At 33.8% G+C, this 144,179-nt stretch overlaps 8 protein-coding genes across 9 annotated transcripts; 4 read left to right on the top strand and 4 right to left on the bottom strand.

Annotated features, from left to right (window-relative positions):
- The first annotated feature begins 21,945 nt into the window (after nucleotides 1–21,945).
- LOC133030754 (uncharacterized) lies at nucleotides 21,946–23,291 on the top strand. Its single transcript, XM_061103596.1, has 2 exons — nucleotides 21,946–22,622; nucleotides 22,771–23,291. The coding sequence occupies exons 1-2, from the start codon at nucleotides 22,472–22,474 to the stop codon at nucleotides 23,127–23,129; spliced, it is 510 nt and encodes a 169-aa protein (XP_060959579.1). The 5' UTR covers nucleotides 21,946–22,471; the 3' UTR covers nucleotides 23,130–23,291.
- A 1,623-nt stretch (nucleotides 23,292–24,914) lies between these two features.
- On the bottom strand, nucleotides 24,915–26,681 carry LOC133030755 (probable protein phosphatase 2C 70). 2 transcript variants are annotated; one of them, XM_061103598.1, is made up of 5 exons: nucleotides 26,633–26,681; nucleotides 26,358–26,421; nucleotides 26,175–26,248; nucleotides 26,029–26,093; nucleotides 24,915–25,347 (listed from the first exon to the last, which is right to left on the bottom strand). In XM_061103598.1, exons 1-5 carry the CDS (start codon nucleotides 26,663–26,665, stop codon nucleotides 25,326–25,328), a joined length of 258 nt encoding a protein of 85 aa, XP_060959581.1. In that variant the 5' UTR covers nucleotides 26,666–26,681; the 3' UTR covers nucleotides 24,915–25,325. The 2 variants fall into 2 exon arrangements, with proteins under 2 accessions (XP_060959581.1, XP_060959580.1); XM_061103597.1 differs by lacking the exon at nucleotides 26,029–26,093.
- A 14,206-nt stretch (nucleotides 26,682–40,887) lies between these two features.
- LOC133031425 (uncharacterized) lies at nucleotides 40,888–42,696 on the top strand. Its single transcript, XM_061104920.1, has one exon. The coding sequence runs from the start codon at nucleotides 40,888–40,890 to the stop codon at nucleotides 42,694–42,696; it is 1,809 nt and encodes a 602-aa protein (XP_060960903.1).
- Nucleotides 42,697–66,218: 23,522 nt separating this feature from the next.
- LOC115713895 (replication protein A 70 kDa DNA-binding subunit B-like) lies at nucleotides 66,219–85,243 on the bottom strand. The gene is made up of 12 exons (XM_061104005.1): nucleotides 84,968–85,243; nucleotides 84,446–84,861; nucleotides 84,298–84,358; nucleotides 79,502–79,648; nucleotides 79,187–79,463; nucleotides 79,012–79,108; nucleotides 78,753–78,883; nucleotides 78,593–78,671; nucleotides 78,335–78,479; nucleotides 66,845–67,011; nucleotides 66,643–66,763; nucleotides 66,219–66,554 (listed from the first exon to the last, which is right to left on the bottom strand). The coding sequence occupies exons 2-12, from the start codon at nucleotides 84,511–84,513 to the stop codon at nucleotides 66,411–66,413; spliced, it is 1,437 nt and encodes a 478-aa protein (XP_060959988.1). The 5' UTR covers nucleotides 84,514–84,861; nucleotides 84,968–85,243; the 3' UTR covers nucleotides 66,219–66,410.
- A 2,745-nt stretch (nucleotides 85,244–87,988) lies between these two features.
- LOC133031426 (aspartic proteinase A1-like) lies at nucleotides 87,989–88,853 on the bottom strand. The gene is made up of 4 exons (XM_061104921.1): nucleotides 88,753–88,853; nucleotides 88,498–88,645; nucleotides 88,286–88,405; nucleotides 87,989–88,136 (listed from the first exon to the last, which is right to left on the bottom strand). The coding sequence occupies exons 1-4, from the start codon at nucleotides 88,851–88,853 to the stop codon at nucleotides 88,044–88,046; spliced, it is 462 nt and encodes a 153-aa protein (XP_060960904.1). The 3' UTR covers nucleotides 87,989–88,043.
- A 27-nt stretch (nucleotides 88,854–88,880) lies between these two features.
- On the top strand, nucleotides 88,881–89,886 carry LOC133031427 (pyridoxal 5'-phosphate synthase-like subunit PDX1.2). Its single transcript, XM_061104922.1, has 2 exons — nucleotides 88,881–88,919; nucleotides 89,195–89,886. The coding sequence occupies exons 1-2, from the start codon at nucleotides 88,881–88,883 to the stop codon at nucleotides 89,852–89,854; spliced, it is 699 nt and encodes a 232-aa protein (XP_060960905.1). The 3' UTR covers nucleotides 89,855–89,886.
- Nucleotides 89,887–90,074: 188 nt separating this feature from the next.
- Nucleotides 90,075–90,812, top strand: LOC133030932 (pyridoxal 5'-phosphate synthase-like subunit PDX1.2). The gene has a single exon (XM_061104006.1). It carries the CDS (start codon nucleotides 90,197–90,199, stop codon nucleotides 90,533–90,535), a length of 339 nt encoding a protein of 112 aa, XP_060959989.1. The 5' UTR covers nucleotides 90,075–90,196; the 3' UTR covers nucleotides 90,536–90,812.
- A 634-nt stretch (nucleotides 90,813–91,446) lies between these two features.
- LOC115709959 (uncharacterized) lies at nucleotides 91,447–97,804 on the bottom strand. The gene is made up of 7 exons (XM_030638235.2): nucleotides 97,342–97,804; nucleotides 96,927–97,052; nucleotides 96,285–96,482; nucleotides 94,348–94,444; nucleotides 92,561–92,664; nucleotides 92,219–92,270; nucleotides 91,447–91,991 (listed from the first exon to the last, which is right to left on the bottom strand). The coding sequence occupies exons 1-7, from the start codon at nucleotides 97,563–97,565 to the stop codon at nucleotides 91,761–91,763; spliced, it is 1,032 nt and encodes a 343-aa protein (XP_030494095.1). The 5' UTR covers nucleotides 97,566–97,804; the 3' UTR covers nucleotides 91,447–91,760.
- Nucleotides 97,805–144,179: the final 46,375 nt, after the last annotated feature.

Here is a 144,179-nt window from a genome sequence, read left to right on the forward strand (position 1 = left end):
TTACATGCTAATGGTTTAATATGTTTATTACATTTACACACAGAATCAGTTAAATCCAGATCATATGTTTATTCACAATTACAGTATCGTCAACACAGTGGAATGTGATTGTGATCATATGAATCAAAAGACTAAGTGCCTGTTTCATCAGTGTTTTGGAATTACACTAATGTGATAATCAGTGATGATGTGTACTTACACTTGGAGTAAGTGTTATTTCTTTCCAGGACATTAGTAAAGTATACTAGTTTCGAATGTATGGAGTATACATTGGACTGGACCGATATTGCAACTTAGTTAAGATATTACAAACTTACTGTTATATCTTTCCAAGTCAATATCAGTAGTTGATCTTAAGATTAAAAGAATCTAAATCCTGATATGCTTAGGCTCAACTCAGGAGTACTATTCGTGTTCTTTAATTTATTAGTTAAGCCTACTTTTGGGTCAGGGTGATACGTATATTTTGGGAACATGATAGTATGACTGAGTGGGAGTGCTGAACATAAATATGGAATCTATAGCTTCTACTGGTGTATAGAAGTCAAGTGATGATTCCCTTCGAGCTTAGCAAATAGAAGTAAATGGATGAGCTCTTGTTTAAGTGACTAATTCTTAGATCACTAAACACCATTTACAGGTAGCTAAGTGTTTTAAGGGGTAAAATACATTGAGGGGTGAGAGCGGTAAAATTATCCCATCTCGATGTAAATCATCTATATAGAGGATATTTGATCACAATAAGATTACAACAATGGTTAAATGAGATAGCATATCTATATCGTGGAACATATAATATGCTCTATAAAAGTCTGAGAGTGCAATTCTAAGTTCTAAGAGTGGATTCAACGAAGAATTAATAAGTAAGAATTTACTTAGTAAATTCGGTTCACTTATTGGAAGCTCAGCATATAGATCCATGGTCCCCATTCTAGTTGAGAACATACTGCTTGTAAGACTCGATAATTGATTCGTGATTAGTCAATTATAATTCTAAAATTAGACTATGTCTAATTTATGAATTTTCACTAAGCAGGGGTGAAATTGTAAAGAAAAGAGATTCTAGGTTTATTTATTTATTAATGGACTTTATATGTCTAAGTAATAATTAAATTAAATGACAATATTATTTAATAATCTATTTTACTTATTAAATAATTATTTTTGGCATTTAAAAGGTTAGAATTGGAAAATTAGCGTTTTTGAGAAAATAGAAATAAAATTTGTTAAAACTGCAAAATCAAGTGGGGCCCATTATCTACACCTTGGCCGACCACTTTATGTGGAATTTCAAATTGATATTTTCATTATTTTAATGCCAAATAATTCCTAACCTAAACCTAGTAGTTGCCTATAAATAGAAAGTGATGGCTCAGTCAAATAATAAGTTTTTCAACATAAGTTTTCATTATTCTTCTGACAGAAAATTCTCTCTTCAGAAAAACTGAGCCTTCCCTTTTCTATACCTTGGCCGAACCTCTCTCTCTCTTTTCTTCTTCTATATTTCGAACCTTAGTGATAGAGTAAGTGCCCACACACAACAAGTGGTAACTCAATCATAGATTGGAAGACTGTGAAGGATCACACACAAAGAAGAAGGACATTCGCGCTCAGATCTTGATAATACTCTGCGACAGAAAGGATACAAGGGTTAGAGATCTGAGTGGAAGGAGACATTAATTCTGCTGCATCAATGTAAGATTTTCTTAACTTTATATGTGTTTATTTTATCGTTTTAGAAAGTTCATATTTACGGTGTTAAACAACATACTTGTGAGTAGATCTAAGATCCTGGTAAAATAAATTCCAACAAATGTTGCCTCTGCTTCTAAGCCCAAATCGAAGAAGAAGTGGAAAAACACCAAGAAGCGTGCAAAAGCCATGAAAAACAAAAAGGTTGCTGCTTCTGGTGATGCTACACTCAAAGGAAAGTGTTTCTACTGCAATGAGAAAGGTCATTGGAAACCCCAGTGTCCTAAACTTCTTGCAAAGAAACAAGGTATTTCTTTTTATAAACTTTAAGAGTTTTAGTGAATTATTATCCAATTGGATTTATGATTCTCGACTAACTTTGTTTATTTGTTTCTTCTTCTTATAGGTCAAGCTACTTGAACTCAAAAGAGTCGGATCGGAAAGCTGGACAAAGGGTGAAGTCGTCCAAGATGAAGATGAAGCTTTTTTATCTATTTTTTGAATTAATTGTTTTAGTTTAAAGACAATTTGGATTTCAAATTTTAGTTAGGGATTTTTATCCGTGTTCTTCTCATATTGTTGCAATACATTTTTTATTATTAATATAGTTTTTTTTTATTCAAACCAATTGCAATTTATGAGATTAAGCTTCATTTACTTTATCTTAATCAACAATTACTACATTATATTTATATGTTTGTGTTAGTGTTTTTATTATTGATGCAAATTCTATAATATTTACAACTCTTCATAGAGTTATATTAAATAAACACTAGAAATTACTTCTATGTTTATTAATAATTGTTAATCCTAATACAATTATTAAGAATTTGTTTAATAAAAGGATATTTTGATCTGATAATGGTGGAGAAAAATTAAGAAAACTATGCAGTTCAACAATCTTTTATATCTAATGAACTCTAGATTGTATTCAACTCCACACAAACTCTATCACACTTTAGAGAATAATGATCTTTAGAACCTTTAGAGGTGGATCATAATCTCTATATACTTAGGGGTGGAGTTTAATTCACAATACCCTGTGTAACACATATTTTCTTTAAACATGGAAGTAATATAATGACTTAGCTATTAACAATATAAATTCTTGATCTTGATTGTATGTTCCAATTCATTTTACTGTTGCAGTAAAAATTGATACCTATAAAGGTTCTTTGATAATGTTTCACACTTGATACCCTTTTCACATACTTGATCCTGTTTATTGTGCCGTCAAAACATTGGAAAGTAAACATGACTATGTGAATAAAGTTTCCTAGATTTATCAGACATAGGGTTTTACTGATATGATAATCTACAACAGAGTTTACTTGCATTTGAAGAAGTGCTATGTTCTTTCCAGAGCATTGGTTAAAGTAAAGCTCAGGTTGGATGCATGGAGTATGCATCGGAAGGGACCGATATTGAACTTTGACTTAGATTTATTAAACTTACCGTCATATCAATTCAAGTCAAGATCGCCTAGTTGATCGTAGATCAAATGATCTTAATCCTGTTATGATTAGGCTCAATCTTTAGAGCCCATTCGTGTTCTTTGATTTGTTAGTTAAGCCTACTTTTGGGTCAGGGTGATACGTACATTTTGGGAACACGGTAGTGCAATTGAGTGGGAGCGCTAACATGAACATGGAATCTATAGCTTCTATCTGGCGAATAGTAAGTAAAGGATGATCTCCTTCGAGCTTGACCAAACGAAAATAAATAGTGGAGATCTCATTTCATATAAGCTGAAATATCATTTATACGGGGTTAAGTGTTTTAAGGATTAAATACATTGTAGGGTGTAATGGTAATCTAATCCCTTTACAGTGTAGATCATTCATATAGAGGATCATTGATCAAATTAGGATTATAACAATGGATAACTAATGATGTGTCTATATGGTGGAACATATAGAGCATTCTATATAATGAGAGTGCAATTCTAAGTTCTATGCGTGGATTCAACGAAGAATTAATAAGTCAGTGAATTTAGGTTATAAATTCTTGATCTGCTTATTGGAAGCTCGGTTATATAGACCCATGGTCGCCCCACTAGTTGAGATAATATTACTTGTAAGACTCATATAATTGGTTTTGATTAATCAATTATAATTCTCAAATTAGACTATGTCTATTTGTGAATTTTTCACTAAGTAAGGGCGAAATTGTAAAGAAAGAGTTAATGGGGGCATATTTGTTAATTATGAGACTTTGTATGGTTTAATTAATAAATATGATAAATTACAATATTATTTAATAATTATTTATAGTTATTAAATAGTTAGAATTGACATTTAAATGGTTGAATTAGAAAATTAGCGTTTTTGAGAAAATCAGATGCAAAAAAGATAAAACTGTAAAATTGCAAAAAGTGAGGCCCAAATCCACTAAGCAGGGCCGGCCACTTTTATAGGAATTTACCTCTGATATTTTCACTATTTTAATGTCAAATAATTCAAACCTAACCCTAGTGGAATGCTATAAATAGATAGTGAAGGCTTCAGGAAAATTACACTTAAATTTTCTATTTTTCCTTCAGAGAAAAACCTGAGCCTTCTCTCTCCCTATCTTTGGCCGAACCCACTCTCTCTCTCTTCCTCATTGAGATTTCGAAATACTTAGTGTATGAGTAGTGCCCACACACAGCAAGTGATACCTCAACCATAGTGAGGAAGATCGTGAAGAAAGACTTTCAACAAGAAGGAGTTTCAGCATCAAAGATTAAAAGAAAGAGATCCAGGTTCAGATATTGATAATGCTCTGTAACGGAAGGAGTCATTATATTCCGCTGCACCCAATGTAAGGTTTCCTAAACTTTATATGTGTTTATTTCATCGTTTTAGAAAGTTCATATTTAGGGTGTTAATAAACATACTTGTGAGTAGATCTAAGATCCTGGTAAAATAATTTCCAACAACTAGCCTCAGAGCCATGGTAATTGATTTACTTGCAAGAAATTTGGACTTTAAAACGATTGTTTGATGTTTTTGGATGGTATCATGTTGTATTGAGTGTTATTTGATGATTGATTGGTGTTTGTCAATTTTCGTTAAATATAATTGAATATCTGTTTCTGAAATTATTTTTATTGGATAGTATGAGAAAAATTAAGCAAGTTACTTTTTTGCAGAACTCAATTTCGATTTAATTTGAATTAGTTATGAATTTTTTTGAATCCTGGTAAAATAATTTCCAACAACTGGCCTCAGAGCCATGGTAATTGATTTACTTGCAAGAAATTTGGACTTTAAAACGATTGTTTGATGTTTTTGGATGGTATCATGTTGTATTGAGTGTTATTTGATGATTGATTGGTGTTTGTCAATTTTTGTTAAATATAATTGAATATCTGTTTCTGAAATTATTTTTATTGGATAGTATGAGAAAAATTAAGCAAGTTACTTTTTTGCAGAACTCAATTTCGATTTAATTTGAATTAGTTATGATTTTTTGAAGATTCAAAAAAATCAGAGTTGTGCTGAAATTTTCTTGCGATCGCGAAAACTGTCCGTACAGCTCGCAATTTTTTCGTTTTTCTTCGATTTTTCATGCTTTTTCATGTAATTAACTTCCGATTTTTTGTGTAGTTCTATATTTATACTATTACTATTCCTAATTCAATTCTAATTATCATTTTGAATTAATTTCATATTTTTTAAATTTAATTCAAAATATTAGTGTAATTTGAATTTGAAAATAGTTAGTATCTATCTTTTTTGCTTAATAATCTATCTTATTTTTAAATTTGATTATATCTTATCTTATTTTTAAATTTAAGGTCAGATTTTAAATATTTTTTAATTAAATTTTTTTAAAATAATTTGACCTTATTTAAATTTAAAATAAGATAACTATAATCATGTAATTTTAAAAGGATGTAAGATATTTTGCTAACTTTTAAATTTTGTTATTTTATTTATTTAAATTACATTTAAAATCTGAAAAAGATATTCATTTATCTTTTTTAATTTTTTATTTAATTTTTATTTATAAAATAATATTTAAATTTTAAAAGTAGTTAGCAAATTTTGAAATGATATTTAGGTTGGTTGAAACATAATTTTTCAAAATTGTAGGTTTACTTTTAAATGTAATTTTTTTTCAAAATTTTGAATTTTCAAATTTTTTTAAATTTTCGAAAATTATTTTTTATTTAATTAATTATTTTCGAAATTAATTATTTAATTTAAAATTAAATAAATCCTACATCCAACTATCCAACTAACATTGATGCAGGAGTATGTGTTTTAGCTTGAGTGTAAGTTTTCAAAACCTATTATTACTTGATTGCAAGTAGCCATGGTTACTTTTTGCCAGATCTAATGATCTGATGGCTCCCTTGGTCAAGTAAATAATTTGTAACAGGTATATTTACAATCTTCTTTCATCTGTGTATGACCTAGCAACATGATAGGACCCATCCAAAGTGTGCCTGTGTGAGCCTATGTGTTTAATTTCATTATAGATGCATATAGGTTGTTGTTGCTAAATAAATTATCATAGTTCTTGATAGATTTTATTTAGGCTCATTTAGTTTTTTGGGCCTATTCAATTAATAACAGGTGTTCATTTTAAGGTTAAATTTCTCTCTTTTAGGACTTGTGTGAGAGTTGGGAGCCATAGAAGTGGGTACGACATACTGAACCCAGCACCCCCTCACATGAACCACCCCAATTGTGAAGGCACGTTTGCCTGATTTGAATAACTGTACTAGGTTAATTAAACTAGTTTAACCTAATAAAATTGATTAGCAACATAATTAATTTCATTTATTTTGAAATTAATTTAAGAAAATCATAGTTTAAAGAATTTTATTCTAAGCTAAACTATGTGTATTTTCTTGTATTAATTAAATATAGAATTATAACCATCTAGATTCTTTCAAAAGCTTAATTTAAATTTTTCATTAAATATTCCTATTTAAGTTGATATTTAGTTATCTCTAACTAATCAACTTAAATCTAAATATCTTTTGGATTTAAAATTTCAAAATTAAGTTGAGGAATTTTAGGCATTGGTTATTAAGATTCTTTAGATATTTTTTAAGTTAATATCTTTTCGAATATTAACTTAAAATGGAATATTTTAGATATTTTTTAAGTTAATATCTTTTCGAATATTAACTTAAAATGGAATATTTTAGATATTTTTTAAGTTAATATCTTTTCGAATATTAACTTAAAATTGAATATTTTCAAATTAAGTGGTTACAACTTAAGTTTTGATATTCAATTAAATTTAAATTTGAAAAACATTTAGGTTCTAGATTTTTTCTAATACAACCTAAATTAGATATTTTTTCAAATTTTGTGCAAAAGATACTTAGTCAAATAAGATATTTTCTAGATAGTTATTTCTAGACTAGTTATTATTTCTAATATTAAATAGGAAAATATTATACATTGTGAAATTAATTATTTAAATAATTAATTTTGGTACAATTTATTTTAAGTATATTTTTCCTAGTATTAAACTAGAGATTAATAATTAAGCCTTCTCTACACTTAATTATTTATTTCTTGAATTTAATACATTTAATTAATTTGAAAATTAAATATCTAAGTTGATTTTCATCATCATACTTAAATATTTCTTTTTCATGACACTTAATTAAATAGAAAATTATTTTTAGTTGAAATTATTTTTTCAACTAAATTTAAATAATTTTTAAAATATATATTTTTTATTTTATTAATCAAATTTCGAAATTGCATTTCTTAAATGCTGAAATTTCGAATTTTATCTTGAAAAATAGATTAAGTTGTAAATTAATTATTTATTTTAATTAATTCTTGGACCAACTTAAATCAATGATTTTTTTCATTTATTGATTAATTTAAAATAATAAAAGAAAAAATATATATATTTTATTAGAAATTTAATTAATTAGTCAAAGGAAAATCTAGATAGGTGATATTTTTGCTTAAAGTATTTTTCTAGTGTATTTAATTAAATAGAAAATTAATATTTAAGTTGATTTTCATCATCATACTTAAATATTTGAAATTTTTCTTATACATATTTAATTAAATAGAAAAATTATATTTTTTGTTGTAAATTAATTTTATTAATTAATTTTGGGACAACATTAAATTAGAATAATTTTTCCAGGATTTATTTTTTATATGCAATTTCGAAAATTGTATTCTTAAATATTTTAATTTTTCGAAATGCAATATATATATTTATAGAAATTAAATTTGAGTTGTAAATTAATTTAAATTAATTTTGTAACAACTTAAATTGAATATTTTTCTAAATATTTATTGGAAATTATTACTAAGATGGAAATAATTCATATTATTTTCATATCCATCTAAGTAAAATTTATAAATATTAAATTAAAATTTATATTTAGAATTTTTTCATTCTAAATTAGAAATTTTAATTAAATAAATATATATTTAAAATAAATAGATTAAATAAAGAAAATCAAAGAAAATACAACTCACTTTAAATAATGAGCTTTATTATTATTAAGATATTCGATCTCCATTGTTCGTCTTACAATAGTTAAATGTTTTCAATATAACCTCGAGACGCTAGACTTCGTCCCCCTATGGATGGTTATTCGTTGAACGCATTTAACACCGTAAAATCTCATTTGATAAGTGTTTTGTAAGTTTTCGTCTCTATTAGACTCTCCCCTACGGTGACTACTTAGAGATAATCTTATGAGACATGAAACAATGGTGGAAGCTCATAAAATGAGAATAACCTTGACTCTCGCCTACCGGGACAACGTTGGATTCTTATTTTGATCGAATAAAAGGTTGCTAGAATGGTTTCTATTTTAGATGAGCTGACAACTCTATTCAATGAATGATACTTTGACTCTCGCCTCTTAGGGACCTTTGTATCAGTTTGTTGAAAACCTTGGAAATTATTTAGGATTGTATGTTTTAGTATTTTCACTGGTCATTCCTACTTGCTATATGTTTAATAATTTCTGAATTGTGTATGAATTTATATTGAACCATGTTATTTTCCGTTATTAAATTGTAGTTTAATTTCGAATCTTCATTGTTGGTCTAACATGTTTGTTTTTCTAATGAGATAAATCCCTAATGGATTTTCACCATTAGACATACATAATAGTGTAAGATCTTAAGAGATAAATATTGTATATGCAACATCTAACTGTTCATCAATTGATGACACCTTAGACTAGTATTTTTACAATATGAAACAAGAAGATTATATATAAATAAGATTACTTTGACTTTCGCTAATCGAAGCATCGTTGGATTGTTATTTATAAACGAAATTATCGTAATTCCTCTTAGCTTATTCATTTCGAATTAGCTCAATAACATATCATTGGATGAATGGTCTATAAATCATTTCATGTCATTCTATATTTTCTCTTAAGAAATTAAATGACGCATATGATTATAATCCCGAAATTCTATTCCCAATTGATATAAATCCTCAATCTTAGAAATCTCCTACTTGTATGGACAAATCAGACTTAGAATTAAATTAGTAGTGGTGGTCCAAGATAGAATTACTCATTATATTTGGTATAAATTTAAGTCTTTGACTTTAATTTTAGATTCCAAACAGAAATTTTCTTATATTTCTAATTCCAAGATGCAATACAGTTACACCTTCACAAGGGTTTAAAATCCATCTTCTATTGATGGATTCAAACTGTATGGAATATGAGTTAGGTATTCTGTGACCAAGATCCACTTGCACTATTCTAAGAATTCTTTGATGTAACTAAACCTAAGTCATCAAAAGACACTACCACATTTTTTTTAATCTATGGCATTTGTATCTTGTTCATAGTGGATTTGACAAGATCAATCTCTGCAAAGAGTTAATATGCCTATATCCACTGAAAGTAGTTCATCTCATTCGCAGATGGATGTACATTCAGGGGTGGATATGAGTTTTTCGTTGTATTCTTAAAACGATAACTCTAGATTATACCTTTTAGCAAGAAATTTGAAATGTTTGAAAAATTTCATTAATTTCTAGCAATGGTTAAAACCATTAAGGTAAGTGGTTAAAGATCTTGCGAACTGATAGGGGTGGAGAAATAGTTAGTAGATATGCAGTTCAAATATCATTAAATTGATTTTTGAATTATATCCAAACTTACCTCCGCAGAAATTTCGAGTTGCATATTGATGATTAGTTACTAGTCGTTGCCTAAATCCTTCTATGGTAATACAATTTCAGAATGATGTAATGGTTGTATACTTAATGTAAATCATTACTAGATTCATGGATGACCTAATCAAAATCTTAAGAAAAGCTAGAACTATTAACCATGGTTTGTTAGCTATTCTAAGTGATTAGGGGTGGACCATCCCATAGTCAATAGATAAGAAAGTGTTTATTTAAACAAATACTGCTTTTCTAAGATAATGACTAAGTCTGAAAAATAAAGGAGATATTTAATTCTTGATTCCAAAAGTGTTCTATCATCTTATTTGACATATGATGATCCCACTGCCTCTGTTGTCTTGTCACAACCGAAGAGATTAAACACCATTTAGTTTTCTTAGACATAATTCACGGTACCTTGTCGTAGTGGGAGAGTTTCTAGGAGCTCACCTTCTCATGACTTGGGAGACACTAGTGATTAAAATCCATTGTGAGTTTAAACAAGTAATGGATTGTCAAGATAAGAAACTAGAAGAAAAGCCAATAGAACTATGGTTTAATCCATTCACATGGAGTAACCTAAAGTTTTCTATTACAAGGACATAAAAGGAAAATTTCATTTATAAGTCTATTCAATGGACTTAACAAAACTTCCGGTTCCTAGTATTATAGGTTTGAGTTTATCTAAACCTATGGCTTGTGGTATACCTGGTAATTACTTACTCTAATGCAAGCAACTTACTTTAGTAAGATGCTGAAGCATTTTCTTTCTAATGGCAATCTATAGAAGCTTCACAACTTCTTAGACATAGATTTTATTTATCTAAGGAAAAGTATCAACTATTCCAGAAAAGATAAAGCCATGAAAGAATTTCTTATATCAATAGTGAGAGGTCTTAGATATGTTTTTGTATTCCTTAGACCAGACACCTGCTGTTGAGTGGGAGTAATGAGTAGGTATTAGATTAATCCAGGCGAAGAACATTGGAAGACAATCAAGTAAATCATAAGATTAAGAAGAGAAACTATATGTTAGTCTATAAGGGTGTGTTTAAAATCTTAGACTTACACCACATCAGATTTCGAAATTTGCCTTTGTGCTAGAAAATCTTTCTGATAAGATGGTGGTTACTCTGGGGGTGGAATAGTGATTTTGGAGAAGTGTAAAAACCTATCTGAAGTCTCTAGGTCTACCAGAGAGGGACTGAATGTTAAAGTTACAGGAAAGGTACTTATTCAGTCTAAGGAAAGTTCTATACATTTTTGGAATCATTCCAAATTGCCTTAACTACTAGTGTTAATTTCCTGATTAACCAAAAGTAGTTGCCAAAGATATAGAATCCAGTATCCCAAGAGAGTAGACATATCGAGAGGAATTTCACATTATCAATGATTTTGTGATTAAGGAAGAGTAATGGCGGAGAAAAGGTTGTGGTTAATTCAACCTTTCAGATCCTATTACGAGGAGTTTACTACTACTACACTTGATTTGTATATTAAGGTGTTGAGATTATTTGAAATGCACATTTTGTTTTATATTAGTGCAAGTGGGAGTTTGTTGGGTTTTATGCCCTAAATAAAACTCATTTCAATATAATCAATTTACTTATTAATATAGATCAGAAATAACATTTAATGTTGCATGGTTCACATCATTTATCTCATGATTATATGTACATAATGTATAAATTCATCTGAAACCCTTTTCACATACTTGATCCTGTTTATTGTGCCGTCAACACATTGGAAAGTAAACATGACTATGTGAATAAAGTTTCCTGGATTTATCAGACATAGGGTTTTACTGATATGATAATCTACAACAGAGTTTACTTGCATTTGGAGAAGTGCTATGTTCTTTCCAGAGCATTGGTTAAAGTAAAGCTCAGGTTGGATGCATGGAGTATGCATCGGAAGGGACCGATATTGAACTTTGACTTAGATTTATTAAACTTACCGTAATATCTATTCAAGTCAATATCGCTTAGTTGATCCTAGATCAAATGTTCTTAATCCTGTTATGATTAGGCTCAATCTTGAAAGGCTATTTGTGTTCTTTGATTTGTTAATTAAGCCTACTTTTAGGTCAGGGTGATACGTACATTTTGGGAACACGGTAGTGCAATTGAGTGGGAGCACTAGCATAAACATGGAATCTATAGCTTCTATCTGGCGAATAGTAAGCAAAGGATGATCTCCTTCGAGCTTGACCAAACGAACATAAATGGTGGAGTACTCATTTCACATAAGCTGAAATATCATTTATACGGGGGTATTTTAAGGATAAAATACATTATACGGTGTAACGGTAATCTAATCCCTTTACAGTGTAGATCATTCATATAGAGGATCATTGATCACATTAGGATTATAACAATGGATAACTAATGATGCGTCTATATGGTGGAACATATAGAGCATTCTATATACTGAGAGTGTGATTCTAAGTTCTATGCGTGGATTCAACAAAGAATTGATAAGTTAGTGAATTTTAGTGTTAAATTCTTGATCTACTTATTGGAAGCTCAGTTATATAGACCCATGGTCCCCGCACTAGTTGAGATAATATTGCTTGTAAGACTCATATAATTGGTTTTGATTAATCAATTATAATTCTCAAATTAGACTATGTCTATTTGTGAATTTTTCACTAAGTAAGGGCGAAATTGTAAAGAAAGAGTTAATAGGGGCATATTTGTTAATTATGATACTTTGTATGGTTCAATTAATAAATATGATAAATGACAATATTATTTAATAATTATTTATAGTTATTAAATAGTTAGAATTGGCATTTAAATGGTTGAATTAGAAAATTGGCGTTTTTGAGAAAATCAGATGGAGAAAAGATAAAACTGCAAAATTGCAAAAAGTGAGGCCCAAATCCACTAAGCAGGGCCGACCACTTTTATAGGAATTTACCTCTGATATTTTCATTATTTTAATGCCAAATAATTCAAACCTAACCCTAGTGGAATGCTATAAATAGATATTGAAGGCTTCAGGAAAATTACACTTAAATTTTCTATTTTTCCTTCAGAGAAAAACCTGAGCCTTCTCTCTCCCTATCTTTGGCCGAACCCACTCTCTCTCTCTTCCTCATTGAGATTTCGAAATACTTAGTGTATGAGTAGTGCCCACACACAGCAAGTGATACCTCAACCATAGTGAGGAAGATCGTGAAGAAAGACTTTCAACAAGAAGGAGTTTCAGCATCAAAGATTAAAAGAAAGAGATCCAGGTTCAGATATTGATAATGCTCTGCTACAGAAAGGAATCAAGGGCTAGATATCTGAACGGAAGGAGTCATTATATTCCGCTGCACCCAATGTAAGGTTTCCTAAACTTTATATGTGTTTATTTCATCGTTTTAGAAAGTTCATATTTAGGGTGTTAATAAACATACTTGTGAGTAGATCTAAGATCCTGGTAAAATAATTTCCAACATCCTCTACTATCAAATCGAGGAGATGAACAAGACCACCTTCGTTGAAACACAGCTGAGGGAATGATAAAGAACTTTGAGGCTACAACCTAAGAGAAGCCAAGACTACATCAATATTCACATAAACACTTAGTGTGACAAGAGAGTCAATGCTAAGACAACGACCAAAGATCAGAGTAAATGTTAACATTCCAACATCAATATGATTTTACAGTATATCAAATCAAAGGAAATTACTCAAGGAGCCATCTAAATTTTAAGTTTAAATGGAAAAGATAAATGATACGAAAAGATGATCATCTTTCCTCTTCTCCTTTTATACTTAAATTTTGAATTCCACTATTCAACAAGGGATGAGAATTTGAAATCCTACTCTCAGTGGGAATGCTTGAAGACCAAAAAAAATTGTCCAAGATTGTTAAAATTTATGACCACCTGGTAGTTTCAAGAGAAATGGGCTTAGTTCACGTCATTAAGTCAACCTCACACGAGTGTAAAGTTGACTTGGGGGGCAAATGCTTACACCAAAAGTAGCTGTGATGATGTGGACATTAATGCTTAACACGTGGCAAGAAAGATGACATCTCAGAGTTGAGTAGTCCCGAGTCATAGAAAGTCGACCTGGGAGGGGTCCCTAGCCCCGCGCCTAGGATGACTTCATGAACTCTAGAATGGAAGTTTGGATTTTGATAGCTCGTTTCTTGCTCTCTATCTTTCAGTATTCTATACCAGGAAGACATGGAGCAACCAAATCTAGCCCTTAGAAGGTGAAATTACACAAACCCACACCCCAAAAGCCAACCTAGCCACCTCGGGTTTCACCCAGCGCCCAAGTTGACATTTGCAACTAAGGTTTCAGTTTTTAGGACCGTCTTAGTGCAAATGGGTCAAAATTTACATTGGAACATCAACTAGAAATACCACGGACATATTTGAGGCATCAAAATTAGACTCAGAGAAAGTTCATTTTTGAGCACTCAGAGCACATGCCCGGGCTCCCAATGCCTAGGTTGACAATTTGTCAATCTGGGTGCCTTCGAAGTATCAAATCGACAATCTGACTTTTCCATCTTCTTCGTCTTCATCAAAAATGGCCAAATTGGTACTTTTGGGGAAGAAACAACACTTCTTGGGTGCCTAGCGCCCATGTTGTCATTTTGTCAATTTGGGTCAATTCTAATGATGTTTTCAAATAAGTTGAATGCCCCAAGTTCTTGTCTAACCTATCTTTTTCATATTTAGATTGATTTTATCTTGATTTAAGCTTGAATATAAAAAGAACAAAATCAAAGATTCAACACCAGAATTTTACAAGCTTCACCTGCCCTAGAAACTCATTCTAGGCGGCTAGTGCTTGGGTTCCCCGAACCAGGGTAATACCTTTCACTATATTCAAAGATGTATCTTACAAAAACCAACAATATTGTAAACAATACACTCTTTAACAAAATACAGTGAATCTATACCCATACCAACCAAGACCCTTGATTGGAGACACAAGATCTCCTTGTGTGAATGATGAGCTCTCTTCAACACTTCTTCAATCTGAACTCCCTTCAAATCTGGTGATGAAGATGATACTGAAATCCCTTCAGTCTGAACTCAACATCTTTAAGCTTTGATCTGCAACTATGGAGTAATACCTCCAAGCTCAAAGATCACCTGCCATGGAACATAAAGAAGAAACAAGAAGAAAGAAACGTAATCCCTAATCTCCGATCAAAAAGTTTGTCAACAAAATACCCAGAAATCGTATTTATACCCAGCTAAACCAAGAAACCCAAAATAGACAGCTGTTACCATCTGAACAATTAAAACCTAAAATATCTTTACTGACGTGGACTAACACTAACAGTACGAACTCCAGACAAAACACTACGAGTCCCAGACGCAACTGGAATGCAACTGGACATAATTTGTCACTACAGAAAATAATGGTTCTTAAAATCTCCCCCTTGACAAATTATGGTCAATGCCAACAATACCAGTGCAAAACAAAGCAACCATCAAAATATAACCGAGTCTAAACAAACAGAAAAGCGAACAGCAAATGCAAGTATTTCTCCCCCTTCATTGAGCATAATCCATGTCAATAATATTGTCCTAAACCAAATTCTCCCCCTAAGAAAATAAGAAGTTTAACAAAGAGCTCCCCCTGAATTGCGACAGAAAATGCAACATAAACTCCTCATTGCAAAGAAATTCTAAAGTATCTATTACAACATTAAAGAAGAAAGTCAAACCATCTCACAACATGACCTAAAACATATGGATATTAGATATAAAAAAAATGAGAGATTGACTAAGCAAAACAATCAGATCACCACAATATTACGAATGATGCTACAAATGAGATTTATTTTTATTCAATCAAAAACATGCCAAATGATATATCTCAAGAGTTAACATGTTCAACTTGTAAAGAGGAAACACAATGAGTGGCCTAATCAATTAACAAGTGAGAAATGATCATTTGAGCAAAGAACAAATTCATTCAACTTCACAATGAGCCATACTTAATAAAAAGATGAGAAAACTTCTACCAATCCACATATTCACACACACTTGAGAAAGACAATAAACAAGGAATTTTTTTACAGGATTTTGAACCAAGATTTTTCTTCGGTGTGTGCTAGTGACCTCAAGTGAAAACATTGGCTCACTCTCACAATTTTTTATTAAGCTGCCCATTTTTTTCTGCCTTTTCTATCTTTAGACACTCCGGCTATTTCTTTTGCAACCAGCTACGGCTTTCACTCTCCCTCAGAGATGTAGCCGTCCTCTTTTCATCAGACATACTAATATAGAAGGAGCACACTACTTATTAGTAAATGGACTAAAAAGAGCTTTTCCCATTGCATCTAAAAGAGGTAGCCTTTTTAGCTGGGAAAAATAAAGGTTCAAAAGATCCTGAAAAATTCACCTATTTAGAGCTTCCTCGATAGAACTGGAGAACTTGTAGATGGGACATGAAGTGCCTCATAGAAAAAAATGATAGCAATCAAGGCTTAGCTGAACAAACTGACAAAGATAATGATCATGTACCACAACGAATTAATCAGATAGAACACATAAAAAAAAAACTTCCCAAGTTGCACACATTAATACGAGACTTCAAGGTTTTATTAAACAGAAATCCAAGAGAGCATCAAGAATAATATGTGATTATCCAATGTATTTTTACTCAACCAATTCTAAAAAAATGATATCCGTTATCTATATATTTTGAGTAAACATGCATTTTGAGGAATGTTTGTGGAACTTTCATTATCACACACATGATGACACATAAACAAGCAATGAGGAACACTAGACAACATATCATGTGTGTATCATATTTCTTTTGAAGCAAGGGAGTACGATGTACAACATGATCAAAACCAGCATACATTAGGACAAAAACATCATCCTTTCTTTGTTTAAACCCAAGATTCAACAATATAAGGTTTAGAGGACCATACCATAGCACTAATAATAGTGAATGAGCTCTTGAAAGATGAGGTGATGATTTAACACTCTTATTTCTTTTGGTTAAAACTTTTGGAATAGCAGTAAAGTCTCCAATATCTGATTTATCCAATGATGCACTATTACATATGACAACATTGTCCAACAAATAACTACCATCACTAGATCTCTTCCCTATTAAGACTGAGCACCCATCAGATGAAACTAAACAATGAGTTTTAGAAAAACTTATAGTGTAATTTGCATCACAAAGTTGACTGATGCTTATCAGATTTGCCTTGAGCCCTTTCACATACAGTACTTCAGTAAGAGGTGCAGCTCTACTCATCACCAAGTCTCCTTTCCCAATAATCTAGCCCTTATTTCCATCACCAAAAGTGACAGCTCCCTCCTTTGCTTCTTTGTAATTGACTAACAATTTCTTGTTGCCAGTCATGTGTCGAGAGCAACCACTATCCAAGTACCACTGTCCTTCCAGAAATGCAGACATCGAAACTTGAGTCACCAACCCAACATTCGATTCACGATCACCCCTCAATCTCCACTCACTTTGAGATCCTTCCTTTCGAATTTTATTGGGTTTTTGAAAACTCTTAGGTCGATTGATCATAGCTTTCAAGTAGTTCTGCAGCTTATAGCATCTGGGCCGAATATGACCCCTCCTATTACAGAAGTGACACACTGGGATGAATCTCTCCATCTGAGATATATTCTCCGTGGCAATTCTTCTTCCTTCTAACTTCACCTTGGTAGGTCTAGATGGAACATGGAATTTTCTAGTGGGGTCTGAGGATTCAGGTGTCGAGGGAAGTGATGATTGCTTGTCAGCCTTTTTGTCCAGGTTGATCACTGGTGTAGTGGACTCTTCTTCCCCCAAGTTATCTCTTTGCGTATACAACATCTTGTATCCAATAGAGGTTCGATCACCATAAGGTTTTTGAAGTTGAAGAGTTTGATGATGGCAGCCGTTCCTGGAGGGATAAACTCTAAAGCCTGTTTAGCTCTTATGAGTTCAGCTGAAAGCTTGTAGATCTCATTGTCCTTCTCATCAAGAAGTTTGTTGAGATTCTTAACAGTGTCCTCCAGCTTGACTTTTTCAGACTCTATCTGCTCCTTGGCACTATTCAGACCTCTAATTTCTTGGTCATATATTCCCACTGAGCAAACATCTCTTCATATGCTTTTTGTCTTCATTACTGTCGACTTCAGACACAGTGGAGACTCCATCATCCTCAGATTCAACAGACTGATGACTTTGAGCCATGAAAGCCACTACCTGTTTATCCTCATTAGAACTTTTGCTTGCAATAGAGTCTTTTTCTTCGTCACTATCGCTCCAGGTGGCAACAAGGGCTTTCTTCTTTTTGAGAGTGTTGGCACACTCGGCCTGAATGTGTCCGAACCCATCACATTCTCTACACTGAATGCCCATGCTCTTATTGTCATTGGGTTGCTAACCATGCCAGAAGTTCCCAAGAGGATTTCCTTTGGAAGCATTTTCCTTACCCTCAGAACACAGTTTCTTGTACTTCTTTTTCAAGAATTTTGCATAGTTCTTGGTCAGCAAATCTACAGCTTCATCTGAGAAACCAGCAGACAAATCTGGGATAGACTTCTTTTCTTCTTTGTGAATGAACGCAATATAGTTGTCCCCTTTTTCTTTGCTCACATCCTTCTTCTTTTTTTCTTTCTTCCACCTTGTTAATGACATTTCATAATTCTGCAAGGATCCAATCAGTTCATCAAGATCCAGTTCCTCCACGTTTCTCATTTCTTCAATGGAGGTTACTTTAGACATAAATCTCCTAGGTAGAACTCCAAGGACTTTACGAACAAGCTTTGCATTTGAATAAGTCTTTCCCAAAGCATAAGATTCATTTGATATGTCACACAATTTAGCATGGAACTCAGCCACCGTTTCTTCTTCCTCCATTAATAAATCTTCAAACGCTTTTGCCAAAGCACGAAGACAGGATTTCTTTACAGCATCCGTTCCTTCATTTTTAATTCGTAGTTTTTCCCAAGACTCTTTGGCCATCTCACAGTTTGCGCAGACCTTCAATTGATTTGTGGACACTGCATTGCATAGAGCATGCATGGCCTTCGAATTAAAATTGGCCCTCTCCATCTCATATGGAGTCCACAAGCTCATAGGTTTTGGTTTGGTGACACCATTATCCATCACCGTTGGGCATGTCCAACCATCTTCTATGGCCATCCAAACTCTTTCATTCACCGCCCTCAAGAATGCTCGCATTTTTGTTTTCCAGTATGGGTAATTGGTACCTTCCAGCATTGGGGGTCGTGATATGGACCCTCCTTCTCTGAACATCTCCATTCATGTACGAATCAAGGAAAAACAAAACAAAGATAGAGAGCAGTATACTCCCAGAGTCGTGTCTGGAGAGGCGGTTAGTTCCAACTGGGTGTTGCAGAAAGGAAAAAATGCAAAAAAATCAAGAATTGCAGCAACAATGAATTTCAGTACAACGAATCTAGCAAGAACTCTAAGGATCAATATTTCTAACAGAAATAGCTGGCCCTGATACCAATTGAATGCCCCAAGTTCTTGTCTAACCTATCTTTTTCATATTTAGATTGATTTTATCTTGATTTAAGCTTGAATATAAAAAGAACAAAATCAAAGATTCAACACCAGAATTTTACAAGCTTCACCTGCCCTAGAAACTCATTCTAGGCGGCTAGTGCTTGGGTTCCCCGAACCAAGGTAATACCTTTCACTATATTCAAAGATGTATCTTACAAAAACCAATAATATTGTAAACAATACACTCTTTTACAAAATACAGTGAATCTATACCCATACCAACCAAGACCCTTGATTGGAGACACAAGATCCCCTTGTGTGAATGATGAGCTCTCTTCAACACTTCTTCAATCTGAACTCCCTTCAGATCTGGTGATGAAGATGATACTGAAATCCCTTCAGTCTGAACTCAACATCTTTAAGCTTTGATCTGCAACTATGGAGTAATACCTCTAAGCTCAAAGATCACCTGCCATGGAACATAAAGAAGAAACAAGAAGAAAGAAACGTAATCCCTAATCTCCGATCAAAAAGTTTGTCAACAAAATACCCAAAAATTGTATTTATACCCAGCTAAACAAGAAAACCCGAAATAGACAGTTGTTACCATCTGAACGATTAAAACCTAAAATATCTTTGCTGACGTGGACTAACACTAACAGTACGAACTCCAGACAAAACACTACGAGTCCCAGACGTAACTGGAATGCAACTGGACATAATTTGTCAGTACAGAAAATAATGGTTCTTACATAAGTATTTCAGGCATCTTCTCTGTTTTAAGAAAATATTAAGATTAACCTCACTACAAGAAACATAACTTTTGCCAGCACACTTTTGCATTGGCAAAAGTTTGGTATTGTGCTGGCAAAATAAAATTTACTTTTGATGTCTTGGCAAATCAACATTGGTATTAGAACTTTTGTCAGTGCAAAATGAAAAGCGCTGGAAAAAAATGACATTTCCCAGCACGTAAATGCACTGGTAAAAGTTAAACTTTTGCCACTGTAAATGTGCGCTGGTAAAAGTTACTTTTACTAGTACAATAGCAAACTGTGCTGGCAAAAGTAATATTTCTGGCAATGACTATTTCTGACGACCAAACAGAACTTCCAAATGGCCATAAAGAGGAGCCAGTGCCTAGGTTGACACCTGGCACTAGGCCCAACGCACAGGTTGACATTACAATCAAATTAACAAAATAGTGTTCTAGGCATTTTTTTCATTATAAAAAATAATAAAGATTCAAGCAAACTCAGTGAAAAAACCACAAACCCGAGACCCTGAAAACAGGGTCCACTGCCTAGGTTGACCTAGTGCTGGGCCCAGCGCCTAGGTTGACAATCAACCTGGTGCGCTGGTTTTGATAACACAAATGCTAAATTTGATTCGGCCATGGAATCCGAAATGGTCAAAAACAGTGTAGGAGACCTCGTCCTAATATTCTAGAAACTTAGAAGTATCAAAATGACATCCTAGAAGCTCTAAATGAGTACCCAGTGCCCAGGTTTATCAATGGCCTAGTGCGTTGGGTTCTGCTTATCTGATTTTGATTCTATTTTGTTTGTCTATCTAGTTTTTCACAATAGCTAAGATCCATGAAGTCAGAGAAGTCAAATTCATAACTTTGTATTTCTCATTTCGAACATGGGAAACTCACTTGGAAATGAAGAGTTTCGAGTCTTTCAATTCTGCAGAACAACAACAGCTCCGAGAACTGGTGACCAAGTTCGCCAGAATACAAAAACAGACTAAGTGATGTCAAAATATCACATAGGCACCATAAAGTACACTCCCTAGATAGTTTTTCACTTATCCAACATCCAGGTTGATGTCATATGTTAACTTGGGCGTTGGGATGTCAACCTGGGCACGAGATGTCAACTTGGGCTTGGGATGTCAACCTGGGGGCTAGGTCATGAATAACCTTCAGTAAAACAGTTATAACTCACTCAATATTGGTTTGATTGACACGATTCAACTTGCGTTTCGAAGACATTTCAATGCTCCATCAATTCATATCTCACACTTCAATCACAATTTTGAAGTTATCGACCTTAAATTTTACCCCAAGGGAGTTAGGAAAATAAGCTCCGGGTTACCTGCAATGGGTCCATTCGAACTCTGAAAATGACTATCAACTTCATAAATTAATTTTGATCGTTGGATCATCATCTACAGTCTAAAATACCTAATTTGTACTTTTTATTATTTTATTCCTTTTTTTGTGGTCCTCCTTCACCTATAAAAGGAGAACTCCCTTAGCTCATTTTTCACATTCAAAAAACTACCTACAAAGTCAGAGCATCTCTCTCTAATTCTTCTCTCTAAAAACTAGAGCTTAAACACTTAGCCTTTTCTGTAATACCATCTTGAGAAATATAAACTCTAAGTAGATATAACTTTATTACTATCGCGACATGGGAAATGAATTACTATAAACTTTGTGAGTCTCTCTAAGTTATATACTTACATTCATTATTCGTCTTCCAATCTATCGAGTTGATATTGACTATTTTTGAGCGTCAACAATTAGTCAATGGTGAAGAATATATATAAATTTAACCTTATTTAATCTTGTCTTCGTGATTTTCCATTTTTTCCCTTATAAATCGAAATGAGATGTTGAGTTTGTAATAAATCCATACACAAATCTCCACATTGTATTGCCTGTTAACGCGTGGATTAGACTTTGGAATCAACCTTTTTAATAAAAATATATGTAAGATAAGAACCTCTTTGTATGCTCTCCTCTCTATTAGCTGGCCTGCACAACTATACAAAAATACATATATTCTTTTCTAATTAAACAATAATATTAGGATACTAAATCTTTATATAGACGATGGCTTTTTTGTCTGCTTAAACCTTTTCCCTCTTTTGATGAAGACTCATTCAATCATGTAAAGGGACAAGCCTTCATATGATTTCAACACATATTGCACACTCCCTCATATATATATAATAAATAAATAAATAATAATAAGACATAATAACGTATGTATATCTCATCTCGTGAAAGGAAATGATCGATACATCTTATCTCACATTTGTAATTTTGTATATATATATAGAGTACTAAACCAAACACCAGCAGCCACCTTTGAAAAGACCATCTAACAAACTACCTCATACTATAAAACCAGGTGATTTAGCCAGATATATAAATATATATATCTAATAAATCTTAATTAATCATGTCATATTCATATTCGACTGCTTCTCTATCTTCTTTCTTAAGTACTGCTCCAATGTTGAAATATTCATCTAATAAGAAACGCATCCAATCTGTTAATATTAAAGCTCAAAGCTACAGAGATCATCATCATCATCATCATCATCGTGAAGGTAAAAGTATTGTTGTTATTGTTTATCTATTATTCAGCATTATGTTAAGTAGTTATATTTTTTTTTTGAAAAATAAAATAAGTATTGTACAATATATATTTCATCTTGATTTAATTATAAATATATTACCTTATTGTGATGACTACAGAACCATCATCATCATCATCAAGATCAAGAAATAATGATATTGTGGATGCAAATTTAAGCATTCTAGGAGCGAGAATAGAAGAAATTAAAGTGAAAGAAAAACTAGAGAGATGTTGTTCATCAAGTGATAAGTATTACGGATGGAATAATAATAATAATAATTATGAGGTAGGCAGCAATGGAAATGGTAATTACAGAAAGAGATCAGGTCATGAGGCGCCGTTAAAGCAGTTGCTTGAATTGGCTACAATCGTTGGAGGTACTCTTGGATTCACCTTCTTCACTGCCTCACTATTTCTCTGCCTTGTCTCCCTTTTTGTTCATATCAATCAATTAGGTCTTTCAATAAATTATTGGTGATGACGATAGAGTAATAGTATATACAAATAATTTTTTATTTTTTATTTTTTGTTTTTGGATTGAAAATATATCTGTAACTCATAATTATTAGTAACAATATTCGTTTATTACTTCATGTATAGTACTTTCCATCCTGAATTGCAAGTAACAATATTCATTTTATTACTTGATGTATAGTACTTAAATTCCAATTTCCATTCTAAACAGCAAGTTTAGAGTCCAAAGTAATTTGTTCTATCTCTTAATTTCATTGTATTTTTTTTTCTTTTTGAGATTGAAATAAAAGAAGGGTGAGAGTTTTATATTTATATTATTCAATAGTGATTCTTTTAAATCACTACTTACTACTTATATATGTATTGATTTTTTTTTTACTTCGACACAATAAATTGTTTAGAATCTTTTAAAAATTTGTCAATGATCATAAATAATTATAACTTAAACACCATCATTTAAAAAATTGAATGCTGAAAAAATGAAAAAAATAAAATAAAATAAAAGATGTGTCAGAAACACGTTGTTTTATTATTTGTATTTTATTTTTAGTTGACGCAATGTGTTAATGTCTACTTAATTTACATATTGCAATGAGGTTGATGTCTTTTTTTTAGTTACATTTCTACCTTTTGTTTTATTTTATTTTATTGATTTTTTTTTTTAATGAGAAAATAATATATATTTTTTTAATTTTAAAACTTTAAAAACTATATTTTTAAAAATTTGAGTTAGTAAAATTGGAACAGAAAAAAAGGTTAGCTAGGGAAGCATTTTGTTATGAAAAAATCCCTTTAATAAAACTAAAATTCTATCAAAATTTTCTAAGAAAATTATTAATATGTATTAGTAAATATTTTTAAAAAATCTATTGTACATGCCTTTGAAAGGGTCACTACTACAAAAAGGAGTATTTTCGTCGGTTTTTAGGTGAAATTTAAAGAATTTGCGTCGGTTTAAAAAACCAACGTATATACCGTAGTCGCAAATAGTTTTTTATTAGCGTCATTTTTTAAATGACGCAAAAAACTATTCTCTTCATTTAAAAACCGTCACAATATATACACTGTTCTTTTTTATCTTCTGCGTCGGTTTAGAAATGACGCAAAATTGTTTGTGCCATTTTAAAACGGACACTAAAAACTTATACCGTCGGTTATAAAATGACACATAAGTTGCTGAAATAATTTTTTTATACCTATTGCGTCGGTTATAAAATGAAACATAAATGTAAGTAAGAGAAAATTGCAAATTTTCATGCAATTTTTCCTACCTGTATTTTTAAATTTTAAAATAATTTTATATCACAGTAAATACATAGGCACAATGTATGACTAACATTAACTTCATTTTTATACTCAGTCATCAGTTATAAAATCCTACGTTTGCTAGGAGTTAGCTAAATAATACAACACCATAAGAAATAAATACCATTGGCAAAAGAAATCCACATTGACAATACAGAGACACAACTGATGGAAGCATGCCTCAAAAATCTATTCCAACCCAACCAAAGGCCCATCGCACAATACTAATAATAGTTAAAAAAAAACTAACAATGTCAAAATAATATCATTTTATAGCAAAATAATTACATAATGCTATATATGCAAATATACAAAAAGCACACATATATAATGGTTGCATATATACCCATACATACCATTAAGAATAGTTTTTTTACCAAAAATAGAGGACTCCCTCTTTACAGCTATGCTACATATGTAATTAAATTAACAGAAATCTTATTAAACAAACTTAAGCAATAAATAAAGAGGTATCAACCATTCAAACCACACAACTTCTTTAAAACAACATTCATACTGAAGAACATGGCAGAACTACAAAAGATCGTAATATTAGAGAACCAGCCAAGGCCTAAAACATGTATTTTTAATCAGGTCTATGCCCTAAAATTGGTACCAAGTGCTATGAAAAGATGTGATAAGCCTCTTTAGCCTTTATCTCATTTGACGTAACAATTTCAGAATAGTGGAACACTAAATTGAGTATAATTATTTAAAGATTTAGAATAATTAGGTGGAATGAATGGAAAACAAAAGTAATTATTATAACTCACATTATGCTGGGCCCAGCAATCATCCTTGTTAATCTCTAATGCCTTTCTTGCAGCTTTTTCAGCCTCTTCCATTTGGCCTTGCTCCAACAAAGGAAAAGCAAACATACCGTATATGTAATTTTCTAGTTGATTTCGAGGAAGCACCTGTTTATGAGAATTGTAAATAGACCAATCAAAATCACATACTTTTCTTTGACACTGGGGAGAGGGATTCGAACATGGGAAGTATAATTAGCCTATGCCTAGGACTGCATCTACATAAAAATCACGCAAGAATGCAATAACAGTAATTAATAAATCCAAGCATACTAGATTCTTTTAAAGGAACAAACAAAAGACAAAAAGCTAATATTGTATAGCCAAAAAATAAAGAGGTATCAACCAATTTCAATGTAAAAACACAATAGGATATAATAAAAATTAAAATAAAGAATCAATAAAAACTAATTAAAAATATAGTGAGAATTCAGCTCCCAATTACTCAAAATATAAAGAAAATTCTAAGAGATCATTATCACTATAAATGTGCGCTAGAGATTTTGCGAGGAGAAGGATTAGATATAGAATAAGAGGGAAAATTGGAGTGGCCATTGATTCTCTATGCATACTCATAGGACTCATCTATATATAATTATATATATTGTTTTATGTATTGATGACACTACTCATATACATATAAAACTTGTATATGGAGTAGTTGTATATGAAAAATAGATTTACAAACAAGCAGGCAACAAATCCATTTTTGGGACATAAACTACTTGAACCAGTAATTTACTAAGTGTAGAGCCAAAATTTATTAAATTATTAAAGGAAAAAAAATACCTGTAGTTTGACAAGAGCAGCCTGAAGTGAGGAGGTATAGCCAAGCTTCTTAGCAAAGGCATCAGCTTGCAAAAATGATAGATAAATCATCAAAATGAAGAAGTAAAAGGCCACTCTGACAATGTAACCTTCTCACAAGAACAAACCTGAAATTCAAAAGATTGATTGACCAGGTTGTGTTGAATTTGCAATTTCATTAACTTAAAGATCCATGGTTGTGCTGAAGAATGGAACAAGTTTCAAAAAAATAAGTAAATGATGAGCTCAACGTGTGGTACTAAATTGGTAATCCTACAAAGATAATGACAACCTATCCTCCCAATTCTTACCTCCACGACCATCATAAACAGCAAAGAAGGAAGTGTACGCATCCAGATCAGAATAAGCGGCATGCTAAATAAAAAATAAAATCAAATCACACTAACTTAAGAATAATCTTTGACAAGAAAAAGACACAGAATGAGACTTATCGATACACAACTTGAAAGCGGGCTTGTCAATAGAAGTGAAGATTATTTAAAACTTTAAATATCAGAAAATGGATCAATTTTTTTTTTTTTGCAGTTCTAATTTAGAAAGACAAAAAGATTTATTAATTACTCACAGCATCTTCAATGGATGCGCGCCACCCTTGCATTGATGATAACCTACATCTTTGTAACGCCCTAAATAATTAGGCACGCTACCCAAAATACTTATAAAGCCCTAATCCCCTAACCAGGATTACTAATTAAAATAGCGCAGAATTTAAAATTTTATATTAAACAGACTGAAAATAAACTTGTAATATATTTAAACTTTTCAAAATAGTTGGGATCCCAAAAATATTTACAAACTTATTACAAGTTCTTTCTTACTAGCCGACCTAAGCGGCAAAACAGAATACAAAAGTCAACACTGTTAGACCCATAACCCGCTTGGTCTGAAGTGGCATGAACATGTACATTCTTCGCCCTGCCCCTGAAACTCATGGTTGATCAGCTAATGCCTTACCCTTTCCTGGACAGTAGAGCACCCGTGAGCCAAGCCCAGCAAGACAGTATAAATCATAATAAATATATTATGCTCATTCACATATGTTTGTATAGCACAGACCTGATCATTATTTCATCATGCCCATTTATGTCTACGTGGCGTAGACCTATGTGTTGCGCTCACACATCTAATTAAATCTACGTGACGTAGACCCACGTGTTGCTCTCACACGTCTAATTACATTAAGGCCTTAGAAGTGGTTCATCTCGGTTATGTGTACCGAGTCCAACCTGATTATGCCTTGAGCACATAATCCTTAAATCTCATTTCAATTAACATGGCATGGCATTTATACACATATTTTACTAGGGTAATAACCCTAGGCTATTAGACCGTTCCTATTAGGGTAATAACCCTAATCCCGGTTACTAAACATTCATGCATATCATTCTCAACATAAGCGCCACTACGCATACTCTACGTGCTAATCACTGTCTTACCTGTTGTCCCGCAATAGTAGAGATTCCAAATCCCCGGGTGCTCCTGACCAGGTGCCGGTAATCCTAGTCACAATACCGGGATTTACACAAATAGGGTTAATCCCTAAATCTCACTTCCACAAAAATATAAAATTGGCATCCAAATCACATATAATCACATAGAGCTCGAAAAGAGCTTTCCAACGGTATAAAGAACGTCCCAAACGGAGTCCCGAGTCAAAAGTTATGGCAAAAACAAAAACTTAAAAAAAATAGCAATCTGCCATTATCGTGGTCGCGACCACTGGGTTTAAAAACCCAGAAAACCCAAATTTCAGCTTCGAAAATATGCCAAACTCACCCCCAATTCAACCCAAACATGCATATAACTTAAAATCATGAAATAGAGCTGCTAGCATATCTCAGAGGATCAAAAACACATATCTCATGCATCAAATCCAAAGATTCAGATTACATAAATGACTCAAAACTCATGCTCAACTCATCAAAATCTCAAGTTCAAGAACATGAACTCAATCCAACACAAACCTAATAAAAATCCAGCAGCATAACACCATTTTAACATGAAAATCCAACTAAAAATACCATACAACCTCAGCCCAAGCTCAACAACAAAGCATACAATAAATAGAAGCTCAATTGCACAAGATTAACAAGCTTAAACTAATCAAAGAAACCACTTTTATGCAACCTTTCTTCATCATCATCAAGAACATGCAATTCACAAACCCAAACATGCTTTTACCCACAATATTTCAGCAATTAAAACAAGGTTAAGATCATAAAAACTACCTTGATTCTCAACAAAATAAGAGCTATGATCTTCCTCCAAAATCAAGCTTCAATCAAACCGAAAACCAAGCTTTTTCTTCAATAATTCAAGTTTTGAAAAACAAGAGGGTAAGAGAGGGAGAGGGTTCGGGTGAGAGAGAGTGTTAACCAGAAATTATCAATCTATTTTCCTCAAAATTTATTTTTTAACAAACTTAGAAAATAAAGGTCTAATGGCCAAAATGCCCCCATGGCTTAAATCCACACACACTCACCCACACAAGAGTAATTTTGCCATTTCACACTCAATTATATCCAAATAAATTTCAGATTTCATAATTTCAAATATAATGCCAATTAATTCAATCCAATTTACATTTCGGGCCCGAACCCGGTTCGGCTCGAAATTCCCGATTGTGACTATACCGCCCCAACCTGTCAGAACACACCTGAAAAAGACAACGCATGCATACTATATAATAATATAGTTATATTAAGCACATAATTAAATTAATTTCATCGTTTACCCTTCTCGGGTCATAATTACCCAAATGCCCTTGGCTCACCAACGGGGTCTTAACATAATAAAATTCATATAATTTCACATATATTGAACTATATAATAATATAATTCCTCAATTATACATAATTATCTAGTTAGGGTTTTGCTAATCCATTTCTTAATTCCGGGTATTACAATTACCCCCTCCTTATAGAAATTTCGTCCCGAAATTTACCTGAACAACTCCGGATATTTCTGCTGCATATCCGTCTCGAGTTCCCAGGTTGCCTCTTCTACTTTACTGTTCATCCACAGTACTTTCACCAGTGCCACTGTCTTGCTTCTCAAGACTTTTTCTCTTCTATCAAGTATCTGCACTGGTTGCTCCTCATATGACAAATCTAACTGGAGTTCCAATGCTTCATAACTCAGAACATGGGACGAGTCTGAGACATATTTTCGAAGCATTGAAACATGAAACACATTATGTACAGCTGCCAGCGCTGTGGGCATAGCCAACCTGTACGCTACTTGCCCTATCCTCTCAAGGATTTCAAAAGGTCCAATGAACCTCGGGCTAAGCTTTCCCTTCTTCCCAAAGCGTTTTATGCCTTTCATCGGAGATATTCGGAGAAATACCATGACCCCAACCTGGAAATCAATATCTCGACGCTTTGGATCGGCATAACTCTTTTACCTACTCTGAGCCGCGAGCATTCGCGCTCTAATCTTATCAATTGCCTCACTTGTTTTCTGAACAGCTTCGGGACCCAAGAACTTTCTTTCACCCACTTCATCCCAGTGAATAGGTGATCTACATTTTCTTCCATATAAAAGTTCGTAAGGAGCCATCCCGATTGTTGCCTGATAGCTGTTATTATAAGAAAACTCGATCAGTAAGGTACTTTACCCATGATCCCTCAAAGTCAAGCACACATGCCCGTAGCATGTCCTCTAAAATCTGAATGGTCCTCTCGGATTGCCCATCCGTCTGAGGATGAAAAGCTGTGCTGAACTTTAACTGAGTACCCATAGCTCGATGCAGACTCTCCCAGAATCTCGATGTAAACTTCGGATCTCTATCCGACACAATGGACTTTGGGACACCGTGCAGACGAACAATTTCTCTAACATATAATTCAGCATACTGATCAATGGAGAAATTCGTCCGAACAGGTAAAAAGTGAGCAGACTTTGTAAACCTGTCCACTATGACCCACACAGAGTGGAATTGTCCTGTGGTTCTAGGCATACCTACCACGAAGTCCATAGCTATATCTTCCCATTTCCATTCTGGTACTTTCAGTGGTTGCAGTAACCCTGCAGGTCGCTGGTGTTCAGCTTTCACTTGCTGACATGTAAGGCACTTTGCAACATACTCAGCGATGTCATTCTTCATGCCTGGCCACCAAAACATGGCTTTCAGGTCTTGGTACATCTTTGTCGACCCTGGATGAACTGAATAAGGAGTCGTGTGAGACTCATCCATGATCTCTTTCTTGATGTTTTCATTCATAGGCACACAAACTCGACTTCCAAATTTCAACATTCCTGTTTCATCTACTGAGAAATCACTAGCCTTCCCAGCCAAAACCCTAGCTCGGGTTTTTATCAACTCTGAATCTTGCTTTTGTGCTTCTTTAATTCTCTCTAAAAGAGTGGATTGTAGGGTAATATTAGCCAATTGCCCCACAACCAACTCAATCTGACCTCGAGTCATTTCATTTGCTAACTGTCGGGAGATTTGCTTCATAGTACTCAGCGACTACGACCTTTTCTACTCAAAGCGTCAGCAACCACATTGGCTTTACCAGGATGATAAAGGATCTCACAATCATAATCCTTCACCAATTCTAGCCAACGTCTTTGTCTCATATTCAAGTCCTTCTGGGTGAAGAAGTATTTCAGACTTTTATGATCAGTGTATATCTCACATTTCTCGCCATGAAGGTAATGCCGCCAAATCTTTAGCGCAAATACCACTGCTGCAAGTTCTAAATCGTGAGTAGGGTACCTCTGCTCGTACTCCTTTAACTGCCGAGAAGCATAAGCTATTACCCTCCCAGCCTGCATAAGCACACAGCCGAGACTCTGTCTCGAGGCATCACAATATACCACAAACTTTTCCTTATCTGAAGGAAGAGTTAGTACAGGAGCGGTAATCAAGCGTTGCTTTAACTCCAGGAAACTTTTCTCACACCGATCAGTCCAAACAAACTTCTGGTTCTTTCGGGTCAGCTCCGTTAAGGGTACAGCGATCTTTGAGAAACCCTCAACGAATCGACGATAATAACCAGCCAAACCCAGAAAACTTCTGACCTCCGTAGCTGACTTCGGTGCTGGCCAATCCCGAACAGCTTCAATTTTGACCGGATCCACCATGATCCCATCTTTATCCACTATGTGCCCCAAAAATGAGACACGAGATAACCAGAATTCACACTTTTTGAACTTAGCATAAAGCTTGTGATCCCGTAATCTTTGCAAAACCGCTCTGAGATGTAACTCATGCTCTTCTTCGGTCTCAGAGTACACCAAGATGTCGTCAATAAACACAATTACGAACCTATCCAGGTAATCTTTAAACACCCGGTTCATCAAATCCATGAATGTCGCCGGGGCATTAGTGAGTCCAAAAGACATCACAAGAAATTCATAGTGTCCATACCGAGTACGGAACGCAGTTTTCGGGATATCTTCCTCTCGAATTCTCAACTGATGATAGCCTGAGCGAAGATCGATCTTGGAAAAGACCGTCTTCCCCTTCAGTTGATCAAACAGATCATCAATCCGAGGTAAAGGATACTTGTTCTTAATGGTAAGCTTGTTCAACTCCCGGTAGTCAATACACATCCGCAGGGTTCCGTCTTTCTTCTTCACAAATAGAACCGGAGCTCCCCAAGGTGAGTAGCTCGGTCTAATGAATCCCAGATTCAGCAACTCTTGCAATTGTATCTTCAATTCCTTCAACTCAGCTGGAGCCATTCGGTACGGTGCCTTAGACACTGGATCCACTCCCGGAGCCAATTCAATAACAAATTCAATCTCCCGCACAGGTGGCAATCCCGGTAGATCTTCTGGAAAGACATCAAGAAACTCGCATACCAATCTCGTATTTTCAGGCCCTGATGTCACAGGTTGGCTAGTGTCCACTGCAGTAACTATGAACCCTAGACAACCTCTACCCATCAGGTCTTTAGCTTTCAACAATGATATTCTCGGTATGCGTGCCCCCTGAACCTTACCCACAAACACCGCTGGGTTAGCACTATCGGGCTCAAACACTACCATCTTCCGTTTACAGTCAATCGTTGCTCCATACTTAGACAGAAAATCCATTCCCAGGATTATGTCAAAATCAAACAATTGTAACTCAATTAGATTGGCGGTCAACTCACAACCGTCAATCCAAAAAGATAAAGACCGAATCCACCTTGTGGACACTATCAGGTCTCCCGAGGGTAACAGGGTTCCAAACCCCGAAACATAAATATCACATGGCTTATGTAAACTTTCTATCACTCTACTCGATACATATGAATGAGTAGCTCCCGAATCAAATAACACAGTATAAGCACAACCATTAATAGATAACTGACATGTCACAACTGACGGACAAGCATCAGCGTCTGCATGAGTTATAGTGAAAAGTCGCCCCGGGTTCTGAGCAACATTCTTCTTAGGCTCTTCTCTCTTGGCTTGGGGACAGTCTCTGATAAAGTGGCCCACCATGCCACACTGGAAACATGCCTTGGCTCGGCACTCACCCGGATGATGCTTCTTGCATTTAGAACATTCTGGATATGATCGGAATGAGGACCCGCGACCCTGACGGCCACCTCTGTTTCCCCGAAACTTTCTATTTCCCCCTGAAGCTCCAGAAGCCTCAGCCTTCCGTTTGTGCTCAGGGTTGCCACTGTCGGTCCCCTTACTGACATTACCACCAGCAGGAGGGTTTGATGCCATGGCGGCATCCTTTGCAGCCTGCTCCTTCATTACTTGCTGCTCGGCCTCCTCAGCAATTAAGGCCAAGTCTACCACTCTCTTATACATAGTGTCATGTGATGTGGTAATCTTCAAGTCCCGACTAATTGTAGCATTTAGTCCTCGAACATATTTCTGCTTTCTGGTAAAATCTGTAGGCACCAGATCACCAGCAAATTTAGATAACCGATCGAATTCTAGAGTATATTCGGCCACAGACATTTTCCCCTGAGTCAACTTCACAAAATCTTCTTGGTGTGAAGTCCTCCCTGCAACGTTATAAAACTTTTCTTCAAAAAGTTTCTTGAACTCTTCCCATGTCATGACACTGACATCTCGAGTCTGATTCACTATATCCCACCATACGCGGGCATGATCTTGAAACATAAAGGCAGCACAATTCACCCTCTCAGTTCCCGTCACCCCCATATTATCGAGGATACGGGTAACAGTACTCATCCATTGATCGGCCTTAATAATATCAATGCCTCCCAAAAAAGCCAGAGGTTGCAGCTTCACAAACTGCTCGAACACAGAGTCCCGGTGCGGCATAATATACCCTTGGTTACCCACCACTGGCACAGGAGCTGGTGGTAACCCTTGATTCACTGGGGCAGCTTGTTGCCTTAAACGTTGCAACTCTTCCTCTTGACGAAGTATGACACTTCGCATTTCATGAAACATCTGCTGCCAGTCAGCAGGAGGATTAGCATTAACGGCCCCCGCATTATCCCCCGGATTTTGCGGAGGTGGAGGCACTGCTGGTGGATCGGTTTGGGTAACCCCGGGCTCTACTTGCTCACCCTGTGGTCTAGATGATTGCAGAGGGTCCATTACTAGTACCCCTGTAATCAACAACCCCAGCGAGTTAAGCACCAATACCACACTTTACATATTTACCTCATACAGTAGAGCACCAATACGCACTTATTGCCTTAGACCCTAACTCATCTATTTACCTCATACATATTTACATAAACATATAACATTTATAGCATGGCATCACATAATACATACATACTCTAGATGCTTGCATACTGCCTAAAATGGAAAGCGGTAAACAGATGATCACACATACAGTCAAGTATTTACTCTCAATACTTACTGCACCATGAGTTGAGCTTATCTCTGACGATGAATGTATATGTTCGGCCGGTCTACAAGAGTTTAAAAACCTTGGCGCTCTGATACCAAATTGTAACGCTCTAAATAATTAGGCACACTACCCAAAATACTTATAAAGCCCTAATCCCCTAACCGGGATTACTAATTAAAATAGCGCAAAATTTAAACTTTTATATTAAACAGACTGAAAATAAACTTGTAATATATTTAAACTTTTCAAAATAGTTGGGATCCCAAAAATATTTACAAACTTATTACAAGTTCTTTCTTACTAGCCGACCTAAGCGGCAAAACAGAATACGAAAGTCAACACTGTTAGACCCATAACCCGCTTGGTCTGAAATGGCATGAAACATGTACATTCTTCGCCCTGCCCCTGAAACTCATGGCTGATCAGCTAATGCCTTACCCTTTCCTGCACAGTAGAGCACCCGTGAGCCAAGCCCAGCAAGACAGTATAAATCATAATAAATATATTATGCTCATTCACATATGTCTGTATAGCACAGACCTGATCATTATTTCATCATGCCCATTTATGTCTACATGGCGTAGACCTATGTGTTGCGCTCACACATCTAATTAAATCTACGTGACGTAGACCCACGTGTTGCTCTCACACGTCTAATTACATTAAGGCCTTAGAAGTGGTTCATCTCGGTTATGTGTACCGAGTCCAACCTGATTATGCCTTGAGCACATAATCCTTAAATCTCATTTCAATTAACATGGCATGGCATTTATACACATATTTCACTAGGGTAATAACCCTAGGCTATTAGACCGTTCCTATTAGGGTAATAACCTTAATCCTTGTTACTAAACATTCATGCATATCATTCTCAACATAAGCGCCACTACGCATACTCTACGTGCTAATCACTGTCTTACCTGTTGTCCTGCAATAGTAGAGATTCCAAATCCCCAGGTGCTCCTGACCAGGTGCCGGTAATCCGAGTCACAATACCGGGATTTACACAAATAGGGTTAATCCCTAAATCTCACTTCCACAAAAATATAAAATTGGCATCCAAATCACATATAATCACATAGAGCTCGAAAAGATCTTTCCAACGGTATAAATAACGTCCCAAACGGAGTCCCGAGTCAAAAGTTATGGCAAAAACAAAAACTTAAAAAAAATAGCAATCTGCCATTATCGTGGTCGCGACCATGGTCGCGACCGGGATTACTAATTAAAATAGCGCAGAATTTAAACTTTTATATTAAACAGACTGAAAATAAACTTGTAATATATTTAAACTTTTCAAAATAGTTGGGATCCCAAAAATATTTACAAACTTATTACAAGTTCTTTCTTACTAGCCGACCTAAGCGGCAAAACAGAATACGAAAGTCAACACTGTTAGACCCATAACCCGCTTGGTCTGAAGTGGCATGAACATGTACATTCTTCGCCCTGCCCCTGAAACTCATGGCTGATCAGCTAATGCCTTACCCTTTCCTGCACAGTAGAGCACCCGTGAGCCAAGCCCAGCAAGACAGTATAAATCATAATAAATATATTATGCTCATTCACATATGTCTGTATAGCACAGACCTGATCATTATTTCATCATGCCCATTTATGTCTACATGGCGTAGACCTATGTGTTGCGCTCACACATCTAATTAAATCTACGTGACGTAGACCCACGTGTTGCTCTCACACGTCTAATTACATTAAGGCCTTAGAAGTGGTTCATCTCGGTTATGTGTACCGAGTCCAACCTGATTATGCCTTGAGCACATAATCCTTAAATCTCATTTCAATTAACATGGCATGGCATTTATACACATATTTCACTAGGGTAATAACCCTAGGCTATTAGACCGTTCCTATTAGGGTAATAACCTTAATCCTGGTTACTAAACATTCATGCATATCATTCTCAACATAAGCGCCACTACGCATACTCTACGTGCTAATCACTGTCTTACCTGTTGTCCCGCAATAGTAGAGATTCCAAATCCCTGTGTGCTCCCGACTGTGTGCGGTAATCCTAGTCACAATACCGGGATTTACACAAATAGGGTTAATCCCTAAATCTCACTTCCACAAAAATATAAAATTGGCATCCAAATCACATATAATCACATAGAGCTCGAAAAGATCTTTCCAACGGTATAAATAACGTCCCAAACGGAGTCCCGAGTCAAAAGTTATGGCAAAAACAAAAACTTAAAAAAAATAGCAATCTGCCATTACTGGGTTTAAAAACCCAGAAAACCCAAATTTCAGCTTCGAAAATATGCCAAACTCACCCCCAATTCAACCCAAACATGCATATAACTCAAAATCATGAAATAGAGCTGCTAGCATATCTCAGAGGATCAAAAACACATATCTCATGCATCAAATCCAAAAATTCAGATTACATAAATGACTCAAAACTCATGCTCAACTCATCAAAATCTCAAGTTCAAGAACATGAACTCAATCCAACACAAACCTAATAAAAATCCAGCAGCATAACACCATTTTAACATGAAAATCCAACTAAAAATACCATACAACCTCAGCCCAAGCTCAACAACAAAGCATACAATAAATAGAAGCTCAATTGCACAAGATTAACAAGCTTAAACTAATCAAAGAAACCACTTTTATGCAACCTTTCTTCATCATCATCAAGAACATGCAATTCACAAACCCAAACATGCTTTTACCCACAATATTTCAGCAATTAAAATAAGGTTAAGATCATAAAAACTACCTTGATTCTCAACAAAATAAGAGCTATGATCTTCCTCCAAAATCAAGCTTCAATCAAACCAAAAACCAAGCTTTTTCTTCAATAATTCAAGTTTTGAAAAACAAGAGGGTAAGAGAGGGAGAGGGTTCGGGTGAGAGAGAGAGTTAACCAGAAATTATCAATCTATTTTCCTCAAAATTTATTTTTTAACAAACTTAGAAAATAAAGGTCTAATGGCCAAAATGCCCCCATGGCTTAAATCCACACACACTCACCCACACAAGAGTAATTTTGCCATTTCACACTCAATTATATCCAAATAAATTTCAGATTTCATAATTTCAAATATAATGCCAATTAATTCAATCCAATTTACATTTCGGGCCCGAACCCGGTTCGGCCCGAAATTCCCGATTGTGACTATACCGCCCCAACCTGTCAGAACACACTTGAAAAAGACAACGCAGGCATACTATATAATAATATAGTTATATTAAGCACATAAGTAAATTAATTTCATCGTTTACCCTTCTCGGGTCATAATTACCCAAATGCCCCTGGCTCACCAACGGGGTCTTAACATAATAAAATTCATATAATTTCACATATATTGAACTATATAATAATATAATTCCTCAATTATACATAATTATCTAGTTAGGGTTTTGCTAATCCATTTCTTAATTCCGGGTATTACAATCTTAGTCGATCATTCACACCATCTTCAAAGAGCTTATCAGTTTTGGGAGTAATGAGGTAAGTACCCATTTTCTATTCAAACAAACAAGACATGAACTATCAGAAAGAAAGAAAGAAATACGTATGTATGTATGTATCCAGATTTTTCAATAATTAAATCTCAAACTTTAAATTAAAGAAAAATATTTAATACATCATAATCGATTAGTATGAAAATCATTAAACAAAATAAGCAAAACAGAACCTTGACCAACAAAGAAAAAACCCATAAAATATCGAACGGGATCAGCTCAACCAAAGGTAAAATAAGTTCACAAGATTTAAGTGGAAACCTTAGTCAGATTAAGAGATTTTAATTCATACAAATCCATCAATCAATATCAAGTTAAACGCATACATTGTAGAAGAATCGAGCTACCATTTCCACAAAACCCCAAAAGCCCAAATCAAAAAAGATCTTCAAGAAAGAAAAAAAAATCAAAAAACCCCACGAAGCAAAAAAATTCAAAAATCAATATTGCGAGCTGAAAATTGAAGAACAGTAAAAACAAACCAAACCTTTGTTGAGTTTGATGACAATGGATATGGCAAGGCTGTTGTAGAGGTTACACAAGCAAGGGAGCTCGGTAGCTCTAAAGCACACCAGGGCTGTTGTAGAGGTTACACAAGCAAGGGAGCTCGGTAGCTACGACTTGCTTGATCGAGGTACAACACTCCTCACCTGGCTTGGTGGAGTTCAGGTAGTCGGCACAGGCCACCAGCTTGCTCGCGCAAGAAGGCATCTAAGCCTCCGCCATACCGAGCGTCATCACTACAAGAAGGAGAATAGCCATTATCGTCCTCTTCAAGTTCTCCATTTTCACTTGTTTTCTGGAAAGACCACTAGTCGTCAATTAATGGAAGAGGGGTACGAATGGGTCGAAAATCGCCAGAGCAATAGCCCTAATTTTTTATTTGGAGAAGAAGAATGAATAGTATCGATCTAGTTGATATTTTGATTTGGGTTTAAAATAGATCCTTCAGCGTCGGTTTATAAAAGTCGAACAAACACCAATTTAATTTTTTAAAATTTTGGATTTCACGTCGGTTTCGTTATTGCCGTCTTATAAACCACAGTCACAAATAACACTTTTTTAGTGACAGTTTAAAACAATCGCATAAATACAAGGTATACTATTCACGTCGGTCAACGCAATGAACAGTTGCGTTGACCGACGTGAATAGTGTTTTTTGTAGTAGTGAACAAAAATTACACTTTGTATGGAATTCTATAAAAAAAAAAAAAAGTTTCATAGTATAGCATTTTTAACTTTATTTGGCATTTGTTTAAATTTAAAGTTTTTTATGGTATTCTATTTGCCACCATATTTTAAATTTAATTTTCAAATGCCATATTTTAAGTTCTTTTTAAGTTTGTGTATTCAGCCCAATTTTTAAAAGGTCCACTACAACAATTTTGATAATTAGGGGCGGACCTATTACCGGCCGGGAAGGTCCGCCCCTAATAATAACGTTATTACCGGCGGATTTAGGGGGTCCGCCGGTATTAGTGTTTATTTTTTTAAAAAAATAAAAAATATAATTAAAAAATAGTAATACCGGCGGGGTACCAGTATTAGCGGCGGACAACCCCCGCCGGTATTTACGAGGTACATTAATGCGGGAAAATACCCGCCTATTAATTAAAATAAGAATTATCGGCGGATCAATACCGGCGGGGATCCGCCGCTAATTCTAATTAAATATTAATTTTCGTATTAATACCGGTGGGGCCCAGTATTAGCGGCGGACCCCCGCCGGCAATGTTTATCTATATAAACACACCCACACCCGGTTCCCCCATTTTTTCCCTTTCATTTTTTTTTTACCAATTTTCATTTTCTCTCATTTTTCTCTCTGAAAACCGAAGCAAACCCCCTCCAAACCGCCTCCCCCAATTTTTTCTCTCTGTTTCTACCTCCGGCATCGTCTCCGTCAGCATCGTCTCCGTCTCCGCCTCCGCCTCCGTCTCCGTTTGAAGTGGTTTAGGTATTTATATTTACCCATACTTGTTTTACAGTTTATTTTTTTTAGTTTTGTTTTTAATGTAAATTTTTATGTTATAATTTCAGAAATTGTAGAAGAGGTTTCAAATTTTTGGCTTGGGGAAGAGATCAGAAAGTTTCATTTGTGTAAAGTATGTTTTTTATTTCTGTAAAATTTGTAGTTAGTATTATAAATTTGAAATGTATTGTATATATAAATATTTTCATTAATATGTGTAAAATATTGTTAGTGTATAAATTAAAAATGTATTAATTGTTAAATCTGTAATTTTTTCTGGAAAAAAAAATCTGTAATGTGTTGTATATATATATAAATATATACACTATATAGTATATAGTGTATTCTATATATTATATATTATACAGTAGATAGATAGTATAAAGTATATATTTTTTATGTACATTTTTATATATAATATATATATTATTTGTCTTAGTAAATATGTGTAATATATAGATTATTGTTTGAGTTTAATTGTTTATGTGTAATATATAGATTATTGTTTGAGTTTAATTGTTTATGTATTTTGATTTTAGTTATAATTATTTGTGTGGTTATAATAATTTCAGTTTTGTATTTAGTAAAATTTTACTAATTAAAAAATTGATAAATTTAGTTTAAATGTTTTAATTATAAATAAAAAACTTATATGAATATTTGTGTAATTATTTTTAATTAACAAGTAAAATTTTTTAGGTTTTTAATAAATTTATATAATTTTAAAATTAATACAATTTATTAAAATAATAATTATTGAAAATATAAAATTTTGCCTTTAAATATTTTAATAAATTAGTGTTATTTTGTAATAATTTTTAAATATGTGATTATTTATAAAAAAGAAGTTAATTTTTTGAAGAAAGTTTATGTAAATAATAAATTAATATTATTGATAAAAATAATTAGTATTTATATAATAAAATAATTAACAAGCATTAGAATGGTTAGAAAAAACTTTTTTATTAAAGAAAAAATTATTTTTTTAACAAACTTAAATTTAATTATTTATATTAAGTTAATTATATTTTTTAATTTTTTAAATAATATGATTATTAAATTTATTTGTAAATATATTTATGTAATTATTAAATTGATATATTTATTTATAAATAAATTAAATATTTATATAAGTAATTATTTAAAAAAAATTAGAAAAATAAAATGAGTTTATTTAATAGTATTGAATATTAATTTTAATAAATAAAATATAATGAAAAATTCGTAAATGAATATCATGAATTAATAACAAATAAAAAATAAATTGATAACTAATATTTCATAAAACTTTAACCAAATAAAGTCTTTAACCAAATAAAACTTTAAACAATGTTGGTGTACACTTTGTTTGCAATATACTAAAAATAAACTTTAACCAAATAAATTACAATGTTGATTAATTTTCCTTTGCTTATAAAAACAAATTACAAATAAAATTTCTTAAAATAGCATAAGATTTTAATTAATTTATCACGTCGAATTCATAAAATTTCATAAAATAGCATAAGATTTTAATTAGTTTATTAACATTGCTTAAACTCATAAAACTTTAAAATTCTTTTAGATGACGATTGATAAGTCTTGGATTTCTTGGAGAAAACGCGGTAAAGAATATTGGGAGTGTCTACAAGTATTTTTGGCGATGGCTTCAAATTATAAAAATTCTGATGGGAAAATTAGATGTCCTTGTGTTAAATGCTTAAATACTCGATTTGAGCCTTTAAACATTGTGGAAGCGCATATATTTGATTGGGGTTTTGATCATGGTTATCAAAAGTGGATTTACCACGGGGAGTCAGAAACAGAAGTTGTTGCACGGACGGAAGTTGTTGAGCATATTGTAGATGATGAAGATGACGAGATGATTCCCATTGTTGAAGATTTCATTCGACCAACAACTGAAGATGTTCAACGCAATTCTGATTCTTTTCAATATTACGACGAGTTATTTGAAGAGATTGAAGCTGAATTGTATCCTGGATGCCATTGGATTTCTTCACTTAACTTTCTAGCAAAGTTATTGCATTTGAAAGTTCGTGGAAAAATTCCTATCGGCGTATTTGATGAATTATTAAAATTATTGAATCTTGCTTTTCCGAAAGGAAATAAAATTCCATCGACGTACTATGAGGCTAAAAGGAGACTAAAAAAATTAGGTTTAGGCTATGAGTCTATTCATGTGTGCGAGCATGATTGTTGCTTGTTTTATAAAGAGCATGCCACTAAAGATGCTTGTCCAATTTGTGGAACTAGTCGATGGATTACTTCAACAAAAGCTAATGGAAAAAGGGTGCCACGTAAGGTGTTGCGCTATTTTCCATTGACACCTCGGTTGAAAAGATTATATGCTTCAAGACATACTCCAAAACACATGGTATGGCATCATACTGGAAAATCAAAGGATGAACGAGTGATGCGTCACCCGGTTGATGGGATTGCTTGGAAGGACTTTGATGCTAAACATCCTGATTTTGCCAGTGAACCTAGAAATGTGCGCTTAGGTTTAGCTGTTGATGGCTTTAATCCATTTGGCAACATGAGCCTAGCATATAGTATGTGGCCTGTCGTGTTAGCAAACTATAATCTTCCACCTTGGATGTGCATGAAAGACAATAATTTCATGTTGGCCCTACTAATTCCTGGACCAAAATCACCAGGAAAAGACATGGATGTTTTTCTAAGACCATTGGTGGATGAGCTGAAAGAGTTGTGGGTTGATGGAGTTGATACGAGAGATTGTAGGACAAACACTGTGTTCAAGTTGCGTGCAGCCCTTTTATGGACTATTAATGATTTTCCTGCTCGAAGTAGTTTGTCTGGATGGAGTGGTCAAGGATACAAAGCTTGTCCAACATGTAACGAAGACACTTCTTCGATACGAGTGATTGGTAAGACGTCATATGTAGGTCACAGAAGATTCTTGCCCAGTAACCATCGATTTAGAAGGGACACCAACTTTGATGGAGAAATTGAAAGAAGACATCCACCAAGACGTTTTACTTGTGAGGAAATTCTCGAACAAGTAAACAAACTTGTGCCACAAGTTCCTGGAAAACATGACCAATTTGGTGGTGTAAAACGCAGACGAGTTGCAGAAGATCAAAATTGGAGGAAAAAAAGTATCTTTTATGAGCTTGAGTATTGGTGGACAAATACTTTGAAACACAATATTGATGTGATGCATGTGGAGAAGAATGTGTGTGACAGTCTGTTGAGCACAATCTTGGACAACGATAAATCAAAGGACACAACTAACGCAAGACATGATTTGAAGAAATTAGGAATAAGGGAATGGATGTGGATTTATGAAGATGATAATGGCAAGTTAATGAAGCCACACGCCTATACGTCCTCAAAGCTGATGAAAAATTAAAATTTTGTCAATTTATCAAGGACGTGAAGTTTCCTGATGGATTTTGCTCAAATTTGAAGAAGAAAGTGAACAATGATTTATCAAATGTTCTTGGATTGAAGTCTCACGATTGTCATGTAATTATACAAAGATTATTGGCAATTGGTGTTCGTAAGTTTGCTTAGAGGTAGACATTGGAAAATAGTCGGGAATGTAAACCACCGGCAAATTTGGGACATTGAGCAGGATGAAGATGATTAAGATGTTGTACATGATTTAAGCTTCTCAAATTTTCAATTGACTATGGATCTAGGAGAGTTAATTTTGCAACCTTCTGAAGTGGCGACAATAATTGATACTGCACAAAATTTGAATGTAAATCAGGCTGATGAAAATGATGTGGATGGTGACATTGATAACGTAATAGATGACGAAGGTGACGAGTTGCTAATTGATTGATGTGAAGACGATATTGTTTCTGAAAATGATGAGTGTGATAGTGACTATTAGTTTGCATATGTATTAATTTGTTTGTAATAATATTATAAGTGATGAATTTGATGATGTTAATTGTATTTCAAACTATAACTATTTTTGGTAATCTATATTAATACTAATTTAGTCATACAACTTTGCTTTTAAAGAGTCATAATGTCAGCCGATGTAGCTTCTTCTCACGGGGGAGACGGTGGAGGTTTAGATCCACCTGATCCTAGTAGGGTACCCTCAGCCTGCGAGGCAGCACCACCGCCCAAAAGAAAAGGTCGTGGTCGTGCTACTAATATACCACTAGAGGCTCGCAGACGTGCGAATGAGGGGCCATTGCCGCTTATACTTGATCCTGCAACAGGAAAAGTAGTTGGCGGGGAGAACCAAGCTTTCATCCGGCAGGTGGGTTTTGAAGTTAGCACATTATTGCCGGGGAACTACTTGGACTTTTGTGAGGTACCTCAACATCACAAGGACCAAGTTGTGCAGAGAATGAAGGTAATAAATTGATGGACATAATAAATTTTATTCATGTATAATTAAGCTAAGTAATAATTTAATTCTTCAAATGTAGTACTTTTATGATATCGATGGTCACGCTGAACCCGAAAAAGTGATGAGGACTCTTTACCATGAGATGGGCAAAAGATACTCAGAAAGAAAAAACATTAGGCATACTTTCTTCCAAAAATATTATGAGGGGAACCCAGATAATCTTGAGGCGGCACTCAATGCTCCTCCTGAGCACTATGTAACAAGAGAGCATTGGAAAGAGATTATTGATTTGTTTTTGAGCCCAAAATTTATAGCGCGTTCCAATCAAAACAAGCAAAACAGAAAACAAATGAAGTACCCCTCAACTCAAGGCACAAAATCAATGGCAGCTCAGCGTCATGAATTTGTAAGTAGACTTCAAATAATTCATTTATTGAAATAATAATTTTTACAGAATCTAACACTGATAACATTACAGAAGGAGCCCGAAAAATATGTTATACCAACTTGGAGAGACAGTCATCTGAGGAAGGATAAAACTTGGGTCAACGATGCTGCTAAAGAGAAATTTGTGAGTTACACTAATATTTCATTATTTTTCTTAAAATTATTATATAATTGATTATTTAACAATTTTTATTTATGTTCAGGAGCAACTCACTCGTGAAATGGAGGAAGAGATGGCGAGAAGTAGGCTTCAAAGCCAATATGGCAGTGATTCTGGAACTTCGGAGGTCCCGTCTGACATCCAATTCAAGGTCATGGGCAAGGTCATGGGTGACAGGAGTGACTACATTCGAGGAGTCGGTTACAACATAGCAAAGAAGGGGAAAAGATCAACAACATTATCTAGCTCTTCGAGCCAAAGTCAAACTCAATCTCAAGCTGGGTCTACTATTTCTCAAGATGTTGGTATTATGGCTGAGATGTTTCAGAGATTGCGTGAACGCTTTCCACCGGGACAGGACACATTTGATCTGTATGACCCGCGATTTGACAGATTCCTCCAACAATATCTACCTACACAACCTCAGGGTAGTGCAACATGTCCAAGGCCGCAACAACAACCTTTACAGCAGACTCAGCAATCTCCTAATGTGCAAGGAAGTGCCTCCCAATCTCCTCTTATTCCAAACATGTTTGGACGCTCCTCCCAGTCTCCTCCATTTTTCTACTCTGATTTTTTTGGAGGATCACAGTCCCAACAGCCGATGTTTGGCCAATTTGGGAGTTCATCTCAGCAGCCGATGTTTTTCGGGGGTCCAATGCAGCAAACTTCTCCGGGTCAATTTTTCGGTTCACAAAATCCATACTTTTTCCCGGGTTAGTTTCAGCAACAATCCCCGAACTTCTCGCCACAACAATCTCCAAATATTTCACAACAGCAACAATCTCCGAATTTACCACAACAACGACAAACTCGGCCATTTGCGGAGCTTTTATCTTCCCAACAACCATATTACCCATCACTGCCAGTATCGCAAGTTCAGGACAATGCACCAAATCCTGATATTAACTTAAACGCTACTGGCTCAAATTTCGAAGATGATTTGTTTGATCAAGACAATAATAATTAGTTCATCTTAATTTTAATTATGTGTGGATTTATTTAAGTTTTTAATTATGTTTGGATTTCTTTAAGTTTTAAATAATGTATGGATGATAATAATTAATTTTTAAGTTTTAAATAATATATAAATGATAATTATGTGTGGATTTGTTAGTTTTTATTTAGTATTTATTAATAATATAAATTTAAAAAGAAAATTAATTAATTAAATACAAGAAAAAACGTTATTTATTATTAATATTGATTTATTTTTTATTTTTTTTAAAAAAACATTATTACAGGCGGACCCCCGCCGGTAATAATGAGACAGCAGCATGTCAGTGGACGGGCCTACACCGGCGGACCCCGCCGCTAATTGTCCGCTGGTATTAGTCATTAATAGCGACGGGGTATTACCGGCGGAGCAATACCGGCGGACCCCGCCGCTAAAACTTATTACCAACGGATTTATCAATTATTACCAGCGGACCCCTCCGCCCCTAAAAACGTTAATTGTTGTAGTGGTCGTCCCAATTTTTTAAAGGGTAACTTAATAAATTTAAATATTTTTTTCAATTCGATTCTTATGTTTTTTTTTTATAAAAAATAATATTTTTTAAAATTAAAATAGAAGTTGTCTTTTCATATTCTTCATGTAACCAGTGTACCTATTTTTCTTTTACTATTTTATTGTTCTCTTAATTGATATAATTTCAGGTATAATATGTGCATTCTCATTTTAGGTTTTTTTTTATCTCTCTTATTTTTTCTTTGCATTCCTTTTCTATATACACCTCCTCCATCTTCTTTTTCCTCTTATTTTTCTTCTTCTTCTTAGTGAATCGTAGCTGGCTTTTTTTCTTCTTCTTGCCCAGCGTCGACATTGTTCTGAGAGGTTATCGGCTGCAACTCATTCTATTTTGGATTGTGTTCTGATTTTGAGGTGCTCGTGTTATTATTACTTTTTTTTTATTATTTTTTTTTAATAGCTAAGGTGAATAGTTGGTTTTGCGGTATTTTTAGTCGGTCGAGGGTTAGTTGATTGATGATTTTATTTGAACCTTTTTTCTTTGACATTGGTATTCGTGAAAAGAGTTCTTTTGTTGTATATAAATATATATATGTATATGTATATGTATATTATTGCATTTAGGTTTTTTTTACAAAAAAAAAAAATAGTGTTATAAGAGAGAGAGAGAGAGAGAGAGAGAGAGAGAGAGAGAGAGAGAGAGAGAGAGAGAGATCATGTATTGGAACGAGGGCTTACAATATTTTTTCGATTGCTTTGAATTTGATCTTTATTTGTAATATCTTACTGAGTACCCATACGAATATATGATTTGATTGTTTCGTGGGCTTAGAAAGTCTTTTAGTATTTCAGTTCATATGCTTGACGAGTTTGAGAATGGGTATAGCGAAGTAGTGAGATTGAAACGTAATATTAATATGTGATAGCGTAGTGATATTGGGGATCAGTATCAATGTAGAATATACTACTACAATGAATCTCAAGCTCGTTTGACCTAATAATAAAAAAAAATCTAAACAGTTAGAGTTAAAGGATAAGAAGATAGTGACAGAAATTGTGTGTGTGTGTTTTCTTTTTCTTTTTGTATTTTGTGTGTGTGTGTATTTTTTTAGCATATAAAAACTGGTTCTTACTAAATATGTAAATATTGGAGATAACATTGATCAACTAAAATTATTATAGTTCGCATTAAGGAATAAGCATGACGAACTAGAGCATGTATTGTGTTGTATTTTTGTAGAAACTAAATTTAATGTTATCTTTTTGATTAATTACGCTTATGGTGTTTGATAAAACTAGTTTCAATACTTTATTTTGATTTATTATTTTAATGTGTTTTGTCTTTTCTTTCAAAGCTAAGATGGTACTATAATACGCTTATTTATCATAATCTTTTATTATTTTTTTATATAATTTTATGACAATTCAATCAATTTAAGTGTCGTTTAATGATTTGAAACTACATGATAAAAACTTTTATATTGTTTCAAGTAATTAGTTATTATGTGTTAGTTTTTAATTTATTTATTTTATGAAAATAGTTTCTTCTTGTTTGATTTTTAATTAGTTTTTTAACTGGTTTCTAAAATTTAATTTTATAAATTATTTGTTAAGAATTTATGTATAGTATATGAATTGTTTTTAAGTAACTGGTTTTTGTTGACATTACAAATCAATTCAAAATTACTTTGCATAATCGATTTTTTCATGTTAGATATTTAATTGGTTTTTTACTTTGTGAAAAAACAATTGACATTTATATCTCAGACCTTTAAATTAATTTTTTAAATAATGTTTTTTAATTTAATTTAATAAATTATTTATATATATTATTAGATAATTAATTTTTGTATCTCAATTTTATTTATTCTTTATTTTATTGAATAACTCATTTTTATGTCTTAATTATTTTTATTGTTTAAGTGTCTTTAGGTAACATGTGTTTAATAGTTTTTTTTTGTTGATGTGTTTAATAGTTGGTTAGTTGTTTTATGTAACTGAGTTTTAATTGTTTTTTATTATTTTAGGAAACTGGCTTCACAGGGTTCATAAGTTCGAAATTAGTTTCTCATGTAGGTTCTGTGATGGGGTTACCCTATTTTATGATGTTATTCTATACTTTTTATTTTAAGTTTCTTTTTATTATTTTGTTTTTAGGTTAAAAATTAGTTTTCACACTTATATTTTGTTTTTAGATTATTGTTGTGCATTGTGTATTTTTTTTATTATATTTGTGAGCATTTCTTTTCTATTTAGTTAAGGGCATTTTACAATTTTGTATACATTATTTTAATTAATTACAAAATATGTGCAAAAAAACTTATTACCATTTTCTCATACATTTTTATATATAATTAAAAAAAAATTTCAATTTTTTTATTAATATATATATAGTAATAATTATTGATTATTATATATATGGTAATATTAACTATATTTATTTTTATGTTTACAATTATAATAAACATACCAATAATATAAAATATTTTATATATGTGTTTATTTTATTTTTTCTATTAATTAAACATACTAATTTAATAAACAAAATAATAATATTATTATATCACTCTATGCGTGTTATGTTTATTTTTTAGTAATTTTTTAGAAAATAAATAATATATATAAAAAAAAATTGTTTATCTTTATCTTATTCTTTGTTTATTGTGTCATGTTTATTTTTTTCTAATTAAATAATTTTTGGAGTTTATAAAGTTATGTTTATTTATTTTTTTTTTTTGATGTAAAAATTATACTTCAATATAAAAATTAGAAAATAATTAATATATAGAAACAATAGAAAGAAAATATACTTATTTTTGTATAGTATAAATTGGCTATGTCTATTTTTATGTTTACAATTATAATAAACATACTAATAGTATAAAATACTTTATACATATATATGTTTATTTTATTTTTTTATTTATTAAACATACTAATTTAATAAACAAAATAATAATATTCACATATGTTTATTATATCACTCTATGTGTCATGTTTATTTTTAGTAATTTTAAGTATTTATTTATATTTATTTACATTAATGTTTATAATTTTGATATTGTATTTTATTAAAAAAAAATCTTATTAAATTATAATAATTCATACTAAAATAGATAAACATTTATTTTTTAATAAAAAAAAATATTTAACTTGTTTATTTTTATAAAATTGTTTAATTAATTTTACGAAATTGTTTATTTTGAGTTTTAATAAACATAGTTTTTATTTAATGATTAAAATGTATGGTTTCATGTAATAAGTTTTTAAAATGTATAAGTTTTTAAAATAATTTTTTTTTGCACATTTTTTGTAATTATGTTATTTTTGTTGTACATTTATGAAAAAAGCCCTTTAGTTAACTGATAAAACTGGTTTTTATTATTTTCATTGTATATTATTTATGTTTTGTTTTCATAATCTTGACTGTTGTTGTGTGATGAAACTAAGTTTTGTTTGGTTTCATAATACTCATTGTGGTTGTATGATGAAATAGTTTCGATTTATTTTTTTATGTTTTTGTTCAAATGGAATCTAATTCCTCTAGTAAAAATACAATGGAAGATGTTGCTAAAGATTTCAACTGATGACTCTAAGAAGAAACTTCCTTCATATCAAGAAGAAAAAAAAAAGTAAATTGATCCAAGTTTTAAGGATTCATATTTGGTACATTGTTGTTTTCTTTTTGAAGTATGTTCATTTTTTTTAATTTATCTTCTCATAGTTTTATTGGTGTATATTTGCATGAAACTATTTTTTTAGGTGTCTTGTATCAGTTTAACTTCTCAGTTGTTTATTTATAGTTTTTGAAACTTGTTTTTCTAATAGGAAGCTGGTTTTTTATGTGTCTTATTTATGTTCAATGTCTTAGTTAGTCGTACTAAATAACTGGTTTCCATGTTTAAAAGTTAGTTTTTTTTTAAATATAATGGAGGTTTAAGTTTTTTTTAGTTATTTTAAGAAATTGGTTTCATTGTTCAGATTTCTAATTAGCTAATAACTGTAATTGATTTCTGTGAGACAGATTCCAACGTCTAACTCCGGTGGCGACTCTAGCATCAAACTCCGGTGACGATGATAATTCTGACGACTTTTTGGTAACTTTTTCTGGGGACGATGCCAATTTCAGAGAATTTTCCAAATGCATTAGTAACTTCATTGACTTTCTATGTAACACCCTGATACTTAGGCGCGCTATAGTGATTTTCTAATTAATGTGTCACCTTTGCTAATCAAAGGGTTTTCTCAGAAAGTATATCAAATTAAATTTAATTTAAAACTATTAAACTTTATAAATATATATACATAATTACATAAATCGGAATCTCGTGTTTGAACTTTTACAATCTATATCCAAATACTTTGACAACCTTGTCGCACAGTGACTATAAAATACAGCCCAAGATGTCTTGAGACCGAACACTCCAGGTCACACCATCTCGACATATACAATCATCATCTGAGCTCAGAACTCACACTTATTCAGCCTTCGCCTTTCCTTTACCTACACACGAAAGTAGCATCTGTGAGTCAACAGACTCAGTAAGAAAAACATGTAACATAAAATATATTACCGACTTGTATCTAGCCACCTATACACCTATCCACAAGACTTATCAGATAAGTAAGAACATTCTTAACATTTGGTACTATTGTCCATGATATCAGTCGCTACCAGCACTATGATTGCACTGCAAGCCAAGTATTATGTTTATACCGTGATGATAGCATCAATAATACCCAAAAGTACAATTAGCCATAATATCACTCTTAACAAGTACTATACCTATACTGCCGACCTAGTACTATACTCATACTGCTATGATAGCGCCAATTAATACTTTCTAAAATTGAATGTCAGTCAAACCTAATACTATGCTCGTACTACTGACCCGACACGATGGTTGTGCCGCTATAATATCAATTCATAACTTTATGCAATTACATACATACACATATTCATATATATAATATGTTCTATACTAATCTTATCTCGTTTCCTGATTCAAGTGTGTCGGTCAACCTGAATAGAAATTCACGCGTTGAACGGAGGCCATTGTTGGGAATATTTTACTAGGATCTAGATTTACTAACAAGTATGTTGAACTAACATCCTAAATATAAATTCTCTAAAATAATAAAATAAACACATAAGGGTTAAGAAAATCTTACATTGATTGCAGTGGAATAATATGACTCCTTCAGTTCAAGATCTCTAGCCCTTGATTCCTTTCTGTAGTAGAGCATTATCAAGATCTGAACCTGGATTTCTTTCTCTCCTTCGGGTTTGGTTACCACCGTCTTAATCACTATGATTGAGTACTTGACTTGCTATGTGTGGGCACAACACTCATTCACTCAAGGTTTTGAATTGTGGAAGAACAATAAAGGAGGTGAAATAACTAAGCAAGGAACTCTCTCAATAACTAGTTGTCTGATATAGAAAACTAGGTTTGATTTGGTTGAAGGCATCAAGTGGATGAGTGAGAGTATCATGTTCCTTTTATAGTGTTTCAACTAGAGCTTAGGGTTGAATTATATGGATTCAAAAAGAATAAAATATTGGGCAAAAATTAACTTCATGGCCGTACACTTAATGGACCAATTTCTAGTTAGATTTTTGCCACTTTATTTCAACCACTTATTCATCTTTTCAATAAGACCGTATTTTCTAATTCAATCATATAAATGCTAAAACTATTTATTTAATAATTATAATTAATTATCAAATAAAATTGTCATTTATGTAATTTATTAATTAGACCATACAAAGTCTCTTAATTAATAAATTTACCCCAAAATCTCTTTTCTTCAGAATTAAGCCCTTGCTTAGTGAAAATTCATAAATAAGACATAGTCTAATTTTAAAATTATAATTGATTAATTAAAATTAATTAACTGAGTCTGCAAGCGGTATTCTCTCAACTAGTGAGGGGACCATGGGCCTATATAACCGAGCTTTCAATAAGTAGATCTAGAATTCACCATGTAAATTCTCAACTTATTAATTCTACCTTGCGCCACTATATATTTGGAATTGAATAGCACTCTCAATTATACAGAATTCTCTATATGTACCACGATATAGATACGTTATGATTATCCACTGTTACAATCCTAATAGTCAAGGATCCTCCATAGATGATCTACACTGAATAAGGACATATTTATCGTTCTACCCTTCAATGTATTTTATCCTTAAAACACTTAGCAACCTATAAATGATATTTCAGTAAACTAATATAATTACTGAAATGAGATCTCAATCATTTATCTCTATTCGGCCAAGCTCGAAGGAAATCATCGTTTTACTTCTAAATACCTATAGAAGCTATAGATTCCATATCTATGATTAGCGCTCCCACTCAATTGAACTACCATGTTCCCAAGATATAAGTATCCACCAGAACCAAAAGTTAGCTTCCACGAACAACTCAAAGAACATAAATAATATAACTAAGCTGAACCTAACCATATCAAGATTAAGATCCATAGACCTAAGATCAACCATTGGTATTGACTTAGAAAGATATAATGGTAAGTTTATGATAGATTATCTAAGATCAATATCAGTCTCTTCCAGTGATTTCTGATCTTTATTATTTAGTAAATCTGATTATATTAAAATGAGTATTATTTGGGGTACAAAACCCAACAGTCCTATGTCACAATGTAAAACTGGTAAGTGTTTACTCTAGAACACTTCTCTAAAATCCGAATAGAAACAAAGATTTTCCACCAATCTACCTACGTATTTTGGCCCTAAAAACAAACTCATGCTATAGAGCTTCTCAAGAGCTTTAAAACGGTATGTAGAACATCTAAAACGGACACCCGAGTGAAAAGTTATGGCTAAAATACTAAAGGTTATCTTCTCAGTAAACCCTGCTTGGAAGCCTCACAAATGCGGAAGCTCACCTTTGGGGAAGCTTACCTTCAGGGAAGCTAACCTTTGGGGAAGCCAACCTTCAAGGAACTAATCTTTGAGGAAGCTAACCTTCAGGGAAGCTAACCATCAGGGAAGCTACCTTTCAGGGAAGCTAACCTTCGGGGAAGCCAACCTTTAGGGAAGCTAACCTTTAGGGAAGCTAACCTTCGGGGAAGCCAAAATTGGGCAGCAAGGGCTCAAAAATTTCTATTTTCAGGCCCCCAAAGCTCACTCCTACCAGAACCAAAAGCTACTAAACTTTCCAAAATAGCAATTTGGGGTAATCTAAACATAACCCACAACTCAAAAGCATCTAAAACAACATGCAATAAAATTCAATATGGATGAGAAAAGCTTGAGTTCTCAGAACCCAAACTTCTTCAAATCTGTTACAGCTACTAATACTTCCAAAAACAAGCCATAAACAACTAAACCCCCAAATTCCTAAAAATTACAAAAGAGAACCAAGCTTAAAACTTCAAAAACAACAAGGAATAAAGTATCTAGGGCTTACCTTTTATCTTGGCTTAAGGTTTTCTCCTCAAATCCTAGCTAAAAATGACTTGAATGTGGAAGCTCGTGAATTAAGTTATTTTGACATGATCAATCATATGCAATAAATTGTCAAATAATTTTACTAAAATTTGTTGAAGAACCAGAAGATTGTTCTCACTATTAATTAATAAGGCTTTAAAGAAGAATGTGCATATATTTTGCACATAAAAAAAATGAAACTATATTTTCATATTTTTAATTTTTAAAAAAAATATATGTAGTATTTCATTTAGTTTCTCTTTTATATTTGTTTATAAGATAAAATTATATTTTTATTGATACTTAGTTTTCTAATATACTTTATTTATTTATCTAGAAAATAAATATATATTAAATTATTTTGAAGAAAATATTTAAATTATATTTCTTTAACAATCTTGAGTCATTGTTAGATTTTTATTGCATTGTTTCTTATCGATGTGATAAGATCATATAATTATGCATTTGCAAAATTTATAAATTTATATATTTTTAATTATACAAGTATGACTCATTCTTAGAAATGAATTAAGTTTATAATTGTTGAACCTGAACATGAAGTTCAATGTTATGTAGTATATATGGGTATAAACAAATATTAATTCATTGTGATACATTGAAATCCCTACAGGTGTATGAATATCATTAGATATCACAATTTTTAAAAATTCTCTCGATCAAAGGGAGAGAAGTAGTTGGGATCGATGATGATTTTTAAAAAATAATCCTTGCACAAAGTATATAATAACGATATAGCTCAAAATGATATATACCAACTACAAATCAATATTATTCAAAGTTGAGATAGAATGAGTTGAAAACGCCTGAAGCGTAAATGAACAATGTAAAAATTATTAATAAATGTTCATTTGATTTGTCTTGAAGTTGTTAAATCTAAAAGAACTCATGGAGATACCTTAATGTTATAAAGTATTGATAGTTTAAAAATAATAATCGTAATGAAAACGATACTCTAGAAGAGACTCCCAAGAGAAGTTAGACATAACATATTTGATCATAATTGAATCCCTGAAGTAGTTTTGTATAGGTACCTATATATGATATACATATTTGAAAATATGTAATTTAAAGAGATCTCTATAAGTTACGTCAATATGGGAAGAAATTATCATATAATGAAATTTGTGTTGTTAATAGATGTTGAATATTTTCATATGCAATAAACTAATATGAGATAGCAAGGATTATGATATTAGATTTGTCGAGAATTATCGACTTACATTTAATTTTTGGCCAAAATATTATGGCGCAGTCCAGGCAAGTTTACTCGTATAAAGTGAAGTAAGACCTGTAGGGTGTGCAAATAAATATTTTTAATGAGAAATTTACATATATGTATTTGTACAAAATGAATTGTTGTACAAAATTTGCATAGACATGAGATTGATTGAGACGAGGCTTAAATATTGAGAAAATATAATCTTTATTTGATTATAGCTTGGAATATATTTTATGAGGATTTATAAGAGTCACATAAATGTTGCAACAAAAAGTTTATTTATATGGAGCTCCTAATATAGTGAGAATTTGAAAGCCTTATCTAAACATTCTAGAAGAATTTAATACATGTCTTAAGTGATATAAATTCAAAGTCGCACGTACTATATGACAAAGATCTTTGTATGAAATAAAGACATGTAAGTAAATTACTATTTGAAAAACATGTATGGTTATCTATGCAATATAAATTCGTAAATTATACGTTGTGATAGACTCTTAAAGAGTTTTTGATTATATTATAAATGATTGAAGAACAAACTTTTATTTCTTTCTGTATATTGAGAAATATGAAATGTATGTAGTTTGTTCATTAGTAGAGAAGTCCTGAAGTACTTCATATGCATCAAAAATTATAGATAAATGATCATTTGATATGGAAATTAAGATCATACAACAAGATGAAATAAATATATGGTCTTGAAGTACTATCATTCTCGCAAATCAAAATTTATATTATCCTTAATGTGTTATGTTCATATCTACTTAAAATTTTAAACTTCAGTATGAACAAAGTTGTAAGCACACATGAATGATTCAATAAGTTGGATAAATACTGATATTCTGAGATATATATATATATATGATCATAAATAATATACAGTGATATTTTAAAAGTGATAACAATAATCTTATGAGATATATTATCACCAAAATAATTGTGGATCATATGTGCATGAGGGGGAGACATATTCATGTTGCACTCGGAACCTGGATCTCTTTCTCTCCTTCCTTTGATGCTGATTATCCTTCTTGTTATTTGGAATCTCCTACAGTCTTACACACTATGATTGAGATACCACTTGATGTCTGTGGGCACTCACTCATTCACTCAAGGTTCGAAAAAACAATTGAAGAGGAAAAGAGATGAAGAAGTGGCGGCTAGGGTAAATAGAAAGAGGCTCAGTTTTCATCTGACAAAAGTTAAGTGTGAATGAGAGCCATCACTATCTATTTATAGGTAACCACCTAGGTTTAGGTTAGAATTATTTGGCATTAAAATAATTGAAAAATAAATAGTAAAATCACACTAAGTGACCGGCCCTAGAATGGATAATGGGCCCACTTTGTAATTTTGCCATTTTGTCATTTTTTCCATCCCATTTTCTCAAAAACGCCAATTTTCCAATTTAACCATTTAAATGCCAATTCTAATTATTTAATAACTAAAAATTAATTATTAAATAATATTGTCATTTAATATATTTATTAATTAGACATATAAAGTCTCTTAATTAATAAATAAACCTAGAATCTCTTTTCTTTACAATTTCGCCCTTGCTTAGTGAAAATGCATAAACTAGACATAGTCTAACTTTAGAATTATAATTGATTAATCAAAATCAATTAACTGAGTCTTACAAGAATTATGGTCTCAACTAGTATGGGGATCATGGGTCTATATATCCGAGCTCCCAATAAGCAGATCAAGAATTTATATCTTAAATTCACTGACTTATTAATTCTTCGTTGAATCCACGCATAGAACTTAGAATTGCACTCTCAGTATATAGAACGCTCTATATGTTCCACCATATAGACACATCATTAGTTATCCATTGTTATAATCCTAATTTGATCAATGATCCTCTATATAGATAATCTACACAGTAAAGGGATTAGATTACCATAACACCCTACAATGTGTTTTATCCTTAAAACACTTAACCCCGTATAAATGATATTTCAGCTAAGTGAAATGAGTACTCCATCATTTATTTTTCGTTTGGTCAAGCTCGAAGGAAATCATCCTTTACTTTCTATTTGTCAGATAGAAGTTATAGATTCCATATTTATGTTAGCGCTCCCACTCAATTGCACTATCATGTTCCCAGATGTACGTATCACCCTGACCCAAAAGTAGGCTTAACTAACAAATCAAAGAACATGTATAATACTCTTGAGATCGAACCTAAACATATCAGGATTAAGATCATTTGATCTATGATCAACAGGTGCCATTGAATTGAATAGATATTACGGTAAATTTTAATACATCTAATCAAAGTTCAATATCGGCCCCTTCCGATGTATACTCCATACATCTGATACTGGTAAACTTTGCTAATGCCCTGCAAAGGACATACTACTTATCCAAGGTGTAAGAATACCAATCGCTGATTATACCATGCCAGTCTAAATCCAGTGTTCTGACAAATCAGGAAATAAACTTCGAACATATAATCAAGATTATATTCCACTGTGCTGATAACACTATAATCATTAACAAATTCATATGTTCTGGACTTAAATAGAATTCATACATTATATACATATAATCATGAAATAAATCATGTGAACCATGCAACATAAAATATTATTTCTGATCTTTATTAACTAATAAATCTGATTATATTGAGATGAGTTTTATTTAGGGCATAAAACCCAACAAACTCCCACTTGCACTAATATAAAACAAAATGTGCATTTCAAATAATCTCAACACCTTGATATACAAATCAAGTGTAGTAGTAGTATACTCCTCGTAACGGGATCTGACAGGTTGAATTCAACACAACCTTTTCTCCACCATTACTCTTCCTTAATCACAAAATCCTTGATAATGTGAAATTCCTCTCTATATGTCTACTCTCTGGGGATACTGGATTCTATACTTTTGGCAACTACTTTTTGGTTATCAAGAAATAACACTAGTAGTTAAGACAAGTTGGAACGGTGCCACAAATGTACGTATAGAACTTTCCTTAGACTGAATAAGTACCTTTCTTGCCACTTTAACATTCAGTCTCTTCTGGTAGACTAAGAAACTTCAGATAGGTTTTTACACTTCTCCAAAATCACTACTCCACCCCCATAGTAATCACCATCTTATCAGCAGACTTACTAGCACAAAAGCAAGTCTAGAAATCTGATGTGGTGTAGTCTAAGAGTTTTAAACAAACCCTTATTGACTAACATATAGTTCCTCTTCTTAATCTTAAGATTTACTTGATTGTCTTCCAATGTTCCTTTCCTGGATTAATCTGATACCTACTCATTACTCCCACTCAACAGCAGGTTTCTGGTCTAAGGCATACTAAAGCATATCTGAGACCTCTCACTGTTGATTTAAAGAATTCTTTCATGGCCTTATCTTTTCTGGAATAGTTGAGACTCTTCCTTAGATAAATAAAATCTATGCCTAGAAGTCGAGAAGCTTCTATAGATTGCCATTAGAAAGAAAATGCTTCAGCATCTTACTAAAGTAAGTAGCTTACATTAGAGTAAGTAATTACTAGGTATACCACAAGCCATAGGTTTAGATAAACTCAAACCTATACTACTAGGAACAGGAAGTCTTGTTAAGTCCATTGAATAGAATTATACACGAAAATTTCCTTTCTTGTCCTTATAATAGAAAACTTTAGGTTATTCCATGTGAATGGATCAAAGCATAGTTCTATTGGCTTTTCTTCTTAGTTTCTTATCTTGACAATCCATTACTTGTTTAAACTCACAATGGATTTTAATCACTAGTGTCTTCCAAGTCATAAGAAGGTGAGTTCCTAGAAACTCTCCCACTATGACAAGGTACCGTGAATTATGTCTAAGAAAACTAAATGGTATTGACCTCTTCGGTTGTGTCAAGACAACAGAGGCAGTGGGATCATCATATGTAAAATAAGATGATAGAACACTTATGGAATCAAAAGAAATATCTCCTTTATTTGCTACTTTATTTTCAGACTTAGTCATTTTCTTAGAAAAGTAGTATTTGTTTAAACAAACACTTTCTTATCTAATGACTATGGGATGGTCCACCCCTAATCACTTAGAATAGCTAACAAACATGCAAACCATGGTTAACAGTTCTAGCTTTTCTTAAGATTTTGATTAGGTCATCCATGAATCTAGTAATGGTTTACACTAAGTACACAACCATTGCATCATTCTGAAATTTTCCTTTTACTAGGGTATTACCTTAGAAGGACTTAGGCAATGACTAATAACTAATCATCAATATGCAAATCAAATTTCTAAGGAGTTAAGTTTGGATATAATTCAAAATCAATTTAATGATCTTTGAACTGCATATCTACTAACTATTTCTCCACCCTTATCAGTTCGTAAGATCTTTAACCACTTACCGTAATGGTTTTTCACCATTGCTAGAAATTCATGAAATTTTTCAAACATTTCAAATTTCTTTTCCATAAGGTAAAATCTAGACTGATCGTTTTAACAATACAACGAAAAACTCATATCCACCCCTGAATGTACATCCATCTGCAAATGGGATGAACTACTTTCAGTGGATGTAGGCATATTAACTCTTTGCAGAGATTGATCTTGTCAAAACCACTATGAACAAGATATAAATACCATAGATTAAAAAAATTTGTGGTTGTGTCTTTTTGATGACTTAGGTTTAGCTACTTTAAAGAGTTCTTAGAATAGTGCAAGTGGATCCTGTTCACAGAATACTAAACTCATATTCCTTACTAACATACAGTTTGAATCCATTGAGAGAAAATGGTTATTAAACACTTGTGAAAGTGTAACTGTATTGTAAAAAAATATTTATTTGGAATCTAAAATTTAAAGTCAAAGACTTAAATTTATACCAAATATAATGAGTAATTCTTTCTTGGACCACCACTACTAATTTAACTCTAAGTCTTATTTGCCCATACAAGTAGGAGATTTCTAGGATTGAGGATTTATATCAATTCGGGATAGAATTTCGAGAATATAATCAAATGCGTCATTAAATTTCTTAAGAGAAAATAGAATGACATGAAATGATTTATAGACCATTCATCCAATGATATGTTATTCAGCTAATTCGAAATGAATAAGCTAAGAGGAATTAGAATAATTTCGTATTTGAATAAGAATCCAACGATGCTGCAATTAGCGAGAGTCGAAGTAATCTTATTTATACAATCTTCTTGTTTCATATTGTAAATACTAATCTAAGGTGTCATCAATTGATGAACAGCTAGATGTTGCACTTACAATATTTATCTTTCAATATCTAACACTATTATGTTTGTCTAATGGTGAAAATCCATTAGGGATTTATCTCATTAGAAAAACAAACCAACTTAGACCAACCATGAAGATTCAAAATTAAACTACAATTTAATAGCAGAAAATAACATGGTTCAATATAAATTCATACACAATTCAGAAATCATTAAACACATAGCAAGTAGGAATGACAAGTGAAAATACTAAAACATACAATCCTATATAATTTCCAAGGTCTTCAACAAACTGATATCAGTGTCCCGTTTAGGCGAGAGTCAAAGCTACCATCCATTGAATAGAGTTCTCAGCTCATCTAAAATGATAAACATTCAAGCAACCTTTTATTCGATCAAGATTGGAATCCAGCGTTGTCCAGTTTAGGCGAGAGTCAAGGCTATTCTATCTTATGAGCTTCCACTATTGTTTCATATTTTGTAAGTCAAATACAGTCGCCACCATTAGGGTGATCAATACCATATAAAACACTTACAAATATACTTATCTTTCGAGATTAAACGGTGCTAACTTGCTAATGAACGTTCCTCCATTAGGGAGGATTACTCACTAAAACAAAAGCTATGTAAAACCAACAATGGAGATCAAATGTCCTAATAATAAAGCTCATTATTTAAAGTGTATTTTCTTCTAATATTTATTTTAATCAATTTATTTTAGATATATATTTATTTAATTAAAATTTTCAATTTAGAATGAAAAATTCTAAATATAAATTTTAATTTAATATTTATAAATTTTACTTAGATGGATATGAAAATAACATGAATTATTTCCATCTTAGTAATAATTTCCAATAAATATTTAGAAAAATATTCAATTTAAGTTATTTCAAAATTAATTTAAATTAATTTACAACTCAAATTTAATTTTCTATAAATATATATGGCATTTCGAAAAAAAATTGAAGTATTTAAGAATACAATTTTCGAAATTGCTTGTTAAAATAAAATAAAAATAAATCCTGGAAAAAATTATTCTAATTTTATATTGGCCCAAAATTAATTAATAAAATTAATTTACAACAAAAACATAATTTTCCTATTTAATTAAATATTATAAAAAAATTTCAAATATTTAAGTATCATGATGAAAATCAACTTAAATATTAATTTTCTATTTAATTAAATACACTAGAAAAATACTTCAAGCAAAATAGATAATATATATCTAGATTTTCTTTGACTAATTAATTCAATTTCTAATTATAATATATTTTAATTCATTTATTTTTAATAGATTTTCTTTGACTAATTAATTCAATTTCTAATTATAATATATTTTAATTCATTTATTTTTAATTAATCATTAAATGAAAAAATCATTGATTTAAGTTGGTCCAAAATAAAAATAAATAATTTTCAACTTTAATCTATTTTTCAAATAAAATTCGAAATTTCTGCATTTAAGAAATGCAATTTCGAAATTGTGGGAAAAAAATTAATAAAATAAAATAAAATATATTTTGAAAATTATACAAAATTAATTTATTCTGAAATAAGATTTCAAACTTAAAATAATTTTCAATTTTAATTAAATAACATGAAAATAATAATATTTAAGTATCATGATGAAAATCAACTTAAATATTTAAATTTTTAATTTAATTAAATGTATTAAATTCAAGAAATAAATAATTAAGTATAGAGAAAACTTAATTATTAATTCTAATTTAATACTAGGAAAAATATACTTAACTTAGATTGTATCAAAATTAATTATTAAAAAATTAATTTCACAATCTATGATATTTTCCTAATTAAATATTAGAAATATAATTAGTATTAGAAATAACTATCTAGAATATATATCATCAACTAAGTGTTTTTCTAAAATTAACTTTAAATATAAAATGAAAAATTAAATTTCATATATTTTAAAAGTTAATTATGTTGCTAATTCAATTTTAATTAGGTTAGACTAATATAATTAACCTAATACAATTATTTAAATAAGGCAAATGGGCCTTCACAGTTGGGGTAGTTCATGTGAGAGGGAGTTGGGTTCAGTATGTCGTACCCACTTCTATTGGCCCCCAACTCTCACACAAGGCCCAAAAGAGAGGAATTTAACCTTTAAATAAACAATTGTTATTCATTGAATAAGCCCAAATCTAATTGGGCCTAAATAAATTTACTTATGTCAAAATTTATTTTAGCAACCTAGTCCATTTACTTAGTAAAACTTAAATAGGCTTCCTATATGCATCTAAGCCCAATAGCAAACATATAGGCTCACACAGGTCAAAATGATTTGGATGGGCCCTATCATGTTACTAGGTTTACACAGATGAAAGAAATAACAAAAATTACATGTTACAAATTATTTATAAGATCTATTGACAATTGGACTATGATTAAAATCAGATCATTGGATCTGTCAACAAGTTAATCATAGCAATTTAGATCAAATAAATATTAAGTTTGTAAAAAAAAATTGTATTTTAATATATAAACAAACAATACAAACAAATAACTGATCTAGAATATCTGGAAAGTAAGCTCAAATATCTCAATTTTAAAATTTAAAATAAAATTAAATTTTAAAATAAATATCTTAACTAGAATTCAAATTTAGGTTGTTAGAGAATATTTGAAAAAATTCAAAATTCAACAAACTCCTAAATTTCTTAAATTCTAACAAAAACTCAAAAAATATCTAACCAATTTTTCAAATATCAAGTTTATTCAAAATTTAAATTTATTTAAAATTTCTAATAAGATAATATAATAAAATATCTTGAATTTTAAATTTAGATATTTTATTATTATATTCTAAGTCTTATAATTTAATAAATTTAAATATTACATAAATAAACTAATTAAAAAATAAGATATTTTATATGGTTAGAATATTTTTAAAAAAAATAATAAGTTTGAAAAAATTATGGTTTGAAACCCTAAAATATCTATTCAAACTAAACTAACCAAATTTTGAAATCATCATGTTATTTTTGGCAAAATATAATTTTAATAAAAAATATATATATATAATAAGATAAAATGTTAAACCTAACATATTCCTAATCTTATAATTTTAATTAATAAATATATTTCTAAAAATAACAAATTTGAAAAAAAATATATGATATGGTTAGCAAACTTTGAAATTTGAACAAGATTATTTTAAAAGATAATATTTTAATATCAAAGTAAGATCATAAAAAATAATATCTGATCTTATAATTAAAATAAATAAAATAATCTAAAATTTTAAAATGAACCATAAGGCTCCTTCGTGAGAAATCAAATTTTCAAAATTCAAAGCCTACTAATATCAGAAATTAATTTTAATTAATTAAAAGAATAATAAAAATTAATTTTATTCTGACAATTAGATTTTTGATTGAAAATTCAGATTCTACACAAAATTCTACCAAAAATTGGCTTTTGTTTTAATGAAAAACGATTTTTTAATCAAAAGTTATGAAGAAAACAAGTTTGGTGCACAAGGGTATGCATTGCATACTCATGCGCGAGCGGAATGGCCCATTTGACCGAGCATCAAGGCTGCATGCAGCCTATCTGACCGAGGGACATGGGCGGAATGGGGCAAGCTTCGGACACGCTAGTTGTCTGAAGCGAATTTTGTCCGAGCGAGCCGCACCTGTCCTCATGCGCGCGCGTGTGCATCCCGAAACTAGATATTTTCATTCAAATTCAAAAAATCATAACTAATTCATAAAAAATCCAAATTAGGTTCTGTAAAAGCCTAAATTTATTAATTTTTCGTCTACTTTCCAGAAATAATGATTCTAGATCAAAAAAAATATTTCAGTAACATATATTGTGATTTCTAAACTATCATCAAATAAGCACAGAAACCACATGAAACCATCCAAATCAATGCATATCATCGTTTTAATTCATATTTGATGAAAGTAAATCATTACCATGGCTCTTAGGCTAGTTGTTGGAAATATTTTACCAGAATCTAGATTTACTACCATGTATGTTTCATTAACATCTTAATATGAATTCTAAAACAATGAAATAAACACATAAGGGTTTAAGGAAACCTTACATTGGGTGCAGCGGAATATAATGACTCCTTCCGTTCAGATCTCTAGCCCTTGATTCCTTTCTGTAGCAGAGCATCACCAAGATCTGAACCTGGATCTCTTTCTCTCCTTCCTTTGATGCTGATTCTCCTTCTTGTTGTTTGGAATCTCCTACAGTCTTACACACTATGATTGAGATACCACTTGATGTGTGTGGGCACTCACTCATTCACTCAAGGTTCGAAAAAAAAAATTGAAGAGGAAAAGAGAAGAAGAAGTGGCGGCTAGGGTAAATAGAAAGAGACTCATTTTTCATCTCACAAAAGTTAAGTGTGAATGAGAGCCATCACTATCTATTTATAGGTAACCACCTACGTTTAGGTTAGAATTATTTGGCATTAAAATAATAGAAAAATAAATAGTAAAATCACACTAAGTAACCGGCCATAGAATGGATAATGGGCTCACTTTGCAATTTTGCCATTTTGTCATTTTTCCATCCCATTTTCTCAAAAACGTCAATTTTCTAATTTAACCATTTAAATGCCAATTCTAATTATTTAATAACTAAAAATTAATTATTAAATAATATTGTCATTTAATATATTTATTAATTAGACATATAAAGTCTCTTAATTAATAAATAAACCTAGAATCTCTTTTCTTTACAATTTCGCCCTTGCTTAGTGAAAATTCATAAACTAGACATAGTCTAACTTTAGAATTATAATTGATTAATCAAAATCAATTAACTGAGTCTTACAAGCAGTATGGTCTCAACTAGTATGGGGACCATGGGTCTATATATCCGAGCTTCCAATAAGCAGATCAAGAATTTATATCTTAAATTCACAAACTTATTAATTCTTCGTTGAATCCACGCATAGAACTTAGAATTGCACTCTCAGTATATAGAACGCTCTATATGTTCTGCCATATAGACACATCATTAGTTATCCATTGTTATAATCCTAATTTGATCAATGATCCTCTATATAGATAATCTACACTGTAAAGGGATTAGATTACCGTAACACCCTACAATGTATTTTATCCTTAAAACACTTAACCCCGTATAAATGATATTTCAGCTAAGTGAAATGAGTACTCTATCATTTATTTTTCGTTTGGTCAAGCTCGAAGGAAATCATCCTTTACTTTCTATTTGTCAGATAGAAGTTATAGATTCCATATTTATGTTAGCGCTCCCACTCAATTGCACTATCATGTTCCTAAAATGTACATATCACCCTGACTCAAAAGTAGGCTTAACTAACAAATCAAAGAACATGTATAATACTCTTGAGATCGAACCTAAACATATCAGGATTAAGATCATTTGATCTATGATCAACAGGTGACATTGAATTGAATAGATATTACGGTAAATTTTAATATATCTAATCAAAGTTCAATATCTGCCCCTTCCAATGTATACTCCATACATCCGATACTGGTAAACTTTGCCAATGCCCTGGAAAGGACATACCACTTATCCAAGGTGTAAGAATACCAATCGCTGATTTTACCATGCCAGTCTAAATCCAGAGTTCTGACAAATCAAGGAATAAACTTTCGAACATATAATCAAGATTATATTCCACTGTGCTGACAACACTATAATCATTAACAAATTCATATGTTTTGGACTTAAATAGAATTCATACATTATATACATATAATCATGAAATAAATCATGTGAACCATGCAACATAAAATGTTATTTCTGATCTTTATTAACTAATAAACTTGATTATATTGAGATGAGTTTTATTTAGGGCATAAAACCCAACAAATACTACTTACATCGCTCAACTAAGAGGAGTGTACATTGAAGGAGATAGAATTAAAACACATTTCACCAAATTCTTCTTTATACATTTCAAGAGAATGTATTTTGGTGTCTAACATATTCAATTAATTGTCAATCTTGCAGACTTATTCACAAAATTATTACCTGTATCAACATTTGAGAAGACAACAGACAAGATCGAATTTCGTCGATAAGAAGATCTCTACGAATGCCTAAATGAGGGAAAGTTAGTTTACACTATACTATTTTTTCTTTGACCAAGTTTTCCAGCAAGATTTTTAATGAAACAGTTTTTGTGGACATCCAAGGGAAAATGTTATAAAATATTATTTATGGATGTCCAAATCACCAAATTAATTATGACCATTAATACTTGGTTGTATTTTCTTTTATTACAATGATTTAGTTTTCCACTTTTTTAGTCATATTTTTGTATAAATAAAGGTTCACCCGAAATAAATAATTAAGAAATTCTCATTCAGTTTCTCTTTCTCTCTTCATCTTCTTCTTTTTTTTTTATCCTTATCTATTTAACTAGGTAGGAGTTATGTGCCGAGGCACGTAAATATTAGTTTTAGGTAAAGTTTAATTTTTTTTCCTTCTTATTTAGATTGTATGTGAAGGTATGATTATACGAATGATTTGTTTTAGCAAATTAATATTTGTGCTATTATAATTGGTTGGTAAAATATAATTAGGTATATATAAATCATAATAAAATGATACTTATTATTTACTTCTAGAAAATTGGGTATATGAAATACTTGCATACAATACTCCATGTAAATCCATAGAGAACAAGTAAATAGAAAGTGAAAGAAGCTCGACACCAAGAAAAGTCTTAACACTAAATAAAATAAAATTACTGTAAAAAAAAAGGGTAACTTCTGCCTAATCTTCCATTGGTTCAACTGCTTGAATGGTGAACTGATTGTACTTTGAACTCATTGTTCGGTTTGCATCTACGTACAACTGAATTCTCCATTTTTTTGCTGATAATTGCTTCGTAGTTTTTTGGACAAACAACTTATGTTTCTGTAAAAAAAATGATTAGTTATAAGTTTTAATGTATTTCTATGTACGAAAATGTATAAATTTTACATATTTATTTTTTTATAGTTACCTCGTCCGAATATGATCTTAATTGAACTGCAGTACATGAGAATATGTTTTCTGCAACATCACCGAACATCACAGCATCTAGCAACTCTGTACCATCGTCGAGTTGTACATATGTCCTTGCACTAATAATTTATACAGAATATGTAACGGTTAGTATGAATATGCAAGAAGTTCAAATATTAATTTAGTTATAATGTGCTTACCGTGGTGTAGGAAGACATCTTTTTCCGCATTTTGGATTTTCACAATTTGTTTCTTCGTTGTCGTTGTAGAACATAAGTTTCTTATTACAAAAATCACACGACATGTAATAAAAATCTTGGTTGATATTATTTAATATGATTTCAGCTTCAATCCAATAATATGCTTTCTGCAAACAAACAAAAAAACTACATATGTAATAGAATTCAATATTATATTAAGTACAAAAAAATCAATGATTTTTAATTAATTCAATATTATTAAGCTCTTAAAACACCTAAAACAAATAAATAACTACACTAATTATACAGTCTGAATTGGTTAGTAATAATGAAATGGGAGCAATGACAATCGAATATATAAATTTATTTTTCTTGTTCTAGGCTGTTAAATATAATAACCACTAACAAGTAATGTGAAAATGAGTTCCAATACAGGTATGGGTAGGTGATTAGAGTACATATCAGTCACAAAAGTAAGTGGAATACACCAATAAAAAGACAACCCGACCAAGAAAAGGCACCATATTTGTACTGATTAAGCTTAAATAATTGTACACCATCCAATGTGTTGGGTTTTATGCCCTAAATAAAACTCATTTCAATATAATCAGATTTACTTATTAATATAGATCAGAAATAACATTTAATGTTGCATGGTTCACATGATTTATTTCATGATTATATGTACATAATGTATAAATTCATCTGAAAACCCTTTTCACATACTTGATCCTGTTTATCGTGCCGTCAACACATTGGAAAGTAAACATGACTATGTGAATAAAGTTTCCTAGATTTATCGACATGTGGTTTTACCGATATGATAATCTACAACAAGAGTTTACTTGTATTTGGAGAAATACTATGTTCTTTCCAACATTGCACAAAGTAAAGCTCAGGTTGGATGCATGGAGTATGCATCGGAAGGGACCGATATTGAACTTTGACTTAGATTTAATTAAACTTACCGTAAAATCTATTCAAGTCAATATCGCCTAGTTGATCCTAGATCAAATGTTCTTAATCCTGTTATGATTAGGCTCAATCTTGAAAGGCTATTCGTGTTCTTTGATTTGTTAGTTAAGCCTACTTTTAGGTCAGAGTGATACGTACATTTTGGGAACACGGTAGTGCAATTGAGTGGGAGCGCTATCATAAACATGGAATCTATAGCTTCTATCTGGCGAATAGTAAGCAAAGGATAATCTCCTTCGAGCTTGACCGAACGAACATAAATGGTGGAGTACTCATTTCACATAAACTGAAATATCATTTATACGGGGTCAAGTGTTTTAAGGAATAAATACATTGTAGGGTGTAACGGTAATTTAATCCCTTTACAGTGTAGATCATTCATATAGAGGATCATTGATCACATTAGGATTATAACAATGGATAACTAATGATGTGTCTATATGGTGGAACATATAGAGCGTTCTATATACTGAGAGTGCAATTCTAAGTTCTATGCGTGGATTCAACGAAGAATTAATAAGTTAGTGAATTTTAGTGCTAAATTCTTGATCTACTTATTGGAAGCTCGGTTATATAGACCCATGGTCCCCCCACTAGTTGAGATAATATTGCTTGTAAGACTCATGTAATTGGTTTTGATTAATCAATTATAATTCACAAATTAGACTATGTCTATTTGTGAATTTTTCACTAAGTAAGAGCGAAATTGTAAAGAAAGAGTTTATAGGGGTATATATGTTAATTATGATACTTTGTATGGTTCAATTAATAAATATGATAAATGACAATATTATTTAATAATTATTTATAGTTATTAAATAGTTAGAATTGGCATTTAAATGTTTGAATTAGAAAATTGGCGTTTTTGAGAAAATCGTATTTTTAAAAGATAAAATCGCAAAATTGCAAAAAGTGAGGCCCAAATCCACTAGTATAGGGCCTGCCACTTTTGTAGGAAATTTAAACTGATATTTTCATTATTTTAATGCCAAATAATTCAAACCTAACCCTAGTGGAATGCTATAAATAGATAGTGAAGGTTTCAGGAAAATTACACTTAAATTTTCTATTTTTTTCTTCAGAGAAAAACCTGAGCCTTCTCTCTCCCTATCTTTGGCTGAACCCACTCTCTCTCTCTCTTCCTCATTGAGATTTCGAAATTCTTAGTGTAAGAGTAGTGCCCACACACAGCAAGTGATACCTCAATCATAGTGAGGAAGATCGTGAAGAAAGACTTTCAGCAAGAAGGAGTTTTCAGCATCAAAGATTCAGAGAAAGAGATCCAGTGTTCGTATATTGATAATGCTCGCTACGTAAAGGAATCAAGGGCTAGATATCCGAACGAAGGAATCATATTATTCCGCTGCACCCAATGTAAGGTTTCTTAAACTTTATATGTGTTTATTTCATCGTTTTAGAAAGTTCATATTTAGGATGTTAATAAACATACTTGTGAGTAGATCTAAGATCCTGGTAAAATAATTTCCAACAACTGGCCTCAGAGCCATGGTAATTGATTTACTTGCAAGAAATTTGGACTTTAAAACGATTGTTTATATGTTCTTTGGATGGTATCATGTTGTATTGAGTGTTATTTGATGATTGATTGATGTTTGTGAAATTTTCGAGAAAAATAATTGTAATTTCGTTTCTGGAATTATTTTTATTGGATAGTATGGAAAAAATTAAGCAAGTTAGCATTTTACAGAACTCAATTTGGATTTTATTTGAATTAGTTATGATTTTTTGAAGATTTGACAAAATCGTGGCCATATTGATGCTATGATCGCAGAACTGTCCGTACAGTTTCGAATTTTTCCTTTTTTCTTCAATTTTTCATACTTTTTCATGGAATTACCTTCCAATTTTTTTGTATGGTTTTGTGTATATACTATTACTATTCCTAATTCAATTATAATTATCATTTTGAATTAATTTAAATTTTTTTTTTAATTTAATTCAAGATATTAGTGTAATTTGAATTTGAATAGAATTAGTATTTATCTTTTTGCTTAAAAATCTATCTTATTTTTAAATTTGATTATATTTTTTTTAAAATTTAAGCGTCGTATTTTTTAAGATATTTATAATATCTTTTAAGATATTTAAAAATATCTTATCTTTTAAGATATTTATAATATCTTTTAAAGATATTTATAATATCTTTTAAGATATTTTAAAAATATCTTATCTTTTAAGATTTTTTAATTAAATCTTTTTAGATATTTTGACCATATTTAAATTTAAAATAAGATATTTATAATCATGTAATTTTAAATAGATATAAGATATTTTGCTAATTTTTTAAATTTTGTTATTTTATTTATTTAAATTACATTTAAAATTTGAAAAAGATATTTATTTATCTTTTCTAATTTTTTTATTTAATTTTTATTTATAAAATAATATTTAAAATTTAAAAGTAGTTAGCAAATTTTTGAAATGATATTTAGGTTGGTTCAAACCTAATTTTTCAAAATTGTAGGTTTAATTTTAAATTTAAATATTTAATTAATTTTCGAAATTTTTTTTTAAATTTTTTTGAAAATCCATTTTAATAATATTTCGAAATTAATTATTTAATTTAAAATTAAATAAATCCTACATCCAACTATCCAGCTAACCTTGTTGCAGGAGTATGTGGTTTTAGCTTGTTTGTAAGTTTTCAAAACCTATTATTACTTGATTGCAGATAGCCATGGTTACTTTTTGCCAGATCTAATGATCTGATGGCTCCCTTGGTCAAGATAATATGTGTAACAGGTATATTTACAATCTTCTTTCATCTGTGTATGACCTAGCAACATGATAGGACCCATCCAAAGTGTGCCTGTGTGAGCCTATGTGTTTAATTTTATTATAGATGCATATAGGTTAATGTTGCTAAAATAAATTATCATAGTTATTGATAGAATTTATTTAGGCCCATTTAGTCTTTGGGCCTATTCAATTAATAATGCCTTGTTCTTATTAAGGTTAAATTCCTCTCTTTGGGCCTTGTGTGAGAGTTGGGAGCCATAGAAGTGGGTACGATATATCCGAACCCAAGACTCCCCCTCACACAAACCACCCCAATTGTGAAGGCCCATTTGCCTGATTTGAATGACTGTACTAGGTTAATTACACTAGTTTAACCTAATAAAAATTGATTAGCAACATAATTAATTTCATTTATTTTGAAATTAATTTAAGAAAATTATAGTTTAAAGAATTTTTTATTCTAAGCTAAACTATATGTATTTTCTTGTATTTAATTAAATATAGAATTATAACCATCTAAATTCTTTCTGGAACTTAATTTAAATTTTTCATTAAATATTCTTATTTAAGTTGATATTTTGTTATCTACAACTAACCAACTTAAATCTGAATATCTTTTGAATTTCAAATTTCAAAATTAAGTTGAGGAATTTTAGGCATTGGTTATTAAGAGTCTTTAGATATTTTTTAAGTTAATATCTTTTCAAATATTAACTTAAAATGGAATATTTTCAAATTAAGTGGTTATAACTTAATTTTGATATTTAATTAAATTTAAATTTGAAAAATATTTAAGTTCTAGATTTTTTCTAATACAACTTAAATTACATATTTTTTCAAATTTTGTGGAAAAGATACTTAGTCAAATAAGATATTTTCTAGATAGTTATTTCTAGACTTCTTATTATTTCTAATATTAAATAGGAAAATATTATACATTGTGAAATTAATTATTTAAATAATTAATTTTGGTACAATTTATTTTAAGTATATTTTTCCTAGTATTAAACTAGAAATTAATAATTAAGCCTTCTCTACACTTAATTATTTATTTCTTGAATTTAATACATTTAATTAATTTGAAAATTAAATATCTAAGTTGATTTTTATCATCATACTTAAATATTTCATTTTCATGACATTTAATTAAATAGAAAATTATTTTTAGTTGAAATTTAATTTTTCAACTAAATTTAAATAATTTTCAAAATATATTTTTTCTTTATTTTATTAATCAATTTTCGAAATTGCATTTCTTAAATGCTAGAATTTCGAATTTTATCTTGAAAAATAGATTAAGTTGTAAATTAATTATTTTAATTAATTCTTGGATCAACTTAAATCAATGATTTTTTCATTTATTGATTAATTTAAAATAAATTGAATTAAAGTACATTATTAGAAATTGAATTAATTAGTCAAAGGAAAATCTAGATAGGCGATATTTTTGCTTGAAGTATTTTTCTAGTGTATTTAATTAAATAGAAAATTAATATTTAAGTTGATTTTCATCATCATACTTAAATATTTGAAATTTTTCTTATATATTTAATTAAATAGGAAAATTATATTTTTTGTTGTAAATTAATTTTATTGATTAATTTTGGGCCAACATTAAATTAGAATAATTTTTCCAGGATTTATTTTTTATTTAATATGCATTTTTCGAAAATTGTATTCTTATATACTTTAATTTTTCGAAATGCAATATATATTTATAGAAAATTAAATTTGAGTTGTAAATTAATTTAAATTAATTTTGTAACAACTTAAATATTTTTTTTTCTAAATATTTATTGGAAATTATTACTAAGATGGAAATAATTCATGTTATTTTCATATCCATCTAAGTAAAATTTATAAATATTAAATTAAAATTTATATTTAGAATTTTTCATTCTAAATTGGAAATTTTAATTAAATAAATATATATTTAAAATAAATAGAATAAATAAAGAGAATAAAAGAAAATACAACTCACTTTAAATAATGAGCTTGATTATTATTAAGATATTCGATCTCCATTGTGGGTTTTACACCGCGTTTGTTTTAGTGAGTAATCCTCCCTAATGGAGGAACGTTCATTAGCAATTTCGCACCGTTTAACCTCGCATGATAAGTAGTTTGTAAGTGTTTTGTATGGTATGGATCACCCTAATGGTGGCGACCATACTTGACTTGCAAATTATGAAACAATGGTGGAAGCTCATAAGATAGAATTGCCTTGACTCTCGCCTAAACGGGACAACGCTGAATTCCAATCTTGATCGAATAAAAGGTTGCTAGAATGTTTAACATTTTAGATGAGCTGACAACTCTATTCAATGAATGGTAGCTTTGACTCTCGCCTAAACGGGACACTGATATCAGTTTGTTGAAAACCTTGGAAATTATTTAGGATTGTATGTTTTAATATTTTCACTTGTCATTCCTACTTGCTATATGCTTATAATTTCTGAATTGTGTATGAATTTATATTGAACCATGTTATTTTCTGTTATTAAGTTGTAGTTTAATTTCGAATCTTCATTGTTGGTCTAACATGTTTGTTTTTCTAATGAGATAAATCCCTAATGGATTTTCACCATTAGACATACATAATAGTGTAAGATCTCGAAAGATAAATATTGTATATGCAACATCTAGCTGTTCATCAATTGATGACACCTTAGACTAGTATTTTTACAATATGAAACAAGAAGATTACATAAATAAGATTACTTTGTCTTTCGCTAATCGAAGCATCGTTGGATTCTTATTTATAAACGAAATTATCCTAATTCTTCTTAGCTTATTCATTTCGAATTAGCTCCATAATATATCATTGGATGAATGGTCTATAAATCATTTCATGTCATTATATTTTCTCTTAAGAAATTAATTGACGCTTATGATTATAATCCCGAAATTCTATTCCCAATTGATATAAATCCTCAATCTTAGAAATCTCCTACTTGTATGAACAAATCTGACTTAGAGTTTGTATTAGTAGTGGTGGTCCAAGATAGAATTACTCATAATATTTGGTATAAATTTAAGTCTTTGACTTTAATTTTAGAATCCAAACAGAAATTTTATTATATTTCTAAATTCCAGAATACAATACAGTTACACTTTCTCAAGTGTTTAAATATCCATCTTCTATCAATGGATTAAAACTGTATGGAATATGAGTTAGGTATTCTGGGACCAGGATCCACTTGCAGTATTCTAAGAACTCTTTGATGTAACTAAACCTATGTCATCATAGACACTACCACATTTTTTTTAATCTATGGCATTTGTATCTTGTTCATAGTGGATTTGACAAGATCAATCTCTGCAAAGAGTTAATATGCCTATGTCCACTGAAAGTAGTTCATCTCATTCGCAGATGGATGTACATTCAGGGGTGGATATGAGTTTTTCGTTGTATTCTTAAAACGATCACTCTAGATTATACCTTATGCAAAGAAATTTGAAATGTTTGAAAAATTTCTTAAATTTCTAGCAATGGTTAAAACCATTAAGGTAAGTGGTTAAAGATCTTGCGAACTGATAGGGGTGGAGAAATAGTTAGTTGATATGCAGTTCAAAGATCATTAAATTGATTTTTGAATTATATCCAAACTTACCTCCCCAAAAATTTCGAGTTGCATATTGATGATTAGTTACTAGTCGTTGCCTAATTCCTTCTATGGTAATACAATTTCAGAATGATGTAATGGTTGTATACTTAATGTAAATCATTACTAGATTCATGGATGGCCTAATCAAAATCTTAAGAAAAGCTAGAACCATTAACCATGGTTTGTTAGCTATTCTAAGTGATTAGGGGTGGACCATCCCATTGTCAATAGATAAGAAAGTGTTTGTTCAAACAAATACTACTTTTCTAAGAAAATGACTAAGTCTGAAAAACAAGTAGCAAATAAAGGATATATTTAATTCTTGATTCCAAAAGTGTTCTATCATCTTATATAACATATGATGATCCCACTGCCTCTGTTGTCTTGTCACAACCGAAGAGGTCAATACCATTTAGTTTTCTTCGACATAATTCACGGTACCTTGTCGTAGTGGGAGAATTTCTAGGAACTCACCTTCTTATGACTTGGGAGACACTAGTGATTAAAATCCATTGTGATTTTAAACAAGTAATGGAATGTCAAGATAAGAAACTAAGAAGAAAGCCAATAGAACTATGGTTTAATCCATTCACATGGAGTAACCTTAAGTTTTCTATTACAAGGACATAAAAGGAAATTTACGTTTATAAGTCTATTCAATGGACTTAACAAAACTTCCTGTTCCTAGTATTATAGGTTTGAGTTTATCTAAACCTATGGCTTGTGGTATACCTGGTAATTACTTACTCTAATGCAAGCAACTTACTTTAGTAAGATGCTGAAGCATTTTCTTTCTAATGGCAATCTATAGAAGCTTCACAACTTCTTAGGTATAGATTTTATTTATCTAAGGAAAAGTCTTAACTATTCCAGAAAAGATAAAGCCATGAAAGAATTTCTTATATCAACAGTGAGAGGTCTTAGATATGCTTTTGCATGCCTTAGACCAGACACCTACTGTTGAGTGGGAGTAATAAGTAGGTATCAGATTAATCCAGGAGAAGAACATTGGAAGACAATCAAGTAAATCTTAAGATAAAGAAGAGGAACTATATGTTAGTCTATAAGGGTGTGTTTAAAACTCTTAGACTACACCATATCAGATTTCGAAATTTGCCTTTGTGCTAGTAAATCTTTCTGATAAGATGGTGATTACTCTGGGGGTGGAATAGTGATTTTGGAGAAGTGTAAAAACTTATCTGAAGTCTCTAGGTCTACCAGAGAGGGACTGAATGTTAAAGCTGCAGGAAAGGTACTTATTCAGTCTAAGGAAAGTTCTATACATCTTTGGCACCATTCCAAATTGCCTTAAACTACTAGTGTTAATTTCCTGATTAACCAAAAGTAGTTGCCAAAGGTATAGAATCTAGTATCCCAAGAGAGTAAACATATAGAGAGGAATTTCACATTATCAATGATTTTGTGATTAAGGAAGAGTAATAGTGGAGAAAAGGTTATGGTTAATTCAACCTTTCAGATCCTATTACGAGGAGTTTACTACTACTACACTTGATTTGTATATCAAGGTGTTGAGATTATTTGAAACGCACTTTTGGTTTTATATTAGTGCAAGTGGGAGTTTGTTGGGTTTTATGCCCTAAATAAAACTCATTTCAATATAATCAGATTTACTTATTAATATAGATCAGAAATAACATTTAATGTTGCATGGTTCACATGATTTATTTCATGATTATATGTACATAATGTATAAATTCATCTGAAACCCTTTTCACATACTTGATCCTGTTTATTGTGCCGTCAACACATTGGAAAGTAAACATGACTATGTGAATAAAGTTTCCTAGATTTATCGTACACATGTGGTTTTACCGATATGATAATCTACAACAAGAGTTTACTTGTATTTGGAGAAATACTATGTTCTTTCCAACATTGGTTAAAGTAAAGTTGTTGGATGCATGCAAGATGCATCTAAGGGACCGATATTGAACTTTGACTTAGATTTAATTAAACTTACCGTAAAATCTATTCAAGTCAATATCGCCTAGTTGATCCTAGATCAAATGTTCTTAATCCTGTTATGATTAGGCTCAATCTTGAAAGGCTATTCGTGTTCTTTGATTTGTTAGTTAACCCTACTTTTAGGTCAGAGTGATACGTACATTTTGGGAACACGGTAGTGCAATTGAGTGGGAGCGCTATCATAAACATGGAATCTATAGCTTCTATCTGGCGAATAGTAAGCAAAGGATAATCTCCTTCGAGCTTGACCGAACGAACATAAATTGTGGAGTACTCATTTCACATAAGCTGAAATATCATTTATACGGGGTCAAGTGTTTTAAGGAATAAATACATTGTAGGGTGTAACGGTAATTTAATCCCTTTACGCAGATCATTCATATAGCAGGATCATTGATCACATTAGGATTATAACAATGGATAACTAATGATGTGTCTATATGGTGGAACATATAGAGCATTCTATATAACTGAGAGTGCAATTCTAAGTTCTATGCGTGGATTCAACGAAGAATTAATAAGTTAGTGAATTTTAGTGCTAAATTCTTGATCTACTTATTGGAAGTTTCCTATATATGTAGACCCATGGTCCCCCCACTAGTTGAGATAATATTGCTTGTAAGACTCATGTAATTGGTTTTGATTAATCAATTATAATTCACAAATTAGACTATGTCTATTTGTGAATTTTTCACTAAGTAAGAGCGAAATTGTAAAGAAAGAGTTTATAGGGGCATATTTGTTAATTATGATACTTTGTATGGTTCAATTAATAAATATGATAAATGACAATATTATTTAATAATTATTTATAGTTATTAAATAGTTAGAATTGGCATTTAAATGTTTGAATTAGAAAATTGGCGTTTTTGAGAAAATCAGATGCAGAAAAGATAAAACTGCAAAATTGCAAAAAGTGAGGCCCAAATCCACTAGTATAGGGCCTGCCACTTTTGTAGGAAATTTAAACTGATATTTTCATTATTTTAATGCCAAATAATTCAAACCTAACCCTAGTGGAATGCTATAAATAGATAGTGAAGGTTTCAGGAAAATTACACTTAAATTTTCTATTTTTTTCTTCAGAGAAAAACCTTAGCCTTCTCTCTCCCTATCTTTGGCTGAACCCACTCTCTCTCTCTCTTCCTCATTGAGATTTCGAAATTCTTAGTGTAAGAGTAGTGCCCACACACAGCAAGTGATACCTCAATCATAGTGAGGAAGATCGTGAAGAAAGACTTTCAGCAAGAAGGAGTTTTCAGCATCAAAGATTCAGAGAAAGAGATCCAGGTTCAGATATTGATAATGCTCTGCTACAGAAAGGAATCAAGGGCTAGATATCTGAACGGAAGGAATCATATTATTCCGCTGCACCCAATGTAAGGTTTCTTAAACTTTATATGTGTTTATTTCATCGTTTTAGAAAGTTCATATTTAGGATGTTAATAAACATACTTGTGAGTAGATCTAAGATCCTGGTAAAATAATTTCCAACACAATGTTGATATACTCTGGCCTAGTGAAAATGAGTGTTTACCTCACCCTTAAACGTAACGAAAGGGATAGACTCTTGGAAAGACATGAAAAACTGATTTTTCTAAATTTGACTTGAGTTGACTTGACATTGTACAGTTTACACTGCACATTCTCAAATAGAAATGTTAAGGGCCACCACTTGACTCCTATAATATACTTTACACATTCTTCCCATCTCAAAAAATGGGTCTCAGATCAAAACAAAAAGAAAAAAGAATAAATGCGAATGGGTCTGTCCTGTACTGAAATGTGGAAATATATTGCCAAATTAATATAAATTATGTCCTGTGGTGTTAAATATTGATTATAAGGTAGGCTCAACATGATTAGTTAAATTCGTGATTAGATGATTAGATTTTATTGGATAATATTATCTACATAAATATTGAGTCATAAACAAGTAATGTGAAAATGAGTTCCAATACAGCCCCAAGAATAAACAACACAGGTATGGGTAGGTGATTAGTAAACATCAAATAGTATGAAAACAAACAGCAAAGAGTATAAATACATAATAAACAACAAAGAGTATAAAAACAAAAATCAAGATAGTAATTAGTAATTACTAAGCGATATATATTATACATTTAAAAGTATTAAGTAGTACTATATATTTTCTTTTTACCTGAGTTGGTTTTAATTGCTTTACCAAATCGGTAACTTCGTTGTTATTAACATATTCTCGGTTTGCAGCAGATGAATTTAGAGAATACTGATATGTAGGTGCTTGAATAGTAATATTATTTATGTCTGCTTTGTTATTTTCAGCCCTTGACATTGTAATTTAAATGTTAGCTTACTTATTAAAGTAATAAACAATCAATATTATTTAATCAAAATATGATATTTAATGAAGGTAAATCAATTTGTTTAAGAGCTGTACCATTGATGAAGAGTAGTTGCTTCGTAATTGTCAGGATTGATTTCGATTGTACTTGATTCACGGCTTGACAACGACAGTCCTGTAAGAAAATAATATTTTCAGCATATTTAAGTGTACGAAATTGATAGAAATATAATGGTGATAGTTAGTATATAAGTACCTCTCTTAGTTTGAACAATCATCTTTGTTCCCATTATTATTGGGTTGTTTCCAGTAACTTCAGACAATTTTTCACTAATATCTTGTACCAAAGCACCCCACAGAGTTAAACATATCGGGTGGAAGCTACAGCTGTAATTGAAAATAGTAATGGTAATTATTAGTTTTGCTATGTATCATAATTTTAAATCCATATGAAATTATTATGAGTGCTCCAATGAAGATTATCATTATGTATTTGTATGTTATATTATATATACCTGTCATCGATTAGATAAATTTCTTGTATGGTTCGATGTCCATACACTGTGTTCACCCCTTTTGTTGGGTTTATTTTGACAGCTACTCCTATGATATCTAAAAATTGAATGTGATGTTAGTTAAAACTTCGTAAATCATTTGTCATGTTGGTATATCGTTGGGATCCGAAGTTACCTTGTGGTGTGTTGGAGTATTTGTCAGATGACAAGTTCTTAAACGAAACGAACTCATGGACTGGCTTAGAAATTTGTTTTTCTTCTTCTTGGACTTCAACAACTTGTGTTTTTGAGTTCAGCGTCCAGCTAAAATGGTAATTTGTGCCATTTTTAAGGTATCTGGCAGGGGTTCTGTTGACACGGGCATCACTGATGTGGTAGGTGTGTAACTCATGCAAAGTGTCCTCCAAAGCTTCAATATCTTCTGCGAAAATTACTGCATCTACTCTCGTCCCCTGTGTAAAGTTTATCAATATAAGAGGAATAAATTTACCTTTGGATCAGATAAAAACAGCTTCTGATATCGGACTGGTGAACTCATGCTTGTTCGTGGTGGAAATTTTTGTAGAACTGTCATTTTTATTTTCCATCCAACTGTGGTTGGAGTGATGTCATCAACTGATTGGTGTAGAGTCGGCATCTGAAATGCACATTTAATAATTATATTTCGTTAATTGTTAATTAAATAATATTAAAAATTATTGTGTATAAGTAGCATTTCAAATGTAATAAATTATTAATGCAATATAATGTTAATATGGTAGAAATTATAATTCATATAAAAAAAGCACTTAGATTGATATGCATGAGTTTAGGATAGCTAATTACTCGGTCACTTTGCAAGTTGTTTGAAGAGATTAAAACAAGATAATGCTAATAGATGTTTTTAGTCGAGTTCTTATCTTGTTGCGAAGTTGACACAGGTCGGATCAGGACTCTAACTGTTGATGACATCTTTGCTTGTGATATTGCTACATATAACTGACTGTGTGAAAAAACAGGTTGTGGTAAATAGATCCCAACGTAATCCAATGTTTGTCCCTGGGACTTATTTATAGTCATTGCAAAACTCAATCTGATCGGGAATTGCGTTCGTTTGAATGCAAAACCACTATTTTCATCCACATTTGGTAGGAATGGTATCCTTGGAATGAACACTCTTTTTCCGATATGGTGTCCCACAACAATTTCAGCATCTATGACATTTTGGTCGAATGCCCGACATATTAAACGTGTTCCATTGCATAAACCTTCAGAAGGATTAATATTTCTAAGCAGCATTATGGGACAATTTTTTTTGAGTTTTAATTCATGTGGGGGTAATCCATTCGGAGTTAGGGTGTTCAAGAAGTCCTCCATTACCGATTGCTCAGTATTATCTACCGTCTCATCCCTACTATAGTATAGGTGGACTTCTCCTGGGAACCGTCCAATTAACAACGAATTTATTTCATCGACAAAGCTGTTCTTTGGTGTCAGTATTGCACGGTTCATCATGGTAGACACATTTTCTGGATATTGCTGAATGTTGTGGAAAACGTCTTCTATCAAGATATTTAAGGAACTGATGTCGTCATCATACGGTACAAGCATTTCATTTGGAATTTTTATTATGTCATTGACTGTGTTTGATGGCGTGCCGTTGCCCACCGACAACACGTAGTCCAAAAACAACGGATCCAGCCTAGCTCGCATGTTTTGAATTAGTCGAAATTCAGTCAAAGTAGGCCACAGGTATGAATATACCAAGCTGGAATTTATCTGCTCCTGTCTCGTTCCTTTTTGTACCACAGGTAACACCTGGCGAAAATCTCCTCCAAAAACAATTACCTTTCCACCAAATGGTAAGGTTGTATCGTTAATGTCTTGTAGCATTTTATCTAACGCTTCTATGTGCTGCTTTCGAGTCATTGGGGCCTCATCCCATATAATTAATTTTGCTGCACAAAGTAGTTTGGCCAGTGCACTCTGTTTGCTTACACAGCATGTGCTTTTTCCATCGGCATCGAGGGGAAGCTTGAAACGTGAGTGAGCTGTACGACCTCCTGGAAGAATAGATGCTGCCACACCTGATGAAGCAGTTGCGAGTGCCACGGCACCATTAGATCGTACGGCTGCAAGTAACGCCTTGTATAGGTATGTTTTACCTGTCCCACCAGGCCCGTCCACGAAGAATGCATTGCTTTTTTTTGATGAAATACTATCCATTACTGCATTGTACACTTGTTGTTGCTTAGTATTAAGTCTTTCTGACGCTGTAACATCTTCCTCTGGAGTTTCTACATTCAATTCATCGTTAATTTCTCTGGATTGAAATTCGTCATTATTAAAGATGACGTCTTCGTCAAGCAGTTGGTATGAATTAATGTCTTTTCCCATAGACTCAATTGTCGAAGATATCGACCGCAATACTTGATATCTTACGTTTTGTGTACCATTTTCTGTTTTTTTGATATCGAGTGACATTTGTTCCTCAAAATGTTCCCAAAGTTCTCTGGGATTGTTCGGATTACAGTAGACTAATATTGTTGCAAACAATCGCCTCAAACTGGAAAGCATTTGATAAAGGGATGCTTCGTGTAAATAGTCTTCTAAGCAACTATCTCTCTGTAGCAATCCATGCATTGTTGCTGCGTCACGATATGTTGGCGCCAATATGACATGTATTGTCCTGATATCTTCGAAAGATAACATGCCTTTTATGTGATTTAGCAGTATTCGCAAAAAATATCTTTCGCCTTCTAATGGGTTTGCTGTTACAATACGCCCTATTACTGTCTTTTTTTTGCGTGGAGTCCACCTTCTGTTTTGATTGTTCCAAACATAGTATTCAGGAATTTGTCTGTACAGTAACATCCTTGCATTTTCATCTACTTTATTTAATTCAAAGAATTCTGTTAACATAGATTTTTTGTAATGTTCCGAATTAGCAATGTTTGACAGGTCAGAATTTCCTCGGAATGTAACCGTATGCTGATTCTTGGGATGTAAATGCAAGCTATATACTGTTGGGGACATCTCATTTACAATAAATCCGTATATTCTCCACATTGCTTCGGGGGCAGCAATCCATCGAGCTGTCTGGAACTGATGTATTTCATCAACTTGTTGGTTGTTTGTTTCGGAGACCAAGTTGAAGGCAACACGATCATGGCCTTTGTAAATGTATTTATAGAGATACTTTACCGCCTTCACTGTAGAGCAAATTTCTACATTAATGTGGCAGTCAAATGTGACAAGGAGATATGGGTTGTAGGGAACAACCCAACGATTGTCTAATGTTGCCCCTCTGACCTTTACGGTCACACCATTATTTGAACGCCTATAAATAGGGAAACAGTCATTTCCGACAGACGTAAATGGAGCATACTTTTTTGGAAAATTATTTTTGCAACGTGGATTCTCCCCCTTCATGCAAACATTTGTTTTGTTCAAATCCCCACAAGGTCCATGCATCATGTGTTTTACAACCGCCTTGTGCAAGTGGATGTTAGAGTTTTTATCTGGAATCTCTGGTGACACGATCTCATCGAAGGATTCAGGAGCATGGACTTTCCAATCCCTTTTCAATATAATTAAAAAGTGTGCATGTGGAAGACCTCTTTTTTGGTGCTCAATAACGTAAACATATGTTGCGACCTTGCCGAATATCTCTTTCTTGAATAACCTGTCCTTTAATTCCTCTAGTTTTGCATGGAAAACTCGTGCAACCAGATCAGGTCTATTGTGGCTCTCCTCGTGTTGACATAATTCATTTGTGATTTCCTTCCAGTTTGGATTGCATGTCATCGTTAGAAAAATATCAGGTTTACCATAGCGTTGTACCAACGCCATTGCCTCCATGTATCTCTTCCTCATGTCTCTTGGTCCTCCTATGAAAGATGAAGGGAGTATGATTCGCTTCCCAACATTAGAAGCGTCTCGTTCTCCCAGCGTAATTGTGTCAACTATACCTTGATATAATTCTGTTCGTATGTGCATTTGCTGGCCTCTATAATAATCCAATCTTGAAGTCTCCATCTTGACATACATGTCTACTGCATATTGTTGTAGTAGCCGACCAGAGAGTAGCAAAATCGATCTTTCATCTTCCCGTATTCGGAACTTGAAGCAGTAATATTCACGGCACGAAAACTTTGGTTCTTTCGTTTTTTGGATTGATACTGCATCAATTTGAATTGAAGGGAGTATAATATAGTTAGATGTGAACATTGAGTGATTTGTACCTATTTATTTAAATATATATATTTATACATATTCAAGGATTGTTTACCTGCTTCTTCTGCTGCTAATAATTCTTCTACATTTGATGATCGTCGAGGGTTTGTTGTTTGAGTTTGTTCGACGGATCTTGATTGGGTTTCTCCAACCCTTTCAATCCCTTTATGCCAACCATTATCACCGTACGGAAATAACAATGGATATTGCAGTGAGTCATAACACCCGTAGTAATATTGAACTTTAAATTGTCTACCGGTATGGTTATATACAAAGATATCACGCCTTCCAATTTGGTTCTCGTTGTCATTTTCAACCCATATTGCCGCTACTTGTGAGGAAGTAGGGGCATTGAATACACGTTGATCTAGGCCAACGTCACTCCTAACATGTATTATTTGTCTTTCCAAATTTGGCATATCACCAAGTGAACGAAAGAAAATAGAGTACGGATTGATGCGAAGAATATGGATGAGTTGACTTGTGACTGTTGGGAGCATTCTGTATTGTGAATCTAATAGTCGATTATCTAACTCATGTTCCGTCTCATAGAAATATAATTGGAGATTAGAAGGACGACCATCAGAAGGAAGTAAATCTGTGATGTTGTGGTAGATTTGTCCCTGTGCTCTAAAAGTGTATATTCCATTGTTTCTTTGGCAGAGATTGTGATCATATTTAACACCCAAAGATGTGAATGCAAATTGGTTGTTATAAGTTCGAATATATGTCCGGAAATGTGCAGAATCACTTGTGTTGGAGGTTAATAATGCAAAAAGTTCATTTGGAACTTCATTTGTGGCCAGATAGATCTTTCCATCTGCACAACAGAATCCATTTGTTTCATGGATAAATCTCTTTGCTTTACAATGTATGCATATGGGGACCGACGGAAGTGAAAATGCTTCAGATGGCACATTTTGTAGCAAATCTCGAAATCGAGTGACCCTATTTTGCGATTGACCTATCATAATGAATGGTTTAATTAGGTCAAAGTAGAATACTGATATTTTGTTATTATGAATGTATACTAATATGAAACAAATATTGTGATGTTGGAATAACACTTACTTCTAGAAGTTGTTGACATAATTGTGTGGCTAATTGAGTTCTCGAGATCAACTGAATGTATCTGTGTGGAATTTTTATTAGGTGGACTGTTGAGAAAAAACCGAAGGTAAGATCAATTAGAAAAAAGAAGGCGGTGTTCTGTATATACCTGATCAAATCTCCCATTATTTTCGGAAGATGAATTTTGGTAGAGACTATTTTTACCACTGCATCCATTTGAAGAATCTAGATCTTGATAAGAAGATCTCTTGTCAGTAGAGCTTAAGTTGGTATGATGATTGCATTGTCTCTTTGATACTCTGTCACCATGTCTATCTTGTCGATCATTGTTAATATTATCAGCATGATAATACGAATGTTGCGTACTTGTAGATGTCGAATGATCATCAGTACATGGGGGTAAATTGTTACGATTCAAATAACTTGAATTAGTCGTATCAATTTGATAGTTTTTCAATACTTTTTGTTTAGCATATCTCTCTCATTGTTTTCTACGTATTTCTTCCTTCTGCTCTTCTGGCAATTCTCTATATGAGATTCTTTTAGAAGCTCGGTTGTTTTGATCTTCAAAAAATCAAATCGCAATACATAAATATTTTATGAAATTTGTGGTTTAATCTTATGTAGATTTGAATTTAAATTTTTAAGTATGGTATCTGTACAATCTTACCATCTCCATGTTGTCGATCATTGTTAATATTATCAGCATGATAATACGAATGTTGTGTACTTGTAGATGCCGCATGATCATCAGTACATAAAGGTAAATTGTTACGATTCAAATAACTTGAATTAGTCGTATCAATTTGGTAGTTTTTCAATGCTTTTTGTTTAGCATATCTCTCTCGTTGTTTCCTACGTATTTCTTCCTTCTTATCTTCTGGCAATTCTCTATATGAGATTCTTTTAGAAGCTCGTGTGTTTTGATCTTCAAAAAATCAAATCGCAATACATAAATGTTTTAAGAAATTTGTGGTTTAATATTATGTAGATTTGAATTTAAATTTTGTAAGTATGGTATACCATCTGTCATTATGTCAATCAAGGAAATGTAGGTTTCAGACGTCAAATATCATTCTACATCAATAAAATATTAAGGTCAGTATAATAATTATGATGCTCTATTAACTTTAAAGTATATATCTTTTGGTCTTTTCATTTTTTCCCAAGCGTTTTCCATTGTATATATCACAATAAATACATTAATAAATATAAATTAATATGAGTAAAACAATACCTGATATTCAAATGGAGAGTACGACACAAATAATCTAAAACGGCGATAAATGACAGCAACCTACAAAGAAGAACGACAATGTAAATAAAATACGACAATACTGTTTCATCAAGAAGACACTGACACATCCAAACTTCAGTTTATATATATATACATAGATTATATGATAACTTAACATCAAATAAAAAAGTAATATAGGGAATGCAAATTAATGGTTTCATAATGTTATGTCTTAGACAACACACTTTCCACTGTAAAAAAAATGTTATATGATGACTTTCAAGAATCTCAACCAGCAAAAAGTAAAAATATGTTTTACTTTTAGGAATCTCATCTCATTATCTGTGTTTATTTATTCACTTTTATACATATATATTCTTATATTATATATACAACAAAATTAATTAGTCCAAAAATGATCTTTCTTTCCAATTAAACATACTCACAACTTGACGCATGCACTTACGTCATACACATTTAACAACTCCTCAACCCCCCCCCCCCCCTTTTTTTGTTCGCCTAATACCCCCAATTCCAAAAGAAAAAAAGAAAAGAAAAGAAAAGTTTGGCATAGATTTTAAACTAAACTTAAGTGATCAGTTGCACAAAAACAAATTAATATAGTATTATAATGTGGCAAATAATGATACTGTTCGGTAACCTTTAAAAAAGTAATTTTTTATGTAATCATAAATCTGAAAACAACAAATCAAAATAGTTTATAGTGGCTGTTCGAAAAGGGAGAAAAATATGTTTTCACAATTTTGAATTAGTAATTCATAGATTAATATATGACTGAACATTGATATATTTTTCAAACTAACTGAACACAATTTCGAGCAGTAGTTAAACTTATCACTTAAAGGCTCCTCACCTTTCATCCGATCAAAACGAAGTGGACATACTCACACAATTGTATACAAGATACAAAGTGGGTTTTAGATTCAAATCAATACTAAAAGTTGTTTAAAAAAACTACCAAAAGAGTAAAGAATTTTACATATAACATCTGACATGAATTCAGAAGTGATTTGTAAATTTTTTTATGATCCCAAACATACGGTGAAACCTTCAGACTACATGATCTCAACAAAAACTTGTAATGCTGATTATACTACAATATTTTAATATAGACAAGTAATTTTCACAATAATAACTTAATATCAAACAAAAATTTTAATATTCACTTATATTACCTCTGCGCAAAAAATATGAATGATGGACTTCTTCAGTGTGTCACCCAAGCCAAAGGTCCTCCGCAGATGAAAACCCTCCAAAATCTCTGTTTTATAACAGCTGCATAAAATGAAAAATAGATAAGAGATTAAATAAAAAAAAAAGTGATATTTCGCAACATTAATAACATTGACAGATGGATATATAAAAGTCTAAAAAAGGAGAGGGAGATTTACTACTTGTCTGTGATTGTATGGGAGCAAAGAATATATAACAAACAATTGCTACTTATGCAATTTTGATATCTGTTTTATAACAGCTGCATACAATGAAAAATAGATAAGATAATAAATTAAAAAAAAAAGTGATATTTTGCAATATTACTAACATTGACAGATGGATATATAGAAGTCTAAAAAAGGAGAGGGAGATTTACTACTTGTCTGTGATCGTATGTGAGCAAAGAATATGTAACAAACGATTACTACTTATGCAATTTTGATACTCTGCCACTTCACAGTACAGAACATATAAATATCATCAGTCACTTACCTTTGTGCCGAACGTAAACACTAAATATTATGCATTAGTGGTCCTGAATTCCTCATATTGTACTAAACTTTAGAAAACCAATAACGTTATATATATTTATGTATATATCAAATTATTACTATTCCAACTAACAAATTAACAAAAATCCAATCATTTAATTAACCCAAATACATGTTTGATATTGAAATAAAAAATCATAAATTACCCACACAACAATAAAGGAAAGAAAATTTATAAATAGAAGGATAATCAGGTATAAAAATAGACATGTACATGTAATACATATATATAGAGAGGTGCGAATTCTTTTTTGGATTGAAAAAATAGAAAAGAGTAATGTAGTACACAGTAATAAAATAGAAAATAATAATTTGAAATGTTGGTATATATACCAAGCTTTGGTCTTCAAATAAAAGCTTTGTTGATGAAAAAGGATGGCCAAGTGTGGATTACTAACTTGCACAGGGAGAAAGAGAGAGCGAGAGAAGAATAACCAAGAAGTTTCAGAGTCCTAGATACAAAGAATGCGTATAAAAGCTTTTCAAATTAAAACTGCTTCCTTATTTTATGATGATATTTATAAGCATAACTAAAAATATCCAGTTTCTTAAAAAAAAAAAAAACAATAATTTGAATAACATTCAAATAACTTTTAAATAGGAAACATATGTATATTTATATTTATTTAATATACACGTATATTACTTTAATTCAAATTCATATTTAAACAAAAAAAAAATAACAGAAAAATCTATCTAAATGGAACATTCCATTAGATAGATTACCAGAGATGTCCACGAGGAGGAGCCACATCCAACGCAATGAATCCGCTAAGGCATTGAGCTGCGGAACCCTCTCCCACTTTGAGAATGTACTGATGGCAACAAACACCAAAATTTATAAGCAGCTAATAGCAGCTCGGAACTGACTAAAGAGAGTGAACTGAAATCTTTTTTCATAATCAAGCTTGCTAATTGGGACTTTTAAAGTTTAAAATGACCAAACTGAAGAAGTCTGCTATACCTGCTCTGGAGCAAGGTCAAATAATTTACCACCGATGGTGAATGAAACACTTGGCATGGATGATAAGCTGCTGCAATCAACAGCTGACTCGCCATTTGGACTGCGCAGCCGTTCACAGAGCTGTGATTTTAAACATTTGAGGGCATGATTAGCTTGCATCAATTCATCATTATCATGCATGTATTGATGAGTAAGAGACAACAAATATTTACCTCATTAACGTAGTTCAATATCATATTACGGTTTAGCTGATTTTGAATCCATACTACTGCCATCTCACAAGCAGTACATGGTGCACCATGAAGGCTGCTATCGTGTTTCCTTCCCAATTTCTCATCAATCACACTTTCAATTCCAAAGCTGTAAATATATATGGAAACAATTAAATTAGAAGATAGATACAGCAATCATTTGAAATAAAGTTAAATGAACTTTTCCTAGAACAGCCAGATGTACTTTCATCTCACCTAACACCTCGAGTTCCGTCAAAAGCACAGAGACCAATTTGAGAGCATATTTTTTTAGGTTGTGTCTGTAGATCAAGCCAGGAAGAAGAAGAGGAAAACATCGGATGATTTACTATAGGAGACTTAAAATGGGTTGTATGAAACGAAAATATAAAAAGCAACATTATGTACCTTCAGGGGCGGACCCACATTGTAGCGAGGGGGCAGTCGCCCCCTGAAAAAAAAATCGAGAAAAAAATGTATATGTATTTTAATTAGTTACAACATATATTTGTATTAAAAGATGATATTTATAAACATAATAGTAACCTTAGTGTAATGGTTAAGGTAGTTGGTATATAGGTTAGAGGGTAAAGGTTCAAATCCCACTAACTACACTTTATATTTTCTTTTTAAATTTATTTACTCCCCCCCTCACTTTAAATTTTGGGTCCGCCACTAGCAATCAGCTGTTTCGATCCCTGTAATGGCGAGATCTAGAGTTGGGCATTTCGTTGAAGCTCAGATATTAGAAGCCATCGGTGTTGATTACATCGATGAGAGCGAAGCTTTGGCTTTGGCCGACGAGGATAATTTCATCAACAAGCATAATTTTCGAACCCCATTTCTTTGTGGGTGTCGAAATCTTGGGGAGGCTTTGAGCAGGATTAGGGAAGGAGCCGATATGGTAAGGACTCAAGGGGAATTAACAGGTTCAGGTAACGTTTCCGAGACTGTACGGAGCTTGAGATCAATAATAAGGGAGATTAGGGTTTTAAACAACATGGATGAAGATGAAGTGTTTGCCTTTTCGAAGAAGATAGTTGCGCCTTATGATCTGGTTGCTCAGACCAAGCAAATGGGTCGTCTTCCCGTAGTTCAATTTGCCGCCGGAGGGATTGTGACACCGGCCGATGCGGCACTGATGATGCAATTGGGATGCGACGGTGTTTTTGTGGGTTTGGAGATTTTCAATTCTTCTGATCCGTATAAGCGTGTGAGAGGCATAACTCAGGCTATTAGGCATTACAATGATCCCCATGTGCTTGTGGAAACGAGCACTGGTTTGGCTGATGCCATGGTTGGTCTCAACCTCAATGAGGATAGGATTGAACAGTTTTAAGTTTTAACCATGGTTGTCTCTTTGAGAAGAGTGAAAAGTCTGAAACGATTGAGATGAATGTTTTTTTTATATATATTTTTATAAGAAAAAAGTTAACGGCGTTAAAAGAACCCGTTTAAAAAAAACTAAAAATTATTCTTTTGGCGTTAAAAAAAAAAAAAGAATCATTAAACCAAGAATTTCCCTTAAACCAAGAATTGCCGTTAGATAGGCACTTTGAGCAGGATTAGGGAAAGAGCCGATATGGTAAGGACTCAAGGGGAATTAACAGGTTCAGGTAACGTTTCCGAGACTGTACGGAGCTTGAGATAAATAGTAAGGGAGATTAGGGTTTTAAACAACATGGATGAAGATGAAGTGTTTGCCTTTTCGAAGAAGATAGCTGTGCCTTATGATCTGGTTGCTCAGACCAAGCAAATGGGTCGTCTTCCCGTAGTTCAATTTGCCGCCGGAGGGATTGTGACACCGGCCGATGCGGCACTGATGATGCAATTGGGATGCGACGGTGTTTTTGTGGGTTCGGAGATTTTCAATTCTTCTGATCCGTATAAGCGTGTGAGAGGCATAACTCAGGCTGTTAGGCATTACAATGATCCCCATGTGCTTGTGGAAACGAGCACTGGTTTGGCTGATGCCATGGCTGGTCTCAACCTCAATGAGGATAGGATTGAACAGTTTTAAGTTTTAACCATGGTTGTCTCTTTGAGAAGAGTGAAAAGTCTGAAACGATTGAGATGAATGTTTTTTCTTTTATATATTTTTTTATAAGAAAAAAGGTAACGGCGTTAAAAGAACCCGTTTAAAAAAAATAAAAATTATTCTTTTGGCGTTAAAAAAAAAAATCGTTAAACCAAGAATTCCCGTTAAACCAAGAATTGCCGTTAGATTGGTACTTTTAATATATAAAGATATTACTCTATATTATTTTATAACATAAAATTATTTTTTTTTTTCAAATATGGAATAACTTTTACGCATCTAGAGATGGTCTTCGTTTTTTTTACATATTACAGCTGTGATGAGCTAAAGGCCGGTCTCATTCTTCGTCCTTGGTAGTACCTCCACAACTCATTGACCAGTTTGAGATGTTGGTTGAGCCCGAGTCTCTCATAGATGTGCGTCCAAAGCCTGAGGCACATGAAACATTGGATTATTTAATTAAGTGGAAGAACTTGCCACCTTTTGAAGCTACTTTAGAGAATTACCAGTTTCTTGGATCTCGGACAAGATCGCCTACACAGCTAGAGTTAATTACCTTATTTACTTGGATTTTCGCTGCTTTTGTTTTTGGCATGGGTATTTTGGGGTTTGTCGTATACTTTTCGGTTAGGCCTTGAAATTGGGAAGATAATTGTGCCTTTTTTAGTAAAGAAAAAAGGTATTCTGTGTAATTGAGCTGTCTTTAGGGAGAGTTAAGCCTCTCAGAAATCTAGACATATAATTTTCAGTTTCAAATACAAGGTTTCTGTTGTGCTTACCTTTACATTACTTAATTCATTTTTAAGACTTCAAAAATAAATAAATGAACGTATAAGAAAGATCTATGTTACAAAATATGAAGAACAGATCCGGAGCTTAGAACTCATTTAAAATTTGAAAACAAAATGATAATTATATATCTTTCACATGGTAGTAATAAATGATTGTAAAGTGTAATAGCAAATTGCTAATCACTCCCCCTTAGGAGGGTTGAGTACATCAGAAATCAAATAGTAAAGTGAAGAGGAGGGTTAAAGAAAAAGGTAGGAAGAAGTCATTTGAACCTTTCGAATGAATCAACAGATTTCAGGGCTGCTTACCAACGAATATGAGAAGTCCAGTAAATCCAATCTTTCTCACATGCATAAATGTTTTGGAATGTATCAAACCAGTACATTATAACAACAACAAAAACTAGAAATTCACACTAATTACGGATAAATGCAACTGTGGCAACCCGTGATCCTACAGAACCACCAAACTCGAAAGTTGGATAGGTGCGAACATGACTAAAATACTGAAATGGAGGCACCACCTTGCTCGCTTCCTGGTCCTTGTTGGATTCTTCAGCTTCCTGGGAGATACCGATGCTTCTTTTGTTGAAACTTTCAACTTCTTCTACCAATTCATCTTTTGTGTTGTTGCAGGACGTGATCACCTACAAGCACCACCAAAGTGTAAGAAACAGTGGAAAATCTTTGATGAGAAATGACTTTGGCTCCAAACATTAGGATGATAAAATTAACATACTTCCTGCTTCCTTTTATAAGAAAAAAGATCCTCTTGGAGTATCTATCTACATCTATAAATTAATAGCCACACAAGAAACACTAACAAGGGGGTAGAAATTCAGTCACAATTGTTAAGATAAAGTAAATATGTTACCAATAATCCTCCTTTAGCAACTAATCTTGAAACCGAGTCCCAATACATCATCCTGAAGATGTAAAATGATACAAAATCCATTAGTCCTCAGATGTGATTAAAATTGTTAAATCATTTATAATTGAGGCCTGAAATCCCTCAAGTGTTTGATATGAATACTTTCTTTTAAGATCAAAATAATAAGAGGTAGTAATAGAGCCAAATGTTATGAAATGCTCAAAAGTCCTAAGCAAATGCCAGGATTTTCTGAGATGTGGACCAATCAATTGCAACATGCAGCAGCACGACTCAAATGGCTTCTATACATGTTTCTGCATTGGATGATGATATTGAAACCGTTACCTTTTAATAGGCCCATCTGGATGCAGTCCAATGGCATCTAAAGTTCCTTTATCCATCACAAGTTGAAACTGTCGGCCCAGCTTCGTGTCAAGAACATCATCAACCTTAAACAAATGAAACCATTGACGCAATTAAACCAAAAGAACACAAATAAACAAGATAAGATCCTTGGAAAAAATAAAGAAATAAACAAGATATGATAATAGGTATATCATAAACATACAAACATGAAAATTTAAATTATAGAACATAACTGTTTATGCAGAGTCTGTCGATACACAGGTTCAAACAATTGGAAGGGGAAAAGCAACCAACAAATAATCAATTGATGCAGATTTCTATGAGTATGGTCACTGATACACATTGGTGCCAAATAATAATAATAATAATAATAATGAATTATTTGAGATGTATTTAAACATTTCTACACCTTTAGACATCAGTTAAGAAAAGGACACAAAAGAGTGAAAATTTTGAGAGTTTGATTCAAACTTTAAGAAACTGAAAAGAGATTTGATACTGTTTCCCATACTAAATTAGAATCCAAGTGTGCATCTAAGACAATTCTAGAGAAAACGATATTACTAAAGACAGTGATAAGTTAATACTTCAAACATAATTTGTAGAAAATATATTGAAATTTATGTGTTTACTTACAATAGACTGAAGAACAAGAAGCTATGAAAATCGGTTATGGAATTCTTGAATAAGAGATTCTAATTCACTAGGCCTTCTCTTTAATCACATTCCCAGTATCCTATTCAGGATAAAGCTATGCATAATTTATTTACCAATATACCCTGATAAAAATAAAAAGGGGAAAATCTCAACACAATATATCACGTCTATAAAATGTAAACTCATTAAAGTTAGAACAAGTGATTATCAAATAAAGTTTTTTGAAAGCCATTGCCTCTATTAAATTAGCAAATAATGTTTAGCAGACAAAAATTAGTTTTGATGTAGAAAATTAACAAATTGTTTCCGAAGTTTTTGAAAAACAAGCAATAGTTTCTTCCTCCATTTTCTTAAACAAATCTAAATAGCCATAAATATGCATAACTACTTACATTCCAACAAACATGTGCATACATTTAAACAATGATGATATAGACACATGCATAAACACACACAAAGAAAGCATATTTAGATACAATGGCTATACATACACATAACGACATAAACTTTAGTAATAATAAATTTCACTAAAAACTTGGTGCATTTGTAATTTATAGACTATGTTTTGGACTATGAGTATGCTAGCAATTATATTTGTGATGAATCAGCTTCTTAGCCCCACAGCTGTTGGTTTAACCATTGGGCAATGGTATCAACCCTCAATAACTATTACCAATCATACTTAAATCAGTAATCAATTTCTTTAACAAAAAACAAAAGCCAGCATGAACCATTGGCACTCTAGTCACCAAATTACAGTCTACATAATCTTTGTCTCCAAAAGACAAGACCTTTGACAGATCTAACAAGGTCTATATGATGTCAGTTTTCCATTTTCCTCATGATTAAAAATCCAATAAATACTAAGAGCAGATCCACAGAATACATAAACTTCACATTAAAAACTTGCCAAAGAATGGATCATATTACTAAGCAGATCCACAAAATAATAAACTTCACAGTAAAAACATGTCAAGGAACAAGTCATATTACTTCCAGCAGAAAAGATTGAAATGCACACACAACTACATCATGGCATAGATATATATCATTCTAGAAAGAAAGACAAAAGCTTATAATTGCATAATTTTCTAGGAGTATGATCATACCAAGAAATTAATATTAACAAATCCATCACGCTGAGCAAGCCTTCGAGCAAGGTCAATTGCTCCATCACTATAGTCAGTTCCTGTTAGATCCGAAAACCTGAACCAAACCAGCAGTTTTACTTAAAATGAGGTAGTTACAAATATCTTGAAACCAAAGGGAAGCTTATACCACAAGAGAATTTTGTTCTGAAAATACTAAAGCCATAAACTCTGAAAACATGAAATGAGTGGAGAGAAACTAGCATTTTCCTACACATAGTAATACAATGTGATAGTGTTCCATTGCATCCAAAAGAGATGGAGGGAAAAAAGAAGAGCTCATTCATTTTTAATGCTATAAATCATCTTTCAATAATTGGGTTGAATCATTTTACCATTCTGAATTAGAATAAAGAGGAATCTCAAGTAAATATCATGGAATAAAGTTCATACATCTCAATTAAAAAAGAATTAATAGAAAAATAAAGAACCAGAATTGATAGATATATTTCTTGAAATAAACAAAAGACGAAACATAAATCATGGATCAACTAAGCCCTCTAGCGGACACTTTTCTAAGAAATCACTTTCTGAATACTCTCTTAAGACAATGGGCTATTTGCAAAAATTAAAATAAAAAGTATACCCAAAGCAAAAGCGTGCTTACAAGAGAAAGGAATATGATTAAACAGCCATTTCAAAAAAATTGACATTCAACATCTCAAGCATTAATTTATAATTATAAAAAACTACAATATCAAGGACATCAATGGAACAGTTCGCTTCTTGAAAGAGCTATGGAAGCCTATTTTTATTGATAGGAGCCAAAAGAACGGTACCAAAACTCCATGTTATCCGAGAAACTTTGCAAAACTCCCTGAGAAACCTCTTACTCTAAAAAATCACAAAATCAATCCATGGCCTTCATAACACTTAATCTGAGTACTTATAAGCTAATCTAACAAGGACCCGTAGCCAGCCAACCATTGAAAATATAAGTATTTGAGAACTTCACTTAAAAACATTACATCTCAGCCACTAAAGACTTGACAACTTAGCAACCATCATCCAAATTAGTTTTTCTTGTGCAAAAATATTTTTGGGGAATTACCCCATATACTATTTTTTTAATTTTTTTTTTCAAATTTACGGTTTGGGTTTCTAAAGTGGTTGCAGCGCTTCACTTATAAGTATTTGAGAACTTCACTTAAAAACATTACATCTCAGCCACTAAAGTGGTTGCAGCGCTAATTGCAATAGGGGTTTCTATGTAAAATTATGTAAAAATACAAAAAAAAAAAAAAAAAAAAAAAAAAAAAAAAACTGTTTTGAATTATAAAAATGAAAAAGGCCCAATATTTTTAGGCTAATTTAAAGCCTAACAGACATTTGGCACTCATAACTTAATGCTAACGCAATACAGCCAAGGTTATTATAAGGTGAATGGAATTATCAGAGCTCTTTTGTTTTTCTTTTCTTTCTGTTCCCTAAAAATAAAAATAACAACCTAGAATCAAGATGCATTCATATTTGGTTTGTAATGAAAATGAACTTTCTTGTTATAATAGTTCTTACAATTTCTATTGTCCATTTCTATCTTTTCCATTGAAAGACGCAGCACTAATTGACAAAGCCATGCACATGGAATATATTAGCCCTAATCATAAAAATTAAATAAGAAAAAAAAGTTTGCATGTACGATTTTAGCTCGTGCATCTTTCTCCACTACCTCAACCAAAACATGTGATGTTATACTATTAACATATTATTGTCCCGCATAAAAAACTAGCAGAGTGATTCACCTTTCGGCATATACAAGATTCTCTAAACACAGTTATATTTAAGACCAACAGCTGAGTTTTTTCAAACAAAAAGTTCCTAACTTTCCATCTCATACTTATCTGCTTGTCAGGCAAGAGATAAAAACCAATAAAATTCCACCATATGGTAAAGCTTACCCTTGCTTGGCTAGTTCTTGAAGTAGCAAACCATTTCCAGTCCCAATGTCCAAGACACTCCAAGAAGTAAGATATTTATCACCATATTCAACAGAATCAGATGTTTCATCAACGTGATTTGGATGGTGACCTTTAGAAATATCAATGCATAAGCTTTTGGTCCAAGAAGAAACAACTTCCATGACATCAGTTCCGAACCTATAGAAACAGATAGCAAGAAAATAGATGTATTCTAAGTCTCTAGCACAATTTGTGAGGACAAATAACAAAGGTTTTAAGAGCAAGGAGCCAGAAGATTCCCACAGATGTGTAGGCCCGGGTGCATTCCACACTCAACTGTTATATATCAGCTCAACAAATCAAACAATTAAGCCTCATTTCAATTAAAATGGTGATTCTTACAAACTCTAATTAGTAATATACAAAAGTGAACGCAATTCATCAGGTAATATACAAAAGTGAACGCAATTCATCAGGTAATATACAAAAGTGAATGCCATTCATCGGATTACAGGGAAGAAGAAGAAGACGGTAGATGCTTGCATGAGACATTGCTGATAATTCATAGTAAAAAAAATAAGCCTATCCAACTTTCGGGAATAAAGAACTTAGAAGTAAAAGCAGTGGTAAAGTATATTGTACCAAACTTCACCGGAATGGCCATGTTCGCGGAAATTAGTCAACTCATCGGCATATGCGGAATCCCAATAACTCTGAAGACCTAACATTGATGCCTCTGCTTCAGAATCTGGTTCATCCTTGTCAGAACTGTACACATAATAAAACACCAAATTCTAAAACCAGTTGCCTAAGCTACGTCTATTCAAACAATCTAGAATAACCAAAGCATAATCAGATGCCTATTCATACATGGAGAAAGTTCCAATTATACATATATTTCAATGAATTCACTAACAAAGTAATACATAATTCCAACACACAGCCAATCCATGTTTGCAACCCTAACTTGTATTCAATAATCCTAGTTGTTTCCCAAGACACCTTCATAGCAACATTTTCTCCAGAGTCAAACCGAAAAACAAAATGAAAGAAAAACCTGTAATCAGAGGCGGCGCGGAAGTTGCCGACTGAAAGGGCTTCGGCGGCGTCGGCGTGGCGCTGGTCGTCATCGAGCGTGCTACCGTACTCGCTCTTGATGGACCAAGAGTCGGCGGCGATGGAGCGGTCGTCGTCGGAAACGAGATCGGCGGCGGGAGGAGTAGCTCGGGTCTGGTGAGAAAGGTCAGAATCCTCCGGCGGCTGCAATCGGATCCCAGCCATTTTTGTTTTATTGGGAGAATAGTGTTTGAGATTGTTTAAGGAAGGAATACGACTTGGACAACGACTATCTACAACTACAACTACGACTACGTCTTCGCCCACAAGAGAAAGAGATTCCAGAGACCGTGGGTTGGGTTGGGTGGGCCGTTTCCGGGTCAGCCGTTGTGTCTGTGGATTTCTTTTCAATTATTTTATTTTTTTACTGCTGTGATCGACAGTAATTGATGGATGAGGGCCGATGCAGTTTTGTTTTTTTTTCTAATGAAACAGTGTAATAAATTGTTTAAATTAAGAAATTTTTACACCAAAAATATAAAATGTACATTTTATTACTAAAATATCACCACATGGTTAAGCTTACATTTTTACTCTTCAATTTTATTTTATTACAATTTTACCACTTACACACTCTATCAATCAACCATACATCATTTTCCTCTCTTTTTCTCTTCTTTCTTTTTTTGTTTTTTTAGTTTTAAATTCTATTACATTTTTTGTTGTTTTTTTTTTGTTTGTTTTGATCTGCAAATGTGGTTTTGTTTTTCATTTCATTTTTTTATTTAATCAATTTTTATTTTCTTTTATAGTTTTTTTATAGTTTCAACACATTTTTTATGTGTGTTTGTATTGAAATAGTTTTTAAATAGTTGATTTTGTATCCATTTATATATCATCAATGGGTAAAAATTAGAACTATCATGAATGTTAATATTGAAGGACAATAATTCGGTTGGTCTACTACTTTCTTTTATTTTATGTTTTTATTTTGTTTCTATATGATTTGTTGTTTATATTATGTTTGGTTTTATATCTATGTTTTTATTATTTTTTTTCCTATGTGTTGTTTTGTTTATAGTTATTTTGTAGTTATATTAGAGTTTTGCAACTTTCGTATGCCCATTTATTATATTTACTTTCTTTGAAAAATGCAGGATTGGGTAAATAAATTCAGTCCCAGTGATTTTTATAGATCCAAATGTGTATGTACTAGTAATTTCCTTGTTATTGTTAATATTAAGGATGCTATATCGGGGAATTTGTTGAAAATCTTCCGAGATACGCAATTCGGTCATTTCTTAGATATTCCTGAGTTTGTTTTCCATCCCCAAGTTGTTCATAGCCTTCTGTTGATGGAGGTTAACTAGCCGAATCCTAAAGAATTTTGGGCAAAGATTGCTGGCTGTTGTATATGTTAGAATTATTTTACCAGGATCTTAGATCTACTCACAAGTATGTTTATTAACACCCTAAATATAAATTTCTAAAAACGATGAAATAAACACGTATAAAGTTTAAGAAACCTTACATTGGGTGCAGCGGAATTAAATGACTCCTTCCGTTTAGATCTCTAACCCTTGTATCCTTTCTGTAGCAGAGTATTATCAAGATTTGAACCTCGATCTCTTTCTCTGAATCCTTGATGCTGAAACTCCTTTGCTGATGATCTTTCTTCACGATCTTCCTCACTATGATTGAGGTATTGCTTGCTGTGTGTGGGCACTACTCTAATCACTAAGGTAATTTCGAAATATGAAGGAAGAAGAGAGAGAGAGGGTGGCGGCCAAGGTAGAGAGAGAAAGGCTCAGTTTTTTTGATTCAAAAGTGTAATTTTCCTGAAGCCTTCACTACCTATTTATAGCATTCCACTAGGGTTAGGTTTGAATTATTTGGCATTAAAATAATGAAAATATCAGTTTGAAATGCCTACAAAAGTGGCCAGCCATGGCTTATTGGGTTTGGGCCTTGCTTTTTGCAATTTTGCAATTTTAACACTTTTGTATCTGATTTTCTCAAAAACGCCAATTTTCTAATTCAACCATTTAAATGCCAATTCTAACTATTTAATAACTATAAATAATTATTAAATAATATTATCATTTATCATATTTATTAATTGAACCATACTAAGTATCATAATTAATAAATATGCCCCTAACAACTCTTTCTTTACAATTTCGCCCTTACTTAGTGAAAATTTCACAAATAGACATAGTCTAATTTGAGAATTATAATTGATTAATCAAAACCAATTACATGAGTCTTACAAACAATATTATCTCAACTAGTGCGGGGACCATGGGTCTATATAACCGAGCTTCCAATAAGTAGATCAAGAATTTAGCACTAAAATTCACTAACTTATTAATTCTTCGCTGAATCCATGCATAGAACTTAGAATTGCACTCTCAGTATATAGAATGCTCTATATGTTCTACCATATAGACGCATCATTAGTTATCCATTGTTATAATCCTAATTTGATCAATGATCCTCTATATGAATGATCTACACTATAAAGGGATTAGATTACCGTAACACCCTACTATGTATTTGATCCTTAAAACACTTGACCCCGTATAAATGATATTTCAGCTTATGTGAAATGAGTACTCCACCATTTATGTTCGTTTGGTCAAGCTCAAAGGAGATCATCCGTTGCTTACTATTCGCCAGATAGAAGCTATAGATTCCATGTTTATGCTAGCGCTCCCACTCAATTGCACTACCGTGTTTTCAAAATGTACGTATCACCCTGACCTAAAAGTAGGCTTAACTAACAAATCAAAGAACACGAATAGCCTTTCAAGATTGAGCCTAATCATAACAGAATTAAGAACATTTGATCTAGGATCCACTTGGCGATATTGACTTGAATAGATTTTACGGTAAGTTTAATTAAATCTAAGTCAAAGTTCAATATCGGTCCCTTCCGATGCATACTCCATGCATCCAACCTAAGCTTTACTTTAACCAATGTTCTGGAAATAACATAGCATTTCTCCAAATGCAAGTAAACTCTTGTTGTAGATTATCATATCAGTAAAACCCTGTGTCTGATAAATCTAGGAAACTTTATTCACATAGTCATGTTTACTTTCCAATGTGATGACAACACAATAAACAGGATCAAGTATGTGAAAAGGGTTTAAGATGAATTTATAAATCAAATAGACAAGCAATTGATAAAGTGAACCAAAACATACACAAATGAATGAAAAATACTTCTGTTTCTTTATTGATGTTGAATAAAATTGATTACATTGAAATGGAGTTTTATTTAGGGCATAAAACCCAACAAACTCCCACTTGCACTAATATAAAACTAATTAGTACATATCAATTAATCCCAAATTCTGACGGTGCTTTTCAAATGTTGTCACGTCCTAGACTTTGGTAAATGGATCAGCTAGGTTGTCCTCTGTGTCAACTTTCTCAACTAGTACATCCCCTCTTGCCACGTATTCTCTGATAATGTGATACTTCCTTTCAATGTGTTTGCTTCTCTTGTGGCTTCGAGGTTCTTTACTATTTGCTATTGCTCCATTGTTATCACAAAGTAAGACCAGAGGCTTTTCCATTCCAGGAACAACACCTATACTGGTGAAGAACTTTCTTAGCCAGACAAGTTCTTTAGCAGCTTCGGCTGCTGCTATGTATTCAGCTTCCATAGTTGAGTCCGATATCGCGGTTTTTTTAGCACTTCTCCAAACCACTGCTCCACCCCCAAGAGTAAACACCATCCCAGATGTAGATTTCCTGTCTTCAAGACTTGCCTGGAAATCTGAATTAGTGTAGCCTATGGGATTTAAAGCACCACCCTTGTAGACTAACACAAGATTCCTTGTACTCTTCAAGTATTTCAGAATATACTTAACTGCATTCCAATGTTGTTGTCCTGGATTAGACTGATACCTGCTCACGATTCCAACTGCATAACAGATGTCAGGTCTAGTGCATAACATTGCATACATTAGACTTCCGACTGCAGAGGCATAGGGAATTTTCGCCATGTCCTCTATCTCTTGAGGATCAGTCGGAGACTGTTCCTTAGATAGACGAATACCATATCTAGAAGGCATGTTTGCCCCATTGGTGTTGTTCATGGAGAATCTCTCTAAGACTTTGTCTATGTAGGTTGTTTGAGAGAGAGCAAGAGATCCGTTCTTCCAGTTTCTGATAATCTGAATACCAAGAACATAGGCTGCTTCACCTAAATCTTTCATATCGAATTGAGTGTCGAGCCATTCCTTGATGTGAGTCATTTTCTTGACATTGTTTCCAATAATCAAAATGTCATCAACATAAAGGACCAGGAATACTACTATTTGGTCTTCCTTGAGTTGGTAAACACAAGGTTCATCTTCATTCTGAAGAAAGTCGTAGGTCTTGATGATTTCATCAAACCTTTTGTTCCATGAGCGAGAAGCTTGCTTAAGTCCATAGATAGACCTATTTAATTTGCAAACTTTCTTTTCCTGCCCAGGACGAACATAACCTTCTGGTTGCTCCATATAGATGTTTTCTTCAAGTACCCCATTAAGGAAGGCAGTCTTGACATCCATTTTCCAGGTTTCATAATCGAAAGCAACAGCTATGGAGAGAAGAATTCGGATGGATTTGAGCTTGGCAACAGGACTAATGGTTTCCTCATACTCCACGCCTTCTCTTTGGGTATAACCCTTGGCTACAAGTCTAGGTTTAAAAGTTTCGACTTCGCCTCCAGCTTCTCTATTCTTCTTGTAAACCCACTTGCATCCTATCGGATGATAGTCGTCAGGTGCGTCTACATATTCCCAGACTTTGTTCTTTTTCATGGAATCCATTTCTGAATCCATGCCGGCCGACCATCGTTTCCGTTGCGGACTAGCCATTGCCTGTTTATAGGTTAATGGATCGTCTTCAATACCGTCACCTACGACCATATTGATTTCACCATCCAAGCCAGAACGAGCAGGTTTTGTTGAAACCCTCCCACTACGACGAGGTGCGGTGATCTTCTGAACAGAAACTTCAGTAATAGATTTCTCAGTTGGTTCAACTGAGGGAGTGGGATTGTCCTCTTCACGTGTGGAAGAGAACGGAACATTGGAAGGACTTATATCTGAAAGCATTTCCTCCAACACTACTTTACTTTGTGATTTGAAATTCTTAATATAGTAATATTCAAGGAAAGTTGCGTTTGTAGAAACAAACACTTTATCATCCTTGCGACTATAAAATAGTCCACCCCTAGTCTCTTTAGAATTACCGACAAACATGCAAACTTCAGTTCGTGACTCAAGTTTGCCGTCTTTCTTTCTTAAGACATGAGCAGGGCACCCCCAGATTCTGTAATGGCGTAAACTAGGTGTACGACCAATCCATAGTTCTAAGGGTGTCTTAGGGATTGATTTAGATGGAACAACATTTAAAATGTCGGTTGCCATCTGAATTGCATATCCCCAGAAGGACGTAGGTAGAGTTGAAAAACTAAGCATGGACCTAACCATTTCCAAAAGCGTGCGATTCCGTCTTTCTGCAACTCCATTTTGCTGTGGAGTGCTAGGGGCGGTTAATTGGGATTCAATTCCAAGTTCAATTAAATGATCTTTGAACGGCATATCCATATATTCTCCACCCCTATCAGTTCGCAAGATCTTTAATGTTTTACCTAATTGGTTTTGAGCCAATGCGTGAAATTCCTGAAACTTTGCGAATGTTTCAGATTTCTTATGCATAAGGTAAAGATGTCCATATCTAAAGTAATCGTCAATGAAAGTGACAAAGTACTCATAACCACCTCGGGCTTTGACATTCAAAGGTCCGCAGACATCGGAATGTACTAACCCTAGGGGTTGTTTGGCACGCTCTGCCTTTGCAGAGAAAGAACGTTTAGTCATTTTTCCTTCCAGGCAGGACTCGCATACTGGCAATTCACCTAAGATGACATTTTTCAATGGACCGTCTTTGGTTAGCCTATTGAGTCTATCAAAGCCTATATGACCTAAACGTAAATGCCATAGATATGTTTCATTATCATCAACGATCTTTTGCTTTTTGTGGTTTATAGGTTTAGGTACTTTAAAAAGTTCGTTATGTAAGGCAAATGGTGTTTTTGGTCTAAGAACATAAAGCCCTTGTTCCATGGATGCAACACAAATCTGAATGTCATTTCGAGAAATGGTAGAACCAGAACTCAAAAAATCTAATTGGTATTGTTGCAATTGTAAGCATGAAACAGAAACTAAGTTTCTATTGAAATTTGAAATGTATAAGACATTATCTAATTCCAAAATTCTGTTTTGAAACTTGAGTTTGGCTTTTCCTCTAGCTCTAACCGAAACCATTTCGCCACTACCAACTTTAAGTTTCAACTCTCCAGATTTCAAATAATTCCAATTCTCAAGCAATCTCAATGAACAACTTACATGGTTTGTAAACCCAGAATCAAGAATCCAAATGGATTTATCATTCTCTAACACACATGATTCGAAGACTAAAGCATTACTGCTTATTCGTTTGTTAATTGTTGTTCTTGCTGGTTCATTTTGTTGTGAAGTATAACTTGAGGAAGTGGAATCACTTTCTCTTATCTTCTCAACTAAGCTTGAAGTAGTAGGATTTATGGAGTTATGAACTATTTGCTCTTCAGAGTGAACAATTCCCAACTTACCTGCTTTCTGGAATTTAAAGTCCATCATGAGCATATGTGAAGTATTACTCTGACAAGGAGTTTATAACTTCAAGTTCAATTGCTAAGATATTAACTAGGAGTGGAATGGGAAGAGGATTATAGACACTACAACACATCAATAAAACAGAAGTAAGGTTTTGGTTCAAAAGTCATACACAAGTTCAGAAAATAACAAATAATCACATATGTTATAAAAATACTAAATCTAACATAGTTTATTTTCCAAGGTTTCCAACATAATGAAATACAGTGTCCCGGTGGGCGAGAGTCAAAGATAACATTAGTTGAATAGAGTTGTCAGCTCATCTAAAATAAAACCATTTTAGCAACCTTTTATTCGATCAAAATGAGAATCCAACGTTGTCCCGGTAGGCGAGAGTCAAGTTCTTTTCATTTTATGAGCTTCCACCATTGTTTCATGTTTTATGAGTTTATCTCTAAGTAGTCACCGTAGGGGAGAGTCTAATAGAGACGAAAACTCACAAAACACTTATCAAATGAAATCTTACGGTGTTAAAAGTGTTCAACGAATAACCATCCCTAGGAGGACGAAGTCTAGCGTCTCGAGGTTATATTGAAAAAATTTAACTATTGTAAGACCAACAATGGAGATCGAATATCTTTTGATTAAAAGCTCATTATTTAAAAAATATGTATTTTGTATAATCATATTATTCGATATTATAATAATGAAAAATTACAAATTAAAGTTGATTTAAATAAAAAATCAACTTTAATTAATTTTCAATTATTATTTAATTTGAAAAATAAATTCAAATAAATATCGAACAAGTTTTATAATATAATAATGAAAAATTACAAATCAAAGTTGGTTTAAATAAAAAATCAACTTTAATTAATTTTCAATTATTAATTAAATTCGAAAAATAAATTCGAATAATAAATGGAACAAATTTGAAAATATCTTGTTTAAGTTGTTTTAGAAGAATCTAAAAAATCAACTTAAATATCTTTCAAATCACATTTAATTAAATTCAAATTAAGTTGTAACCACTTAATTTGAAGATATTCCATTTTAAGTTAATATTCGAAAAGATATTAACCTAAAAAATATCTAAAATATTCCATTTTAAGTTAATATTCGAAAAGATATTAACTTAAAAAATATCTAAAGAATCTTAATAACCAATGCCTAAAATTCCTCAACTTAATTTTGAAATTTTAAATCCAAAAGATATTCAGATTTAAATTGGTTAGTTGTATATAACTAAATATCAACTTAAATAGGAATATTTAATGAAAAATTTAAATTAAGCTCCAGAAAGAATCTAGATGGTTATAATTCTATATTTAATTAAATACAAGAAAATACATATAGTTTAGCTTAGAATATAAAATTCTTTAAACTATGGTTTTCTTAAATTAATTTCAAAATAAATGAAATTAATTATGTTACTAATCAATTTTATTAGGTTAAACTAGTGTAATTAACCTAGTACAGTTTGTTCAAATCAGGCAAATGGGCCTTCACAATTGGGGTGGTTCATGTGAGGGGGTGCTGGGTTCAGTATGTCGTACCCACTACTATGGCTCCCAACTCTCACACAAGGCCCAAAAGAGAGGAATTTAACCTTAAAATGAACAACTGTTATTAATTGAATAAGCCCAAAAACTAAATGGGCCTAAATAAAATCTATCAAAAACTATGATATTTTATTTAGCAACATTAACCTATATGCATCTATAATGAAATTAAACACATAGGCTCACACAGGCACACTTTGGATGGGTCCTATCATGTTGCTAGGTCATACACAGATGAAAGAAGATTGTAAATATACTTGTTACAAATCATTAACTTGACCAACGGAGCCATGAGCTAAAATCAGATCATTGGATCTGTCAACAAGTTAACCATGGCTATTTGCAATCAAGCAATAATAGGTTTTGAAAACTTACACACAAGCTAAAACACATACTCCTGCAACAAGGTTAGCTGGATAGTTGGATGTAGGATTTATTTAATTTTAAATTAAATAATTAATTTCGAAATAAATAATTAATTAAAAAAAAAATTCGAAAATTTAAAAAAAATTTGAAAAAATTCGAAATTAAATTAAAAAATTTAAATTTAAAATTAAACCTACAATTTTGATAAATTAGGTTTCAACCAACCTAAATATCATTTCAAAATTTGCTAACTACTTTTAAAAATTAAATGTTATTTTATAAATAAAAATTAAATAAAAAATTAAAAAAAGATAAATGAATATCTTTTTCAGATTTTAAATGTAATTTAAATAAATAAAATAACAAAATTTAAAAGTGAGCAAAATATCTTACATCTATTTAAAATTACATGATTATAGTTATCTTATTTTAAATTTAAATAAGGTCAAATTATTTTTTTTAAAAAAAGATTTAATTTAAAGTATTTAAAATCTGACCTTAAATTTAAAAATAAGATAAGATATAATCAAATTTAAAATTAAGATAGATTATTAAGTGAAAAAAATAGATACTAACTATTTTTAAATTTAAATTACACTAATATCAAGAATTAAATTTAAAAAATATTAAATTAATTCATTATGATAATTAGAATTGAATTAGGAATAGTAATAGTATAAATACAAAACTGCACAAAAAAATCGGAAGTTAATTCCATGAAAAAGCATGAAAAAACAAAGAAAAACGAAAAATTTGCGAGCTGTACGGACAGTATGCATTGCATACTGTCCGCGCGCGCAGGAAGGGGAGCATGGGCGAGAGAGCTCGGCGCAGGAGGCTGCCAGCAGCCTCTCCGCGCGCGGAGCCCAGAAAATTCAGACAAAAAATCTGTCTGCGCGCGTGCTGTCCGAGGGACAAGCCTCGTGCGCGCGCGTGTCCCTGTTCCTCAACCCCGATATTTTTCGAAACTTCAAAAAATCATAACTAATTCAAATTAAATCGAAATTGAGTTCTGTAAAAGAGTAAATTGCTTAATTTTTTCCATACTATCCAATAAAAATAATTCCAGAAACAGATATTCAATTATTTTTACGAAAATTCAGAAACACCAATCAATCATCAAATAACACTCAATACAACATGATACCATCCAAAAACAAAACAATCAATCGTTTTAAAGTCCAAATTTCTTGCAAGTAAATCAATTACCATGGCTCTGAGGCCAGTTGTTGGAATTATTTTATCAGGATCTTAGATCTACTCACAAGTATGTTTATTAACACCCTAAATATGAACTTTCTAAAAACGATGAAATAAACACGTATAAAGTTTAAGAAACCTTACATTGGGTGCAACGGAATTAAATGACTCCTTCCGTTCAGATCTCTAACCCTTATATCCTTTCTGTAGCAGAGTATTATCAAGATCTGAACCTGGATCTCTTTCTCTGAATCTTTGATGCTGAAACTCCTTTGTTGATGATCTTTCTTCACGATCTTCCTCACTATGATTGAGGTATTGCTTGCTGTGTGTGGGCACTACTCTAATCACTAAGGTAATTTCGAAATATGAAGGAAGAAGAGAGAGAGAGGGTGGCGGCCAAGGTAGAGAGAGAAAGGCTCAGTTTTTCTGATTCAGAAGTGTAATTTTCCTGAAGCCTTCACTACCTATTTATACCATTCCACTAGGGTTAGGTTTGAATTATTTGGCATTAAAATAATGAAAATATCAGTTTGAAATGCCTACAAAAGTGGCCGGCCATGGCTTATTGGGTTTGGGCCTTGCTTTTTGCAATTTTGCAATTTTAACACTTTTGTATCTGATTTTCTCAAAAACGCCAATTTTCTAATTCAACCATTTAAATGCCAATTCTAACTATTTAATAACTATAAATAATTATTAAATAATATTGTCATTTATCATATTTATTGATTGAACCATACTAAGTATCATAATTAACAAATATGCCCCTAACAACTCTTTCTTTACAATTTCGCCCTTACTTAGTGAAAATTTCGCAAATAGACATAGTCTAATTTGAGAATTATAATTGATTAATCAAAACCAATTACATGAGTCTTACAAACAATATTATCTCAACTAGTGCGGGGACCATGGGTCTATATAACCGAGCTTCCAATAAGTAGACCAAGAATTTAGCACTAAAATACACTAACTTATTAATTCTTCGTTGAATCCACACATAGAACTTAGAATTGCACTCTCAGTATATAGAATGCTCTATATGTTCCACCATATAGACGCATCATTAGTTATCCATTGCTATAATCCTAATTTGAACAATGATCCTGTGTATGAATGATCTACAGTGTAAAGGGATTAGATTACCGTAACACCCTACTATGTATTTTATCCTTAAAACACTTGACCCCGTATAAATGATATTTCAGCTTATGTGAAATGAGTACTCCACCATTTATGTTCGTTTGGTCAAGCTCGAAGGAGATCATCCTTTGCTTACTATTCGCCAGATAGAAGCTATAGATTCCATGTTTATGCTAGCGCTCCCACTCAATTGCACTACCGTGTTCCCAAAATGTACGTATCACCCTGACCTAAAAGTAGGCTTAACTAACAAATCAAAGAACACGAATAGCCTTTCAAGATTGAGCGTAATCATAACAGGATTAAGAACATTTGATCTAGGATCAACTTGGCGATATTGACTTGAATAGATTTTACGGTAAGTTTAATTAAATCTAAGTCAAAGTTCAGTATCGGTCCCTTCCGATGTATACTCCATGCATCCAACCTGAGCTTTACTTTAACCAATGTTCTGGAAAGAACATAGCATTTCTCCAAATGCAAGTAAACTCTTGTTGTAGATTATCATATCAGTAAAACCCTGTGTCTGATAAATCTAGGAAACTTTATTCACATAGTCATGTTTACTTTCCAATGTGATGACAACACAATAAACAGGATCAAGTATGTGAAAAGGGTTTAAGATGAATTTATAAATCAAATAGACAAGCAATTGATAAAGTGAACCAAAACATACACAAATGAATGAAAAATACTTCTGTTTCTTTATTGATGTTGAATAAAATTGATTACATTAAAATGGAGTTTTATTTAGGGCATAAAACCCAACTGTATACGGTTCAGTGCTGAAGAGTTTTACTTGATTTCTAGTCTTGATTGTTTTGGCGATTGCAATAAACTGTTATTTTCTCAGGAATCAAACCAGTTAGTTGATGTCTATTTTCCTGGAACAAAAACTTTTGATCATAAGTCTATCGAGGATGCTTTTTTGGGCAGTAGGTGGGGACAAGATGAATCCCTAGGTTTGAAACTGTTTGTGTTGTATTTCATCCATTGTTTCCTTATTAGCAATACTCCTGATAAGAAAGTTGTTAGGTCTGATTTAGATATCATTGACAGCAGTCGTTGGGATGAGTATTGTTGTGGTAGAGAGTCATTTGAGTTGACGATTGATTCATTCAAAGGCATAATTGAGCATGGTATCAAAATGAAAAATAAAAAAGAGAAAAAGGGATGTCAGTCTTACGATGATTAGTATAGAGCGTTGGGATGTCCATGGGTGTTCATAGTCTAGTTTTATGAATGTTGTCATGCGATGGTAAATACATTTTACAAAAGAGTTGCATCCAGGATTCCAAGAATTCTGAATTCGACCAATGATGTTGGGACCAAAAATCCAACTTTCAAGGACTTGAAAGGCAAGATATTTGATTCGTCGTTGAAGCAGGTGATTTTCAGTTTCTTTACTGTTTTATTTTTTTTGTCCCATTTTATTAATCTTTGTTATTTTTATTTTTTGTGTTTTAGATTTACTATTTTTGTTTCTTGTTTTTATTTCAGTGAAAGGTTAAGAACATTCGTCCATCTGATGAAGAAAGGTAGAAGTTGTACTTGGATGGCTTATTTTTAGATGAATCTATCGATGATCGTGGTACAACAAAGCAAACATTCGAGAGTGGTTCATCTTCTAAAAAATTTGATTCAGATGATATAAAAATGTTAAAATCTAAGTTGGAATTGGTTATTCTAGTCAAGAATCCTTGGCCAAAGATTTCATTTCTTTGAGGTGTTTTGTTGACCTTAATTTTAAGTCTGTCATAACTGTTATTAAGGATATTCAGGAAAAAGTTAATGTCATTTATGATCGACCTTCTGTTCAGGCATTTATTTTCATAGTTTTTTTTTTTCATATTTTTTCTGTTATTGTTGGTTTTTTCCTGTTTTATTTCAGTTGCAATACTGTTTTCAACCAAGTAAAGTCATCTGATGAATTTGTTGCCCAACATTCTGATGATGATGATGATGATGATGATAATGATGACAAAATATTACCAGATTTAGAGAATATTAAAATTGATTCTGTTGATGGTGATGAGTTGGGTAAAGATGGTGGTGATGGTTTTGGTGATGCTAAGGTTGGTGCTGATGTTTCGGCTATTGATGTGGTTCAAAATGACGTTGTTGCATGCATTGAAGATAGGTCCAAGGATGTTGAAAATGTCAAGGGCAAAGAATCTGATGTAAAGGGAGATGATTTTTTCAATGGTTTAAGCCAGCTTGAGATTGATGATGACCAAGTTGTCTTGGCTGGTTTAGAGGTTGTTGCTAAAATCAATGTAAGTGTACTTTTTATACTTTTTTAGATTGTGTTAGCATATTAGTTGTTTTATATTTCAATGCCGGGGCATGCTTCCTCTTATCCAACAGAGTAGTACAAGTAACAATATCATCCTCTTTTTCATTAGAAGAAATGTCATCTATCTTTTCACCAACCACATCAGGAATGGAATCTAGAACCTGAAAGAAAAAATTAAAAAATCAAGAAAAGTAAAAGTTTCTAAACTAACATAAAAGCCTTTATGCTCTTAACGATTCAATTTTCAATCCCGTCTCTCCTGAAATTGAGGCTAGGTTTGATGATTGGATTAGCAAAGGATTGCTAAAATATCCTAGATGATTTTTTTTTTTATTTTTCTTTGTTTGCATTTCATTTTATTTTGCCAATTATTTGAATTTAATATTTTTTCTTAATCATTTGTTTTTTAATATAGGCCTTACAATGTTTACGAGGATGGTGCGAAGAAATTTTCCTCGGGGTTCATATTAGGTGTAGATTATGTTGAAGATAAAACTTGGTTTTATCATTTGTCTTGCTGTGACATGTTTATCAATGACTTGGTAATATTTTTTATTCCTTTTACATTTTTATATAGTTTTATTATAGTTGTTTTATCATTGTTTTTTAGTTTATCTATTGTTCTTAAGTTTTTGTAATATTAGTTCACATTTTTTTGTGTTTCTTTATTGTGTTGTTTCAGCATATGAATACTGTTGGGTTTTGTGCCCTAAATAAAACCCATTTCAATATAATCAGATTTACTAATTAATAAAGATCAAAAATTAATTTATGTTGCATGGTTCACATGATTTATTTCATGATTATGTTTAATGTATAAATTGTATTAAGTCCAGAACATATGTACTTGTTCATGATTATAGTGTCGTCAGCAAAGTGGAATATAATCATGATTATATGTTCAAAAGTTTAATTCCCATGATTTGTCAGTTCACTGGATTTAGACTGGCATGATAATCTGCAATAGGTATACTTACACCTTGGATAAGTGTTATGTCCATTCCAGGGCATTGGCAAAGTTTACCAGTATCGGATGTATGGAGTATACATTGGAAGGGACTGATATTGATCTTAGATAAGATATCATAAACTTACCATTATATCTTTCTAAGTCAATATCAATGGTTGATCTTAGGTCTATGGATCTCAATCCTGACATGGTTAGGTTCGATCTCAAGAGTGTTATTTGTGTTCTTTGATTTGTTAGTTAAGCCTACCTTTAGGTCTGGGTGATACGTACATTTTGGGAACATGATAGTGCAATTGAGTGGGAGAGCTAAACATAGATATGGAATCTATAGCTTCTATCTAGACATAGAAGTGAAACGATGATTTCCTTCAAGCTTGGGTGAATAGAGATAAATGATTGAGATCTCATTTCAGTAATTATATTAGTTTACTGAAATATCATTTATAGGTAGTGTTGACTTCGTATTTAGCCAACGACAATGAGTCTTTTTTATAAGCGATAAACGATATGTCGTAATGAATATATAATAAAGCAATAATAAGACACAGGAATTTTATAGAGGTTCAGCCCCGAGCAATTCGGTAATAGCCTAATCCTCGTTATTTGTATTGACTTAAGAACAAGGAAGAAGATTCCTTTTCTTATAGCTCTTACAATTGTATATTTGAATATATAATTCTTACATAATAATATAGTCTTAGCTTAGTGGCGTATTGACTTTCAATCTCCCGGTCCCCTTGCCCAGTGAACATTCCTCACTATTTATAGGGCTGAGAAACTTGAGGAGGAAGAGTTTTCTCTCTCGTTACAATGCGCATAAACAGAAAGATCGTATGATCAATGCTGAATGCAAGGATCGTGGGATTGAGGCTGAATACACTGATAGTGGGATCATGTGTATGCCGTATCCACGTAAGGTGATCCCTGAGTTATAGGGATTGAGCTGATGACTCATGATGCGAAAGCTGAATTCGCTAAGTGTTGAGTGCTCTACACGGATCGTTGAATATCTTATTCTGGATGTGCCAGCGAGGCATCTTACTCGGTCTATCTTCCCGAGCAGATGCTCCAAGTGGGCTCCACGTGTCACTCTTCTTGTGATGCCACATCAGAGTGCAAAATTTGGGATAACATTTGCCCCCCAAGTCTGTACGGGACCTCTGAGGTTGCGTGTAGACTTCTTCCGAGCTGGCTCTGCCTTTGGATGGGGACACATGTCGAGTATGACCGTTCGAGACTTGATGTGAAGCTGACTGGGCGTCCCTTCGGTTTTCGGCTAATAAATGCTCTGACAATTAATATTTTGAAATCTGATTTTCTCTCTCCACGGCTGACGGTTGCACTCGATTACTTTTGATTTCCCATATTCGTTTTTGAGGCGGGAAGCTGAGGCGTCTAAGGTTCCTTTGATGCAGTTACCTCTTTTCATGACTTGCCTATAAATACCCATAGCATTAGCACATAAACTCATTTTACCACCCTTCGCTGTTAAGTTAACTTCAGAGCGAAAAGAGAGTTTTCTGGCTTCAAAGTTGCCGAAGTTCTTTCAAACGACTGCTGGTTGGCTTGACGTTGCTCGAACCCGACACTCGAATCTTTGAGTAAGTCTCTGATTCCCTTTATGCTTTTCTTTGCATGTTTATACTTTGAATGCAACTATGCTGTAGAAAAACGCTTAGGAAACCCTAGGGTTAGAAACTTCTGCGACTCTTCTTTATCATGTCTTTATGAGGGTTTACAGCCATAGAGCTTGTCTCTGAACCGCATTGCATCTGTCTTTCATCTTGCTTATTCTAAGCTTTATGAACTTTTTTGCCCTAACTCAAGAAAACTTTCTGACTTCTTGAGTTCTGACTTTTCTTTAGACATAGCCGTTCTTTAATCTGTTGAGTACTCCTGGTCGGCATATTTGCTTGTTTATCGTTTGATATTGAGTCCAACACTCATCTTGTGTGTTGTCTTTTGTAGATGAACTCAGGTGAGTCTTGGGAACTCGGGCATCAAATCGACCAGGATCTGCTTCAACTTCTGCACGAAGATCATCCTCGTCTTTGTGCTAGTCCTCCTTCTAGCGAAGGACATTCTTCTGATCTTGTACCCAGCCATAGGATGATGGCTTGTACAAAGAAAACCACGCGTCTGGCCGACGCTTCTGATCCTTAAGTGGCTCGGCTTGCCACTCTGCCCGACGCCGAATAGGATTCGGCCGTCCCGATGGAGGAGGATTACAAGGGGGACGCTGAGGTCCAGGAGGTTGAGGAGCTAGACGATGCGCGTCCGGGCAGTTCTTTCGAGGCAGAGGGAGAGGTTGAACCCCCAAATTTCGGGGAGTACAACGAGGCTGGGCAGCCAGTCGATGCTGACGGAGACATCCTGGTTGAGGGCATGGACTTCGTCAGTGAGGAGCTTGCTGCGGCGGTTCCTCATAGGAGGCAGGGTGCCTTAGGCGCTAGTTGGGTAAGTCCTCCGTCCAAGATTACGAAGGCGCGCCTTCAAACTCTTGACCATGACGGGTACCTGGGTGAGCTGGACTGCTACATTCCTGCCCACAACAATCGTGCCACAAACCCTGACAAGGGGATGTGCACCTGGTCGGGGCCTCACGGCCAGCAAGGGGCGCTGATGCCCTTGCACAAGTACTTCAGGGAAATGGCAGACTTCTTTAGTCTCTGCCCGGCCCAGATCACTCCAAAGGGTATTAAGTATTTGTCCGCCCTCTTCGTCCTCTACGCTTCCCAAGGATGGGATGCTCCTCCCCACGAGGTTGCTTGGTTCTTTGATCTGAAGTCTACCCCCAAACAAGGCAGGTCGAGGTACTTCTACTTCTCTCAGTCAGACTTCAAGTGGTTGACCGGCACGGATGCCAAGGCCATCAGCAAAATAGGGCATTTTGTTGATGACTACTTCATGGTTAAGGATCCGAGCATTACCCGGACTCGGTTTCAGCAGATTCTGACATAATACCGTCCTCCCCTCACTCTTGCTCTTAGGGATAGAGCTCAGAAACTTTCCCGGTTGCCGGGGGAAGACAGGAATATTATCCAGTTTGACCTCCAATGATAATCTGGTGAAGTACTGGCTTTATCTCGAGGACTTTTCTCCTAAGTCCGTGGCGGGGAAGAAGAGGAAGTTTGATGCTGGCCGGCCTGAACGAACTCATCCGGAGAATGAGTTGATTCAACTGAAGGGCGAGGCTAAGTTGAAAGGAGGTGCCAGGGCCAAGCAGTATGCTCAGGAGCCTTTGAATCCTGAAGATGAGGCCGAGGACGAGCAGGTGACCCCATTGAAGAGAAAGAAGAAACTCCCGGCCATGCCCAGGCCTGTTGAACATGCAATTTGCATAAGGGAGCCCATTTCACCTGTTCGGCCATCTCCCCCCTTTGCTGGAAAAGGGAAGGCTGTCGTGTCTTCGATAAGATCAATGTCAGGTGATGATGGACTTCTGAGTCTCTGGGTGGGTGGTCACCTTGCATTTTACTTTAGTTTTGAGCTTCTTGACTTTCATACCTTGTGTTTTTTTGATGGCTGTTTTCTAACCATACTGTTTTTGTTTTGTGCAGACATGTCTCGGCAGATGATCGATGCTCTAAGGAAGAGAATGGGCAGAAGCTCTAGTGCCTCTCCTCCGGCCAAGAAGTCCAAGGGCGGTGAGGGGTCCTCTTTTACGGAAAAGAGACCTTCTGGAGAGGTCATTGATCTTTCTGAGGAGCTGACTGCTGCAAACCCCTCTACCCCCAAGTCTGCCAAGTCCAAGGAGTCTGGACCACCAACGGCTGGGTCTGAACTGGTTAGGAGTAATCCGGAGCAGATGCAGGCACCAACTTCACCTTTGCCCGTGCTTCCAGAGGTAAAAAAGGGCAAGGAGATGCTGGCCCACTATATGAACCGGCTGGTTCCCGAGGTCAGTGAGCAACTGGCTAGTGCTGATAGTGACTCATCTCTGGATGTGTTGGTGGGCGGAGTCCTGAAGGAGTTCTTCAGGGTAAGTCTTTTTTGATACTTCCCTTTAACTTTCCACACTTAGCTCCACATGCTAAAGTTTTTCCTTTGTGCAGGCCGGTCTGAAGTTGGCTTAAATTTACTGCTGGGCTAAGTCTGTTGCTTCTAAGAGCGCGGCTCTGTCCGACACCTTGAAGGCGGAGGTGGACTTGGCCAAGAAGGAAGCTGAGGAAGCCAAGGCGGAAGCTGGAGCTGTTCGGTTGGAGTTGGGCGAGGCCAACAAGAAGCTGTTCGCTGCCGAGAAGAAGATCTCCATGATAACAAAGGATCTCGAAGCTGCTGACCGTTTTGAGGAGACCATTGAATCTTATCTACTGAAGTAAACAGTTTTCAGGATGAGAGGACTTCTCTCCGAGTAGTTCTTCTTCGGATGAAGGAGGAGAAGGACGCAAGGGTGGGGGAGCTTACGACCGAAGTGGACAGGTTGAAGGAGAAGTCAATTCCTTGGAGACAGCCGGTCTCGAGCTCTTCTTTGATTTTTGGAAGGCTGATCCCTGGGCCAACTTTGACTACTTGGGCGAGGCTAAGGACATGTACCTTGAATACTGCATGGCCCAAGTGGCTTATGGTGGGAGTGAGGCGGCTACTTCAACGTCCGGCCAAGCTACTTCAACCTTCGGTCAGGATGCTGATGCTTCTCCTGTTCAAACAACAGATCCTCCTGCTCCAGTTGGCCCAGAAGAACCGAACCAAGAGCATGGGACTCCAGTTGTTTAAACATTTCCTTTATCTCTCTCTTTTTTTTATATATCTTATTCAGCCTTCAGGCCTTTTCTAAGACATCTCGATCGCCCAAGCGGTCTTTAAACTTGGAATTATTTTTCATTTTTTGGACAACGGGCTGACCGGGCAACTTTTAATCTCAGTACTACGTGCTTTTGTCATCCTTAATGAATTTTATTCTCTGTTTATAATTGCCGTGCAATTGTGATTGTTTTATTTTTACCAAATGCTTTGTACAGGTATAGGTGCCCCCAAGTGACCGAGCAGACGTATGACTCTTGGTCACTTGTTTTTCGCAAATATATTGCTTATCTGTTCAGTGTTTTGGGTTTGACTAAACCTTTTCTACATGCTTTAGGTAAATTATAATCATGCTGATTTTTTCGACTCAATAGAATTGGAAATACTATCTTTATTCATTTATTGATCGAAAATGTATTTGTTACCGTAGTAACTTACATCAGAGCTATTTGATCTAATCTGATCTTTTAGCTTAACATGAAATAAAACAAATTGCAGACATAAGAAACTGAACTTTAAAGTGGTCTGCCCGACCTGAGTACTTTGTTTCTGAAACTTTTGCGCGTAATTCGCCCAGAAGGCCATTCACTTAGAAGCGAATGTTCATTTAGTACTTTAAAATGGTCAACCCGACCTGAGTACTTTGAAGTGGTCAACCTGACCTGAGTACTTTGAAGTGGTCAACCCGACCTGAGTACTTTGAAGTGGTCATACGGACCTAATACTTTGAAGTGGTCATGCGGACCTGATACTTTATTGGTAGTATTTTCTTAAATGTTCTCCATTCCAGTACCGAGGTACTCGAATGAGTTGCATTTTTTCGTCATACTTACCTAATTTGTATGCTCCGGAGTCGAGAACTTCGACCACTTGCTATGGTCCTTCCCAGTTGGGTCCTAGTACACCTGACGTGTTGTCTTTGGTGTTTAGGAATACCCTTCTTAGGACCATATCTCCCACGAAGAATTTCCAAGCTTTCACTTGTTTGTTGAAATACCGAGCTACTTTTTGTTGATGAGCTATCAACTTTAAGTTTGCAGTTGCTCGTTTTTCTTCGATTTCATCAAGTGATTTTGCAAGGAGTATGTGATTGGTACCTTGATCGTACGTCAATCTTCTGTGGGAAGGTGGCTCGAGTTCGACGGGCAGCATAGCTTCATAACCGTACGCCATTGCAAATGGTGTCTGACCGGTTGCTATTTTTCCCGTTGTACGATATGACCATAGAACTTCGGGGAGTTCTTCTGGCCAGTTTCCTTTGGCATCTTCAAGTTTCTTCTTTAGTGTATCCTTCAAGGTTTTGTTGACAACTTCAACTTGACCGTTTGCTTGAGGATGTGCCATTGCTGAGAAACTTTTGATGATACCATGGTTCGCACAGAAATCAGTGAAAGATTGGCTGTCGAACTGTTTGCCATTGTCTGAGACTATTTTGTGCGGTAGTCCAAACCGGCATATGATGTTCTTCACTATAAAGTCTTGAACCTTCTTTGATGTGATAGTTGCAAGTGGTTCGGCTTCAGTCCACTTAGTAAAGTAGTCGACTGCTACCACTGCGTACTGCACTCCGCCTTTACCTTTAGGTAATTGCCCGATTAGGTCAATTCCCCAAATGGCAAAGGGCCACGGACTTTGCATCTATGTCAGCTCGTTGGGCGGAGCTCATGGTATCTTTGAAAATCTCTGGCATATGTCGCACTTCTTGACATAGGCTCTCGAATCTTCAATCATCGTTGGCCAGAAGTAGCCTTGCCTTAGAATTTTCTTTGATAAGCTCTGTCCGGCTGTGTGATTTCCATAGAATTCGTCGTGAACTTCGAATAGAAGCCGTGCAGCTTCATCTTTTGTGACACATCTGAGTAATGGCATCGAGAATCATCTTCTGTACATGACCCCTTCTACTATGATGTACCGTGCTGCCTTTCTTCTCATTTTCCGAGCTTCATTTCGGTAATCTGGGAGTTACCTAGAGTTGAGGTAGGCTGCTATTGGCGTCATCCAGTTTGGGGATGTGTCGATCATTTCGATTTCTTCCGTGCTAGTGATGCTAGGCTCTTCAAGGAACTAGATAGGAACCAAGTTTGCCTTGTCACTTATATTGTTGCTTTCCAATCGAGCCAACGCGTCTGTAGTTGTATTTTCTTCTCTTGGAATTTGTCTGAGATCGTAGCTTTTGAATTGTGCGAGCAGATCATGTATTTTGCTCAGATATGCTATCATTTTTTCTCCTCGAGCCTCGTATTCGCCGAATACGTGATTTACCACCAGCTATGAATCACTGCAGATCTCAATGTGTTCGACCTTCATTTCCTTGGCTAGCTTAAGTCCAGCGATTAGGGCCTCGTATTCGGCTTCATTGTTAGAGGCCTTGAATCCGAACTTGACTGCAGCGTGCAGGTGTTGCCCCCCAGGTGTGACAAGGGCAATTCCTGCACCGATAGTTGATTTGTCGCCGACCCATCCACATGTAGTTTCCAGGTCAGTTTGTGTTCTTCGTTAATTGGCTGTGGTACTGGCTCGGGATCGCTTTCTGGTATGCTTTCTTCTTTGCCTGTGCATTCCACCACAAAGTCAGCCAGGGCTTGGCCTTTGATAGCTGTTCGGGGTTGGAAGTTGATTTCGTACTGACCCAATTCTACCGCCCACTTGAGTAACCGTCCAGAGGCATCTGACTTTTACAGTATTTGTCGTAGTGGTTGGTCGGTATACACTCGAACAGGATGAGCTTGAAAGTAATGCCTCAGCTTCCTTGTTGCTAGAATGAGGCAGTAGGCGAGCTTTTCTATCAACGGATATCGACCTTCGGCCTTGATGAGTCTTTTACTGATGTAATAGAGTGGGTGATGCACGCTGTTCTCTTCTCTGATCAGCACGGCACTTATGGCATGCTCCGTAACCGCTAGGTATATCCTCAGCTCCTCACCGTCCAGAGGTTTAGAAAGGACGGGAGGTTTTGCGAGTTGTGCCTTTAAATCTTGAAAAGCTCTTTCACATTCTTCTGTCCACTCGAACTTCTTGTTTCCTCACAGGATGTTGAAGAATGGAACACATTTGTTTGTTGATTTTGACACGAATTTTCTAAGTGCGGCGATTCGACCAGTTAGGCTTTGCACCTATTTTGTTTTTGTTGGCAAGTTCATATCCAGGAGGGCTTGGATTTTTTCTAGATTGGCTTCAATTCCTCGGGCATTGACGATGAAGCCTAGAAACTTTCCCGAGCTGACTCCAAAGGAGCATTTTAAAGGATTTAGTTTCATGTTGTATTTCCTGTGGACTTTGAAACATTCGTCCAGGTCGTCTATGTGCCCCCCAGCCTTTCTGGATTTGACGAGCATGTCGTCCACGTACACTTTCATATTTTTGCCGACCTGGTCTTTAAACATTTTGTTTACCAATCTTTGGTATGTAGCTCCAGCATTTTTTAGACCAAACGACATGACTTTGTAGCAGTAGAGACCCATATCTGTTCGGAAACTTGTATGTTCTTGGGATAGCGGATGCATTTTGATTTGATTGTAGCCTGAATAAGCGTCCATGAAGCTTAAAATTTTGTGTCCGGCTATTGCATCGACGAGCTGATCGATCCTTGGAAGTGGAAAACAGTCTTTGGGGCATGCTTTATTGAGGTCTGTGAAATCAATACAGACTCGCCATTTCTTGTTCGGCTTGGGCACGAGTACGGGATTCGTGACCCAAGCTGGGTAAAAAGCTTCAATTATGAAGTTGTTGTTGCGCTGTTTTTTAACTTCATCTTTCAGGGCTACTGCTCGTTCTTTATCCAGCAATCTTCGTTTTTGCTGAACGGGCCGGATGTTAGGATCGATATTCAGGACGTGTGAAATAATAGAAGGGTCGATTCCGACCATATCCACATGTGACCAGGCAAAAACATCTAGGTTTGCTCTCAGAAATTTTATCAACTCTGATTTTACTTCGAGCAACAAACCCTTTCCAATTTTTAGCTTTCTGGCAGGGATAGCTGGATCGATCTCGATCTCTTCTAATTCTTCCACAGGCCCAACATTCCTGCTTGGGTCCCCAAGTCGAGGATCTACATCTTCATCCTCGCCTTGGGAAGTTTCCTACTTGGGAATATTTTTTCCCTTGACTGGGCTCTGGCTGGAGGATATTTCCTTCTTAGCCTTGGCCACTGTAAGGTTGTAACATTCCCGAGAAGATTGCTGATTCCCTCTAAGACACCCTACCCCATTCTTTGTTGGGAACTTCAGGCACGAGTGAAATATTGATGTGACAGCTTTTAAGTCATACAAGGCTGGTCGGCCAAGCATTACGTTAAAGGCTGAAGGAACATCCAACATCAGGAACTGTGCCATGATAGTTATGCTCGTCAGAGCTTGTCCAACAGTGGGGGGTAGCTAGATTTGTCCTAGAGGTTCAACTCCTTGACCGGAGAAACCATAGACAGGCTGGAGGCATGGTGTAACACCCTAACTAACATAGGCGTATTACGTGATTTTTAAACATACTGTGCAGCTCGTTGCTAATCAACGAGGTTTATGGAAAAACGTGATTAATTAAAATTTTGCTTTTTGATTAAACTTGTAAAATAATATTACAAAAGACTCGGGATCCCGATCTATAAAATCATTTACAAAAGGATTTAACTGAATAACTGATACATAAAATAAAGGTCGTCTAACGACCAGTTACAAAATAAGCCTTGCTGTCCCGAGGATCGTACGCTCCAGGCCTAACCGCCCCGACATGTACAACCTTCATAAGCTCGCTCACGGTCCATCAGCTCTAGCCTTGCCTTTACCTACACATCAACGTAGAACTGTGAGTCGACAGACTCAGTAAGAAAAGCATAATAATATCATACATAATTCTAACTGCCGTGTCCAACACGATACTGAGTCCCGCTACTGCCATGTCCAACATGGTACTGAGCCACTACTGCCATGTCCAACATGGTACTGAGTTCTGAACGTTCACAGGGACGGTACTATTGACAAGTATCCTCCTGATCGGTCGAACCGGTCATACTCCGGCTGCTGGTCATACTCCAGCCTGTACCGACGGGATAGGTCAATAGCACGGAACCACCAACCAAATGTCAGCCTGATCGGTCGAACCGGTCATACTCCGGCTGCTGGTCATACTCCAGCCTGTACCGACGTGACAGGGTTGGATGGTTCGAAGCCTATATACATAACTAATGTAATCTAGCAGGCTTCCTACATGCACGCTAAACATGTAATCTACATATGCATACTGTTATACTAATCTTACCTGGATTCCGAATTCAGGTGTGCCGGTCAACCTGACTGGAACTGAAGCTGAGCGGCGGATTACTGGCTCCTAAACCATAAAAATCACAACGCTATAAGTGACACGCTAAATCACTTCCCGGGGACTTAAACTAGGAACTAAAAGTTTCCCTATCGATAAAAAGCATGGCAATACCCCTAAAAACATAAAAACGAGGAAAAACACGGGTTCTGAAAATTCCCCAACCGGCAGACCGGTTGCCCAACCGGAATTCTGGTTCTGGGAATTTTCGAAGCCCATCCGGAATTCCGGATGCACAACCGGAATTCCGGTTCCTCGCAGGCAGCAACATCAAATTTTCATAACTCGACCAATTCAACCCCAAATTGATTCAAACTTTCCAGACCTGTTCTATACCTTCCCTAGAACATTTCTAAGGCCTCAAACTAACCCAGAAATCACAGATTCACAAATCACCATTGGAGCTCAAGCTTTGAGTTCTAAACTCAAACTTGAGCAAAACTACCTAATCATGCATTCCACTAGCTTAATTCTACTTAATCAAGCTTATCTAAGCCTCTGAAAATAATTAACAACAACAACAATAACTCAGAAACAGATTCACAACATTTTCTTCCAAAAATCACATTTTTGCATAGAAATCAACAATAACTAACATTCTTCAAAACAGCTCCATTAACATCAATTAAACATGATTTAAACCTCAGAAATCAACAATCAAACACAGCAATAATAACAGCCACAAAAAGCATGCATTTACTCAACTTTTTACCATTTTCTTCAAGAAAATAAAAGAGGAAAAATTAAGAAACACCTACCACAAACAAGAGTTCCAAAGTTTTGATGAGTCTAGCTTGAATTTTGATGAAAAACCCAGCCTTTGAACCACATGCACCCAACCGAAAATGAGAAGGAAAAGAGAGAGGTTTCCTATTTTCTAAGTTTGTGATTTTTTTGATAAAAAGGGAAAATGAAATAAACTAACATGCATTATTCATTTCAGCCAAGTTTTAAATAAAGTAACATTTATTTTTCAAATAAACAAGTCACTAAAAGACAAAAAGTCATTGGGGCAAAAAGTCCATTTTGCCCCTCCATACTAAAATCACATAAAAATCACTAAAGGGGTATTTTTGAGAAATCTAAATTCCCGGCCATTCCCGACATTCCCAATGTCTAAAACCCGTCCCCAAACTACTAACATACTAAGTTGTGATTTCTACTGAGCCAAACGCCGAGTTCCAAAATACTGGGCACCGGAAATGCAGAATATGAAAAACTACTGAATAACATAACCATGCATTTCTGAATTCCATAAATAACAGTAATTAATTATTTAAATAGCTATAAATAATTTCATAAATAGTCAAAAACAACTGCTAATTTCCAAATTAACTAAGCGGGCTTTACAACTATTCCCCCCTTAAAAGGATTTCGTCCCCGAAATCTAACCTGAATAACTCTGGATATTGAGCTCTCATATCTGACTCTAGCTCCCAGGTGGCTTCCTCCACCTTGTTGTTTCTCCAGAGAACCTTGACCAATGCTATGGTCTTGTTCCGAAGGACTTTATCCTTTCTATCCAGGATCTGCACTGGCTGTTCCTCATAGGTCATGTCTGGCTGTAGCTGAAGGCTCTCATAACTGAGTATATGAGAGGGATCTGAAACGTATTTTCTCAACATCGAGACATGGAATACGTTGTGAACTGCTGATAAGGCTGGAGGCAACGCTAACCGATATGCCACTTGACCTATCTTCTCTAGAATCTCGAAAGGTCCTGTAAATCTAGGGCATAACTTGCCTCTTTTCCCGAAACGTTTAATCCCCTTCATCGGAGATACCCGTAAAAACACATGTTCCCCTACTTGGAACTCAACATCTCTGCGTTTCGGATCTGCTTAACTCTTCTGTCTGCTCTGTGAGGCAAGCATTCTAGCTTTTATCTTCTCTATCGCCTCATTGGTCCGCTGTACTGACTCAGGACCTAGGTATTTCCTCTCCCCTGTCTCATCCCAGTGGATAGGGGATCTACATTTTCTCTGCAGGTACAACAGTTCATAGGGAGCCATCCCTATCGTACTCTGATAACTGTTGTTGTAAGAAAATTCTATCAACGGTAGATACTTATTCCATGAGCCTTCAAAGTCCATAACACAGGCTCTCAACATATCCTCCAATATCTGAATTGTCCTTTCGGACTGACCATCTGTCTGAGGATGGAATGCTGTACTGAATTTCAGCTTTGTACCCATTGCCCGTTGCAAACTTTGCCAAAATTTGGAGGTAAACTTCGGATCCCTGTCCGAAACTATAGACTTCGGTACCCCGTGAAGTCTCACTATCTCTCTGACATACAACTCTGCCAACTGATCCACTGTAAATGTTGTTCTAACCGGCAGAAAATGAGCAGATTTCGTAAATCGATCCACCACCACCCAGATGGAATCATATAAACCCGTAGTCCTAGGTAACCCGACCACAAAATCCATCGTAATATCCTCCCATTTCCATTCTGGTAGGGTTAGAGGCTGCAACAACCCTGCTGGTCTCTGATGTTCAGCCTTAATCTGCTGACAAGTGAGGCATCTCGATACGAATTCTACCAAATTCTTCTTCATACCGCTCCACCAGAAGTACGGTTTCAAATCTTGGTACATCTTAGTGGTGCCGGGATGCAGAGAATATGTGGTAGAATGAGCCTCCTCAAAGATCTCATTTCTAAGTTCCACACTGTTCGAAACACAAACCCTGGCTTTATACAAAAGCATCCCACTATGTGACACTGAAAAGTCCTTGGCTTGACCGGCCAACATCTCATCTCGGATTTTCACTAACTCCGGATCTGTCATCTGAGCGACTTTTATTCTTTCCAACAGATCAGATTGCAGCGTCAAGTTGTGAAGCTGACCTACCACAAACTCAATGCTGGATCTAACCATATCCTCTGCTAGCTGAGGTGAGATCTGAATCATACTAGCTACTTGCCCGGGACCCTTTCTGCTCAGGGCATCGGCCACTACATTGGCTTTTCCGGGATGATAGAGGATCTCACAATCGTAATCCTTCACTAATTCCAACCAACGCCTTTGTCTCATGTTCAAATCTTTCTGAGTAAAGAAATACTTGAGACTTTTATGGTCGGTATAGATCTCACACTTCTCCCCATAAAGGTAATGCCGCCAAATCTTCAGTGCAAAAACCACTGCGGCCAATTCTAGATCATGAGTCGGGTATCGCTGTTCATAATCCTTTAACTGACGGGAGGCATAAGCGATGACCCGCTCGGCTTGCATCAACACACACCCCAAACCCTGTTTGGATGCGTCACAATATACTACGAACTTCTCTTTGTCCGAAGCCAAAGCTAGCACTGGAGCGGTAATCAACCTCTGTTTCAGCTCCTGAAAACTAGCTTCACATTTATCTGACCAGATAAATTGTTGATTCTTCTTTGTAAGCTCGGTTAGGGGCATTGAAATTTTGGAGAACCCTTCGACGAACCTACGGTAGTACCCAGCTAAACCCAAGAAGCTTCTGATCTCTGTCACTGTCTTCGGTCTTGGCCAATCCCTGACGGATTCAATCTTCCCGGGATCCACCTTGATCCCATCTTTACTCACAATGTGCCCTAGAAAGGACACCTGAGACAACCAGAACTCACATTTCTTGAACTTGGCGTAAAGCTTATGTTCTCGAAGTCGTTGCAGTACCATCTGAAGATGTAACTCATGCTCCTCTTCTGATTGAGAGTACACGAGGATGTCGTCGATAAACACAATCACACAGATATCGAGGAAATCCTTGAATACTCTATTCATCAGGTCCATGAATGCTGCAGGAGCGTTGGTTAGTCCGAATGACATAACCAGAAATTCGTAATGTCCATACCTAGTGCGGAAAGCCGTCTTCGGAATGTCCTCCTCTCGGATTCTCAACTGATGATAACCCGAACGGAGATCAATCTTAGAAAAGACCGTCTTCCCCTGAAGCTGATCGAACAAGTCATCGATCCTAGGTAATGGATATTTATTCTTCGTCGTCAGCTTGTTCAACTCCCTGTAGTCGATGCACATCCTCATAGATCCATCCTTCTTCTTGACGAACAAAACCGGGGCTCCCCAGGGTGACACACTGGGCCGAATGAACCCTATGTCAAGCAACCCTTGGAGCTGAATCTTTAATTCCTTAAGTTCAGCTGGAGCCATCCTATACAGGGCTTTGGAAACCGGTTCCACCCCTGGTGTCAAGTCAATCACAAAATCAATCTCCCGCTGAGGTGGTAACCCTGGAAGTTCTTCGGGAAAAACATCCAAAAATTCCCGAACCACTCTGATGCCCTCTGGCCAAATGGTATCTGGCCGAGTGGTGTCCACCACCACGGCCAGAAACCCTAAGCAACCGCCGTGCAACAATTCTCTCGCTGACATAGCCGAGATCACCGGGATCCGAGATCCCTGAACTGAACCAACGAACACAAATGGTTCCTCACTTTCCGGTTGGAAGATCACCATCTTCCTTTTACAATCAATGCTCGCCGAATATTTAGATAGGAAATCCATTCCTAAAATAATATCGAATTCGACTAAACTCATCTCTATCAGATCAGCACTTAACTCTCTACCATCTATCCTGATCGGCATAGACCTAATCCCCCTATTGGAGATAACCAATTCTCCGCTAGGTAACAGGGTTCCAAACCCTGATTCTTATCTATCATACGGTCTATCCAATTTACTAAAGATTCTAGCAGCCACACAAAAACAACCTTGACCCAAGCACTCACCCGGGGGATGCCTCTTACTAATGAGACACTCCAGTAGGAACAATGGGTCTCAACACTACCCTGACGATCGTCTTGATTCTGGTTCCCTCGGAACCTCTTGTTCTGCCTCGAGCCACCGGATGCAGTGGATGGTTCCTCCTCCAGTCCATGGCCGAACCACTACCTCCCCAGCTGAAACCTGACGCAGGAGGGGTAGGAGCCCCGCCACATTCCGGAGTCCTAACTGATTCCACATACATCTAACAGCGCCCTCAGCTCACCATGCTTTCTCTGCCATCTCAGCATAGATGGTCTTATCGTCGGTAGTGATCACAAAGTCATACTTGATCTTCACATCAAGTCCATCAAGATATTTTTCTTTCTTACCGAAATCGGTTGGCACGAAACTCGAGGCTAACCTCGCCAACCGGTTGAACTGAGTAATATCTTCCGTCATACTCATATTCTCTCGCTGGGTCAGGTGGGCGAACTCTTTCCTCTTGGCGCGTCTGACCGCCTCGTTATAATATTTAGCGCTGAAGAGTTCTTAAAACCTTTCCCATGTCATAGTGATGACGTCATGGATCTGAGACGCCATGTCCCACCAGACCAGAGCGTCTACTTGAAACTGGAAAGTGGCACACACCACTCTGTCATTACCGGTGACACCCATGAAGTTCAAGATCTTGGTAATCACCGTCAGCCACTGTTCGGCTTTCATCACGTCCGGACCTCCCAGGAAAACCGGAGGTGCTTGCTTCCGGAACCGCTCATACAATGGTTCCAATCTATGGGCCGCCACCACTATCTCGGCCTGGGCAGCAGGGGCAGGTGCCACTGGAACTACTGGCACTGGAACTGCGGGAGCACCCTGCTGTCTCACCCTCAGAATCTCGAGGTCTTACTCTTCAATCCGGGCTTGCATTTCAGCAAACCTAACTTCCCATTTCTGGGCTTCCTGATTGACTTAGGTAGCCTGCGGCGAGTTAACATCACTCCAACCGCGAACCCTGCCCCTGGGACCTCTACCTCGGCCCAAAACACTTGAGGGGAACTGAGCTCCTCGACCTTGATCTGACCCGACTGAGATGGCCTGACTCCTAATATTTCGTCTGGCGTCCATCTAGTCTGAACCGCCTCGAAATCCCGAGTTGGCACTTCAGGTCACGATCATCGAGAGCTTACTAATGCCGCTTAATTTGGAAATTAAAAACGAAACATGCGCCTATTCTACTATCAGGCTACTAACATGCTTCCTAACAGGCTTTTCTTTTTCATAACTGAATAAAATAAACTACTAAAGCAATAAAGGCTTACTGGACCGTGAACCGAGCTAACTGCTGATGATGATTGTACATGTCGTGACGATCTTCGGAAGACAACCTGGCGGCTCTGATACCAAATTGTAACACCCTAACTAACATAGGCGTATTACGTGATTTTTAAACATACTGTGCAGCTCGTTGCTAATCAACGAGGTTTATGGAAAAACGTGATTAATTAAAATTTTGCTTTTTGATTAAACTTGTAAAATAATATTACAAAAGACTCGGGATCCTGATCTATAAAATCATTTACAAAAGGATTTAACTGAATAACTGATACATAAAATAAAGGTCGTCTAACGACCAGTTACAAAATCAGCCTTGCTGTCCCGAGGATCGTACGCTCCAGGCCTAACCGCCCCGACATGTACAACCTTCATAAGCTCGCTCACGGTCCATCAGCTCTAGCCTTGCCTTTACCTACACATCAACGTAGAACTGTGAGTCGACAGACTCAGTAAGAAAAGCATAATAATATCATACATAATTCTAACTGTCGTGTCCAACACGATACTGAGTCCCGCTACTGCCATGTCCAACATGGTACTGAGCCACTACTGCCATGTCCAACATGGTACTGAGTTCTGAACGTTCACAGGGACGGTACTATTGACAAGTATCCTCCTGATCGGTCGAACCGGTCATACTCCGGCTGCTGGTCATACTCCAGCCTGTACCGACGGGATAGGTCAATAGCACGGAACCACCAACCAAATGTCAGCCTGATCGGTCGAACCGGTCATACTCCGTCTTGGTCATACTCCGGCACATGCCTCGTAGACGTGACGGGTTGGATGGTTGGAAGCCTATATACATAACTAATGTAATCTAGCAGGCTTCCTACATGCACGCTAAACATGTAATCTACATATGCATACTGTTATACTAATCTTACCTGGATTCCGAATTCAGGTGTGCCGGTCAACCTGACTGGAACTGAAGCTGAGCGGCGGATTACTGGCTCCTAAACCATAAAAATCACAACGCTATAAGTGACACGCTAAATCACTTCCCGGGGACTTAAACTAGGAACTAAAAGTTTCCCTATCGATAAAAAGCATGGCAATACCCCTAAAAACATAAAAACGAGGAAAAACACGGGTTCTGAAAATTCCCCAACCGGCAGACCGGTTGCCCAACCGGAATTCCGGTTCTGGGAATTTTCGAAGCCCATCCAGAATTCCGGATGCACAACCGGAATTCCGGTTCCTCGCAGGCAGCAACATCAAATTTTCATAACTCGACCAATTCAACCCCAAATTGATTCAAACTTTCCAGACCTGTTCTATACCTTCCCTAGAACATTTCTAAGGCCTCAAACTAACCCAGAAATCACAGATTCACAAATCACCATTGGAGCTCAAGCTTTGAGTTCTAAACTCAAACTTGAGCAAAACTACCTAATCATGCATTCCACTAGCTTAATTCTACTTAATCAAGCTTATCTAAGCCTCTGAAAACAATTAACAACAACAACAATAACTCAGAAACAGATTCACAACATTTTCTTCCAAAAATCACATTTTTCCATAGAAAACTCAAAGCTTTAAACAACCTAACTAACATTCTTCAAAACAGCTCCATTAACATCAATTAAACATGATTTAAACCTCAGAAATCAACAATCAAACACAGCAATAATAACAGCCACAAAAAGCATGCATTTACTCAACTTTTCACCATTTTCTTTAAGAAAATAAAAGAGGAAAAATTAAGAAACACCTACCACAAATAAGAGTTCCAAAGTTTTGATGAATCTAGCTTGAATTTTGATGAAAAACCCAGCCTTTGAACCACATGCACCCAGCCGAAAATGAGAAGGAAAAGAGAGAGGTTTCCTATTTTCTAAGTTTGTGATTTTTTTGATAAAAAGGGAAAATGAAATAAACTAACATGCATTATTCATTTCAGCCAAGTTTTAAATAAAGTAACATTTATTTTTCAAATAAACAAGTCACTAAAAGACAAAAAGTCATTGGGGCAAAAAGACCATTTTGCCCCTCCATACTAAAATCACATAAAAATCACTAAAGGGGTATTTTTGGGAAATCTAAATTCCCGGCCATTCCCGACATTCCCAATGTCTAAAACCCGTCCCCAAACTACTAACATACTAAGTTGTGATTTCTACTGAGCCAAACGCCGAGTTCCAAAATACCGGGCACCGGAAATGCAGAATATGAAAAACTACTGAATAACATAACCATGCATTTCTGAATTCCATAAATAACAGTAATTAATTATTTAAATAGCTATAAATAATTTCATAAATAGTCAAAAACAACTGCTAATTTCCAAATTAACTAAGCGGGCTTTACACATGGAGTTAGATCCTTGAGTTGGAGCCCCATCTTCTCGTAAGCAGTCTTGAACAAAATGTTTGAAGAAGCTCCATTATCGATCATGATTCTAGCCACCATTTTATTTGCTCTCTGGACTTCCACGACCAGCGGGTCGTTGTGCGGAAATTTAATCTTGATAGCATCTTCATCGTTGAAAGTTATGGTTGACTCTCCTGCTCGTGGAACTTTGGGCTTCCTTTCTTCCACGGCCAGGATGACTTCTTCTTATTCGTACTGAGCTGTTCGAGCGTAGCTCTCTCGAGCTTTGCCCGTATCTCCGGCGATGTGCGGGCCTCCAATAATGACTTGCAAGTGTCCATCTATCGGTGGAAGTAGCAGATCCTGGTTGTTTTGACCTTGGTTGGTTTTGACATACTTCTGCAGGTGCGGGTTGTTTTTCTTGATCAGAAATTCTATTTCCTGCTTCAAATTATAACATTCGTTGCTGTCGTGGCCGTAGTCTCCGTGGAACTTACAAAATTTTGTCATGTCCCTTTTGTTGGTATCTTTCTTCACGGGCCCGGGCTTTCTGTACGGAATTAACGACTGAGTTGCCATATACACACTCTCTATATCTTCAGTTAGAATAGTGAATGCAGTATGTTTGGCATGATCACGGGGAGCTTGTCCGGATTTATCTGTGAACTTTCCCTTCTTCCCGTTTCCCTGCTTGTGGTTGTTGCTTGAGCGCTCGCCACTTGAATTGTTAGAATAGTTGGGAAGTTGGGGGGATGTTCCAGTGGAAGGAGCCTTCGTTTTGCCTGGCTTTTGCTCACCTTCTGCTCGTTGAATGGCTTCTTCGAGCTTGATGAAGCTTTCAACTCGGTCAAGGAAATCACTCATTGAGTCTACCGACCCATTCTTCCTTATATCCTTCCATAGTTCACCAAGGACTTCAATGCCCCCCAGTATCGCGAATAACTTTCCATCCTCGGTTACCCGCGAGACTTTGGTCGCTTCCGTCATGAATCTGTTGATGTATGCCCGGAGTGGCTTGCCTGGTCGTTGCTTTACTTCGACCAAATCTCCCAGATGCAATGGGAGTTGACGCGAGGAAGAGAATTGCGCATGGAATTCCGAAGAAAAGGTTTTCCATTAACTAAACTTTCCAGGAGCCAACTTGAAATACCATTGTTGTGCGGCTTCCGACAGAGTGGCGGGGAAGATTCTGTAGCATACGTCCCCTCGTACTCCTTGTAAATCCATTTGCATCTCAAAGTACTTGAGATGGGAAAGAGAATCTTCTCTCCCAGTATACATCTTCCATGTTGGCATTTTGAACTTGTGAGGCAGTGGTAGGAGATTGATCTCTGGTGAGAAGGGAGTTCCGCGAGCACGGTCTAACTCAAGATCATTGTTACGATGTCCGGCCATGCCATGAAACATATTCTTCAACTCGTCAAGCTGGGCCTGTATGGCTGGGCTGACTTGCTCGGCATTCTGGTCAACTTGGATTACGTCAGCGTCTTTCTGAGCGGGGATTTGAGTATGGGCTCCGGGCTGCACGATCGTTGCAATATTCTACTTGTCTGTTCCCCTTCTTCTGTTTAGATCGTTCCTTAGGTCATAGGTTGTTCCTCGCCTATCGAACACAGAAGAGCCTAGTTGCCTTAGCGATTGATTCGCTTGGTTAACAGGTGGAATAACACCATTATTCTGGTTGGATCCGTCAGGTATGGCTCCTCCTGATGAATTCTCGGACAAGGTCTGCCCGCCTACCTCTTGGCCCACGAGTGGAACTCGTAACCGGGGATTGGACGGTTGACCATTGGTTGTCTTGGAGGTATTCATCGTCAGGTGATCCTCCGTTTCTCCCAGAGGAATGACGTTCGACGTTTGCTGACCTACAGTCCAGTAGGCTCTTCGTATCAACACGGTAGCTTACCAGCTACGATCTTCGATCTCTGCATGGTGAGCCCTTAATGCCTCCATCTCTTTGTCTCTCCATTCAGCGAACATACGCCTTTGTTCGTCAAACGCGAGATTCACTCCAGCACGCAGTTCATCTTGATCATGATGTAGAGTGTTGCTATGACTCTGCATGAGTCCGAGCGCAGCATGGAGATTTTGCAATTTGGTTGCGTCTCCGATGGTCGTTTGGGCGGTGGTTCCAGGCAGAACAATCGTGTTATGAATGCCCTGGCTGTGTGCAAAACTGTTATTCCTAGTCTCTTGCACACAAGGCGCAGTTTCAGTAACAGGAGCTGTTTCACCATTCACCACGCTTTCTGTCTGTCCAGGATTGACAGCAGGTGGAATCCTTGAACTCCCTGGGTTTTGTAATGTTGGATCCAGCGTCTGTGAATTTGCTGGGTCAGACAGGCCTCTGCGAGTTTGCACCATCGTGTTGAGTGTTGAAAAGAGCGATCTGTGATCCTTCTCTCAATGAAAGCACCAAAATGTTGACTTTGCTTTTAGCCAACGACAATGAGTCTTTTTGATAAGCGATAAACGATATTTCGTAATGAATATATAATAAAGCAATAATAAGACATCGGAATTTTATAGAGGTTTAGCCCCGAGCAGTTCGGTAATAGCCTAATCCTCGTTATTTGTATTGACTCAAGAACAAGGAAGAAGATTCCTTTTCTTATAACTCTTACAATTGTATCTCTGAATATATAATTCTTAGATAATAATATAGTCTTAGCTTAGCGGTGTATCTGTTGGGAATTATTTTACCAGGATCTTAGATCTACTCACAAGTATGTTTATTAACATCCTAAATATGAACTTTCTAAAACGATAAAACAAACACATATAAAGTTAAGAAAACCTTACATTGATGCAGCGGAATAAATGTCTCCTTCCACTCAGATCTCTAACCCTTGATTCCTTTCTGTAGCAGAGTATAATCAAGATCTGAGCCCGAATCTCCTTCTTCTTCAAGCTTTGATCCTTCACAGTCTTCCAATCTATGATTGAGTTACTGCTTGCTGTGTGTGGGCACTTACTCTTTCACTAGGGTCACGAAATTGATGAAGGTAAAAGAGGGAGAAGTATTTCGGCCAAGGTAGAGAGTGAGGGAAGGCTCAGTTTTTCTGAAGAGAGAAATTTCTGTCAGAAAGCTAATGAAAGCATGTGTTGTGAATGAGCCATCACTTTCTATTTATAGGCAACTACTAGGTTTAGGTTTAGAATTATTTGGCATTAAAATAATGAAAATATTAATTTGAAAAAGCCTTATAAGTGGCCGGCCATATGGTGTTAATGGGCCTCACTTAATTTTGCAATTTTATCAAATTTTATCTCTATTTTCTCAAAAATGCCAATTTTCCAATTCTAACCTTTTAAATGCCAAAACTAATTATTTAATAACTAAAATACATTATTAAATAATATTGTCATTTAATTTAATTATTAATTAGACATATAAAGTCTATTAATAAATAAATAAACCTAGAAAACTCTTTTCCTTACAATTTCACCCCTGAATAGTGAAAATTCATAAAATTAGACATAGTCTAACTTTAGAATTATAATTGATCAATCATGAATCAATTAATGAGTCTTACAAGCAGAATGTTCTCAACTAGAATGGGGACCATGGATCTATATGCTGAGCTTCCAATAAGTGAACCAAATTTACCAAATAAATTCCTACTTATTAATTCTTCGTTGAATCCACTCTTAGAACTTAGAATTGCACTCTCAGACTTATATAGAGCATATTGTATGTTTCATTATCCCAATATACTATCTCATTTAACCATTGTTATAATCTTATTGTGATTTAAAGACCCTCTATATAGATGATTTACATCGAGATGGGATTTCTTTACCGTTCTCACCCCTCAATGTATTTTGCCCCTTAAAACACTTAGCTACCTGTAAATGGTGTTTAGTGATCTAATAATTAGTCAGTTAAACAAGAGCTCATCCATTTACTTCTATTTGCTAAGCTCGAAGGGAATCATCACTTAACTTCTATACACCAGTAGAAGCTATAGATTCCATATTTATGTTCAGCACTCCCACTCAATCATACTATCATGTTCCCAAAATATACGTATCACCCTGACCCGAAAGTAGGCTTAACTAATAAATCAAAGAACATGAATAGCACTCTTGAGTTGAGCCCAAGCATATCAGGATTTAGATTCTTTTAATCTTAAGATCAACTACTGATATTGACTTGGAAAGATATGTATAACGGTAAGTTTGTAATATCTAACTTAGTTGCAATATCGGTCCAGTCCAATGTATACTCCATACATTCGAAACTAGTATACTTTACTAATGTCCTGGAAAGAACATAACACTTACTCCAAGTGTAAGTACACATCATCGCTGATTATCACATTAGTGTAAATCCAATAACACTGATGAAACAGGGACCAAAACTTTTGATTCATATGATCACAATCACATTCCACTGTGTTGACGATACTGTAATTGTGAATAAACATATGATCTGGATTTAACTGATTTTGTGTGTATGAATGTAATAAACATATTAAACATATTAAACCATTAGCATGTAAAATTCATGCAAACATCAATCACTTCAAATTTCTTATATTGATAACTAATCAGATTGTAAAGAGTTTTATTTAGGGCATAAAACCCAACAAACTCCCACTTGCACTAATATAAAACAAACTGTGCAAATAGGTCAATCTGATGTCTTGATCTTCAGATCAAGTGTAGTATATTTGAATCCACCCAAACTTCTGGAAACTAGTTCATAAAAACTCTTATGAAACATCCTTTACTATATGCTTTACTTATCAAGGGATACTGAAATCTTTACTGTTTTAAAAGTACATCTGAATTAACAGAAGACATATCTCTCATATTTTAAAATATGTAATTGAGATAATACAGTGTAGACTTTTCTTCAGTGATATAACTTTCTGGTATTTTCGAATAGACCAAGTTATAGTTCTTCTCTGGTAGAGCTTGAATTATTATACAATAATTCCTCCACCCCCAAAGTAAGCACCATCTTATAGAATTTCGAAATTAGATGGTGAGATATAAGGACAGCTGATCCACAGTTCCTTAATATCTGACATATAGATCACTTTCATAAATCCTTCTTGAATATCTTCTAATGTTCCCTATTTGATTACATCTCAGATAGCTCCCATTCAATTGCAGATGTCTGGTTAAATAATACTTTTAACCTCTGATTGTTTAGAGAGTTACCTAGTTGTGACTTTTGTATTAGTCTTAAAACTTTAAGTCAAGACTAAGTCATCAACATAGCAGACTAGTATTTGAAGTGAAAAATACATGCCAGAGATAAAGTAATCAAAATTAAGATACCATCAAATTTTATGAGGATTAAGAATTCTAGGTTCAAGTCATTCGAATGGACTGAACTAGAGTTCTTTATCTTATTCTCATAATTCTGATAAGCTATACCTATCCATGTGAATGGTTAGATTTGCTTTTCAGTAGTGTTCTTAAGTACCTATCACAATTATCAACCTAATGAAGATGGGTATAGAACTTTAAAATTCTCCCACTCAATTAAGGTAGTGTGAAACTTTAATAAAGAACTTTCAGAGGTATCAAACTTTTACTTACAACAGTAAAATCGAAATGGAACATACAATCAAGATCAAGAATTTATATTGACAATAGCTGACTCATTATATTACTTCTACGTTTAAACAAGATATGTGTTTCATAGGGAATTGTGGAATAGACTCCACCCCTAAGAATATACATATAGGGTACTATGGATAACCTCCACCCCTAAGTATATAGAGATTATGATCCACCCCTAAAGGTTGTAAAGATCATGATTCTCTTAGTGTGATAGAGTTTATGTGGAGTTGAATACTATCCAGAGTTCATTAGATATAAAAGATCGTTGAACTGCATAGTTTTCTTAACTTTTCTCCACCCCTATCAGATCATAAGATCCTTTTATTAAACAAATTCTTAATAATTGTATGAGAATTAACAATTATTGATAAACATAGAAATAATTTCTAATGTTTATATAATATAACTCTATGAAGAGTTGTAAATATTATAGAATTTGCATCAATAATAAAATCACTTACACATACAAACATACAAATATAATGTGGTAATAATTGATGAAGATAAATTAAATGAAGCTCAATCTCATAAATTGCAATAAGGAATTTCGAAAATAAAACTTTATTAATAATAAAAAATATTCCAACAATATGAGAGAAACAGGGATAAATATCCCTAACTAAAATTTGAAATCCAAATTGTCTTTAAACTAAAACAATTAATTCAAAAATTTGAAGAGCTTCATCTTCATCTGGACGATTTCACCCTTGGTCCAGCTTTCTGATCCAACTCAATTGAGTTCAAGTAGCTTGGCCTATAAGAAGAAGAAAACAAATAAACAAAGTTTTAATCCAGAATCATAAATCCAATTGGATAACAATTCACTAAACTTTTAAAGTTTATTAATGGAAATACCTTGTTTCTTTGCAGGAAGTTTAGGACATTGGGGTTTCCAATGACCTTTCTCATTGCAGTAGAAACACTTTCCTTTTAGTGTAGCATCACCAGAAGGAACAGCCTTTTTATTGGCTTTTGTTCGCTTCTTGGTGTTCTTCCACTTCTTCTTCGATTTGGGCTTTGAAGCAGAGGCAACATTTGCTTCAGGTTTTATCGTCCCATTACCATTACCAGGATGAGGTTTACTCCCATTCTTCTTGGGTCCTCCAATCAAATTTTCATAAGTTTGAAGGTCATTGAGTAATTCATGAAAGTCAATTTCCTTCTTATTCATGACATAATTTGATGTATATGGTAGAAATGCTGGAGTCAGGCTATTCAAGATAAGACTAACTTGAGTAGCACTGTCCATTTCAGCACCATGATCCTGGGCTTCTTGGAAATAACTGGACATGAGGAGGACATGATCACGCACGTTTTGATGAGGTTCCATCCGTGCGTTAATGTACTTCTTAGTCGCGTCAAAGCGTGACTGAAGTGATGCCTTACCGAATAGCTCATTTAACTTCGTCATAACTTCAGAAGCCTTCTCAGTTTTAGAAAACCGAGTTTTGAGGGTGTCAACCATGCTAGAAAGCATAAAGTATAGAGCTTTGTCATTTGCTTTCTGCCAACACTCATACTTTTCTTTCACAACTTTGGATGCATTATCCCCAGGCACTTCAGGTGACGGCTCAGTTAAAACAAACAAGGCACTTTCTCCTATGAGAGCAATATTAATGTTCTCATTCCATTTATTAAAGTTAGATCCATTCAGCTTATTTTCAGTCAACAGTGATAACATGGGATTCATTTTGACAAAACAGGATACTACAAAATAATAGAAATCATCAAATAGAAATTAATAATGGTTTAACACACAAAATCAATTCAGAAATTATAAGCACATAGCAAGTAGGAATGATATGAGAAAATACTTAAAAAATTCAATCATAAATAATTTCCAAGGTTTTCAACAAACTGATATCAGTGTCCCGTTTAGGCGAGAGTCAAAGCTACCATCCATTGAATAGAGTTGTCAGCTCATCTAAAATGTTAAACATTCTAGCAACCTTTTATTCGATCAAGATCAGAATCCAGCGTTGTCCCGTTTAGGCGAGAGTCAAGGCTATTCTATCTCATGAGCTTCTACCATTGTTTCGCAATTTGCAAGTCAAATATGGTCGCCACCATTAGGGTGATCTATACCATATAAAACACTTACAAACCACTTATCATGCGAGATTAAACGGTGCGAAATTGCTAATGAACGTTCCTCCATTAGGGAGGATTACTCACTAAAACAAACGCGGTGTAAAACCCACAATGGAGATCGAATATCTTAATAATAATAAAGCTCATTGTTTAAAATGTATTTTCTTTATTATTCTAATAAATAAATCTCATTAAATTCTATTTAAGAATTAAAATTCAAAAATAAGAATTTAATATAATATTTATAAAATTATACTTAGATGGTGATTGAAATAAAATTAATTATTTCCATCTTAGTAATAATCTTAAATATAAATATTAAGGAAATTAATTTAAGTTGAATTAAACAAATAATTAACAACTTAAAAATTTCCTTTGAGAATATATTTATTGGGTTCGAAAATTTAAAGTATATAAAATATACAATTTTCGAAAAATAATAAAAATAGAAAAGAAATACTTCAAGCAAAAATATCACCTATCTAGATTTTCTTTTGACTAGTTAATTCAATTTCTAATAATATATATATATATATTCATTTATTTTAAATTAATCAATTAGATGAAAAAATCATTGATTGTAGTTGGTCCAAGAATTAATTAAAATAAATAATTAATTTACAACTCAATCTATTTTTCAAAATAAAAAAATTCGAAAATATTGCATAAATAAAATGCAAATTTCGAAATTGATTAATAAAATAAAGAAAAATATATATATGGAAAATTATTTAAATTTAAGTTGAAAAATTAAATTTCAACCTAAAAATAATTTTTCTTTTTAATTAAGTGTCATGAAAGATCAATAAATATTTAAGTATCATGATGAAAATCAACTTAGATATTTAGATTTTTCAACTTAATTAAATGTATTAAATTCAAGAAATAATAATTAAGTGTAGAGAAGGCTTAATTATTAATTTATATTTAATACTAGGAAAAATATACTTAATAAAATTTTACCAAAATTAATTATTTTAATAATTAATTTCACAAAGTATGATTTTCCTATTTAAATATTAGAAATAATAAGTAGTCTAGAAATTACTATCTAGAAAATATCTTATTTGACTAAGTATCTTTTCAAAATTTGAAAAATATCTAATTTAAGTTATATAGAAAAAATCTAAAACTTAAATAATTTCAAATCTAGATTTAATTAAATATCACAAATTAAGTTGTAACCACTTAATTTGAAGATATCTTTTGAAGTTAATATTTGAAAAGATATTAACCAAAAAATATCTAAAATATTCCATTTTAAGTTAATATTTGAAAAGATATTAACTTAAAAAATATCTTAAGAATCTTAATAACTAATGCCTAAGATTCCTCAACTTGATTTAAAATTTAAATCAAATATTCAAATTTAAGTTAGATAAGAAAAAATCAGTTGTTACAACTAATTTATAACTTAAATAGGAATATTTAATTAAATAAGCTCCAGAAAGAATCTTAGTTAGTTAAAATTCTATATTTAATTAAATACAAGAAAAATACAAATAGTTTGTCTAGAAATAATATCTAAACTAAAAGTGTTTTTCTTAAAATTAACTTTAAAATATTAAAATGAAAAATAAATTTCCATATATTTTAAAAGTTAATTATGTTGCTAATTCAATTTTATTAGGTCAAACTAATATAATTAACCTAGTACAGTTATTCAAATCAGGCAAATGGGCCTTCACAATTGGGGTAGTTCATGTGAGGGGGTGCTGGGTTCAGTATGTCGTACCCACTTCTATGACTCCCAACTCTCACACAAGGCCCAAAAGAGAGGAATTTAACCTTAAAATGAATAACTGTTATTAATTGAATAGGTCCAATAACTAAATGGACCTAAATAAAATCTATCATGGTGTGACATTTTATTTAGCAACAACCTATATGCATCTATATAATAAAATAAACACATAGGCTCACACAGGCACACTTTGGATGGATCCTATCATGTTGCTAGGTCATACACAGATGAAAGAAGATTGTAAAATTTACCTGTTACAAATTATTAACTTGACCAAGGGAGCCATCAGATCATTAGATCTGGCAAAAAGTAACCATGGCTATTTGCAATCAAGTAATAATAGGTTTTTAAAAACTTACACACAAGCTAAAAACCATATACTCCTGCAACAAGGTTAGCTGGATAGTTGGAAGTAGGATTTATTTAATTTTAAATAAATAATTTCGAAAAATAAATAATTAAAAAAAAATATTTTAATTTTCGAAAAATAAAATAAAATTTAAAAAAATTTAATTTCGGAAATAAATAAAATTTCAAAATTTAAAAAAAAAATATTTAAAATTAAACCTACTTTTTTGAAAAATTAGGTTTCAACCAACCTAAATATCATTTCAAAATTTGCTAACTACTTTTAAAAATTAAATGTTATTTTAAAAATAAAAATTAAATAAAAATTAGAAAAGATAAATAAAATATCTTTTCAGATTTTAAATTTAATTTAAATAAATAAAATAACAAAATTTAAAAAGTTAGCAAAATATCTTATATCTATTTAAAATTACATGATTATAAATATCTTATTTTAAATTTAAATAAGGTCAAAATATCTAAAAAGATTTAAAAAATCTTAAAAGATAAGATATTTTTAAAATATCTTAAAACATAAGATATTTTTAAATATCTTAAAAGATATTATAAATATCTTTAAAAAATATTATAAATATCTTAAAAGATAAGATATTTTTAAATATCTTAAAAGATATTATAAATATCTCAAAAGATATTATAAATATCTTAAAAAATCTGACCTTAAATTTAAAAAAAATATAATAAAATTTAAAAATAAGATAGATTTTTAAGCAAAAATATAAATACTAATTCTATTCAAATTCAAATTACACTAATATCTTGAATTAAATTAAAAAAAATATTAATTAATTCAAAATGATAATTAGAATTGAATTAGGAATAGTAATAGTATATATATTAAACCATACAAAAAATTGGAAGTTAATTCCATGAAAAAGTATGAAAAATTGAAGAAAATAGAAAAATTCGAAACTGTACGGACAGTTCTCATGATCGCAGTGAAACTATCAAGACAAATTCCGATTTTGTCAAATCTTCAAAAAATCATAACTAATTCAAATAAAATCCAAATTGAGTTCTGTAAAAGGCTAACTTGCTTAATTTTTTCCATACTATCCAATAAAAATAATTCCAGAAACGAAATCACAATTATTTTTCACGAAAATTTCACAAACATCAATCAATCATCAAATAACACTCAAGACAACATGATACCATCCAAAGAACATACAAACAATCGTTTTAAAGTCCAAATTACATGCAAGTAAATCAATTACCATGGCTCTGAGGCCAGTTGTTGGGAATTATTTTACCAGGATCTTAGATCTACTCACAAGTATGTTTATTAACATCCTAAATATGAACTTTCTAAAACGATAAAATAAACACATATAAAGTTAAGAAAACCTTACATTGATGCAGCGGAATAAATGTCTCCTTCCACTCAGATCTCTAACCCTTGATTCCTTTCTGTAGCAGAGTATAATCAAGATCTGAGCCCGAATCTCCTTCTTCTTCAAGCTTTGATCCTTCACAGTCTTCCAATCTATGATTGAGTTACTGCTTGCTGTGTGTGGGCACTTACTCTTTCACTAGGGTCACGAAATTGATGAAGGGAAAAGAGGGAGAAGTATTTCGGCCAAGGTAGAGAGTGAGGGAAGGCTCAGTTTTTCTGAAGAGAGAAATTTCTGTCAGAAAGCTAATGAAAGCATGTGTTGTGAATGAGCCATCACTTTCTATTTATAGGCAACTACTAGGTTTAGGTTTAGAATTATTTGGCATTAAAATAATGAAAATATTAATTTGAAAAAGCCTTATAAGTGGCCGGCCATATGGTGTTAATGGGCCTCACTTAATTTTGCAATTTTATCAAATTTTATCTCTATTTTCTCAAAAATGCCAATTTTCCAATTCTAACCTTTTAAATGCCAAAACTAATTATTTAATAACTAAAATACATTATTAAATAATATTGTCATTTAATTTAATTATTAATTAGACATATAAAGTCTATTAATAAATCAATAAACCTAGAAAACTCTTTTCCTTACAATTTCACCCCTGAATAGTGAAAATTCATAAAATTAGACATAGTCTAACTTTAGAATTATAATTGATCAATCACGAATCAATTAATGAGTCTTACAAGCAGAATGTTCTCAACTAGAATGGGGACCATGGATCTATATGCTGAGCTTCCAATAAGTGAACCAAATTTACCAAGTAAATTCCTACTTATTAATTCTTCGTTGAATCCACTCTTAGAACTTAGAATTGCACTCTCAGACTTATATAGAGCATATTGTATGTTTCACGATACCAATATACTATCTCATTTAACCATTGTTATAATCTTATTGTGATTTAAAGATCCTCTATATAGATGATTTACATCGAGATGAGATTTCTTTACCGTTCTCACCCCTCAATGTATTTTGCCCCTTAAAACACTTAGCTACCTGTAAATGGTGTTTAGTGATCTAATAATTAGTCAGATAAACAAGAGCTCATCCATTTACTTCTATTTGCTAAGCTCGAAGGGAATCATCACTTAACTTCTATACACCAGTAGAAGCTATAGATTCCATATTTATGTTCAGCACTCCCACTCAATCATACTATCATGTTCCCAAAATATACGTATCACCCTGACCCGAAAGTAGGCTTAACTAATAAATCTAAGAACATGAATAGCACTCCTGAGTTGAGCCTAAGCATATCAGGATTTAGATTCTTTTAATCTTAAGATCAACTACTGATATTGACTTGGAAAGATATGTATAACGGTAAGTTTGTAATATCTTAACTTAGTTGCAATATCGGTCCAGTCCAATGTATACTCCATACATTCGAAACTAGTATACTTTACTAATGTCCTGGAAAGAACATAACACTTACTCCAAGTGTAAGTACACATCATCGCTGATTATCACATTAGTGTAAATCTAATAACACTGATGAAACAGGGACCAAAACTTTTGATTCATATGATCAAAATCACATTCCACTGTGTTGACGATAATGTAATTGTGAATAAACATATGATCTGGATTTAACTGATTTTGTGTGTATGAATGTAATAAACATATTAAACATATTAAACCATTAGCATGTAAAATTCATGCAAACATCAATCACTTCAAATTTCTTATATTGATAACTAATCAGATTGTAAAGAGTTTTATTTAGGGCATAAAACCCAACAGTATCGACTTTCAATCTCCCGGTCCCCTTGCCCAGTGAACATTCCTCACTATTTATAAGGCTAGGAAACTTGAGGAGGAAGAGTTTCCTCTCTCGTTACAATGCGCATAAACGGAAAGATCGTGTGATCAATGCTAAATGCAAGGATCGTGGGATTGAGGTTGAATACACTGATAGTGGGATCACGTGTATGCCGTATCCACATAAGGTGATCCCTGAGTTATAGGGATTGAGCTGATGACTCATGATGCGAAAGCTGAATTCGCTAAGTGTTGAGCGCTCTGCACGGATCGCTGAATATCTTATTCTGGATGTACCAGGGAGGCATCCTGCTCGGTCTATCTTCTCGAGCAGATGCTCCAAGTGGGCTCCACGTGTCACTATTCTTGTGATGCCACGTCAGAGTGCAAAATTTGGGATAACAGGTAGCTAAGTGTTTTAAGGATAAAATATATTGAAGGGTAGAATGGTAAATTTGTCCCTATTCAGTGTAGAACATCTATAGAGGATCCTTGACTATTAGGATTGAAACAATGGATAATCATAACGTATCTATATCGTGGTACATATAGAGTGTTCTATATAACTAAGAGTGTATTCAATTCCAAGTTCTATAGTGGTTCAATGAAGAATTAATAAGTTGAGAATTTACTTGGTGAATTCTAGATCTACTTATTGAAAGCTCTGTTATATAGGGCCATGTTCCCCTCACTAGTTGAGATAATACTGCTTGCAGACTCAGTTAATTGATTTTAGTTAATCAATTATAATTCTAAAATTAGACTATGTCTTATTTATGAATTTTCACTAAGCAACGGCTTAATTGTGAAGAAAAGAGGTTTTGGGGTCAATTTGTTAATTAAGAGACTTTGTATGGTTTAATTATTAAATTACATAAATGATAATTTTATATAGTAATTAATAATAATTATTAAATAAATAGTTTTGGCATTTATGGGATTGAATTGGAAAATATGGTATTATTGAAAAGAAAAATAGGTGGTTGAAATAATGTGGCAAAATTGTAACTAGAGTTGGTCCACTTATTGTGTACGACCAAGAGGTATTTTTTGCCCGATATTTTATCTTTTGTAAATCCATATAATTCAACATAAGCCCTAGTTGAAACACTATAAAAGGAACATGATACTCCCACTCATCCAATCAATGTCAACTTGACTATTCAACCAAACCTAGATGAGAGAGTTCCTTCTATACAGATTTCACCTCCTTCATTGTTCTTCCTATTCGAACCCTTAGTGAATGAGTGACGTGCCTGTTGGAAATTATTTTACCAGGATC

This window comes from Cannabis sativa, chromosome 9 (genome assembly GCF_029168945.1).
Source record: "Cannabis sativa cultivar Pink pepper isolate KNU-18-1 chromosome 9, ASM2916894v1, whole genome shotgun sequence".
Classification (NCBI taxonomy): domain Eukaryota; kingdom Viridiplantae; phylum Streptophyta; class Magnoliopsida; order Rosales; family Cannabaceae; genus Cannabis; species Cannabis sativa.

Bases quoted from the DNA above. Each gene is read 5' to 3' on its own strand.
- LOC133030754 (XM_061103596.1), top strand. From the start codon at position 22,472: ATGTCATATTCATATTCGACTGCTTCTCTATCTTCTTTCTTAAGTACT. The intron at 22,623-22,770 runs GTAAAAGTATTG...TGATGACTACAG, and splicing joins TCATCATCATCATCGTGAAG to AACCATCATCATCATCATCA.
- LOC133030755 (XM_061103597.1), bottom strand. From the start codon at position 26,665: ATGCAAGGGTGGCGCGCATCCATTGAAGATGCT. The intron at 26,249-26,357 runs GTAAGAATTGGG...TCCATTCTTCAG, and splicing joins TGTTTATGATGGTCGTGGAG to CACAACCATGGATCTTTAAG. The intron at 25,348-26,174 runs GTTTGTTCTTGT...TCTCATAAACAG, and splicing joins ATCAATCTTTTGAATTTCAG to GTGCTTCCTCGAAATCAACT.
- LOC133031425 (XM_061104920.1), top strand. From the start codon at position 40,888: ATGACGATTGATAAGTCTTGGATTTCTTGGAGAAAACGCGGTAAAGAA.
- LOC115713895 (XM_061104005.1), bottom strand. From the start codon at position 84,513: ATGGATGCAGTGGTAAAAATAGTCTCTACCAAAATTCATCTTCCGAAA. The intron at 78,672-78,752 runs GTACTTATATAC...ATTTTCTTACAG, and splicing joins GATTGTTCAAACTAAGAGAG to GACTGTCGTTGTCAAGCCGT. The intron at 66,555-66,642 runs GTAACTATAAAA...TTTTTTTTACAG, and splicing joins TAAGATCATATTCGGACGAG to AAACATAAGTTGTTTGTCCA.
- LOC133031426 (XM_061104921.1), bottom strand. From the start codon at position 88,853: ATGTTTTCCTCTTCTTCTTCCTGGCTTGATCTACAGACACAACCTAAA. The intron at 88,406-88,497 runs GTAAATATTTGT...TTAAAATCACAG, and splicing joins TATTGAACTACGTTAATGAG to CTCTGTGAACGGCTGCGCAG. The intron at 88,137-88,285 runs GTATAGCAGACT...TGTTGCCATCAG, and splicing joins TTGACCTTGCTCCAGAGCAG to TACATTCTCAAAGTGGGAGA.
- LOC133031427 (XM_061104922.1), top strand. From the start codon at position 88,881: ATGGGTTGTATGAAACGAAAATATAAAAAGCAACATTAT. The intron at 88,920-89,194 runs GTACCTTCAGGG...GTCCGCCACTAG, and splicing joins AATATAAAAAGCAACATTAT to CAATCAGCTGTTTCGATCCC.
- LOC133030932 (XM_061104006.1), top strand. From the start codon at position 90,197: ATGGATGAAGATGAAGTGTTTGCCTTTTCGAAGAAGATAGCTGTGCCT.
- LOC115709959 (XM_030638235.2), bottom strand. From the start codon at position 97,565: ATGGCTGGGATCCGATTGCAGCCGCCGGAGGATTCTGACCTTTCTCAC. The intron at 94,445-96,284 runs GTAAGCTTTACC...GGTTTGGTTCAG, and splicing joins CAAGAACTAGCCAAGCAAGG to GTTTTCGGATCTAACAGGAA. The intron at 91,992-92,218 runs GTAACATATTTA...TGGTGCTTGTAG, and splicing joins TTGCTAAAGGAGGATTATTG to GTGATCACGTCCTGCAACAA.